Source organism: Bactrocera oleae, chromosome 2, assembly GCF_042242935.1.
Source record: "Bactrocera oleae isolate idBacOlea1 chromosome 2, idBacOlea1, whole genome shotgun sequence".
NCBI lineage: Eukaryota > Metazoa > Arthropoda > Insecta > Diptera > Tephritidae > Bactrocera > Bactrocera oleae.
In genome coordinates, this window is record NC_091536.1 from 92,810,009 (window position 1) to 92,919,431 (window position 109,423).

Here is a 109,423-nt window from a genome sequence, read left to right on the forward strand (position 1 = left end):
TTAGAACTAACTATAAAATAATATAGGCAAGTAATAACGTGATTATGATAAAAACATAACAGTTCTAGACTTAAAAATTATTTTTTTAAATACAACTGAAAATATTTTTGAACTCTTACAACTAAAATTTCTATATAAAATATGCTCTTAATTTAAAACCCTTTTCTAAAGCCAATTCCGCTTATATAATAACATTAATCGTAAAAGTCATTATTCTCAAACAGTCTACTTAAACAGGCAGTGTTTGAAATGCATTACTTTTTAACATAACAATTTTTATTCAAAATGAAAACAACCAAACATATATTGGATCAGCTTCATGTGCAACATTCAGCGCCGGTACCTTGTTGCCTTATACAACCGAAGCAGAAATAACCGAAACCCATGCCCAAAATCATAGACAACCACAGCCAATAGTTGAAGTTCATGAAGACCATCATCAGCAGGTAGGAAATGATAATCTGCACCACATTGAGCAACGATTGGATGATGTGGTGTTTTGAAAAGAGATTATCTCGATAAGTTTTGACTCGAATCTCCGGCAGCGGAGTTGGTGCATGTGTGCAACCCGGTGGATGTGCAGCCCGTCTCGCTTCTACCTCTATCGCCATCTTTTCCGCTCCCTTTTGTGCTGCATGCTTGTGTAATTGTTGACGTGCGTATTTCAGGGCTTCGTAAAGAAAGGCGATAAAAAACCAAGCGACACAAGAGAGGGCAAAATCCGTTACAGTACTGGTAACCCAATGGCTCCATAATATTCGCTCGCAATGACCACCGTGGAACTAAAATGAAAGTAAAACCCGAAAGAATTATAAATAAATAAGAAAAACAAGAAAAAACGTTGACTTCGGTGGCACCGAAGCTATAATACCCTTCACAAATACAAAGGTTTCTTACAAGAACTTGATTCCGATCGTTCAATTTAAATGGCAGCTATATGCTATAGTGGTCCGATATGGGCCATTCCGACAAATGGGCAACATCTTAGTGACAGACAGACGGACATGACTAAATCAACTCAGTTCTGCATGCAGATAATTTATGAATATATAATATTTTATAGGGTCTCCGACGTTTTCTTCTTGGTGTTAGAATATAGTAACATATATGTATGTATATTAAAAGGAGGGTTCGTTTGTGATGTCCCAACTTAATTACGTTTAGTAAGTCATAGAACAAGAAAGGCTGACAGTTTCAAAAAACGAATTTTTGACAGCAATAAACACATCTGGTCAAAATTTTTAGAGATTTGGCGAAACTGGTTATGGTTGTCAAGAAGTAATATTAACAAATTAAATATAATATATTAAAAGTAGTTCTTTTAGAAAATACGAGTTGAATTCGGAATGAAGCCAGAAAAAAATAAAATATTAATATGAACAATTAGCTGTTCAAAAAAGATTGTGAATTCTTGTTTTTTGATATTTTTCTCTTTTCGAGCGAATAGTTGACATTTCTCCTAAGACATGCTGTTGTAATTAACAACTTTTCAGAGTGGTTTGTCTGTCCGCTTGGGACATATACCAAGAGACTTGTTCAACCATAGACCACTTAAAGCACTAACATTTGAATTCGAATAACAAATTGTAAAAGCTCTTGGGTCACCTCATATGTAATTGATTGCAGAACTACATTACATTAGGTTATAATATTTGCCAATGAAGGAGCTTTCAATACAAAGTAATTACCATGTAATGGTTTTACTTCGATTTTATTAATAATTGCATTTTAGATTCATTTACATATTTATGATTTGAATTATTATTAAAGAAAATAATTAGTTAAAATCATAGTGGCATTCCACTTCCATTACAAATCAAAATATTTGCCGCTGACACCAGCGGGTACATAACAGTTAATTAATTATTAATAATTATATTAATGAGAGACATGTGTCACATGTGTAATAATTATTTAATGAGATAGGTGGCGAAAGTACACAAGATAACAGCATAACATGAAATTTTTTGTACTTATGTACGTAGATATGTATGTCTATTATTTTGGTTTTTATGTACCTAAATTAGGATGGATCGACTTGTTTGGGGTGTAAAACTTACCAGAGATATAAAAAAATACAAGACGGAGTTTATTGAAAGTGAGAAAATTAATAACGATTTTGAAAAGCGCAGCTGGACATTGTCGTTTATAATTAAAAAAATTATAGTAATAATAAAAAAACAAATTATTCAAGAAAAAAATCCAAATATTTATAGATACTGATAACAACTGAAATTTTTGTCAGCAATATTTCCTTCTTTAAATTATGTCAAAAAAGTAAAGCAATATATCCCCAAAATTATTCACTAACTCGGGTGATTTTAAAAACTCAATTGCAAAACTAATTTAGCACAGGTTCGCAGATATATGTCTTTGTTTGTACGTTAGATAACAGCTTGAAACCACAAAAAACACTTGTCGGTATTTTTGGAAGATTAGACAAAAAAACAAACACAATGAGGCAAAAGTGCCAATATATATATTTACATACATACACATAAGATTGAAATAAATTAAAGAAAATGCAAAAGAATTTGTTATTCAATTATTCACTATAGAGAAACTAGCGCAAATAGTTCATACTGCAAAACAATTGCACTGAAATAAGAATAAATGTTCAGCTTAAACTCATAAAAATTGTTGTGTATTTAAAAGTTTTTGCACATTGTATAGTGATAATAATTTTGCTAATAGATATTTCAATTTTAATGTTAAACAATAAATTTTAACTTTATACATATACGCAGCTGACAATCAGTTTGATGGTATCTGCCGAGGCGGTTCGTTTTGCTTAATATATAATATTTATATACCGATATGTACGAGTACATATAATACAAAGTTTCAACTTGATATAGCAGGTCACAACCAGAAATACTGCCACATACCCAACGACTACCACTTTAATTCACGATAGACTTTTTCTATTCTTACTATTAATATAGAAACTCCCTTTTATTTGTTTGAATTTTAGTACAAAAAAACGTTCAATTTATTATAATTAAAAACATACACATTTTTTATACGCATTTTATTATATTATTAATAATAATGATTCAATTTCATAGCAGATTTCTGAAACATATTCTAAGAATGATCAATAGTTATTCACTTCGTTAATATCACAACTATCAGAAAATAAAAATTCTAAAGTCCCACATCAACATTTTTAAGAACAGTCTGAACTAAAACCTGGTCGCTAAAATTAGTCCCACGAGTCGAGCCGGTTCTTTAAATCCATCTCTGCATTAGAATAGTTTTTTTTTAGAAAGATAATGACAGTTTTTGCTATAGATCCAGGTCTAAGTTTATGTCTTAAATATATCTAAAAACGCAAAAGAAATCCATAGCACACATGCAGAGTATAGAATAAACTCTTTTCTGATATTTATATTAGTTTATTTGAATATTAAAGCTGTGTAAAGATATTTCAGATAAAAATATTTAAATGCGAACAGATAAGCATTTTAACGTTTCTTCACTGAATAACTAATAGAAAGATGAGTATTTGTTGTAGGGTTAATAAAAATAATTGTTTACAAAATTTGCATATACAATTTCTAAAGGGTGTTAGATCTCACCTATATAATACTATCTTCAGCATAGAAATCGGTAGGTGACTATATTCGATTATTCATTATTTTCGATTACTTGTATTAATTAATTTCTACACTCTTCGAGAAAATAAAAGCACGTTTTAAAATTTCATTTGAATTTTCTGATATTATTTGTAGTAAAAATATATGCATACTATATACAAAAATATGGTAGTATGGTAGAAATATTATATAGAATATTTAAAATCTTGTTTTTAATCTAATTGTGCACAAAAAAATGTTTTCACAAACTATACAGATAATTTTTTGCGAAAACTCACACTTAATTACAATAATACTGAATAAATGTTTATTATTTAATGACAACATTCATTATCATAAGCATCATGTTGAGAAAAACCGAAAATGAAATAACCGAAACCTAAACCGACAACAACTGATAGACATAACCAGTAGTTATAATTCATGAATACCAACATCAACAAATAAGAGAGAGCGACTTGTATGAAAAATAGTAGTGACGTAATGATGTGTGTCGATGTCATTGAATACTGGATATAATTTGCTTTTGTTACACGTATGTCAGCTAAAGCTTCTCTGGAATTACGTCCAATCGACCCAGAAGTGCTACTAGTAATCTGTTTTGACTCCAATCCCAAATTGATACGTTCAGCTTCTTTCCGGACAGCACGTTTGATAAGTTGTTGGCGCAAAAATTTCAACGCCTCATAGAGAAAACTCATCACAACAATTGCTAAACAAGATAATATGAATTCTACGTATGTACTGGCTACCCAACCGCTCCAAAGTATGCGCTCACAATGTCCGCCATGGAACTAAGAAGTTTAGATAAGAGAAACATTGTGGAAATTAGTGGTTTAAAGTGGTAAAGACCGTTCTAATTATTTCATATACTACATAGTTGGTGGATATGTAAGTATACACAATATGAAGGAGATAGGTGAGGCAGGATGTTGGGATTAACCAATATACTACCGGCTAATAAGCAATAAGTACTTACAAGTATTTCGAAAAAATATACAAAATACCATATTTCCCATATTTTTAACATTAAGCCTATGAAATTTGAATTATTAACCTCTTTGCCGACACCAGTTAATGTTTACTCGTAGATCTACCTAAGTACTAACTTCTAAAAAAAACTGTGCAAAGCTCTTGAACCGAAAAATAATTAACAGTCCAAGCAAATATCAAATTTTAATACTGATCTTTAAGTTGCCACGCACCACTTACGATCGAGAATTATTAAACTAAGGCTACTATAAACCTAGGCGATAAAGAATACGCCTGAAATACCAAAGACCAGCTGAGATTTAGTATGATGTTAGGAGCCATGGCTTATTTGCTATACAGAATTACCGAAATATATATATATAAGAATATTAGTAAGCATTGAGACTAATATTCTTAAAAACCGATTTACCCAAAATAAAATTATAAATAGAAGCTATAGCAGCTATGATCTCTTAGTTTAAAGATTAATAATTTTAATATTACGATAATTACACCTATTCCAATATTTTTCGAAATTTAATAAAATTTAAATAATAATCCCAAGTTTTTGTCTACCTTTCTCAGAAGCGACAACAATCTGATGAGATTAAAGACATATTGTGCATGCGCCTCGTAAGTATACAATGGCGTATATGTGTATATATACATACAATTAGGTTGAAAAGTTTCTTCTCTCATTAAGAAATAGCACTAATAACACCAAATTTTTTTCCAAGTTGGTACATTCGTCCAGAGAACACATCCAAAGTGACAAGTCATTCTGTCAATTAATTCTTTGTTTACAAGCGATTTGAAGTTGACGCGTCAACTTTGTTCTGAAAAGTTTAAAAGCAAAGGAAATTTATGAAAAATGGTAAGGAGTGTATAAGGAGTGTGCTCACCTTCAAAACGCACCGTTGAATTCTGGGCTGGTGAATTTAAACGTGGTCGTACTAGGCTTGAAGACGATTCATGCGAAGGACGACCAAAAACCGCAACCACACCAGAAATCATTGAGCAAGTTCATAATATTGTTAGTGAAGATCCAAGTTTCTCTAAGCTTAAAATTGCTAATGACATAGGCATCCCAGACGAACGAGTACTTCATATTTACATGGAGAATTAAATATGAAAAAGCTGTTTGGAAAGTAAGTGCCGCACACGTTAACAACTCAACAAAAACTAAACTTGACTAGAGACTTGAATCTACCACCATGATCGTAAATTGAAACAATAACGTTTACAGTGGACTGAAGCTAGTTGTACAGGTCCAAAGCAGGTGAAGTCACAACGGTCAGCAAAAAAAGTTATGGCATCTTAGTCTAAGAGCCCATGGGCAGATACCTATATGTATTTGGCCAGACCTGAGTCTATGTGCGATGGGGTCCCTATACCTACACTACATGAGATGGGCACTCACTAAGCTCAAAATGGCGGATCTATTATTTTATGAATTTATTTTATTAAAGGATTCCCACTGGGAAGAATAGTTTTGGCTCTATTGGGTTAACTCTCGTTGGTAAACGGACGACCCCAGCTAGCTCATTTTCAACATTGTTTTATGCTCTCAATAATTTTTAACATGCAGAATAACTATTTAAGTTTTTTCTAGCAATTCGTGTACTATTCAAAAGAAGTGGATCAGTTAAAGAAAATAGCCAATTTTAATTTAGTTTATTTTTTAGTTTTAATTTTATTTTTAGTTTACAAAAACTTCCTTTTATTTTGAGATCTTAGTTGTTAGAGTAAGACAAATAAATTATATTAAAATAAGAAGGATAAGCCATATTGTAGGCGTCTTGCGCATCGACCTTCTATATTCTAATAATATTTCATAACCGGGTAATATGTTAAACCTAGTTCAAAACCTTGCCAAAATTGAAAGAAATATAAACTATTTGACAAAAAAATAAGATAAATGCTCGACAATTCGTATTTTTTCTTATTAAAACAGAAATTCCGAAAACGAAATCTGAGCAGCTCACCAGACCGATAGAAATGGAATGTATGGTATTTATTTATAATCTAAATGAATGAAATTGGAAATTTGCTTATGTATATGAACTCAAAAAAGCATTAATAAGTCTTAATACAAACCGTTATCACGATTACAACGTTTGAAATGGAATGTATTTGTTTATCATCTGAATTAATGGGAGTGCTTATATATATGAACCCAAAAAAGTAGTAATAGGTCTTAATAATATAACTAGTTAAATTAGATTCAAAGTGTTTTTCAATTGCATATTTAAAAACAGTAGTTTTACGCACAGCATTGGAAAAAGACATATGTATATATGTATGTTACTTTAAGGGACACACCTAGTGTGAACAAATATCGATTTAATAGATTATACCTTTAAAAATGACCCACTAAAATTAAAATCGATTTATCATACAGACCCTAACTTTTCAAATCCTATTAAATTTTTTTTGTTGAATATTCTATAAATAGTTCTCCATAATAATAATGATGAAAAAGTCTGATTTTGACAGGCCAAAAATTCAAAAAATTTTGGGTAAAATTTACATTTTTTAATAACGTCGCCATTTTGTCGATTTTTGAATTTTTCTTTTTTAATGACCGCGGGTCTTCGTACAAACAATATCTTTTTGTAACAATTTTTTTGTTTTTCAAGTTTCATCCACGTAAAAAGCCGGAAGTACTGCAATCGTGGAGGACCTTTTAACCGCCATCGAAGATTGCGTGTAACTTGAAAAAAAATTAATTTGTTGCTTCAAACATTTTACTGTGTATTCTTAATATATGTATAAATATGCTCTTAAAACTGTAAAACAATTAAAACAGTAGTTGTTTTTAATTCCCAAAATGGCTTATTTTTAAAAACAAATGTTTGTTTTGCCCCAATAAAATATTATAATATAATACAATACAAGTTTAACATTGTATTGTATATTACCATAAAATATTATAGACTGAAAACATTTCAATTTTACAGCTTTAGAAGTACTCAGTTTATTTTCATTTTTTAAGCCTATGCTTACATAGAAATTTTAAAACATCAAACTATCAATTAGGTTAGCTTATAACTTATCTAATTGGTTTCCTTGAAAATATCCACCTCTCTAAGCACACATTCATATTATTTGTTGTTTTATATTAATTTTCGTGCCGCTGCATATCTAAGAAGTTAATTTATGAGCTAAAGCACTTAAATTTTGTACTTAGGGAATACAACCAAACCATCGAGTGGATTTCAGGTATGAAAAAGCTTCCGAAACTTTTTAAGTAGCTTAAAACCGGTCAGACTCCATAGTTTGTCAAGCATTTACCAATTATTTATTTCTTTTTCATTATGTTTTCTTGCATGAAAGTGAAGTTTTGATTTCATTGATGAATTCTAATATATAGAGGATCAATTTTGTTAATTGTTACAAAATATTCAATCAAGGCAAAAGTAATTTACTTATTCCCTTTTTTCTTGTAATATGACCTTATCCTAGGTGTGTGTATGTACTACTTGTATATATGTATACAATGTATACAGATAGTCACCTGCTGTACGTTATCTAATACACAGACATATACTTCATAGTTAATTCAGGCGTTAAATAAAACTTATTACAATGAATGATTTCCCTTTTCGTTAATATTCTCAACAATATATACTCGTACATATGTATGTACGTTGTTATGAGAGCGTATCAATGTTGAAACTAGCGATTTATATAAATAAAGAGACAAACTTTGATTTTGATAAGCAAAATGTGGAGAGGAGATAGTAAGGCAATAGTAAGCGTACTCAAAACCAACTAAAAGCTCAGCTTTAACCGCCCTAACATAAATGCATATACATAAATAAATTAGCATAGATGTTTATGTATATATATGTATATTTTCAGATATGTATGCATGCTTGTAATTTGTATTATTAACTAATAAACTTACCACCATGATCATTGGACAAAAATCTGTCGTCGCCGTGCTATCATTACCATGCGTATCCATATCCATTTTGATAAATAATTTATAATGTTTTTGTTATTATTAATATTATTTAGTTAATAAGGAAATTATCGCAGTACAACTTTGCAGAACGAGAGCACGTAATCAAAGCTACAGTAATAATGACGCGGAGTGTCGTCGCTTTAAGCACCGTAGTCACTACTGTGGTCACTAATCTTCGTCGTTCACCGGACGATTTGTCTGCTAGCTAGCTAGACGCACACACAAAGCGAGAGTAAGACCTGTACTGGTTTGCAATATAGCTAGTTTGGGCTTTTTTAAGGAAAAACGTTTCAACAAATAAATCCGAACGAGCGAACGAGAATAAATATTTACGCCCATAGATAACAGATACTCGCACAACAACAACAATGTCTACGGGGTGGTTGGGAGTCGGTTGTATGAATTTAGCAGAGCAAAAGAGTACAAAAAGAGACGAGTAGCCGATCGTTTTGCGCTATTGTTGTAATTGCATTAAAACACTTACACATACACATACGTATATATACATACACGGATGAGCGCATAATAAATGTTACATTTGTAAGACAGTGTTACAAATAGAAAGACACTTCTGCCTTCTGTTGAAAAGTCATTCCACGATAAGAATGATAAGCGGTTGCATTAACCCTTATGTTAGTAACCAACTTTACCGACGTCTTTTAGCAACCGGGTACCGGGGTACGATCTGAGTATTATTATTATTTTGTTTATTTTATTAAAAAAAATCTTCCTTCAAATATTAATAGTCAGTGACAATTTAAAGATAAAAACAAAATTTAAAAAATGAATTCAGAAATAGCTTTCTTTTAAGTTAAAAAACGACGATTTGAGAGCTTAAAATGAAATATTGAATATTTTTTAAGCTATTCACACAAATACACCGTGGTGGGTACCCTTGTACTAACATAAGGGTTAAGAGATAAATGCAATACCAAATTTTGAACAGATTTTAGTCATTTAATTAAAAAATTTAATTAATTATTAATGTAATATCTTTATATAATTATTTTATTTGAAAATATTAGTTAATTTAATTATTAAAATTAATTATAAAAATTTTTAAAAATAACGCCTTTATTGAATTTGTCTCTTCGTTTCTTAAAAAAAATAATACCCCAAAAGTCTTCAAGTAATCCATCTCCTACACTACTAAAAACTCATTAATCAAATTATTTTAAGCATTCATGTATTAATATATTTATTACGTAGAGTATGAAGAAAAAAGTGCAAACATTCTATTAATTTATATAGGCAATAACAACCATTAATTTATTGTTGTAATCAATTCTTCACTCCGTGTACACGTTAGTCTTACGACTTTTGTGTGTACAATGAATGTATCGATGGATTTGATAGGGCCACTTGTGACACTCATTTTGGTTATAGTAGTAAACTGACCATTTGGGTGGACGTGTGCAAAACCATTGGCAGTACAAAACAATTGGTAACGTGCACAAAGAGGTTTATTCTCAAGAAGTCAACTTCTTTTCGCTTGGAAATGTGGTGAAGCTTGTGTCGTGAACCGTTTGACTGGGTTTGTGGATCGGGTTATTTGCATGAATTCTTAAAAGTTCTAATGTGGCCTATAACTTTTCTATAATTATTACGAAGTTAATAGTTGTCAACTTGTTGAAAGCAACGTACACGCAATAAGCATCAACAAAAATTAGTGACAAACTTTATCTGGTAGAGACCTAATCTCATTGTCGTATAACTCGCTGCTAAGTTACATATATAGAAAGCGAATTAATAACTATGATGGTATGATGATATTAATAAGTTAAAAAAATGTAAATTAATGAAGTAAAACTGGAACTGATGACAGAAAACCCAAAGCTTTGTTATTATATGTTGATTTATTTCGGTTTCAATGTTTTATGTCGATCATTAATACATTTGAATTAACGCCTCAAACGACCACCGGATAGAACATTTGTATATACAAGTGCCAGGGAACGTTTTGTGCACAACAACAACAACATCTATCTTTTTCATTTAAACAATTTACTATATACATTCAGCCAACCGCCAGCATCTCATCCGGCATTTTGATTGAGTCTTTAGTTTCTATGTTCGAAATACCTTAAATATTTGGTTTAATATATAGAACTAGTTAGGTAGATAGAGTGGCTGTCTGATGACGCAGACTTCAGAGGAAAAAAAATTCTCTCTTTTTCTTATTTTTCCATACGCCTCACCACGTATTTCTTTTCCTTTATTGGCCACCATACCAATATACTGTATGTCATAATCGGTCTAAAAACTACTGCGAGGCGTTAATGTAGGTGTAAAGTTCTGTAGCTGCTTCTAAGTTTAGTTTTCATAAAAGCTTCCTGCCTAAAATTTGTCCGAAGTAGCTTGCCTTATCTCCAATAGTTAGCCTGGGACCATTTAATAATGGCGACATAACTTCTGGAGTACTGTTTTGCTAGTGAACAATACTAGCTCCGTCTTGCTAACATTTAAGTTTAGTCTGCACATCTAAACGATTTATGTCATTTAATATTGTTTGCATAAGGTTAGCGAGGGTATTCGGAAATTTACCTCTAACTGAAACTGCCACAATATACAACTACTTGAGGTGTACCCCTTAGGACAGATCTGCACATAGCTGAATCTTCCAGATTATTGACCTGATCTGTTCAATAAATTTTCTAAGAGATTCAGAGATGCCCAAATCTGGAAGCGCGCTAGGCTGGATGTTATTGAAAACACCTTCTATATCTAAGAAGGCAACTAGGTGTTATTCTTTAACTACCAGAGATTTTTCAATCTCTGCTACCACTGAGCATAGTGCTGTTTCTGTGGATTTTCCTTTAGAATATGTACTGCCAAGGGAAAGCACAATCAAATTGTACACAGACGGCTTGAAAACATCACAGGGAATTGGTGCAGGAGTCACAGGATCACGTACCAAATTCTCCATTCCCATGGGAAGTTTTCCGAGCATCTTCACTGGATACCGTTCAGCTGTGGCCTAGCTTCTGAAGGTATCCAATGCTATGCACCGATTGTGTCATTATTTTTCTAATTCGATACGCTTCCGTCGTATTCTCTAATCATTGCAAAAAGATTTCCAATAATGTCTTTTTGCTAGGACCTTAGAAGGTTGTAATAACTATCCCAATCTCCCTTGCCTTGGGATAGTTTAGCTAAATTAAACTGCTTCCTGCAGAATTTCTGTAATTTTTTAAGTTCGGGAGACCACCATGGCGGCCTAATTCTTCCCCTACTAGGTATTATTGGGCAAGCCATTCTTATATATTATATGTAGAAATAAGTAATTTAATATTTTTTAATTTACCCTTAAACATGCAGTCATCCAGCCGCATCTCATTCGCTTTTCTGTAACGTTTCTAACGAGCCCATAAGTACCTAGAATAATTTATTGAATTGTATAATTAATTTCCTATTTGATATTCGTAAACGTTGGCAATACCTGAACCAACCCTAAGAAATGTGATTAGGCAAAGTGTCAAAAGCATGCTGGCGGTCGTATGTTTTTGTGTGTTATTTTCACACTAGAATGTGGTTAATTAAAATAAAACAAACTTATTTTTCTAAAAGATCTCATAAAAACCATCGACAGCAAAACGGGTAACTGTGATTGAAAAGTTGGATCAATTTCATGTAACTCTATGCTATAATTGAAAATAAATGCAAGTGATATTCAAGGTTACGAAACAAATGCCGAAGTCAACTGAAGCAGTGGGAGAGAGCGTATGCAAGCGATTATAATCAAGTTTTAATATTACTAAAGCTATAAAAAGTACAAAAAAAAAAAAACGAAAAGAAGATAGGGGTCAAGTTGCATTTTAACTAAATCTTGCCATTCTATGAGAGGTTATTTAATCAAAGTCAAATTTCTAATTTAAACCGGAAATTAACTCTTAAATATTTGCAGTTCTAATACCCGCCTCAACAAGTCAACATGTCAGTGCTACGTAATATACAATATATCCAAAAAGGTGTAAGATTTCAAACAGTTATCTACACGGCACAACAAATGTGCTTGGATGAAAGGATGTGCATTTTAAATATCAAAAAATTGCATACTAGTGTTAGTGGTTGCAGCTATTTCACGAAAGCGCCTTCACAACTCTTTGTCAATACTCAACGTAACCGTAACATATATTTTAAAATAGATAACCAAATTTCAAGAAGTTCTCTAAACGCGACCACAAAGAGATATGCAAGTAATAAAGACAAGAGCCAGTTGCCCAAGGCATCCGCCGCACAGGGGATCTCCTCCACCTATGCGCCTGATAGTAATGTTAGTAAATCAAACGAGTTGAAGAAAAGCATAAAGGAAGCTCTCTCACCATATTGCCGTTTAATGCGTTTGGATCGGCCAATAGGTGTGTAACACTTCTTTTCTTATATGTGAACATAATTGCAAAGATTTTCAATGTTATCATGCAGGAACATACTTGTTATTTTGGCCCTGTGCGTGGAGTATAGCGCTCAGTGCGAATGCCGGTTGTTGGCCTGATTGGAAAATGTTAGGCCTTTTTGCCACTGGAGCGCTGATAATGCGCGGTGCCGGCTGTACCATCAATGATCTGTGGGACAAAGATATTGATGCAAAAGTGGAACGTACGCGCACTCGCCCATTAGCTTCTGGTGAAGTAACACAATTTGATGCTATTGTATTTCTATCAGCTCAACTGAGTTTGGGCCTGTTAGTATTACTTCAACTAAACTGGCAATCAATAGTATTAGGAGCAAGTTCATTGGGATTAGTCATAACATATCCATTAATGAAACGAGTAACGTACTGGCCTCAACTAGTGCTTGGCATGGCCTTCAATTGGGGCGCTCTTTTAGGTTGGTGTGCGACTCAAGGCGTTGTTAACTGGGAAGCTTGTTTACCATTGTACCTATCCGGTATTTGTTGGACAATTGTATATGATACTATATACGCACATCAAGACAAATTCGACGATATTCAAATTGGCGTGAAATCAACTGCTTTACGATTTGGAGAGAACACTAAAATATGGCTATCTGGATTTACAGCAGCTATGCTCTCAGGACTATCACTTGCTGGTGTAGCTACCGAACAAACAGTTGCATACTATGCTGCAGTCGGTGTGGTGGGCGCTCACTTAATACAACAGGTAATCTCATAGTTGGTTGCTATATGTAACTATTTTAACAATAATTTGTTGTTTTTTTTATTTTAGATATATTCGCTAAACATTGATAATCCAACAGACTGTGCCAAGAAGTTCTTCTCGAACCACCAAGTAGGTTTAATTTTATTCCTTGGTATTGTTTTGGGCACTCTTTTAAAACCGAAAGAGAAAACGGATAATGTACCTATATCGAGTACCAACAATGCGTTCCCACAAATACAACCTGCAAATAGTCTCGTGAATATACCCGCTAAACCGGAGGTGTTAACGTAAAAGCTCGTTCAGCGATCTTTAGATTTAAAAATAGCAAGCCCATTGATAAGAACAACTGTAATAAGATATTCGGTAAACCAAAGGATAATGTAATTTAATTTAGATAAAAAAAAAAATATATATATATATGCTTAATAAATACAGAGTATTAACATTGGGTCTACAAATTGATTTAAATAAAGCAATTTAAAACAAAAAACGTTAACTTCGGTTGCACTATAGTACCCTTCTCTTGATTTTGATCGATCAGTTTGTATGGCAGCTACATATTATATATGATATTGTAGTCCGATCTGAACAATTTCTTCGGAGATTGTACGTTTGGAAAATAATCCTTGCCACATTCCGTGAAGAAAAAAGTTTTCCAAACAAGGACATGTATTTGTTATGCTATAATAGTCGGATGTCATTGCAGTTCTGACAAATGATTAGCTTATTTGGGAGAAAAGGGTGTGTGCAAAATTTGAGCTCGATATCTCAAAAACCGAGGGATTGGTTCCCGTATATACAGACAGACACACTTGGTTACACCAATTTAGCTTATTATGCCAATCATTTGTAGCAAACTTAATATACCCTCTTCATGGTATTAAAAATTCCGTAATACAAAACAGATGTAACTAGATTTTTGTTTTGAATTTACTTTATTCAAATCTTTGTTAACTGCATATAGTTGAATATGTAAGTTATATATTTATTTAAAAGTTAAATTAATTTATTTCCAAGAGTTGATTTGTTCTCAACTAAATACTTAATTACTAAGGTTTTAGTGCAACTTGGTCTGACTTTCACAAATCATTTGGAGAATTAAATCTAGAATTTTTCAATTAAATTAAATCAGCCACATTCATAGGCATTTCATCAATTTGTGTGGAATAATATTGTTCAATATCACGTAAAATACGTATATCGTCGGATTTCACGAAATTAATTGCAACACCCTTCCGTCCAAAACGACCGGAACGTCCAATTCGATGTATGTACAATTCACGATTATTTGGTAGATCATAATTAATAACCAATGAAACTTGTTGTACATCAATGCCACGCGCCCACACATCCGTTGTGATCAGTACACGTGATTGGCCAGCGCGAAACTCTTTCATGATTTCATCACGTTCCTTCTGGGGCATATCACCATGCATCGAGCTTACAGTAAAATTTGCTTCACGCATTTTTTCTGTTAGCCAGTCAACCTTACGCTTTGTATTGCAGAAAATTACGGCTTGTGTGATTGTTAATGTATCATAGAGATCGCAAAGTGTATCGAACTTCCATTCCTCCCGTTCGACGGCAACGAAAAACTGTTTTATGCCTTCCAGAGTCAATTCATCGCTATAATATACAAGAAAGAAATAATTATAATCAAATTTATGAAAATTAGAATATTTAATTCACCGTTTAACAAGGATACGGATTGGATCTGTCATGAATTTCGAGGTCATTTCGAGTATTTCGTGCGGTAATGTAGCGGATATGAGCACAACTTGTGTTGCTGGTGGTAGATAACGATAAACATCATAAATTTGTTCTTTGAAACCTTTGTTCAACATTTCATCTGCTTCATCGAGAACCAGCATTTTAATTGCTCTGGTCCTTAAGACTCGTCGCTTAATCATATCAAACACTCGTCCAGGTGTTCCACTCACAATATGTTGACCGTAATCTAGTTTGCGTATATCTTCACCTAAGTTAGTACCACCAATGCATACATGGCACTGTACATTCATAAAATCACCCAAAGCAAGTATGACCTTTTGTATTTGAACCGCTAACTCGCGAGTTGGTGATAAACACAGCACTTGTGTTTCACGTAATGTAGTGTCCAAACTTTGTAGAATTGAGATTGAGAATGTTGCAGTTTTTCCGGTACCAGATTGAGCTTGTGCTATGACGTCGCGACCTTTTACAATGGGCTTTATACTACGTTGTTGTATGGCAGAAGGCTTTTCAAATCCTAAATTTTTCCAAAAAAAAATTTTAAGGAAATTAGTTTTTAATCTTTTCACTTTCTCCACATGCTACTTACCATAAGCATAAATACCACGCAACAACTCCTCCTTGAGGTTCATAGCATTGAAAGTTGGCACTACCTCTACATCTTCGCTGGTCTCAAACTCCACATTTGATAAATCTTCTGCTGGTACGTTTTTCCGTGTTATCTTATCCATGTTGTAATAATATTTTCTTTATAAACGGAGTCAGAATATAAAATATTTACTAAATGCGAATATTTTCCCTCAGATCAAAATGTAAAAAATGCGGACGATGCTTCGTTTTTGACGTTTTTCTTCTTTCTGACATCTCGTTCTCTGTTCATACTCGTTTATAAACATTTCTTACACAGAGTTGCTCTCGATTATGGTGAAAGCATTGCAAACCGACAACAATAGCGTGAATGTTTATCGATATATTGCCTCTGATATCGTAATTCAAGTACATTTCAATTATTTTAAAAAAGGTATATTGCCATGAAAATCAGGGTTTTTGTTGTAGTACATTCCCGAAGTAATTTCGAGGGATGGTGTCGAGTTGACAGTCCTTGAGCGCATAAATATCCAGGTTCGTTATGGTTACTTAGATCCTACTGTCGAGTGATGTATCATGGTCATTGTATTTAAGTGGCTTTAATATACAGGTAAAATGTTTAAACCCCTTAATTAAAAGACTTTCAGATGAAAGTAAAAAGTTTCAAGCCTTTTTAAATAAGTTTATTTATTTTTTTTTATTTTTCAAAAATAAATTTCTACAAACTATCTGTATGTAAGTATATGTAAATTAATAATATATTATTAGCGTAAAATAATAATGTATATATGGGAATTACAAATTTTTGCTATATTATTTATATACAAAGCTGTCTTTATAAACTAACCCTTAAAAAGAAAACAATCGTTTCGAAACTTTGTATTTAAAGTACACAAGATAGCTAAAATTGAGAACGGCTTAGAGTGTATTGCAACACGTTTTTATTTACATACATACACACTTCTCAACCAATATGCACATTTCTGTATATCAAATACAAACAGCAGGAGTCTTGGTCTTAATATTTTGTTAAAATTAATAGTTATTTTTTTCGTTTTTGAGAAATTTAATGTAATAATAATAATTTAATATATTAGTAAATGTCCAAAACATACTCATAATATTTTTGTCTTTTTTCTTTTTCAATTTTTATATGCCAAAAGGGTTGATTTTTTCCAATTTTTTTTTATTAAAAGTTACATATGAAAATATCACAAGTTTGGTATTTTTATATGTACTATATATTTATGATTACCAAAAATGTTCGAGCATTGCGACAAGTGACTAATAAATAAATGTATGCATTAAAACAATTTGTACAAACAATTTGTACGCTTCCAAATTTGTTTTTGGCTTGTGTACAAAAGGATAAGACTTTTATTATAGTTAATGTCTACAAAATATTAATAAATTTACCAACGCAGGTTCACATCTTAGTATTATTTTAGTTTATATATATACATTTATATATATGTATATGTATGGTATGCATGAGGCAAAGAAAATTCGTAATTTAAATAATAAATGCACTTTTTAAAACTAAAAATGCATAAAGTGTTTGAAAAGATGTTCACACAAGCCAGCTTTTTAACATAAAGAACCAAATAAAAATAAGCCAAAAATAGTAATTACACTGTTTTTTTGGAGACCTCGAATAATTGTTCCACTTAGCTAAAATTATTTATAATTGTATTATAGCAATATATACAAGAAAATTAATTACAATTGAAATGAAATTGTGAACTTTTAATAACTTTTTTTGGGCTTTCATATTAATATATTAATATTTAAGTCTCCGGCCGAAACTAAAATGATCTTAATAATCGTATACGCAGAAGTTTTATTCATAACACAATAAAAATGTAGATTAATAAAATCGTAGCAGTTGAAAAAACTAGTGAATTCTCTTCGAACAATTATTTTAGCCTCATTAACATGATCAACGTTGAAAAAGAGATATTTTTAATTTAGACACTATTTGGATCTTTTTATGTTTGAAAGCTTCATAACCAAAAAATTACTGCGAATAAATGTCATGTTTTAGATTATTTAGCAAAGTCGTACGGCAAACAATATGAAAAATATTATATAAATTCTAATATTCGTGATATTGAGTTCAATTTAGTTCGCCGCTTTGGTTGGCTTCTGCATTTTTATTATAATGAGTCGCTTCTAAAGGCGCTGTTGCATTCTCTAACGATTGTGCGGTGTCTACACTGTCTAAAATAGGAGAAAATGAGGGAAAGTCATCCTCCATTTCTGCATCAACAACAATGCTTCTATCGTTTGCATTTGATAGGCGTCCTTCACAGTTAAAATTTGTCAAAGCTCGTAGAGACTTATTTTCGGTATTTACATCAATAACATTAGCACCACTCACTATATTATCTCCTTCATCACTTTCCATTTGATCATTCTCATTAGAAGCTCGATAATCACTTAAGGAACTACGTGAAGAACAGCTTCGTCGAAGTCGTCTTTGTCGTATATTATTATTACGTTGAACTCCTGCACTTCTATTAGAAGAAGAGGACGAAGAGGAAGAACTGGAACTGTCACTTTCACTATCAACACTAGAAGAGTCCATTGGCGTCGGTTGACAGGCAGCCCCGGTGGGTGGTGCAGCAGAGGGAGGCGAAGCTGCAACGGCCATTGCCGCTGAGCGCATTAATTGACAACGTAAATCTAAAATTAAATAATTATGTGTTAAATTTGTTATTTAAAGAAAAGCAGCTTTTGACACTTACTATAATTTTCACGCGATAGTTCTCGTACTTTTTCCTCCAGGATCCTTATCTTCGACATGAATTCTGAACTTATACGTTGAACATTTAACTGTTGCTGACGTCCTTGGTCTGATGAGTATCGATCCTCAATTTGTAAACATTCCTCTATTAGTTGCTGCTTAGTCAAATTTTCCAATCGTTCCACACGCGCCTTTTCATAGACATTGGCAAACTCCTTTGTTAGAAATTCCTCCTCATCTTCTGGCAATGAGAAGAAGTAGTTATCCTCGGAATCGACAGAAAAGCTTGAATCACGTGTACGGCCAGAGGGTGTTAGCAGCGAACTTGGCACTTCCGCCAAATGCTCTTCCATTAGAAATTTATTCGTATTGTATGGCACCAATGATCGTGACCGTAGGATTTTGGGGCGTGCTCCATTCCTGTTGTTCATTCCACCGCTACATCCATTGAAATTTGGTCGCGGTACCTGAAATTTCCAATTTTTGTATGGTTTGTTGGCATTTTTGGGTTTTGGCTTGCCACGCCGGTGTTTGCGTTTTGTCTTTTGTGGTTGACTTTGTAGCTGCTGCTCTGAAACATGATTTTTGGGAGAAGTAGCGTTAGCATTTACGCCTAATGCATTCACATCAACAATTTCTAAGTTTGCGGATTTTTTCTGATTCTCTTGCGCAAAATTATCTAAACATGAAAGAATTTTTATTTTTAGTGGTATTTGTTTAAGCAATTTTCAAAAAAGAAAAAAATGTTCGACATTCATATTTTTTTTACAAGTTTCCTGATTTCAAATATTTTATAACTATTGTAGTATGGTATTATGATACACTATCAACAAAACTCACTGTATGATGGAATCAGAGGGAAGATGTTATTTTTTTAAAGCAATAAATTCTAATGTTCTATTTGCATATGCATGTATAATTTAATGTTGTGTAAAAATAGTAACTAAATTTAATATACTGCAATAAAAGTAGTTGGTATCGTACTTTTTGAATTTAAGAAATTTTCAACTCATAGAACAACTTATATAGAACAATATTTATTTTCGCGTTTCCAACAAAGAGGTCATAATTAACATATAAATATATTATACATATGTTGGAAAATATAAAGTTCGTTACAGTAATTTCCTATCTTTCTTCATATACATATGTATATTTGTACTAAATAATTATAAAATTATCTTTAAATTTTCAACAAAAATTAATACAAAAAAAAAAAAAAAGAAAAAAAAAATAGAATACAATTCGTTCGTCTGCACCGAAACTATTATACCCTTTACAGATGCATTTTTTATATCATCAAAGTGGATAAAAGGATATTTATCCTAATTTTTTTTTAAATTATTTATTTTGATCGTTCTGTTTGTATGGCAGCCCCGATATCGGTGGTTTCGACAAATGATCTTGGAGGAAAACAATTTTAGATCGATATCTCAAAAACTAAGGGACTAGTTCGCATATATGCAGACAGACATTGCTAAATCGACTCGGCGATCTAGTTTGTAGGATATCCGACGTTTCTTTCTGGGTGTTATTAACTTCGTGCACACTTAGTATACGCTTTTCAGGGTATAACAAGTTCACAGATGAAGAACCGGCTTCCCGCTAAACAATTATTTAAAATTATTTATTTGAAAATTAAACACAAGCAAAGCCTTTTAAGAAAATGCATGCCTAATTGTAATTACCAGCAATCTTGTGTGGTCGCAGTAAATAGTTGTGTGCCTATTAAGCAAATAGCAATAGTAAATCTTATATTTAAACAAACATTGTAAACATAATTCATTTAAATCGGAACCGTCCTATAACCGGATGTCATTAAGCAAAAAATTTTACTCAAATAATTGGAGAGGTTATTAAAAAGCAATAGAATATTTATTTTCTCATTTAAATCACTTTGAGAGCACACATTTTTCAATTTCATACTTTTTAAAAAATTGAACACGAAGCCCTTGTCTAAAAGGTAAAATACCTGCGCGACCACACGCTAGCAAAACGACAAAACTACACCATCAGCCAGCTCCAATCGACAAACGCAGTAAAGTGAAATAGAAAAAAATTAAATAGTCGTCTTCTGTCGTTTGATTAAGTGCAGGAGTGGCTTTGTGCGTTTGTCTCACAAATTTATTTTTACCTTTATTAACGAGATTTTCCATTTTTAGATTTGTCCAAAACACAATTACAACATTTATTAATCACTTTCCACTTTATAAATGTTCGAGATTTACTCTTTCCCTTTATCAATAATACACGAGATATCCGCAATAGTTCTTAACGATTTGAGTCCTATCGCCATTTTCCCAATAATAAAACCTGCCTTGAAGAAGAACACTCCAAGACTACTAAATTATTTTCCTGCTACTTGTAATATGCAACGGAGCGATAAAAGTGGAGTATTTGCGAATTTTACAAATTGTATCCGAAAGTGTCGCAAATAGTTGCAAGCGGCCTTTTCTAATCTTAAATCTTCAGCTGTATATTAAATTGGGTATATACGAAACTTGAACCCATATTATATAATATTACGAAGTCGTTTAATATTTGAGCAATTACCAAATTTATTAAAAAGAAGTAAATTTAAGTTGAATTTTAATTTATGCTTATGCGTTCAGAAAAATATATGAACCACACTTTCAAATACATCTCTGTCAACTGCAAAGCTACAAAGGGTAGAGAACTTGGATAAAATACACTGTACACAGCAGCGACAACATTGGTAAAATAATATGTTTGCTTACAAAATTGTATGCCCTCTATGAATATTAGCGGTTGTAAATATTTTCGACTAATTAAAAATGAATTTAATAATCGAATTTATAATTTCGAAGGTAAATATATATATATTTAATTGTTCGATCGGCTTAGACTTTTGTTGAATGAACTTTTGTTTGAATTTGTTAAAATTACTACCGTTTGATTTGTGTAAAATATTTATTTATCAGAAATACCTTGAAATATTTAACAGTACGATGAGTGACGCGTCAATCGTTCCAACCTGGTGCGTTGGTAATGATCATTTGATTTGTCTTCTGAATAATAGACTTGGAGACAGATTCATAAACTGTTTCTGTAGTAGCGTCTATGTAATCGGATTATACCGGATATATATTAGTGCTTGCTACTTACCGACCCAAACAGGATTATATCGCCGAAACGGTAAACCGGCGAAACAGTCTCTTAACTCAAAAGCATTTACCACAGTTATTTAAAAAAAGTTATTTTTCCATTTATGTATACAAAGCTAACAAATAGAATGACTGTTCCACATACACTTAGGCGAGCATAAATATCGGAACCCGGTTTAGAAGTTATTATTGTGCTATCAGTAGAAAGAATTCGAAAATTCTGTTAAATTGGCAGTCTTGTGGCGGATATAAATATTAGGGATGCACAAGAATTGTTTCATTAAAGTTATTTGGGGTGACTTTGTATGACCATATGATACTGGATGAATCACGATTGCTGTATTCTAACGGTAAATTTGAACATATTTAAGAAATTTTGGTTTATTTTATGGTTTAAAGATGTATTATAATAAAATATGAAATATATACGACTTTGTCAGTTTTTATTTTATTTTATACATTTTTCATTTAATACAACTCCACAAAAATATGTAATATGTATGCAGCAAGTTAATATGATTGCATTTGTCATTTACTACTTATAAATGTCCAATTTCGTTCCACTTATGCTAAATAGCATACATACATAAATATGGGTGTCTGAGCATTGGCTATATTGTGAGCAGTCACCATATATAATACATATGTTCAATAAGATTTACATACATACATATCGCGAATTATGTAATATATTTGAACTTGTTCCTTGTAAATAATTGGATACGTTTTCATCACTTTACCGTTATTATATGCATATTTTCGGTAAATATAAGTAATAGTAAAAATATAGGAAAATCCTTATTAAGGTATGTTGCTATAATAAGAGGCTACGAATTGCACTCGGACAAAAGATACAACGTTTGTATTCCTATTTAAATATGCAATTATTTTGGAATGGTGCAATTAGATTTCTTGATTGCATTAAGTTTAAAATATATATATAAAGCGCTAGTCTATATATATATGTATTTATATTTAATACTTATTTCATTAAAAAAAAATTATGTTATGTATATTTCATATCATCAAATCAATTGTGGTGAAGAAAAAGCTTAACTTTAATTACTAATATACATACATACAACTAGCAATAACTTATGGTTTTACAAATATTTTATTTATTTTTGTGGCCACAGAATTTGACCACATCACGAATTCAGCTGTTATAAATTAATGTCGTCGCCATGAATACATAAGAAATTTACATTTGATAAATGAAGGCAAACTAAAAGATTACGTGAAATCGCTTACAAGCATTCAAAGCAGTCCCCTAGTTATTTTTTTCTTGTTAACACTTTTAACTTTTATTAGTTGTAACATTGAATAAATTTTTTATTTATTTTGTGATTTCGTAAATTTTAATTAAAAATAATTTTTAATCCCAAATACCGGATAGTAAAACAAAAAAATTTAATCCCAAATAGGGGATTTAATCTTAACATCTTGGATAAAAATTTAATTTTAATTTTTAATGCCGATTTTGGGATTAAAAATAAGATTTTCAATTTTTAATAAAAAAATATTTAAATCAAAAATTCGAAACCCTCGTCCTTTTGAATTTACATGCGTTATAATTTACATTACTTTCGTAGCTTTACGTAAATTATATAAAAATTTAAAAAAAACTATACATTTTTTCCAACAAATATGGTAAACTGAGTTCTCACTCTCACTGGCGGAGTCTTGTTAATTGTCAGCAGTTTGACAAAAAGAAAATGATTTTTTAAATTCCAATTTTTTTCTTGTGTCCAAATCACAATTTGCAAATAAAAATGAGTTTTTTAACTTTTCGATAGAACAAGTTTTGAGTAGATTGATTTTAAATCGACGGTGAAATAAACAATTTCATAACAATAGTAACTATTTAAGGCATTTTCTTAGTAGAGAAATTAAGTAAATTGTTCAGACCATTTGTAAAAATAAACATTGGCTATTAGTTTTTAGAATTATTGTTGCAAATAATATGTATATGAATACAATTGGTATAATGTTATTACTCGAAACTTATAATTAATGATTTACATTCAATTATATATGCATATATGCATGTATACCAGTCATTTATAAACTAGTTTAAAGATATTTATACTCAAGTGTAAATTAAATTTCAATGAAATTTCTTTTTATTAGCTATTTGTATGCATTTCCGAGCTGAAGACAATGTACTTGCATTATGCATTTTACGTGTTGAATATATTTTGCTGTGTGGCATCATTCTCAAAATCAGTCCAAGCATTGTTCAGCTCCATAAATATTAATTTAGCTATACTCTCATATTCAGTGCCATTATGCTATAAATTATACATAGTGTTAAGCGAATTCTAATGTGTTGTAAGTGCTAATTAGCTTACCTTATCTGGATGTACTGCAAGGCAGGCACGTCGATAAGACTTTTTCACATCGGCCGGCGTAATGAGTGTCGACATCTCACATTTAGTCCACTTTGCGTCTGTCCAAAGCACCGTGTGCATGGAACACAAGAGCGCTCGTATATTACTCTTCTTGCCTTCAGTCTATAAAATTTATTTTATCAATTAATATTAAAACTTCAAGCTTACAAAAGAAATTTGTGTGCACACACATACCCATTCCATAATTTTAACTTTTTCCGGATCCATTTCCTTTATAAGATCTTCCTTACGCATTTCGTTAATGGAACGAGGTCCTTGATTTGTTTTGCTACCGAATTTGTAACCTTGTTCACCCAGTATATCAGCGAAAATGTCAGCGTTTTTTCCTTGTGGACCTGTGCTTTGTGCGGATTTAGAAGTATCGAAGTTCGAACGACTATAATCGGGTCGGTTCGATTGCACATTTGGTCCTGCCGAAGCAGCAGTCGGTTGTGGTGATGGGCGATTAGAGTTTTGACCCGAAGGCGGGGAAAATATTGAGCTACTTGTAAACGACGCACCAAAATTACCAACGCCACTAGGTGATTTCATGTGATTCGGTGAGGCCGTTGTTGGCTGTGATGGCTGTGACGTTCTAACACTGTTTGTATTGTGTGTAGGGCTTGAGAATTGCGTGGTATAAGGACTGGTTCCGATTGGCGTAGCACCTGTTGATTTACTACCTAGTGTGTGCGGATTGAAGTTGATATTGAGACCAGAGGCCAAATTGGCAATGTCAGCGAATGGATCCTTTGACTAAAAAATACCAAATTAGTAATTAATTGGTTAAGTTAGCAATTTTTGTTTATACTAACGTTTTGTGGAGACGGCTCTTTGTTGCTGTTTGTGTTGAACGTCGGTACTGAGCCGAAGAAAGCGCCCGTTGCCGGAGTTGGTGTTACTTTAGGTCTAGATGTGCTTGCACTAGCTGTTGCGTCAGTATCAGCGACTGTCGGTTGAGCTCCAGCAAAGCTATTGAATTCCACGGTGATTTTGGGAGCCGTTGAGTCAACGGAGCCGAATATATCATCTAAATCGGCACTTGAAGTGGGCTGCACATTGTTTTCTACAAATATATGTGAAAACATATATTTTAACAAAGATCAGAAAATAGAAAATTAATTTAAAATTTCTTGCCTAAAATGTCTGGTATGGGTGCCGACCCAATACCAGATGAGTTGTCATCCCCGAATGCGCCAAGTAAATCGAAACTAGCGTCGCTTGTTGGCATAGCTGTTGCCTGTGGATCTTGCACCGGCAGCTGCGGTTGCGGTTGATTCAGATTAAGCAAATCTATTGGAGGCGACGGTTCCGGCTGAGTACGTTGTGCATACTCATGTCGTATTTCAGTAACATCCGGTAAAATAGGCGGTGTATTGGGACGTAAGGGCTTTTGTACAGCTTCTGTTGTTAGTTGCGGTTTTGACGGTGCCGTTTGTTGATTGGAAGTTGGTTTCGTTACTATATACATATATGAGATTGTATTTAATATATACTTGTATGCGTTTAGTTAAAATGAAATAACGTAAACTTATAAAATTTGTGTGAGAAAAATTACCAAAATTATCCAACATTTCCTCGAACTCCAACTGTGAACTGAAGAGATGTTGTGCGTTGCGTTTGGGTTTGGCTGGTAACCAAGGGGGATTTCTGCTTGGCGGGCATTCGTTGTCCGTGAAAGTTATTGAAAGTGAAACAGAGAAATCTGGTGGCACCTGATCGGGATCAGGTAAGTCGTCTAAATCGTTCGATGTAAATGTGATCAATGTTTCTTGTTCCGGTATGAATCCAGTGTTTATTTGAAATTGACATATTTTTAAACTCTGTGGACGCACCATACCCTTGAGCGCATTGCGCGCATGATAAAGCACAATTATCAGATCGCCGCAAACAGTTAGATTAATGGGCAGTGTTATCTTGCCAGGTCCCGACAAATATAACCTTAAAAGATTTTTTTTTATTATTTGTCAATATTTAAAATGTATCAAAATAATCCAACTGACCTCATCTTTTCGTAATCCTGCAGAGTACTTAGCAAAAGTCGATCATTGCAGTAGACTTCCATGTAAATGCGACAACCATCTCGCGCTTTTGTCATGCGCGGCACGGGCTGACAGCATAACGAAACCAAGTTGATACTTTTGTAATGTGGTAATAGTGGTGTTGGACGCAAAATATCACCAAAATAATATAAGTAACGGAACTCGGATGCTCTCAGATTAATTGGGTGTCGCTTTACGGCAAATACTTGGACTGCATCCTCAGGCTCATTAATTAAGTTCGCATACATAAGCAGTGCTGCAGCTATTGTAGCGGCAGAACAACCGCCCGAGTCGCTCGTTTGTACAATAACTATCGATTTTGGGTCGGCTTTTAGGAAACCGTACATGTCCTCAACAACCGAGTATATACCTTGTAAACTAGGAGAATGAGCTTGCGGACACGCGTATATTGAACCGACTTCGACAGTACGCACAGGCGGTGGTAAACGTGGACAGTTGCTGGGACCAAAATTGTAAATGCTCACTTTTTGAGGGGGAAACCGACTTTCAATGGATAATCGCACATCTTCGATATTGTTAGTTTTGTAAGCTGATTCGAAGCCTTCAGATGGACAAGGCATCACCAAAACACGTGATGTTATGTAACTGATGTCTAGATCAGTACGAGCTATGGTTTGTTGCATTGTTTGCATGACCTTTGATGAGGTGTCCTTGAGATTTTTCAGAAAACTGCCAGCACCACCACGCAACGATGAAAATAAACTGGTATTTGATGTACTGGCATTACCAGCTGTATGTATGTTTGAAGAATTATTAGCTGGTTGCGTTTGTGGCAGCGTATCAGTAGGTTCCTCTATATAGAAACTAGATTTGCTAGTACCTTCAATAACATTAGATATATTTAGTGGTGGAAGTGAGGCACTATCGCCACTAATATTTGCAGGGTTTGTTCCATTTATCGGACTTCTTGGCTGTGGGGATTCTATGGGTTTCCCTTGCAATTCAAGAGCACCTTTGAGCGACCAATTTTTCGTTTCGGAAATAGCAGCCAAACGTTCTAGCACCATCGATATATTAAAGCGATGCGCTGGATTTACATTAAGACAGCCTAATAAAAATTAAAAAATCTTATTATTCATAAGCGCAAGTAGTATTTTGAATAGTACCTTTGATAACATCATGAAAACATTGAAAACGAGAATCTGTGGGCAGAATGTAATTTCCATTTACAATACGCAATTTGGCGGAATCTTCAAAAGGATGCTTTTGAAAACATAAAGCATATAAAATGCAGCCCAAAGCCCAGATATCAACCTTTATACCAATTTCGTAATTAGACCAGGTATCTAGCATTTCGGGTGCTCGATACATTGGTGTCGTAACAGAGCTTAACTAAAATTCAAGATTTCTATATATTTTTTGCGATTATACAAAAGATACAACGAATTAGTAGTATACCTGATCCTCAAGTAAATTACGTTGTTTTGCTCCCCACTCAATAGTGGGTGCAAATATCTCCTTAGTAGCTGAACCAAAATCACATAGTTTTAGTTGTTTATCATTGCTAATAAGAAAGTTTTCTATCTGCAAAATATAGAAATATAATTAGCGTAACCTGATCTGTAGATATTTATGTTAATGAAATACAATAAGCGTTGATAAGCATTTTTAGCACCTTAACATCCCGATGACTTATTGGTGGTGTCTGAGTGTGCATATGAGCCACCGCACGTGATGCCTGATAAAAAATGCGCAGAACCAAAGCAGGGTCGAATGATACATTCAGGCAGTCAATTAGTGAACCCCCTAAATTTTTATAAAATATACCAAATGTTTTTCTAAGACTATTTAAATTAAAATGGTTACCATTGCAAAGCTCTGTTAGTAGTAAATATTCTGCACGTTGTTGAGGTCCTGTCGTTTTATCAATAAATGCAGCTCCAACGAATGTCACAATATTTGGGTGTCCAGAAAGTTGTTTATGTGTGTTAATTTCATTAATGATGGCATTGCAAGCTTGTTTATCAGTTCCTATGAGACGCTTGAGGGCGTATTCTTTACCAGACTGCACATCTTGTGCGACATATACAAAGGCAAATCCGCCTACAAGTAAGTAAACGCAAATGATAACCAGAAATAAAAAAAAATATTAAAAATTTGTGGAGAATTTTGATAATATTAAACGTATGTATTTTCTGCAGATAACGATAGTGCTGATATACATACATACATATGTAGTTCAATATTTTTTCAAAGAAATGGCATTTAATAAAACAATGACATTATACAAACGTGCACGTTTGTTACAACAGTGTGAGATATGCATACTTACAAATTTTTGGAATTGGAATTTGTTTTATAAATTTATTTATTTTTAATAATCTGATGTGGCTTTTATAAGCATGAATTCCATCTGGTAAAACATTTTTGTGGTATTGATTTTTCATTCTTAGTAGAATAAGCGAAGACTTGAGTAGGTGGCAATAGCTTTTAACATATTTAAATTTAGCGAATAGAGCTATTCTTACCTTCTGCAATAATGCGCTTTACGCGAAGCTTATATCCTGCCACTTCAACAATTTGCCCACAAAACTCGTTTGTCGTTATATTTGCTGCTGGAGTACCACTACCAGAGTTACTATTCACAGTATCTCCAATAACGTTGGCGTTTGGGGCTGTATTAAAATAACCCATTGCCGATTTAAAGAATTCACTCATTTTATACTATCTGAACTTTTTGTTCAAATAGGCAATAATACAAAGGATCACCTTTAGCTTAGCACTCTCTATTTACACTTTCTTTTTTGTTTTTTTTTTTAAGAATTAGTCAGAAATTTTGATTTTTTTTAATATATATATGTGTTTTCTAAGCAGAACAACGAAAATTACGCCATGACAGCTCTGCAACAACAAAAACATCAAATCACATTTATTTACCGTTGCCACTAAACTGAATATTTTATATGAGCAGCTGTGAACTAGTGCTGCTAAGTCTAACATTTTTTGTATACACTTTTTATATAAGAAATTTTTAATAAATAAATTTTTAAACAAAGAAAATAGGAATGTATTGCTATTATTTTATATTAAATATATAATTATGAGCCGCAGTTGATGAAATTATTTTTTAAAATATGTGCAACAAAAATAGAATAATGTATAATTAATATATAATTTAAGTAAAGAAGCAGCACTGATAGCAGTAAACATTTTTGTTGGTGTGTTGGAGTGAGTAATTTATATTCATATATTTGCCGAAAATTGAAAAATAAGCCAAAAATAGAAAAATGTCGCATCAAACTGGAATAAAAGGTATATGTATATAATATCGAAATAATATAATTCTAATTAATTAAAAAAAAATTATTTTAGCTAACGAAAAACTCACCAAAGTTTTTGCGAAAAGCAAAAATGGAAAGCTACGTGTGATAAAGGTATCAATAGAAAATGGTTAGTTTTTTTTTTGTGATAAAAAAGCGGAAAGGGTGTGGAGTGGTATTAATTGATAATAATATTATTGCAGAGGAATTGAATTGTACTGCTACAGTAGATGTGAAGAAAGACTGGGAAAGAGACTATGACAAATTAATAGGGCCATTAATAGAAGAAAATGTACCATGTTACATTCTCTACCGTTTGGATAGTAAAACATCGTTGGGATATGCATGGCTTCTGCTGAGCTGGGTACCAGATACGGCCACAATACGACAAAAGATGGTTTACGCATCTACAAAAGCGACACTTAAAAATGAATTTGGTTCAGCACATATCACTGAGGAAATACATGCGACATCAATAGAAGAAACCACCTTTGAAGGATATGTAAGGCATAAACAAGACTTTGCGGCACCAGCGCCATTAACAACACGCGAAGAAGAACTTGTAGAATTGCGCAAAACTGAAATCAACACCGATATTAATACCGACACGCGACACCAAACTTTAGGTGGAGTTGCGTGTCCTTTGACTGACGCCACTATGATAGCTATAAAGGATTTACTCCACGGCTCGTATGATTATCTACAATTTCGAATCGATCTTGAAGAGGAACGTATACATGTATCTAAAGCAGCTGTTGTGTCGTTGATTGATTTGCCTCGTCAAATTCCAACAGAAAATGCACGCTATCATTTATATCTCTTCAAACATACTCATGAAGGTGACTATCAAGAGGCATTTATTTTCATTTATTCTATGCCTGGGTATACATGTTCGGTGCGTGAACGTATGATGTATTCCAGCTGCAAAGCTCCGTTTTTAGATAATCTAAACACCCTTGGTGTGACTGTGGTGAAAAAGGTAAACAATTTGTATATATTTTATAAAATATATTCACATACATATATTCACCTTTTTTACAGTTGGAAATTGATAGCGGTGCAGAATTGACTGAGGAGTTTCTGCTCGAAGAACTTCATCCTAGAAAACTTGCCAGCAGACCAGCGTTTGCAAAACCGAAAGGCCCACCGAATCGCGGTGCAAAACGTTTGACTCGTCCGCAAGAGCTATCTTAAGGGCAGTCACATCATTAAGTACTAAGCTGCATGTTCATATCGCAGCAATATGACTAATGCTTTCCTTATTCTTCCATCTCATGATAAACTCGCTTTGAATTAGGATTCAAAAAACTGAACTTTAAACATTTTCAACTTAATACATATAAAAAAGTATGAAATATGAATTATTAAATTACATATATTCATATGTGTGCAATAATAATATTCCAATGCTTCGATGTATGGTGTCTTAGGCATACATACTAATATGCATTTTCATGTATTACTGCTTTCTAATTATAAGAAATTGTTTTTAAATTCGTTTGTAACAATTCTCCATATATTTTTCGAACAATTCATATTGTGATTTTCAATTGCATTAAAAGTTTTGTCGTTGAAAGAATATAATTAATATACATAAAAAATAGTTAAATGGTAAATGATCATGTTTATCTAACAATTAAGAATATACATATGTTGTCTTTAATGTAGTTGTATTTGATCATTTAAAAATTGCGATATATGTACAATACAAATGTATTTAAAATAAAATATACATATGTATGTACCACAAATATTTTAATTTGTTACCACTTAATTCACATAACATGTACAACGATTTTATTTCGCTTTATTTCTTACTTAATGGGTTCCAGAGTTATTTTATCACCTACTTTTTCGTCGTGCTCTTTAAAAATTCCGGGTGTTTTGTGAGACTCATCTTCTTGTTTCTGAATAATAAATGTTAGGAAGTTATCAAAAAGGTTTCTTTAAATTTATTTAAACAAATTACCTTCATTGCTTCGTGCACCATATTTTCACGCTCCAGCCGCCATTTGTATTGCCAGTACCGGATTTCTTCCATTGAAGTACCGGATGCATAGAGAAGTGCTAACGATGCCGCACCGGCAATACTTCCCATCACACCACCAATAATGCCTCCAGCGGCCATACCCCGCAGGCCCAAATTCAATTTATATAAACTGCCAGTAATGAAGCCGGCTGCAATATATTCAAATATGGAAGACTTCCCTCGATAAACCGAAACGCAAGTTATTATTCCGCTATAAAACAAAAATATACTTTAACAAGTTACATACAATACTGTTTATTGCTTACAAGTATGATGTGGTGAATAAACCAACTCGCCATCCCCATTTAAAGCCACCTCTCGCAAAACTCATGGTTACTTCATCTTGCAACTTGCGCTGCATGAATTAATAATTAGCAAAATATATGAGCAATATAAATGTTCTAAGTAACCTTTGCCTCAAGATGTGATTTGAATGCGGTTGCTTGATTGTTCTCCATAAAATTCAAATAGGCACCTCTCGATTGTATAACACCTCCGTAGATAGCTCCGAATAGAAAGCCAACAAAACCTGCCTGATAAATAGAGTTCAACTCGGAAGAGATACTGCCGAATTCACTGGGGGAAAAAATGTTTTAAACATCATACGAATTAATTTTAACTCTTAAACTTACTCAACTTGAAACATATTCTTAAGTCGATCCAAACCAGTTTCATTTAGATCGGGTTTGTTTTGTAGGTATGCCTTGTACGTTTTTGTATCTTTGGAAACTATGTCATTTTGTGATGGATCGCCGGGTAAACTTGGCAGTATCCCAGCTAAGAGTATTCTTCTGCCATTCCTAATAAAACTCATAATTTCTGAAACGACTTTAGGATACTAAATGCCGGATAAATTTTTAGAGACTACTAATTTTAATCTACAGCTGTTTATCAGCTGGTTGGTTGGATTATTCAACAACAAAAACAATCACAATGTTTTGACAACTGCAAGTGTGGCATTTGTCCATTAATTTCCCCTATAAATTTTTTGTTAAAAATTAGTATAGTATTAAATTAAAACAGCTAATTGGCTTTTGATATTTATGTCGTTGAAATAGTTTAAGTGCAATTATCAATTCACGTTTAAAAAACAGAACTTATATATACATATTCTTATTGCTATTTCACTTAGGTGATAGCTAAAAACCAGGCAAATAGCAAACATTTTCAACAAAAGTCAAAGCTTTGAATTCATAATTAATAATAAAATCATTATAAAATCTAATACATCGACTAGATTTCAATGTTTCAGTTTTTATTCTTCTAAATTACATACATATATACACATTTAAAACTAAAATAGCGTATCCTCCGATCTTATGTACTCGCCAATATCTGACTGATGAAAGCAAACGATGGTCATTGGATCTGCAGTCTTACATTCCGTTGTGGAACGTGCCAACACACCGAAACCTAAAGGTAAATCATTCATAGAATATACCACAACGCCTTGGTATTGACCGGCATTCTCTGTTATACGTCCTAGACCAGATTTTGGTATGTGATTGCCATAAAGATACTGTTGCTCAAATGATGGTTTCACCCAGACTTTATACTGTGCGTAAGGTGCCAAATAGTACAGAGCCGTGATATGAAACTTCAGTTTATTTGTTTTTGAAAACTTGCCAAAACATGTGCCAACACAAATAAGCTTTTCGGGACCAAAGCACTCGGAGAGTTTCAATATACGTTCAGATACATAATAAACGCGATCCCTGTGCTCACGGAAGCAGTACGTGCCGTCCGGACGATCTATCAGTTGCTTTACATTGGTGCCAATACTAGAAATTCAATTGATACTTGTTATTATTGTTTTATTACGGTATTCGTATCTACTCACTATTTCGACAACTTTTCGAAAAGAATCTTTGCCCGTTCGTCACCTAATCTCTTCATTATGAATAAGGAACGTAAATTAATTAAATAAAAGGTTGAAATAGAAGTTTAATATATAAAAATTGTGCAGACCGAAACGTGAAGTTGTTTTGACACACGTGCACATTGTTTATGTACAGTACGTATAAAAAATTGTATGTTTTGTTGCCACTAGTTGGAAATAACTCGGATACAGTAAATAACTAAAAATTCTTTAAATAAAGCTTATTTTAAAATTACAACTTTTTAACTCAAATTTATAAATCAGCGTACTTATAATGTTAAACTAATGACCACTCAATTATGACTTATTTTTTATATAAGCAAGTTAGCTACTTCTCTACAAATTGAAAATGCAGAGTTGCCGCGGTTGTACGAACTATATCCGTTCGTAAGAGGTTTAAGTAGTGCTTTTTTACTTTTTCGAGGTTTCAAGTAGCATTTATATACTCGTATTATCGATTTTTGCATTGTTTATATAAGCAATGTTTTAATTCCATGTAAATATAAAATAATAATATACAAATTGATATGATTTACTATATTTTGCAAACTCTTTTTCATATATAAACCCTTAGCAGGGTATATTAAGTTTGCCATAAAGTTTCCAAACCCAGAAGGAAACGTCTATAGGAAGACCCTCAAAGTATACATATATACAAATGACGAGCAATGTCCGTCTGTCTGTATATACGTGACCTAGTTCTTCAGTGTTTGAGATACCGATCTGAAATTTTGCACACATTCTTTTCTCACCAAGAAGATGATAAGATACCTTCACAAAAGTTAGTATGGATTATTATCCAAGGCAGCACTAAAATTTCCGAACAAATTGTTCAGATCGGACCACTATGGTATATAGCTACCATAGAAACTGATTGATAAAAATCAAGTCCTTGTATGCAAAACTTTTTTATTTCATAAGATATCTTCACAAAATTTTTTCTTTCAACAACTCACTATTTTATAACAATAATTACATATAATGTTATAATATAAAATTATGCTACCGCAGACTTCTCAGCGATCAGTATCAATTAAAAAAGAAAATTTTTCAAATCTGAATCAATATTTCTTATTTATGCTTTACTCGATCATTACAAGTTAATATATACATACATACATTTTTCTCAAAATAAAAAGTAAAATATCAATAAATTGATGGATCAGGCGGTTCGCATCCTATATTCTCCCTGGTCCCTAATTTTCTCTCTACGGCCCTGCAGCACGGTATTAATAGCGGACTTTAATGTAGTAAAAGCAAGAAAGTTGTTTTGATAAAGATCATACTTGATTGCAAAATCGCTGTCTGCCTCAAATAGGGTAGTACCACATGTGGTGCGTGTTCCAAATCCAGAAGAGCTTTTAATATATACAATAAAAGATTTACAAGTCATAAATAAAAAACATCAGCCATTTTTGAGGACACAACTTCTTCGCTTTATTGCATAGCTACTTATTAAATATTTAAGTCATAATTAACGCTATATTTTTAAATATTTTAGATTATTTGCTTAAGTTAGTTACTATAATTACATAAAATTTAGATTTAAATGGTAAGACTCACTAGCATTTTAGGACTTTTATATACATGCATACATACTCATTAATGAAGTACGTGTTTGTTGATTGTGTAAATAATATAATTATTTCATAACACGTGCTTTTTTGAATGCTGCATTAGTTATATAACATCTTCACCCCGCTCATTATGTATTATTTAAGTTTTACGATTTTTAAGTTTAACAAATAAGGATTAGTGTTTAACATTTTCGACGAACTTCAAAGTGTTCCGCATTTACAACTAGGTACATAGCACTCTTGGCGTTTCTTTCTTATTATACTTTACATTTCATTTTGATAATTTTGCAATTTAATGCACAACAATTCCTTGTTTCGTGCATACTATGCATTTCATAAAATAAATATAAATTTTAAAGAAAATTTAAATTTACGCTAAATGAGGTCTAAGGCACTTTCAAACGCTTTAAATTAATTTACTAATATTTAATTATATATAAATCATTATGTAAAGCGTACAAGACTTTTGTTTTCATTTTTGGTGATCAATACTAAAATAATACTCCATTGTTCGGTTTCACAATATGCTTACATAATTAAAACCGTTATGCAGCTATACATACATACATATGTATTAAATACATAAATGTGTGTGTTTTTAACATGTAAACATATCTAAAGTTAGGGACGTATTTAAAATATTAAACTTGCATACTTTACAAATACTAAACTAGTTAAATCCAACAAGTAATATTTATAAAACTAAAGCAAAAGCGAATAGTTAACAGTATTAACCAACCATTTTCTGGTGTGGGTCTCCAAGACTCAGCACGATCACAATTCAGCCAACAAAAGCATAACGGTAATGTATTTTTAATTACCGTTATAACTAGACAATTCCAGGTGCAACTACACCATTATCGTTTTTTTTTGCTCATAATTACGATCCTTCAATAATTGATCCAGCTGCTCCTCCTGATAGTAGACGACGAATTCCGCCGGCGATAGCGTTTCGAATAACGCACAAATACTGGGTTTCAGATTGTAGAAGAACAAGAGTTGTGAACGCGCTGCGAAGTCGCTCAGCAACGACTCTATAACAGTGGCCGCAGTGAAATCAGCGCCGTAAATATGCGAGGCATCGATGACGACGGGCACATTCTGTCGCATCGAGTGCTTTGTCACCAGATTGCGCACATAATCTACTGAAGGGAACATCAGACAACGATCGGGCGTGATCATCAGATACTCATTGCCCGCTGATGTTGTGAGAATTTCGGTGGTGATTTTGGGACGCGCTGCGTGATATAAAATGAAGATGACATTTAAGCCGACTCCTATTAGTATGCCGATTTCTAGCGGCAAAACCAAGCAAGCGACGAATGTTCCGAGGCCGGGTAGAAGATCACTCTCTAGAATACAAGAAACCTTTATTATTAGACTAACTATTTTATGGGGATATAAGAGTTCGGAACTCACTCTTTGCGCGCCACATTGGTTTGATTACGCGCACTTCCACCATAAACATAACGGCAGCAATAATAATCGCCGCCAGCGTTGATTTCGGTATGAAGAAGAAGTAGGGTGTGAAGAAGATCAAAGCAAGTATGACCAAAGAGCTCGAGTAGATGTTGCTAAGCGGGGTTCTCACGCCACTGGCGTTGTTGACAGCGCCACGACTCAGTGCGCCTGTGGATGGGAAGCTCTGCACGAACGAGTTAGCAATATTTGCAATACCAATAGCGATGAGCTCCTGTGAGGCGTCGACCGGTTTGCCATTGCCTATTGATAGATAATTATTTGTTTAAATAAAGAATATATTTTTGTATAAAAAATTTGGAGATTGCTAAGCTAAAAGTCTTACCAAAAGCTTTGGCTATAGAGACAGTTTCCATCAACGATATGAGCGGCAACACAATAAGCCCAGAACCCAAATTTTTCACCATATCAATGAAGCCTTCTTCATGCCCAGAGGCAGTTTCATTGGCCGACATATGGAATGGTGGGGGTTGTATGGCGGGCATGCCCTCGGGAATGTAGCCAATGACACGGAACGGTATATTGCCATCATCGCTGTGTAAAATATAACCCAAAATGCCACAGGCAATTACAAGTATGGCATTGCGTGAGGTGCCAATGAGCCAAATGATTTTGTTAAGCACATTCTGTGTCTTCGAGCGCAACATGGGATCTTTAGGACCGAGCTTAAACGATGACAGCAGCTGTTGGCAACAATATGATGATAATAATAATAACAATAAAACAGGCTTGTATTAAGGAAATAATTAATTTTAATTTACCCGCATCATCAGCAGCACCATAATGCATGTGAGGCCCAATACTGTATCGGAGGCGCGTGTCTCTTTGATATTTTCGTAAATATGCGTTAAAATTTCCAGGAATGTCGTACCAGGCGCAGGTATACCCAATATGTCTTTCACTTGCGATGCAACAATTATCAGTGAAACGGCCGATGTGAAACCAGAAGAGACGGGACCGGAAACGAAATCCAGCAGAAAACCCAAACCGAAAATGCCCATAAATAACTCAACAATGCCACAAAGAAAGCTGAGTAACACCGCTAATTGCCATGAACCCTTGGCAGTTTGAAACGTCAGTAACGCCACAATGGCGGAGGGACCCACGGGCACATCCTTGCAGTTGCCGAGGAAAATGTAAATAAAACAGCCTAAGAAGGAACCATATAAACCGTACTGTAAATAGAAAACAATAAAAAATTTAGATTTAATAAAACAAAAAAAATAACAATAATAAAATATAATAAAAAATAATTTGAAAATAAGCACTGAAAAAAAGTTTAGCGCCTCCAAGTTAATTGTTTCTGAACTTTTAAAAAATACACGTTTTTTTAAGACTTCAACTTACTGCTGCAGGCAGCCCGGCTACTCCAGCATACGCTAGCGCTTGTGGTATAACGGTTAGACCAACAGTGAGTCCGGCAACCACATCACCGACAGCATCATCTCTGGAATATTTCGGTAACCAATTGAGTATGGGCAGGCGTTTGTAGAGCGTCTTACGATTGAAGGTGCGTCTGGTGCGATCTTGTACCCATGCTTTGGCACAGTCCATTGTCTTAATAGGTGGAATCATTTTTTTGCCGTCTTCAGTTACTGCATGAAAGAGATACAAACGGAAGTATTATAGAAAGTGTTATAAAATACGAGAAAGTTGAAATAAAGGGTTAAATTACTTATTAATTTTTTATATAAGTGATATAATCGTTACTTAAACGACTTACTTCTGAAAACGAAATATTAAAATTAACATGGTGCAAGAAGGTACTGTAGTATAACGTCGAAAACACAAAATTAGGCAGAAAAGTTAGAATAAGGAGGAATGGTATTGTTGTACTAGGTGCGAATCAATTAAAAATTGTTTTTTTCGTGGTTCGGCATACTACTTGACCGATTTGAAGGAGTTCGGTTAATAATATTTCCGTGATGCTCTCTTAGCATAGTTTTAAAATGAGTGAAATCGGGACACAATAAGACCTACTACGTGTATCGTAGATAGTCCAAACATCATGAAATATATCCAAAAAACTTAGAACATATATTACTCCCATATCCGAAAATTTTCGACTAAATTACTTAAAATATAAAATTTGTCGATCGTAGCGAATAAGTCGGTTTAATTTCCTAAAATTCACAAGGAACGACATTAATTAAAGAATAAATATTTGATTGCACTAGATTCGGTCAAAACTTTCGATAACTGATATTTTTTCCGAAAATTGAATAAAATCTAGTGATTTTGACCTCCAATCAGCGCTACAATTATTTTTCTGTACAAAAAATAATCACGAGTTTATGTTTAATTCGATGATTTAAAGCAAACAAATCTTTACATATATATGTATATATACTCATATATATTATGTGTATATATATATGAGTATATATTATATTAGCGTAAGTCCATTGTACTTTCAAAAGATTGTCTGTGAAAATAACTCATGTGCAGCGCTGCGGAAAAGCATTTATCGAGCTCAAACAAAAAGTGTGCGAAAAACACTCGCTCAACAGTTCATGAGTCATTTTAACGCACCACAGCGGACTAACTACAATTTGATTGTTGTTATTATTTTTGTATATTTCGCTAACTATATAATTTTCATTGCCAAGGGTGCACACTGTACAGTTATTGAGTTAAACTCACTATTCAACGTAATTATAATGATCATTCCAATGTATTTTGTGTTGGTGGCAACAATTTTCCCGCGCTTCGTAATTGTGTGGGTGTGTTGAGCTACTACATAGGCAGCTAATAATTTATTATATGACGTATTGTTTTTGATAGCAATTAAATGATTTTCTAACTAAGTAGAAAACTCACTTTATTTTATTGCATTGTCTATCAATTAACAATTAAGGATTTCCTATTATTAAAGTGTATTATTTTTTCGAATGTATACTTTTCCTTGAATTGTTTTTGTTGTTAAATAAAAAAAAGTTATAATCAATCAGGTAAAAAGGTTTCCTCAATAAAATGCGCTGCATATTATGTGATTGATTAGGTGATGCTGAGTTAGAAGCAGTAAATTAATAAGTGCTTATAGGGAAGTAGGGTTGAGTTTGAGTGAGCAGAATTTGGCGTCGAATTAAAATAGTTTTTTTTTCTTTTGGAGCAGTAGTCCGAAAGAATCTATATTCCTAATAAAAAAATTTAGCGGACATTTATCGATACATATATGTTTTTATCGTTTGTCAACGATAAAATAATTTATGAACGATGTTTGGTTAAGCGGTTGGAGATCTTCCACACACGAATTTGTTGGCTTTTTTTATACCTACGCTGTATGTTAGCTATATGTGCACTAATTTGGTATTTCAATATTTACGTATGCATATTTATTGTAAGACTTAACGCCTGCCAATGACAACTGCACGCTAACTCTCAATATAAATAGTGGTGGAGACAAGTTCAATAGCGCAGCGAATTGACGCTGGCCGCCTTTCAATTAATAGCGCTGGCGTGCGAACCGGTGTGGAATTTGATTTTTTACTCAAACCGTGAAAAAAATGAAAAATATTGCGGTAACGTAATATGCGACGTACTTTAGTCAATTCCTCAATCTTTTCACATGCGCGATGGAGACGTATTGTAATAAGGCTTATGTCTGTGTATATACCATATATTGCTATATAAATCTGCAGGTATATTAAATATACATTAGGGATAGATTTTGTGTGAAAAGTTTAGAAATATATAAAGTTTATATAAAGGATATTTTGTGTCACGAATGTTGTTGATTACAGTAACCATCAATTTATTTTTAAGTTAAAATGATATCCAGCATTTTTTGTAAATATGAAGAAAATAATTCAACAAAATCTAGAAAAAACTAAAATATAAATATAATGAATATTGTGACTAATATTATAGTGATGATCGTTTTGTGTGTTTTAAGCTGAAATTCCTAACTCCTTGACAAAAGACTCGCACAGAGCGGAGCATTAACATCAAAAAGTACCAGAATATTCCCCATATAATGACCTGTTTTGATTTGGTAAAAAAAATCGAAAATCAGACGTTAGGGTAAAATTTAAAATTTTTTAACTAAAAGAGTAAAAGATGTTCACAGTTATTTCATGTACATAAACGTTTTTCTGCGAAATTCGGTAATTTAAAGTAAAAACCGAGCGGGTCGCATTTACACGGGATCCCAAACTTTGTTTCATTAAAATCAAACTTAATAAGAAATATCTATGGACTATACTGTAGCATGTAAAAAGCTCAAGAAAGCACCCAAAGGGTCCATAGTGAAGAATAAAATTTTATTTTAAAGATATATACATATGTACAAATATAAATAATAGTTTTTTAATTCTAATCGAATCTTATAAAACTAGCAACATTTTATAGCCAATTAATTATAAAAAAATCTAAACAATTAAAAACTATTTTTTTGTTTCAAAAAATACACAACATCCCTAATATTTATTCTTACTAATTTTGTATGCGTGTATTTAGGGAAAGCAGTTAAAATATTTGCAAATTGACACATTAATTCGCGTGCTGCGGAATTGAGTATATGCTGACATACATATGTACATACGAGTACATATTTTGTATGTTTGTTGTTAAAGGCGTGCAAATGTGTAAGTGTCAATTTGTATGACAGCTGAATTCGAAATGAGCCATAATTGGTACTCATTATATTCAATATTTACCTTTGCCGCTTCAAACGTAGAGATCGCTCAACAGGCTTTTGACAGTTGTTTCGAATGCACATAATATACATAAAAACATATATGTACACACATATATATGTATGTTGCTATATTTGTACATATATTTTATTCTTTTTATATGTCAAAACACTTTTTATGCAAGCGCAAACGTGGATTTAGGTGATAATAAGGTTAATGACACGTTTATTTATGTCTAAACATGTTTTTTTTAATATTTCTAGCTGTATCTTAAACAGCTGCTAAGCCTGATTTGTTGTTATTCTTGCATTTTTAGAAGTGATGTTATTCAGTTAATTTAATTAGTATATATTATATTATATATTTATATATATTATATTATATATTAGACATATAAATGTATATATAGCATATAAATGGAGGAATATGAAGGGTATTATTACTATATAATTTCTTATATATAGCGACTGTGCGATTGTAAAATTTTTTTGACATGAATAATTTTGATTTCTGCATCATGACAACACTTGCAGGAATAATAATTTGAGAGATCATAAACGAGATGTCAAATTCTCATAGTAATTTATCCTTTCACCACCTTTCCTTCACTATTTCACGAATTAAAGTATTTTTGTGTCAAACGCTCTCCAAAAAAGTAACGGGGATAACATCCTGTATTTATCAATCTTGCTCTGCCACAAGCAAAAAAAGAGCAATGACGTATTCTTAAATTATAATCTTCAAGTATATAACCACTCAATAAAATGTAGGTTCTTGAAATTTGTTAAGATGATAAAATTTTGAAAAAGTGACCATATATTTGCCGTAATAATCACAAATTATTTCGAACATTGGAACCAAACCATTGACGAACCAATTTAAGGACTGCAGTATGGAAATTCGAATTTAATTTTATGAGGTACCACCGAGTAATTACTTACTAATAGGTTTAAGTGGAATTAAGGAAAGTAAATGTGAAGTAGCTTTCAATAATTCACTTCAAAATATAAACACTGAAGTTTTTTTAAGGTTAAATCTTGATTTTGCTGATTTTTTGTTTTAATATACATTCATTAATAAAAAAAAAATACTGATAGCACTGTACAACTTCGAACAAATATGACACAAGTACATTCATTAATACAAAAAAAAATATTGATAGCACTGTACACCTTCGAACAAATAAGACACAAGTACTTTAGCATTATTGTACTTACATATAAACTCGTTTGATCCTTGCGATCCGCCACTACCACTGTTCTGTTCCGTACCGTTCGTTGTAATGCTGATCGAAGAACACTTGAAACCATCGTTCACATACACGTGATCCAATGCGGGATTTGTCTTCATTGTGTATGCGCACTTGTCACTTCTGCACCGACTACCTGTCACTTGTCACTTCCTCTATGTGTGTTCAGCTGTCGTTGTGAAAGTATTTGCTTGTTGGCGTAGAATTCGCGCGCAGACGCACACACAGCCACTAATTTGTGCTAAGCTCTTCGTTAGTGTTGTTTTTTCTTCACTTTTATTTGCGAGTATTTTTTTTTGTTTTTGCAATTCCTCTGCTGCTCGTATTTCGTCGTTATCAGATTGCAGGGAAAAATATTTGTGTAGATATATTTTTTTTTAATATTTGTTTTTGGAATTTATAAAAAGTTGTTGTGTTTTTGTGTTCTTTCTTCCTTCTGCGTTGTTAGTTCGGAATTTTGCTGCAATGGATGAAATATGAGATTTAATTAATGACGACGTTTCCGTTTTGTGCTATTTTTTTACATTCTTGAGTTATTATTTTTATGTTTTTGTATTTGGATATTTTGCGTATTTAGTAAATTATTTGCAAAACGTAAACACAGTAGTGATATACAGTACATACATATGTATATACGTATATACAATGCAATACATTTCCGTAGCAATAAGTAAAAGGAGTCTAAGTTAACTTAAGCCAAGGTAGTTTTTTTGATTTCTTAAGTAAAGTTTTAGATATAATTATATTTTAATTTTTATGAAAGCTTTAAGTTATCAATTCTGAATTATCTTTTTAGATTAAGAAAGCCTTAAGTCGAACCATCTCACAATTTAACATTATCTTAAGTCGACTTATGCTTTTTCTACATATTACCACAGAAACATTAAATGAATTTGTTTTTGCTCTCAGCTTTGCTCATATTAGATTTGCATTACTTATATTGCATTTGTATGTTATTTAAAACTTTTACATTACTATATTCGTAATAAGATTTGTCGAATTATGATAAACAAAATTTTTGTGCGTGATGTTGAAAAAGAACAGCTCATATACAAGTTTTTATAAGAAAAACCAAAATTACAGCCGGTTGAGAGCCTAAATTTAGGATGTCTGTATATATCTGAGCCAGCGCACAACAATGTGAATGAATTAAGTTAATTTATTTTATTGAAATATTGCTTCAAGAAACTTGCAAATATTTTCCTTAACATATGTTCTTACATACATATAGATGTATGTGCATACATAAGAACTCGTACATTTGTGTTTTCGCTAACAATTATTGCACGCGATTCCTTGTATATTTACATACATAAACATTCTCGTATGATATATTGCTATAGCTACAGCTACTTGTGAAATAAAAAGTTTACTTTGACTTTGTAAAATAATCGGATAAAGTGGAAACATATTGAGAATTTTATGCTTATGCGTAACTTTGTATCCATCATTCGGTAGGCTTTGATTTTGAATTTTAAAAGCGACTTCTGGAAATTTAGAAATAAATTTTGTTCTAATCCTTAAAGGAAACTAGCCAAAAATGTATTATAGTTTCTAAAACAAATACATATTAAGCATCTAAGAAAAATTTTAGTATTTTATATGTATATAAACAAGCTAAGTGGGCCGGAGTCTGGTAGTACAAATCATTTGTTTTTTTTTTATAAAAATTAGCACTTTAGTGTTTAGAAACATTGAAGAATAAGTGTTCATCTTTAGAATTTCACAAATACAATTTTTTTTTAAAGATATGAATATATTATAAATTATTTTATTAATATATATTTTTTAATTTGGAAAGTGTAGGTCCTAGAAAAGTGGGCATTATTATTAGTACAGCAGATTTAGAGAAATGATCGTGATGATGAAAAAGATCGTTTCGTAGATAGCGAGAAAATGGATTGTCACAGCTATTCTCGAAGGAGAGTTTGAAAATTGTTTTACAAAAATTGTTACAAAAACACCTCGCGGTTGCTTTTAGAAATAATATACTAACGTAATAGGTGTTTGCAGATGTAAATGCCAACACGCTCTCTAGAAAAGCGCCTTGCCACGATTTGATTTTTTATGTAGGACAATTTAAAATATAATATATCGTTCCAATTTAACTAAAAAGTCACTTTGATATAATATATATTTTATTGATTCAGGATTTTTTTCGTTTTTTTTTTTACTCAGACATTTTTCTACAAACAAAAATATTATTTTCGGCAGACTTATGGTACACAATATGTATATATGCAAGTCCAAAAGTGAGCTAAAAGTGCTGGTATTGCACGGCTTTATAGCACAGCAAAAGCTGAATGCTTCAGAACTCCTTTTTATTTTGATAACTTTGAAAACTTCAATATTTTTTCAGTTTTATTAATTTTATAAGCTTTAGTCTTATTTGTGTTTTTTTTCTAATTGTATTAAGTTTGAAACTCATTGTGTTACAATTTTCTAAACTCTTTTGCTTTTGAGTAACATATGTAATTTCTTCTGTGAGCGAAAGTTTGCATAGTTCTAGCTTTTTCTTAAAAAATGCATTTATTTTTACTTTACATATGTACTCGTACTTAGGTATATTGAGCTCTTGCATTTTTTTGTATTTTATGTCCTTTCAACATTTTTTTCATGAAATTTTCGTTACTTTAAATAAATTTTTTTTATTTACTTCAATAATGAAGAAATTTCCTTATATTATTTATAGTAGCGTCTTACTAAAATGTCAGCAACATCATCAATACTTAAGTTTGTTTTAACTAATTCTTAATTGTATTAGTTGACAGCAGTAACGAATGCCAGCAAATAGATCAGCTAAAATATTTTTGATAGTTTTAGTTTTATATGAAAAATCGAAAGTAGTGTTGAAAAGAATTGAAATAGTATAAGTATAGCAAAGATATATATAAGTCAAAAGCAGCACATTATTCAACTAATATTGAAATTAGAAACTTATATAAAAGAGTTTTGGAACATATTATAAAAGTTATCTTTTGTTAAAGTTTTATCGATTTTTAATTATTTTACTACAATTTGAATAGTTGCATTAGTTTACTTTATTTTTATTTCTGTCAAGTGCTCATATATATTTACATACATACATACTCACATATGCATATAATATTTTGGAATGCTTACATTTTTTTGTTTGATTAGGAGTCAGCGCCACAATTCAAAACAATAGGGGAATGCATGCAAATTTCAACAGGGCTTGGTTTTATTCACTAGTTTACGAGCACAAATTTATTGGCATTTTTCGTCAAAACACTGACTTGCCGCACTTATAAAACTTATGAAAGGCGATTTAAACGCTCATAGCACCCAACCTGAGCCGCTATTACGTATGTTTGTGAACGTTTAAAGTGCTTCAGATACTGTTTAACACTATAACTGTTTAACTTTATAAACGCTGCAGCGGTTTTCTTGTCAATTAAATGTATTCATTTTTTTATACTGGCACACACAAGATTTTCTTTCTTTTTTTCGTATGTGCATATAGCTTTACTAACTTTGACCGTTATTTGTTCCGGTACAAATTTAGCATTTAAATAACTATCTCACCACGATGATGTTTCAAACTAAACTGTTTTCGAACTTGGCTCAAACGGTGTCTTTATAAAAATCAAAGCGATTATTTGCTTCGTCAACGCCGAGTCATTTTCGGCTGCTTGTCGTTGATCGTCAGTCAGCGCAGCTGAGCAGAGTCGGCAGTGGATCGATCGTTCGGCTTTTAGTGCTCTTACTAACATTTGTATGTAGTTACTCTCATTTTTTTGTTGGCTTTGCATTTTTTTCTTTTGAAAGCTTTCACATACATATTTTCGTGTATGTTATTTGTTTATTTCGATGCTGTGTTTATTATGTTTGCTCAATTGTTGTTGTCGCATTATTCTCAACGAATTCTGTTAGTGCCAGATATTTTCAAAATTCACGCTATTCATGCCGCAGACACCGCGTCGCGTTAAGCGAGTTTTTCATTTTCAAAAATTCTACTGCGCTCAATTACTTTACTGATATAGTTACATACGCGTATGTGTTGTGTTACCTGTGCTCTTTCGCCTTTATTAAATCTTTCAATCTAACAAGTGCGTTCGTCGGTTGCTGGTAGTTTCCGCTTGTATTGTTTGTGCTTTCCTGGCTCTCAAACTGCCTGTGAACCGCCTCTAACCGGTTGACATTTCACTGCAGAAATGCTCTCTGTTTATGTTTTCCTAAGGCTCCACTCGTGGCTTTCATGTTATTGTTTTTTTTAGACAATTTTTATCTTTCATAAATTTAAAGAGCAATCATTAGCAAACGCTTGTGCATCAACTGTCTGCGGACCATATATTTTAGTCGCAATGCTCGCCAGATGGTCGCCGTCTACCTGCTTATCGGTCACAGTAGGCGTTCTTCAATGCCGCAAGGTAGTCACCATGCGCGGTCGGTGATTTTGGCATTCTAACTTACTGCCTTGTCGCTGTAGAAGGCGATTGTGAAGGCGATAGCATTCGTGAAGTTACCAGCAAGGGTACGATGATGAATGCGCATGTGTGCGAATTTCGCAGCGAGTTTGTTGTCGAAATCTTTTGTTTGTTCAACCGATTTGGCCTTGAAATTGCTACTCGTTGAATAAGGGCGTTAAATCCTTAAGAAATGTAGTGTAAAATATGTGATTTTTGAGAAACAACAGAGTTTGCGAAATATTGCAATTAAAAATACGCGTTTACATAACAAACTCATTTTTTTTAAATTATGTTTTACATAAAATATAACTTTTTTAGATAATATTGTATTTATCTATGTTACTTTGGCTGCCTTCATGCAATCAAAATGACTTTCTTAGAATAACTGTGATGTTTCTTAAAAAAAGTACTAACTATGTTGCTGGTATTGAATTCATATTAACAGAACTGGACATTTTGAATTACATATTATATATTATATAACGTAGTGAGAAGCTAATCAACTTAAATTTAAAAAGAAGCCAGTATGGCGTTTTGCTTACAAAATTACTATAATATAATAATAAATAATTTGAAGTTTTTTTAAATTTTATTAATTTCCAGTAGAGTAATAATAATATATAATTGTATAAAATTATGTAGTACAGATTACCACCTGTTATACCCTGACGATAAGTATATTTATATACTCAATTCGCCATGAAGTTTCTAAGACCCAGAAGAAAACGCCGGAAACCCTGTAAAATGTATGTATATATATGTATAAAATGTCAGCTTGACGAGCTGAGTCGATTTAGCAATGTCCGTCTGTTTGTTCGTCGGATCACTATAGCATATAGCTACCATAAAAATTGATCAATCAAAATCAAGTTATTTATTTGAAACTGTTTAAAACTGATTTTATTCAATTTGCTAAACAAGGTTTGATTTTTTTTCCAAAAGTCAATATTTTCATAAATAAATATATTCAAAATCTTTTTATGAACGAAAAATGTACACAAAACTAGAAATAGCTTTGGTTTTAATAAAAAATTTCAGGCATCGATTATGCAGTAATAATAGGGAATTCAGTAACTTCAGAGTGTAAAGCTTTTTGTATTATTTAAGATTTTTAACTCACATTCTTTCGAAATTGTATCAATGTATTATATAAAATAGCTAGTTTTATCCAATTTAAGTTAATCTCCGTCGCAACCTCGCAACTTTAAACATCATCCGTACTTTGAAAGCTTTGAATGATTTTATATAAGCACAAGGCTTTTGAAGTATTCTTCAGAATTAGAAGAGAAATTTTGTAAAATTATTTTAAAGAAATAAAATAAAGTCTAAATTGTACAATCTGCAATTAAGTCATATGGTATTGACAATCAAATATAAGAAAGAAACATGTACTTTCTCCAAACGATCCACAATATGAATCCTTTATAAAGCGATTCGGGAAATTATATAATATTATGCACGATTTTGAAATTAAATTTGTTAAAAATGATCAATAAATTTTTAAATCAACTTAATAGTTTGTATTACGTAAATTATACATATTATTAATATATATTTATTTCTATTAGCAGCTCTTTCATTTGTGGTGTGATAAGAAATATCTTTAAAAACCAATGTGGAATCCTCATTAGCAAAAAAATCTTTTAGTCGTTTTCGAGCTTTGCGAAGAGAAAAAAAACAGTTTTCAAAAGCTTTTTTTTTTGGAAATTTTTCAACACTTCGTTTCTACTAGAATGTAATACTGACTGCACCTCTGCCTATCCTATTTTATATAAATACATATCTTTACAATTATTGTGCTTACAAAATGAATTTGTTCATTTCACGTTAATTGCATAACCGAGAGTCAATTTTATATTTTATTATATTGTAGTTTTTGATAATAGTAATAGCAGAATAACACGCTTTTGCCAGGATAGTGAATGGAATTTACATACTAGTTTTATTAAATTTTCATACATTGTACGAGATCTTTGTTAAGTGATTCAGCAGGCTCTTGCCCACTTTGCCAAGTACTTAGTAGTCAGTGATTCTCTCATTTGTTTGTTGGAAAGTCTCTTCTTATCTTTAGGCATTAGTTGTTTGCAGATTTTGCACTATTAACCACTTATTTGTTTATTTATATTTTTTTTTTTTTTTAGTGTTTTCATTTTGTGCTGTCTCATTATTTTTAATATCCAAGATTTTAATGCCTCCAGCTATTATTTTTAATTTCGTCTCCCATTGTGCATGTATTTCTTTTATTCTTTGAAAAAAGTAATATGGGAATTTTGGAAGCTGTTTTTTGCTTGAGGCAATTGGAATGGAAAGTTTGGTTAGATCTGGTTTGCGTTGTTTAATCTTTATATACCTATGTACATAATTAGATGCGCTTGAATAAATACATATATATTAACATCATGCTGTATATTAAAATGTAGATTCCGACACAGGTATTACTTACACATTATGAGTTTTTGGGTATAGTTTGTTTTAATGTAACAGAAAATAATTTGTTGTAAAATTGCATATGGCAACCTTCTTCTATACCTCACTGCATATTCGTTGAAACACGAGGTAAATTAGAATAGAAATAGCGTTCAAAATTCATCTGAATTCAAAGCTGTTCTTTTGATTAAAAAACCCCAATGGCCATAGAGAAAACAAATCACTAGCGACAATGACCTACTACATCTAATTCCAATTATGCACTTGTATGTGTTGTGGATGATGTGTGTATGTGTGTGCGTGGTCGCTAGCATATCATTTTCGTTGGCATGCTTGAGATTTTAGTTTTTTTGTAGAAAATTCCCCGAAATATTAACACACTAGGTGTTCAGTTTAGGTGATGCTAGTCAAACGCGATAGGTTGCATTATACACAAATAAGGTTGCATTGGATATTATATTATATAAATATTGACAAATTCAAAACTCTCAATGTTAAATTATATGTTATTAATATTTATGGTAATTAAAAAAAAGTAAGGAAGCGCTAAGATCGGGTGTAGCCGAACATACTATACTCAATTTTCAAGGATCACATCTTGGGAAACACTTTCAGGTATTGGGAAAAACTTTATAAGAAAAAAATATTGCGTAAGAATTCACCATGCTTTAACGAAGAAACCAAAGGGATTACAATCAAATTCGGTATATTATTAATCTATGTATATTATATGTCGTAAACTCACTTACTTGCATTACTACAGTTTGCTTCGTGTCGAAAAAATTTGTATTAAAATCAAGCTAATTGAAACGAGAAATATGTAATATAAACTCAAGAAAAGAGACTAAATTTGGTATTTGGGTATCTGAGAAAAAAGCCAACATTCGAAAGTCGCTATGTGTTGAATATTAGGACTAGAGCCAGGTCTAGACTAACTTCATAATCAAAAAAAAAAAAAACAGCTTGTGCACCTAATTTCATTAAAATATACCACATACATATTGACCGAAATAAACGGCTTCCCTAAAGTCAGATGAAATGTCAAAATGGATAGAAAATATTTGCGTCTATTGGGGCTAAGGGAAAATTTGGACTGATTGCATTAACTTTTGCCATTAATAACGTCTACTCAAGAACATACCTCCAAGCAATTTTATGAATATTAACTTACACACTAACCGTCATATTCAGCATTTAGTCTGAAAGAAAAACGAAAATAATTATATGCAATGGGAGTATATGGGAGTTGGGGTAGCTCGTAAACAAATTTCATACATTTTCGGAACTAAGTATAGTAGTATAATCCAATACTATTAGTTCACTTATTTTTGATAAGATATCTTGCATAATGACCGATATATACGGTAGAAAGCCAACGGGAATTTTGAAATTCTTATATAATTTACTATATGGAAGATAGAGGAAGTATAGACCCGATTTTATTCATTTTACAATTTCACAAAGACGCGTTGTTATCAGGGAGATGAATTTCTTTAAGATTTCTCACATATTGACCGGTATATACGTTATAAAGTCAACTGGAAGTTCGAAAATCTTTATACAATAAAAGGTATATGGGGGCTAATATAAGTATTCAATCGATTTAGCTCATTTTTGACCCAAGAGCACACTATTATAAGGAAAATATTCTTTATGAATTTCAATAATACACCTCAGAATTTTACTGATATATTCTGTAAAAAAATTAGCTATATTCGGTATCTGGGGCCTTGAAAAGGTATGGTCCAATTTCCAATATTTTTAGACGTGGGATGGCATATCGTAAATGTACTATTTGTACAAAATTTTAATTCAATTGAGTCATTGGTTTTTGATTTCTATACTATAAAGTGAAAAAATCAGAACGTAACATGTAAAGATGTGCTACAAAGACCTTTTATCAGCGGGCGGGGTAGCAACTTTTTAAACCGCAAATACTCCTCTCTTCTATGATTCCTTGAACCAAATTTTGTATTTTAATTTGGAGATAAGTTATAGCACTTTATAGGTTTATATTAATGGATGACATTTTATGGGCGTAACAATGGTTCGACTAAAAATATTCGTTAAGACGTCTTGGTAATACACGAGATAAAACTACTTGTGTCTTCTGGCTGGGATGGTGAGTCAAACGTATAATCCAAATCGGGGAGCAGTTCGGCAAAGAAGAAAAGGACTTGAAATTGAGCCTTTCAGTTGTCACTTTTGGACTTAATAATATCATACCATTTTACATCTTTTTAGAGAAAACCGCTGAGGGATATTTTTTGTCCGGTAAATAAACTCGGGCCTGTTTCATTTACATATACCCGAATATTGTGGGAACGATGGAAGAAAATGAATGCGTTATCTTAGCTGTACATAATACTTCAAATAATAGAGATGGAGTAAAAAGGAAAGTAGTTAACACAATAAAAAAAAAATGTTTTCATATGAAAATGAGGTGCTTGTAGAAATTGAGATAATGTTAAAGAATCAAAACACTTTTTGAGAAGCAAATAGAGATCTTCTCTAAGTCGTATTATTAATTCTGCTATAAAAATCTGAGATATAAAAGAAAAACTTGAACCCATATTTCTGGTTTACTATGTAGTTTCATATGCTAAACGTGAGGTACAGCTAGTGGGAAATTTTGATAAACGGATTTTTTATCTGTTGTATTTTGCGATATTTTCAGTTAAAAATGATCCGATCACCATCTAAAAAACTAATTTTGGCAGGCGAAAAACAACAAAATATTTGGGTAAAGTTTGACTTTTTTTTAAAAAACGTTACATTTTGCCAGTGTTTGTTTTTCCGAACTCGAAAAATATTTAATTTTTTTCTTTTACCGGTTTTTTTTTAAGATATGTTTAAATATATGGTACTCTTGGAATTTTAAAATAATTAATACAAAAGTTTTTTTTCAATTCCCAAAAGTCGCCTGTTTTAGGCTGTCACACTGGACCCTTAAGGGTTGGACTGAAATTATTTGAAAACTTTTCTTTAGAAAAATAGTCCCTTTATCTTTTTAAAATTTGATTGGAAGTTACTATAACGCAAAAGAGTGTTAGTTGTTATTTTTTTATTTCCTAAAATTTTTTATGTTGAGATAAGCCATTTTCAAGAGCTTAATGTCAACAACTTATCGTACCTTCAGAAAAACGTGTAACTTAAACGTGCTTATAATTGCAGTTAGCTGTTATTTATTATTTTACAATATGCCTACTAATATACTATTTAATTCAAAATTAGTTTAAGGTTTGCTGAAGTCTGTTAATTATAGTAGAATAAATTTATATAATTAAATATTCAGTATGTACATATGTACGTATGTGACTATATGGGCTGGCATGCCTTGGATGGAATGTTGTTATACTGTCGCAACATGTTGCTACAGAGTATAATGTTTTTGTTCACCTAACGGTTGTTTATATCATCTAAAACTAATCGAGTTAGATATAGGGTTATATATATGTATATATAAATGGGCAGAATGAAGAGACTAGTTTAAATCCGGATGACTGTCTGTCCGTCCGTCTGTGCAAGCTGTAACTTGAGCTAAAATTGAGATATCTTTATGAAACTTGGTACACATTGTAATCGGACCACTGCCACGCCCACAAAACGCTATTAATCAAAAACGAATAAATTGCTATAACTAAGCTCCACAATAAGATACAAGACTGTTATTTGGCATACAGGATCATATTAGGGAAGAGCATCTGCAGTTAAATTTTTTTTAAGTGGGCGTGGTTCCGCCCCCTAATAGGTTTAATGGGCATATCTCCTAAACCGCTAAAGCTATAATAACAAAATTCACTGAAGACAAATGTTTTTACCACCTCTATGGACAGTATGAAAATGGGTGACAACTCCGCCCACTCCCCATATAACGGTACTGTTAAAAACCTCTAAAAGCGCGATAAATCAAGCTTTAAATACGCCAGAGACATTAAATTTTATTTTTGGGGTGGTATGTGATGACTTTAAAGGAATCGCGTTCAAAATTACACAGTGGGCGTGAAACTCCCCACTTTTAGGGGAAAACCCATATCTTGAGATCTGCTTAACCGATTTCATCCAAATTCGGTACATAACATTCTTCTCATATTTCTATGCTATAGTGCGAAAACGGATTACAACAACGCTTATTTCCCATATAACATCATTTTGAATTCCATCTGATTCCTTTACTTTCAACTATACAACTATGATTGTATCGGCGTAAAACTTAGCTTGAATAATGCGTTTAAAGTATGCCACCTTGTGACCAAAAATTGTCTAAATAACTGAGACAACAGTTCCTACTTCTAATTACAAGTATTAAACTATATAAAGAAATCTCAAACGAGTATACCATTTGACTTTGCGAGAGTATAAAATGTTCGGTTACATCCGAACTTAGCCCTTCTTTACTTGTTTTTAATTTAGAAATGTATGTCAGAAAATGTCAGAACAAGCTCAAAAAGAGAGGCAATAATAGGAGGCTTGTAACGTATAGATATGTAATTGAGTTGGCAAAATCACGTGACGAGCATTTATGTAAACAAACGCTCATGCGCGTATGTATTGAAGCCGATCGTTTAAACTTTAAAGCGATCATAAATTGATTGTTTATTTGTAAATTTATGCGAGGCATTGTTATAAAAATACACACACTTATGCATACAAGTAGATACGAATATAATTCACGAGGCATGTGAGTGCGGTGCCATTAACGATTCGAGTAGACACTTTGCATGCAAAAGCTAATAATTATTTATGGGTGTGTGTGTTTTGTATGTATGTATGTTGTGAGAAAATTGGCTTTCCTTATATTTAGTCGTAGCATAGTCGTAAATATCAGCGGGGTATTGAACTTTGAAGAGTAAAAACAATGACACCTTTTAATTATATATACTACAAGTATAATGATTCATAACTGACCGACTTATGAATTATATGGTATGTTTGTGTGCCTGCTTAATAAGTTTTATATTAAATACTTGAAGCTATTTTTTGCTTTATGTTTATAAATTCTTAAATAAGTGAAAACACAAACACAAAACAAAAGCGTCGGTGATAGGCAGTGATAGGCCACAGCGAACAGCAAACCTGTTGGTTGCAACTTAATTGAAAAGTTGTAAATAGAATTGAAAAGTAGTCGAACTTAATTGAAGATCAATTGGGAGGAGGACGAAAAGCATACACATATGTACATACATATGCATTAGGGTGACAGAAAGATGTGGGGAAAACTGGATAATAAATCAATAATAAGAAATTGATTGCACTTAATAGAAAGGTGATTGTGGTGCTTGTGAGCATTCATATGTACAAATGTACATGCACATTTTAGGTGCAATGCGAATATTGATTTTCATAAATTGATTATATAATCTTGTTTTCTTAATAAGTAAGACAGACTAAGTTATCATTTATAGGATGTGAACTTTGTTTTTGCTTGAGGGAAATCAGTACGTTTGGCAAGAGGAGGATGGAGAATTATCTTTATTCAAAACTAAGCCTGTGCATATATAAAATGTTACATTTTCATTTAGATATAATAGTAAGTTGTAACATGATTCTGCTTATTCTAAAACAAATGTCAAAGCAGATCATAATATATAATCAATATATAATATTATATAACCACGTCCAGCGTTATACAAAGTTTATGTTAAAAACTACTAAAACTGCGAAAAATCTCTAAAGAAAAACATGAGAAGGATTCAATTTTACCGTAAGCTACTTTTACATCGTTTTACAAATTGGACAATGGGGCTGACACCGCCCACCTTTAGGTGGAATATTAACCAAATTTAGAGTGCAATATTGTCCGACTACAAGCACCCTACTTCCCCCAAAATTAATTTTATATTCATATATTCCATACGATTATTTTACTTAATAATATATAATTTCATCACCAATGAAAATATCTAAAGGTACGATTAGTGCCTTCAAGGCGTGATACATTTTATCTGAAAATAGTTGAAATCGCATAAGAGGACGTCAATGCCTATAGCTGACTTTATGGTATATTAAAAATATCGGTCAATCTGTAATATGTCTTAATGAAATGAAGCAAATCATGGTCATGGCATTCGGGTCAATACTACACCGTGCCCTCATTCACGTAATTTTCGCATTTTCGAACTTTCGGTTGGCTTTGTACCATTTTTTAAGTGTCTGTACGCAATAGGAATGGTCTCAATCTCCCCTCTCTCCTTCACTGCTCTTACTACACTGTTGGTCGCCACCAAATTTATCAAGTTCTTCCATTGAATTACCTCAGATCACGTATACTACATCTATTTCTATATACACAAAAGCATGGATGTGTTGATGAACGAAGACTATGCAAAAGTTATTGCATAGCTTAAAACTAGTGTCAGTGTGGTAGGAAACTCAAACTATGAAATGAGGAACCTTATGCGCCTCAAATGTTATATTCCTGCAAGTTTTTGGTGTGGAGCCTTTTAGAAGGTAAGAAAGATTTTATTCTAGATATACTTGACTTCGACCTCTACTTAGGTCATTATATTTTGAAACTACATAGTGTTTTCTGGTTACTCCCAAAATATCCATATGTTATCTTAAATCTAAGTGTATAAGTCGTCTTCGATTCACCACATCCCTGCTGTTTTTGAGCCAAAAAATTTACATCAGAAAAAAACAAGGAAGCTATCGCGTTAAACTCACTGCATGAAAATATTATGTACGAAAATATACGTTCTGTGTCTACTATATTATATTAATAGCAGCCCACTTAATTTATGGCAGTTGCTCGTTCGATGCGCTACTCTCCAAGGACAGGCGAATGGAAAACTGCTATGGTTATTCTGTTATTTTAAATCCTTGTTCACACTCACTTTTCTCTTGCCATATTTTTAATTTTTCAGCGTTTATATAAATAAATATATATTTACATATATATAATGTTTTCGGTTATGTCAGCAGTGCAATGACTCCAAAGGTTGGTATTCATAAATAATAACAAATTAATCAGATTTTGGCCAGGGCATGCGGAAATATTAAAAAAAAAAATCAAAAACGGATACATTTTATGCATAAGTATTGTATGTGTGAGTGTATGTACATACATATGTGTAAAGCGAGCGCATGTGATATCACGTGGAAATATCAACGTTTGGAATGCTAAATTAATGTATGCACACACTTATCTGCCGCCTGAAATATGTATTTTTCATATCACGTCTAATTTGTCACAAGCATTAAATTCATGTCAACTTTGTGTGCAAAACACTTACTTTACCTGGTATAGGATTTTAAGTTAATTTGTTTTTCATCATCACTAACGGTCTGTTTATATAATGTTGATATTGTATACAATGTGGTTTGATTTTTGTAAAAGCAATATAATCGTAAATAAATAAATTTAATTTTAAGAATTTACAATGGAATATGCGTAAGTCAGTAAATTAAAAATATACCAAGAATTGAAAACTTGTATAAAAAGTATCATCTATGACACACATTTACTGTTTCTTCTCCAGAAATAATTAGTATTCTTCCCGTTTTATTTTATTTCAGGCTTACAAATTTCCGTTGTATGCTTCACTTAAAAGAATATTTAATTGAAAAACAGCTTACGAATCATAATAATTTTAAATAGCTGACCAAAGCGTTACCAACAGTCATTCTCGATTGAAAATAATAAAACATATACTTTTATAAAAACAAAATAAATTGAAAAATGGTTGAAAAACGTATTTAAATTTTTTTTTATTTGATATATACAAGATATAAGATTGTAATATATGTGTAAGAGTTGCTTGTGAAATTTGTAGAATTTGTTCAATGGCAATTTGAATGCAATTATATGGAAATTCTAATTAGCTATGTGCGAGGTTAGTTATCGTTTAAGTAACACATATAATTTCACCATGAATGGTGTGGCGATTTCTTGAAAACGTTTACTTTTGTTAATTGTGGTGGGTGCTTAGTTTTATAATGAGGGAGAAAACCCGAAATACACGTCAAAATTAGGTGGGCAATAATTACACATAAAATAAAGTATTAGAAGTATTCGTAGGACAGAGTTTATAATAGGCGGTTTTAAAATATTTCGAACGTTAACAAACATATACGTTTTGCACTTCCTAGTGAGTCCCACACAGAAACCCCTCAAGAACTTGCTGGATTTAATCGTAAAAGCCATCGTCGCTATTTGCCAAAAAATCAGATAACTGATATTTACAAACTTCTCTTTAGACGAAGTTTTCATAAGCAAAATAATTTTTTAGTACGAAATATTATGACGCTCTGTCTGTTCCAAGACATGGTGTGTTTTTCTTTACTGTTTAACGCAATATTTCATAAAAAAATCAAGTATTTACCCTTCATGAATAAACTACTTAACAAAGGCAAAATTTGCCTAAGCGTTCGTTGGTGATTACATTTTACTCTTTATGATTTGTTGTTGAAGTGCGAATTATCAAATAAATTGAGGAATGCCGAATGTAGATGGCTAATTAGGGTAAATAAATTCAGCCATAAACAATTTCTTACTTAGTGCGAAAATTAACACATTTCAACGAAAATTTCCACTACTTTAAAAGCGTTTAGTTTCACGCATTTTTATACGTACAATTGAACATTTTTATAGGCATACATACCTACATATACGTCATTCGTTAATGCTGCGATCATTGCGTTTTACATGCGTCATATGCAAATGAGTGGAGTTAGTTATCTGTTTGACCAATATGCATTGACGCGCATGCGCAGTCGCGGAAACGTCTAATGTTACAATACATAGTCATATGCTTGTTTGATTTTACGTAAAACTTTGGTTCAATGTTGTAGCTGTTGTTAATACATGTAAAAAATATATAATCGTAACACTATAATATGGAGTTTACGCTTCCACTATTAGCTTGGGCAAACTTCGCTTTCACCTTGGGTAATGCCTTTTGTAATTTCCAAAAAAATTTTTCCATTTGCGAATAGTTAATGATTTTTATGAGAAACTCTTTTAAGACCTAAGTACACTCTGTACACATATTTTGCGCATTTAGCCTTTGGCTGTGCCCCCTAAGCAAGTGTATGTATCTAGTCTACGAGTATTTCGAAGAATCCACTGACCTCTGGGAAATTCAAATTGTTGTCAAAACTGGTTTAATGGGGTTTCCTATATGTTGTGGGAAAAGGGGTAAAATACATTTCAGTTAATAACTTGTGTTTTTATGAGAGTTTTGAAATAATCAAATTGAGATTATGCAGAACACGAATTCATCCAATTGGTATAAAATTGTGTTTATTATTTGGTAAGTTGGATGAAGAATAAAACCCAGTTATAGTCCCTTTGCATTATATTCGTTTTAAGTAAACCTATATTGTCAAGGGTGCACTTTTAAAAACTTTAGGCCCTGGTTGGTACTAAAGTCCAAGAGTCAACAAGAATTGTATTTATGGTCGTATTTAAGCCATACTTAGCGTATATATGTCAGTGACTGGAAAGGAAATATCCTGGTAGGTGGCTTCATAGAATAAGGTTCAATACTGCTCAATATCATGGCTTTAACGTTGCTAAGATTATTAATAAATTGATAAAATACAGATAACGTACGCTTTGAGGACATACTTGTAAACATCAAAATCGACGTAGTCGAAATTTAGAAGCAAGAACGGAAGAGTAAAGTTTTAACTGGTGATATTTTTTTATTAGGTTTTCGTATACTAATATTTATTTTTACCATTCATGTATATAGTAGACGTGGTTCAAAAATTTTTGAAAATTGTGTTCACCCTGATAACTCTTTATAACTATAAGGATAGTATAGTAGGTTTGCATGAAATTTGGACAATAGATGAGCCACCGTCCACAGGTGAAATCAAATATCTCAGTAACTACTTGACTAATTTGAAGCAAACTGAATACATAACCAGTTATAACTAATAAGCAAAATCGAACCATAACTACGCCTACTTCGCGTATAACGCTATATTAAATTTTAAAATTGAAATTTGTACAAATAGTGCCAGTAATTGAGCTGTGTCAAGGCGCACTGAAAATTATGGAAATCGAACTTTTCAAACTACCAGATACCCAATACGAGGATCACAGTGTTTATAGCTAACTTTATACAAAAAACATCGGTCAACCTGTAAGATATTTTAATGAAGTGAATTCCCATTTGATGAATTGATTTGAAAAATGTATGAAATGTTCGTCTGCATTCGAACTTAGCTGTTCCTTATTTGTCTTATTTAGAAAATATTTGATCTTAAGCGACAGAAAAATTAAAATACTTGTAGCTCTCAAAAATAGTGCCGATGAATGACCAGAGAATGTGATATTTTAAATAAACTTAAAGCAAGAAAGAAACGCTGCACCGAAGGTATAATACCCTTCACAAATACAAAAGATTCCATACAAGAACTTGATTTTGATCGGACATGAACTTGAAGTTTATCTTCAGGGTATAACTATGTTTGCTAAGAGTAACACAATCATATATGAGAACAATGAATTGAAATTTAAGTGGTCCATTGGTTCACACCTTTACTTAATTTTTAGTGTTTATTGGGTACATTGTAGGGGCGAGTATTCATTATACGCAATGAAGTGGTGTTAGTTGGCTAGGTGAGTATGCTTCATAGCTTCAACGTCATAGCTCATTATAAATGCGGTCTTAGTAACTATTTTTTTATACGTAAATATTTATACATATGTTATGTCTGTATGTATCTCATCATCTCATCATCTGCAGAACACAAGCTGTGTAATTTTTTTCCAGACAGGTTTAAATTAGTTGCGGTTCCTCGTTAAACATACAAAAAGAACACAAACATTTCAAAGTTTATCTGAGTAAGAAAAAACCATTAACGTCATCGACGAGTTTGGAGAACAGCGGTGCTACGTATGTGTATAAATTCGTTGAATATTTAAGCGTGCCGCCGGTAAGAGACACGCGCATGGCACATGCTTAAGCTACCTAAAAACAAAAAAAAAAAAAAACAAGTAAGGAAGGGCTAAGTTCGGATGTAACCGAACATTTTATACTCTCGCAAAATCAAATAATATACTCGTTTGAGATTTTTTTGTGGATGGACTGATATTCTCGGTAGAAGGTCAACTATAGGCACTGGGGTCCACATATTTAGTACTTAGGGGCTTGAACAGTTTTGGTTCGATTTAGACAATTTTTGGTCACAAGGTGGCATACTTTAAACGTATTGCTCACGCAAAGTTTTACCCCGATATAGTCATTGTTGCTTGATATGCATAGTGGAAAGTGAAAGAATCAGATGGAATTGAAAATGGTGTTATATGGGAAATAGGCGTGGTTGTAGTTCGATTTCGCTCATTTTTGGTTGAAATCGGTTAAGCAGATCTCAAGATATGGGTTTTCACCTAAAAGTGCGCTGTGCCACGTCCACTGTTTAATTTTGAACGCGGTTCCTATAAAGTCATCTCATACCATCCCAGAGATAAAATTTAATGTCTCTGGCGTGTTTAGTGCTTGATTTATCGCGCTTTTAGTAGTTTTTAACAGTACCGTTATATGGGGAGTGGGCGGAGTTGCCACCCGATTTCAACTATTTTCACACCGTCAATAGAAGTGCTAAAAAAATTTGCTTCTAGTGAATTTTGTTATTATAGCATTAGCGGTTTAGGAGATATGCACATTAAACCTATTAGGGGCGTGACTACGCCCACTTAAAAAAAAAATTTAACTGCAGATGCCCCTCTTTAATGTGATCCTGTGTACCAAATAACAGTGGTCCGATTACACCCATCTGCAATACCAACCGTCTCACGGTACCAAGAAACATGTCTACCAAGTTTCATAAAGATATCTTAATTTTTACTCAAGTTACAGCTTGCACGGACGGATGGACAGACAATCACCCGGATTTCAACTCGTCTCTTCATCCTGATCATTTATATATACATAACCCTATATCTAACTCGTAGTTTTAGGTGGTACAAACAACCGTTAGGTGAACAAAACTATTATACTCTGTAGCAACAGGTTGCGAGAGTATAAAAAATGCAAAATAATTTGAATTGATTTCTTACATGACAGTTGTATGTTTTTTCGGGTTTATATACATACATATTTATGGTTGTGGGCGTGTTAATTCCTTAAATGGGATTACGAGTACTCGCATATAATTTTTGTTAGCGAAACATTTGCTTCTTCTCATGTTATACTTGTATGTATGTACACGGACTTCTCTATGTTTATATGGGTATATATCTGTTTAAAGTATTTAAGTATATATGTATGTACATATTTGTACAGCTAATGTAAGCATGCCCGTAATATTTGCACGTCTATTGACACATCACGCTCCTCCAATTACAATTTCACGCCACAATCGTTTTTGTTCATTTAATTTGCTTAGTATCAACACATAGTATATATAACTTTTCTTTTTAAATCTATAAACGTGTCGTAAATACAAAATGACAAGAGATGCTGCCAGATCACTAGTTAGGCTCTTAAGTGTCTTCGATTCGCACTTAATTCGCCACAACTCGATTGTGGGGCCAATCTATCAACCCAATTGATCTTCAATTGAGATTACGTACACGCAGTGGTGCTTCGTTTCGGCATTCGCAGCGCAGCGCAACTTATGCAAAAGAGTATGTGAAGTGAAATTGTTTTCAAATTTGTACTATTCTACAAGTCGGTGCTCATTTTACGCGAACAAATGTATGTATGTATATACATATATGTGATATATATCAACAAATACTAGTATGTTGCTAATAATTGTACAAGCATCCGTTAGGTCGAGACTCATTGCTAATGATCTTCGCGTTTGCTGTTTGTAGTGATAACTCAATTAGATTTTCTTACTTTGAATTTTGCAATTTTGCTAATAATTTATTCACTGTCACAAAACCGTTACACATCTAGATGTTTGATTTTAGGTATTTCATACTTAAAATACTAACAACTTAACTAATTTCCTACATTTTAAGCGTTGACTAGGCATATTTAAAATTTATTTTAGCACATTTAAATTAAAAGCGTGTAATTATTGCTCCAGGCACGTACTTATTTTGCAATATTTCACATTTAAATAGGCATGAATATATCAAAAATATTATGTATTGTTCTTAACAAATAACTGCATTTTCAGAGTAAATATACTTTACCCTTTTTGACAAATGTTTACATCAGCGACAGTTAAAATAGTTTAAAAAAATAATTTACAATTTTGTTTACAAAGTTTTAAGAAAGAAAGTACGTGCCTAAATTATTTGGCTTTTGTGGACGACCGCAACTGATTATGATTATATCAGCTTATTCCTTAAATGAGATAAATTATATGTGAGTTAGGTAATTTAGAGTACGTATTTAAAAATATGTTTATGACAAAATTATACTGTGTATATATTTTAATAAGCCTACTCCTAGTTAAGAGTATATAGTATATAATGTGACCAATATTGCTAACATTTTCGTGACAACTTAGCGAGCGTTTATACCCGCTACATGGTTCTGAAATTAAGCTATTGTCTATTGGTTCTATTTACTTCGTATATGTAGATATTTTTAACTTCAAAAAAAAAAATAAAATAAAATAACTGTGTTCATATTGTTTTAAAGGTATCTTTGTTATGTGGGGAAAAAGTACCAATATTTTTAGTCCTGCTATAAATTCTGTTACAATTTCAGGCCGTTATAAAAATTAAACTATAATAAATTTTTTAATAAAGTAAAATGAGCGATATAAAAAATGTAACTCGAAATGGTTACCTTTTCCTTTGACATAAGCGCTCAAACGATTCGGCCATTGATCAATAGCAGCACGCACAGTTTCTATTGGTATTGACGACGCTGATCGCACCAAAGAATTTCTGAGACTCTCCAAAGGTTTTTTGATACTCCTTTAAGCTACAAAAATACACCTGTGAAGGGTATTATAGCTAACGGCTGAAGCTAACGTTTTCTCTTGTTTATAATAAAAAAAATTTTAAGTTTTTTAATAGATAATTAAATCTTTAATTTTTTTTTAGATAAATCGTAGAATGAGTATAAGCACAAGTCTTCGTAAACTTCGAAGAATTACTCCTTTTATGAATGGGTAGTAATACAGAGTATATGTATATGCTACTATTACCTAGTGTTGTTGTCAAAAAATAAAAGTGAGCTAAATGATCAATTATTATAGTGTGGGCTTATTACTGTATACTTGGGTACTCGTACAATGTAATGAGTTGTTTCTTAACTTGACACAATTCCATGTCTGCATGCAAATATGTACGAATACTAGAACGCAATTAAATAATAACTGGATTGCAGAATGGTTTACGTAAGTTAAATATACGTAACTAATTAAAATATGTTGCGACCTAACTAGTTGATACATAATGTACTTAAAATCAATTTGCATATGAAAATATCTTCCTGCATATGTAAACTATTGAAAATGACTAAACCAAACAAATATGTACATAAGTACGCATATGCAATGCGCAGTGCAAGTTTTATGGTGTTCAACCGCATACAAAGATTGGGTTCGGCGTAACGGCATGTTAAAGTTGGTGTCTGTATATGATTGAACATTAATAGCCCCAGCTATAACGGCCTTCACAGGTTCAAGTTTTCCTTGCAAGAACTTAATTTTGATCGCTTAGTTTGTATGAAAAACGCTATATATGACGGTTTTGACAAATCAGCAACTTCTTGGTGACAAAAAGACGTGTGCAAAATTTCAGGCCGATATTTGTGAGAGACTAGTTCCCGTATATACAGACAGACGGACATGCCTAAATCAACTCAACTCATCACGCTGACTATTTAAATATATAATTTATAGGGTCTTAGACGTTTCCTTCCGGGTGTTATAAACATCGTGGCAATCATCATTATACCCTGTTCAGGGTTTAAGAAATTTAAATGAAGTATGATAATAATTCGGATTATAATAAAAAGTTCGAAGCGCTTTGGTATACGAAGTGCTTTATATTATATCGAATTAGCATAATAGATGAGGTTAGGTTAGATTAGAAAATGTTTTTCTTACAAGTAGGTTAGTTTATGTTCAATTAGGACAGGTATCTAAGTTAGTTAGATATTCGTCACATTTCGGTGATCTTACTTGGTCATTGGGTACAACGCACAACGTACACAACACTAGGTATTGAACAAGAGATTTCAATGAACCACTTTGAGTTACCGATATTCCTTAAACTAATTCATTAAAGTGAAGGTTTTGCAAAGTATATTCCTTAAGAAATAATCAATCAATGATGACACATTGATTAATTTTATAAATAAAAAAAATAAGCATTTCTGTTATTGTATAAATCAATCGATAGAAGTGAAGGTTGTTTTGGTTTTTCTGTGTTTTGCTATGATTTTTTCTAAAGAAATTACTTCAAAAGGCACGTGATCATTTTGCGTCATGATTTCACCGTTCATATTGAGTAACTGTGGTTGGTTGTAATTAATGCGGAGTGTTTGGTTCAGCATTAGTGACTAGTTTCTATTTCACTACGGTAATTAACTCTGATCTTATGTTAGTAAATAGAATTATGCTGTCATTACTTTTCTAAACAATTCTAAGACTTATCTGTTTTTGTTAAATACCTGGATTGAGAACCTTGAAAATTCTCACTTACTGACACACTTATTAGAAATGTTTTCATTATAACTGGCAGGTAATGATTTATTTTTGTTTAAAAAATAATTACTTAAACCACAACTACTGATCTAATTATCCCAGTTATTATTTAGTAGATTACAAAAGTAAATTATTATTTATGTACTACCAATAATATTTATTAATGTCTTAACAAATTAGGTTTTAATATGTATGCACATATATATACGAGTAAGTTATACTTTGAAAAATGAGTGTGAAAAAACGCCTTTGCAATTTAAAATAAAACGTCAATATTTTATTTTTTTTACATCTATTATTAAATTACATCATGAAGCTTTAACACCCCATACCTGTCGGTTCACGGATGTTGTAATATGGACGTACATAAAAAACAAAACATTCTTTTCTAAATCGAAATAAGTTACCTAGAAAACTTAACGCGTTTTATGAAAACTTTTATTGCTTTTCAATTAGTGCGCACTTTCCTATATTTTTTCTTAACCCTAACCGGCTCGTGTTCCATTAAATATTCAGCGCTTGATCGGTTATTTATCGCCCGCGATTGCACTGCCATCCGCCATAAGTTGCCAGCTGTCAATTTAAAGTCGAGTACAACCGTATATTATGCAATTCATTTTTTTTTACACTCTGCTCAAAGTCCAATAAATCGATTGAGTAATTTCTCCACTTTAGCGGAATACAGGTAGTCGTCATTATATGTAGCCAGTAAATGGGTAAGTAGTGACAAATTAAAAACGTGCGCTTGAATACATTAGAAGCAGCTGTGCCAGTGTGATCTTTCGCTAATATGCTATTTAGATAGGATGTCATGTTTTAAAATTGTATGCAGTATTGTAAACATATCTAATGAGTTAAATGAAGCTCTCACTTTTTGCATGTCGATATTCAAAATGCAAATTATTTGTACATACTTGTACATATGTACATAAGTTTTTAGCTTTAGCTTTACTGAAATTTACTGATTACAAACATGTTTTATAGTTTAAGTGTTAACATATTCCTTATCTGTCCTTTAATAATAATAACAACAATAGAAATAATAATAACAGTAATATGCGGATTAATAGGTTACTTTCATGAAATCTTTGTTTAAACTTCTGATAATGCGGTGAATATGCTTATAATATCCATAAAATGAAGGACTATGTGCGGGAGAAAATAAAGTTTCAGATTTGACAAAGGTTCACTAACAACATCAGTAATTAGAAAAGTCAACTTAAACAGATATTATTCCACAGAAACCTCCTCGTTGCTGTCAAAATTTGCTTTCGGTAGGAAAAACTGTATAGAAAACCATGTGTTGCTTTTAATATTTGTATGCATACATGTACATACCTTTGACGCTATCATAAAAAATGAAAATATCGTCACCCTGTAAAAATAGCTATATTGCCTTTTTAGGTTCATACTTAATATAACCTTAAGGGGCACCCCTAGTTTGACAGCCTACAAACCGCGATTTTTGGGAATTATAAACGAACTACTGAAATTTTAAAATGTTAAGAGTATATCTATCTTAAGAATACAAAATAAAACTTAAAAAAAAAAATTAAATAGTCTTCGAGTTACACGCGATCTCCTACTGCGTTAAGAAAACGTACTCGACTGCGGAAGATATTGACGTACAGTGACCTACGGTCCAAAGATTGACAAAATGGCGGCGGTTTTGTTTTTTTAAATTTACTTTTATCCAAGATTTTGGTTCTTTTTTGTCCTGCCAAAATTTGATATTTGATCAGATCAAAAAACTGGTAGATCATTGTATGAAGAAGTATTGCGTACTTATACAAAACATGCAGAAAAAATTACAAAGGGATCGTTCCCGGGTAATCACTCAAGCCAATTCGAAAAATGTAGTTTTGAGAAAAAAACTGTATCTCAAAAACGATTTGAGATATCGATTTAAACTTTTAGTATGTTATCTCTAAAGGTATAATCTCTCAAAATATGAAAAATAAAAGTTTCGTTTGCACTTTCATTAGTTTGTTGTTCTATAAATAAATAACTTTCTGTTTGACATTAGTTACACACTCTATAGAATCTTAGTTTGGTATTGGGTTTTCAGGGTTTGTATTAAAATTGGTATGATTAGAATGAATATTCTTATAGCTAATCTAACATTGGAAGCATGAAAGATATTATAATGTAAATGCAGTTGACTAACCCAACGAGTTCAATCTTTATTCCAAAATATGTATAGATCATCGAGCTCGCTATAAGCCAGATATTTTGATTTGAATGATTAACCTTTAAAAAATATTGTAGTTTTATATATTTTTCTTTTATAAACATTACGTTTAGTTATCTTTCTTAACCAGAGATCTTATAAGCGTAGTATATAGTATTTCCTTAAACTTAAACGGTTGGAGCGTAAATCTTAGAACATTGCCTTTTATAAATAAAATTTTTTGCTAAGTGAAGGCATTGTCGCTTGGTCAAGTAGACACTAAATGATAATGCAAAGTTTACTTTAAGACTGAATAAAAGAAAAACAAAACCCCACACTTATTGAGCAGCAAATATTCATAATTGGTAAATTCCAGATCTATAAATGCTATATATTGTTTTTGTGTTTTAATTAAGGTAATGTACTTTTGCTTTAAGAGTTGAACATATATAAAAGGCATACACTGAAGATGTGAATGGAAGAAAGCAGGTGTTTCCCCTTTCAAATGTTTATAAGTAAGTATTCATAAGCCTATTACAATAACGGATTAGAAATCATATCACCAATATTTGCTAATATTTCTTGGCAACTGGATTTCTGGTGAGACTGCACGACTCTTTCACGTGAAATGTAGCTAGACATTATAGGTGAAGGAATGTTTCATATCATTATAATAAACAAATATTTGTTTGAATTTCTATTAATTTTCTTTTAACACCTGTGCACATTTACTGAGTGCTTTTGTTCATATTATAGTCATGTATCCTCAATTGTAATGAGTTTAATGGATACTCTATGGAAATTTTATAGTTTGTTGCAAAATTTGTTATTTTATACGAGGCTTAATGTTAAAAACTATTGAGAATTACAATGTAATGTGAAACTCACATATGACCAAATTTAACTTGGAGTTGTTCATTTAAACTGCGGGCGCAAACCGCTTACTTAGATTGGTACAAGCTTTTTTTATGTTCGTGTGAAGTTTGATCTCCTAATGCTAATTGGTATTGTTTGACAGCTGTTTGTTTACGACGCCAACGGCGCTTACAAGTACACTAACGGAATGATGACGCGTCCCCCGAAGCGGATTTCTTAGTTTCGAAAACAAAAACAGAAGCAGGGAGTGAAATCTGGCGAATTTGGCGGCTGGGCGATGACTCTCATTTCGTGTTTGGTCAAAAAGTCAGTCACAATCATAGTAGAATGTAAAAGCCGTTTCTGGTCTTTTGGTACGTCTAGTCTACGGCTCATAACCAAACTCTGCTGAGTACAAACTCTTTTCGTTATAAGCAGAGGTCGATGGACGACTCGCATAAGGCAAGCATCGTTGATTTTACGAAATTCACTGAGTACTTTATGCTTTATGTCATTTCAACGCTTCACTAGCCGTGATTCCCTTGGTAACACAAAGTTTCAAGCAAACTCGTTGCCACGTTTTTCTTACCAAACATTTCCGGTCGTAAAAAAAAGTCGCTAAACACACTAATTGATATAAGGAGATGAAACTTTACACGAATACAAAAAAATGGTTCCACCAACAAAGAAAAAAAAAATTTTTGGACAGATTTTTGAGCGAAGTTTATATGGGCCAGTCCGGGTCAATTTTAATCTTCAGTGCATACTGTTATTACTTAGATAGGTATTATTAAAAAAAAATCGCTTCAGAACAGTGAACCATCAGACAACCATTTTAAATAGTAAAACATATATCCCACATATCCTTTATTCACGATAGCTGTAAATTTCGTTGAGCAAAGGGAAATTGCTAAGTAAATAGCGCATCCTGTACTTGACCTCAATAATCAATTGCAAGATAACGAAGCAGATATAGCCCAGGTATGATAAGAATAGAACCTAGAACTTATTACATAAGTCCAGGAACAGTATTTTCAGACTTACAGCTACTATAAGGGGGCACTGGCCTTTTGGAGAACACACGCTAGAAATGGGTCTGCCCTTAAACCTTTCTTTATAAAAAGATATAAATGACCTTGGCCATATTAAGTTTTGCAGTGCGGTTGTCATCCTCACTTATTCCCAAAAATTCAAAATATTTTTATAAAAACTCAAAACTGCGTCGTTAAATTTATAAAGCTAAAATAGACAAATATGGTATATACGAGTACATATGCACATAGCAACAAAAAATTGTTTCTTTTATTTTCCTTAAATACTGAAACTTTGATGACGTAAAATGTGCCAAACTTTTCGTCTTAAGAACACATAAGCAAGTGTAAATATGTGACTACAAATAAAAATATATTTTGTTTAATTTTGTCTATACTCTCAATTATATATTTTTAAGCGTTTTATTTGAACAGCTTTGGTGTATTTTACGGTTTATTCAACTTGTTTGAGTTAACAATTTTATTTTTACTCGTATATTATAAAAAGAAAAAAACCGAGAATGTGTAAATATAATATTACTATTGAATGAATCAAAGAAAAAATTAACATATTCGTTCCAAAATTCGTTTGGATAATTTGAACTATAAAACTTTAGCATAAATATGTACATACATATTTATATAGTAGTCCCAGTGAATAGAAAACAGAAAAAACATTATTTTCGGTTGCGCCGAAGCTATAATACCCTTCACAAATACAAAGGTTCCCTACAAGAACTTGATTCCGATCGTTTAATTTGACAGCTTTATGATATAGTGATCTGATCTGAACAATTTCTTCGGAGATCACATTGTTGCCTTAAGTAATAGCTCATGCCAAATTTCATGAAGATATTACGTCAAATAAAAAAGTTTCCTATACCCATTTCCAATTTCCCATTCAACCCGATTGTTCAGTTTGTATGGCAGCTATGTACAAGTATATACTATAATTACCAAATATTGGTCGTTCCGACAAATGAGCATCTGGGTACCAATGTTTCCTGGGTGTTACAAAACTTCGTGGCAAACTTAATATACTCTGTTCAGGGTATAAATATTTGCTTGGTAACAGCCACTTTATATGTATATAGACACACTTTCATTTTTTATTAAAAAAATCCCCTAAGAAACAGAAATATGTCAATAGCAGAAAGTATCGTGAGAATTTAAAACTTTTGTAAATAAAGGTTCAAGTAAAAGGAAACCGGTTCTTTTTAAAAAAACATTTCAATGTTGAATTTTGCTTAATTAGTTAGTATTTTAAACTAGTTGGTAAAAACATTAATTGATATAATGGCAGTATATACATTTTTTACAACTATATAAAATTTCTGAAACATTTAGTGGAAGAATCATGCTTTCATAAAATCGGAAAAATCTTATGCTCGCATAACGGACTTCCAACTAAGGAGGAAATGGCAAGAATACTTCAATTCCTTGCGAATGTCTCTATAAATTTTTGTTTAAATTACTGAATACGTGAGTGCTAAAGTTACAGGCAGAGTTGCAGATATTGCATTAAAAAGATAATTGATAAGAAACAAACAACCACATTAACTTCGGCTGCACCAAAGCTATAATACCCCTCCAAAAGACATTTATCTTGATTTGAGCAGTTATAGGTATGCTATAGTGGTCCGACGTGTGCAAAAATTCAAATCTATATCTCAAAAATTCCGCGTATATACAGGCAGACAGATATGACTAATGATAATTTATATACATACCTACTTTACAGGGTCTAGGACGTTTTCTTTTGAGTTTTACAAACTTCGTGGCAAACTTAATATAAAAGAATTTAAAACAAGAAAAAACGTTAATTTCGGTTGCACCTATAATATAGGAATTTATAATACTCTTCACAAATACAAAATGTTACTTAAAAGAACTTAATTCCGATCGTTCAGTTTGTGTGACAGCTATATGCTATGTTGATTCTGAACAATTCTTCAGATATTACATTGTAGCCTTAGATAATGATCCATTCCAAATTTCGTGAAGATATCTGGTCAAATGATAGCTACATGCTAAAGTGTTTCGATATCCGTTCCGACAAATGAGAAGCTTCTTGGTGAGAAAAGGACGTGTGCAAAAGTTCAGTTCGATATCTGAAAAACTGAGGGATTTGATCGTATATATAAAGACAGACGAAAATGGCTAAATCGATTTAGCTCATCATGCTGATCAAATATATAATATATGTATTTTATAGGGTATCCGACGTTTCCTTTTGGGTGCTACATACTTCGTGGCAAACTTAATATACCCTGTTCAAGGTATAAAAATGATATTCTCAATAAATATTAAGCACAAGTGCCTTTCCTTTTATTTTATTATACAAAAGGTATAGTTTTGATAAATATTTTTTATTTCTTACAACAATTTTTAATCTAATAAAATAGTAGTCCAGTTAACTTAATAAGTGATACTTCGGGTAATGTACCAGGATAGTTCACAGTCGACAAAAATCATCGTCTTACAAGTTAAAGAAATCGATATAAAGAATGCATGACATTGATTTCGAATTCAACATCTTCTTTAGATTTTACCCCAGCGATATTTTCTTGCCTCAGAATTTAATAGAATGGTCGCTGAAGAAGAAGTGTGTGAAGAAGAGTGTTTTGTCCCCTACTTTTAATTATAAATTTTTCAATCTTCCCTAATAGACTAGGGTAGTATAGATACCTTTTTAAAGCGAAAAAGTCATAATAGGAGGAAATCCATCGGAAACGAGGAATAAAATAACAAATATTAAGGGAAATATAATTACGGGTGATCTAAGGTCGGAAAGAAGTTTATCTCGAAAAACTTTTGTATTGACACACTTTTTACATAATTTCAAAATGTATATAAAAAATTCATATATCCAAGTTTTGAGTTTTTTATTTTTATCTATTACAAAAAAGAAATTAAATTTCTTTCACGAAATTTGATGTAAACTTACCTTCTTACGTCCAAAACACACCATATTTTTTTGATTTAAAACATTTAGATTTAAAATCGAAGAAAAATAAGTTTTAATCAAAAATTTCATGATTTTTTTTAAAAGAGGTTAGTAGACTTTATGTTTGTTGAAACTTCCCTTTTGATGGTAGAAAATTTATATAAATTACTATTGTAAATTTGTAGGGCAAAAAAAAACGCCACTAACGATTCAAAGCTGTTTTTTTATTTAATCTAAATATTATTTCGTTGTGGCAGCTGTTTAGTGGAGTATTTTTTTGCAATATAACTTTTTTAAATAGGACTCATAGTTTAGCCGAAAATCGAGATAAACCGTTTTTAAGCCTTAATAGTTCAACTACGCGATGCTCTTTCTCTTTCCCACCTCATTTCGCCCGTAAATTATTTTTCCATTCATTTTTGTTATTTTATCTTTCGCATAGGTTAATGTCTTCCAAAATGCTATGAATTTCTTTAACTTTTTACTATTTTCCAAGGCTTGTGCACGGGTCTATAAATCATCAACAAACATTCTGTGTCAGATACAATTTGGCCAAAGAGTTTAAATATTTTTGGGGAAAACCCTTGTATAATTCGAAACAATGCGGCATGATGCCCTTTAGTAGTGTTCTTAATTGTTCTAATACTAATAAATAAATTTGTTGAGCGAGCGTTGAAACACCGTATATTCGATTGCTATCCCCAGTGTTACAGTCAAACCATTTCCAGGTTTCCAACGGAGCTTTATAATAATTAAGATAATAATCTTTAATTTCACTATACTTTTATATACTTGTAGAATTTAGTGTACAAAAACCTTCGTATAATTATGGTCATTCCTGCTAACGATGTGTTGCAAATTATGCTAACATCGCGTACTAAATTTATTATTATTTCATTATTACACGAAATTACTACTTATACAAATTTACAATTTGTAATTACCTATATTTATAATTTGAGTGAATGCACTCTGTCGAACTACCTACAGACACATACTTGTATGGATATATTCATACAATATAAATTATTCACCTATTTCCAACCAATTAGTGTGGCACCTAAATACTCGTAATTTACTTTGCACGCGCAAGCGAATGCCAATTCATGAGGAATAAAATTAGAATTCGCACAATGGAAAAATTAAGTGCAGAATGCTATTTGAAAAACACCGATTTTCAGTGCCAACTAAAAGCAAAAACCTGACAACGGCCGAGCTGTGCCGACAATCGCATAGGTAAATGTGCGATTTTTTGTTTGTTTTTGGTTTAACCGACATTCTCCTCAACGGCAAACGGGTATGTACAATATGTATGTTTGTGCGTAGATAACAATTGTTGTACTTATAAAAAATAGCGGTTTCGTTGAATTGTTCGAAATTACAACAACGAAACGCACTTAAGTAGTAAGAAAAAGATGTATTACAAAAATACACATATATTTACAAATTAACGCAAAAATCATTTTTTATCGAACATAAAACATTGGGATCCCTTTTCATCATCCCTGCCAGGGCAATTTGATTTGAAACAAAAATTCTTACTTTAAAATTTCAATTGACACAACAACTCATGTGTTTTGTGAACTGATATCAGTAAATAAAAGCAATTCCATATAATTTACTTTTTTTGGTTGAAGGTTTAATAAGTTCGACAAACTGTAGAGCCTCTGAAAGGTCAACGAAGTTCGATAAACCGTTTATGTAAATTGTTTAAACGGTTTTGAACGTTTATTTAAGAAAAACATGTACAATGGTATTATCCATCTTTCAGTCAATTTCTATAGTCCATCCCAAAGAAACTGCGCCGGCTTGGGAGATGGAATAAATCAAGGCAATTTGATCTGATATGAACCGTATTCAAATGGTGGCGTTCTGCATCGACCGAAACAAAAGGTGGTGAGAAGAAGCAAGGTTTGGGCTATAAGGCGGGTAAGGCAAAACTTCACAGTCACTTTGAACTGTTTGCAGGTTCACTTTGATGAGTTTTTCTCGGTTGCCTTCTTCATTAACCCGTTTCCTTCCTCTGTTGAGTATACGCAAAGTATATTCTTATCCTCCTTTTCCATATTTCAGCCCCCCACACAACACACACTTATATATGTAGACACATGTTTCGTTAGATAAGTTTTGGATCGCACACTAAAAAATGTCAAATTTAGTTTTTTTTCTGATCGACATGAAAACACGCAAGGAACAATTATAATTGGTTTATTTCTGTTGCATTCGTCCTGACTAATTCTATTTATCAAGCGATGCTTTAGAGTTGCGTACACGCAACATGACGTATCCTTTCCTAGGTGCCGGAAAAATATGAATTAATTAAAACATGTTTATCAAGACCAATTAAAAGCCTCTATATTAATTTTACTCGAATGAAAATTTCTTTCCCAAAAACGGTGAAAATGGGCATGACACATTGAATTTTTAGAAAAACAACGTTGCGTATACGCAACAGAAGAATGAAATGGGATAATGGTTTCACCCAGTTTTAGAAGCTCATAATACAGCATGCCCTTTTGAGCCCACCAAATCCAGAGCACTACCTTAGCTTCAGGTATATTCGGTTTTTCTGTCGCAGAATTCTGCCGAGTTGACATTCCTTCGCCGGATAAAAATCCGGGTCCGTTCCGGTTACATAGACCTGTCGTGGGAACGTTCGGCTTTGCCGTTGATTTGGCTGGTTGACCAAGCTTCATATTATGATTTTTTGGCATTTAGGGTTGTAGTAAAAGATCCATTTCTATCACCGGCCACAATCTGATACAAAAACGAATTCTATTGTAGCTTCAAGCAGCATTTCTGACATGCAAAATCATCTTTCAACGTTGTTCAATTCATATGGCTCTAAACTTCCTTGTCGTTCAATGTATCCGGCTGCTATTAAACACTTTTAAATGGTTGCTTGAGTGACTACCAAAGACTCTGCCATTTCTTCTGGTGTTCGGCAGCAATCTTTGTCGAGTAATCGCTCAGGACGTGCTTCGTCTTCCAAGCCAAAATCATTACATTTAAATGGTAAAAGCTACCTTTGGCCTTGAGGCTGACTACAATGAAGGGCTTCGATCAATGTTACGATGAACGAAAAGTATTACCTTATAATTAGGGTCGCCACTCGATAAGTAGTAGTAAAACTAAGAGGGTATTTCGGAAACTACTATGAACTCGACCGAGTCTTTACTCCTCAGTTTTGAAAGTAGCACTTCTATATTTGTAAGAGTGTTTCTAAATTAGACTTTAAAATTCATATTAATTTGTATTTTTAGTCATTCTGGCATACCTGAGAAACGAAAAATTCTCGATTCGCTGAAATTACAATATAAGAGCAATTTCCCATTACCTTGAAATAGAGAATTGTTGGATTTAATGATAGTGAAATGAAGTCAGCGTAAAACAGACAAAAAATAAACTTTAACTTCGAACCTATAGCTTTAATACCCTACTCAAATACAAATTATTCCTTATAAGAACTTGATTCCGAAGGTTCAGTTTGTATGGCAGCTATATGCTATAGGGATCCGATTTAAAAAATGGACAATAACCATATAAGATATCTCGTCAAATGAAAAAGTTTTCCATATAAAAACTTAGTATATCAGTTATTTGTTAGAGCGGTCCGGTTTGGGCCGTTCCGCATGTGAATAGCTTCTTGGTGAGAAAAAAATTTCAGATCCATACCTCAAAAACTAAGTCGACTCAGCTCGTCACACTGATCATTTCTATATATACTTTATAGGGTCTCAGACTTTTCTTTTGGGTGTTACAAACATCGTGGCAAGCTTAATATACCCTGTTCAGGGTATAAAAAGATTTTTAAGTTGAAAAATATATTTGTATGAGTCAGTTAAAAGGAATGTGGAAAACTGCTGATGCTCCATTTTAAACAAAAACTTGCGCTCTTATGTTAAATAATGCAAATATTGATTCTTTTTTTTAATGGCAGTGATGAATATGTGTATTTTGTTGAACGCTTTCATTTTGCGCTTAAATTGCAAAAGCACTGTCATGACTCTTGTTATTGTATGAATCTACAATGCAGGGAAATATTTTTATTATAAATAAGATAATGTTTTGCATGACCTTGATAAAAGTCACTGTCCAATTTAAATTACACGACTTGCGATTATTTTGAAATGTGTCTGTGTTGGTATGTACCTTAAATTCGAAACAAACAATTAGAAAGCGTTTGACTGTAACTAATTTAATTTATTCAGATTTTGGTGAGTTTTTTATTTGTTATGGAACAAATGGAAGAAATTATTCACCATGGAAACACTAAAGTCGGGAATAAAATAAAAAAAAGCAAAAAAAGGTGCTATTGACGATTATACTAAAGCGTTTATATCAATTAAGAATTAAGATATACTAAGGAATTGTTAGAGAAATCTTCATACTCCACTGAGTATTACATAACTAGACTACATAATGGCAAGAAAAAAAATTGTTTTCATTTGTATATTTTCATATGGGCGGCATGTAGCATAGATGGCGTGCCAGAAATACACTTTCTTGACTGACATTCTCGGTAATCAAATATGAACCGGACTGACAAAAAAAACTAAACTTTCACGTATTTTGATACAAATCTTTAATATCACCTTCAAAATATTCTCCTGAGTCATTACAAGCATGCTAACGGTTAATTCAATTTTCTATACACTTGTTCCTTAACCTATTCGATGTTATTACTATTACAGGTGGGGGATGAACGACTCGCATGAGGAAATTTTTCAATGACTTCCGACCTTCACTGAATGCTTGATGCTACTCAAATTTTTGTGTTCGTGACAAAGTAGACTTCGCATAACAACATCTGTTTCATTTTCAACGATTCCGTATTCGTGATTCCATTGAAAATACAAAATTCCGAGCAACTCAGGATCAATTGTTTCCATGTTAAAAATCGTCCGAAAAACCTTTTTTATGGACTCAGTTAGAGCCTGCAGTATATATGGACCGGTCTGAGTCAAATTTCATCTTCATTGCATATGCACAATACATAAAGTTTTTCCGAATGGGCGAAAAGTGCATTAGTAATTAATTAATCCGTTTATTTATTTTCCCCACCGAAATTTCTGAGTAATACAATTTTTATTCTTAGTCATTGTCAATCATACAACGCAGTTGGTCAGATAGTACGAGATATGGAACAGATCGTTCACCTAAACAACCAACGAAAATTTGTTCAACGATGTTGCAAAAGATTAAATGCATTTTCAAAGTTTATTAAACATAACATATATACACTAATAATGATATATATGCTGAAGAAAAAAAAGCTCTCGGAAAGAGTATCTTGGGTATATATCTTTAAGTAGTTCATCATGGCTAAGCTCTATGTAAGATGGTTGTTGACGAATGTGTTGTCAGTGTCATAGAATATAGCGTATAAGGCAATCAGAATTCCTGAAGTTCCGTGAAAAAATAACCATTTCATGGGTAAAATTTTCAAAATAATGAAAGAAAAGTTATGGATATCCTAACATTGTTTTCCTATAGAGTGAAAAATTATCAAAAATATTTTAACGCAGGCCAAAATAATAATTTTGTATTTCTAAATTTCCTACCTCGTAACCATGTATATGTTAGAAAAGCAAAGAGTTTACCGACAGCTAATAATTGGCCCACTTCATTTGTTTTTCAACACAATAGCAGACTATCGTGCCGGCGTTATGTAATGAGCAATGAAGGCCATCCATGTAATCATCTAACTTCTTTGTAATTTTATTTACAAATCACTTTCGTGTTAAAAATACAATGCGACTTATTTTTATATAAGCTTTTCCAACACGAGATCAACATTATTGCATGCATAATCATTTAAATCAATTTCTATTTTTGCATTTTCTTCTGGTATTATTTAAAAACAGTATTTGAATACATAAAAAGGTTGCAAGCAAAGCAAAGATAAACAACACTCACGTTTATTCTACAGACAATTAATTCTACTATAAGTTATTAGTGGCTGCACATAATTGCCTTAAATATAAATTATCAATATGTATGAGTTATTTATTATGTTACCTGAACTTGCATGTTTTTCACTTTGATTATTCATATATATGCATAAAGATCACATGTGGGTTTGTAAAAATAGGTATATTATATGGATATATATATTCTACTGTCACATGTTAAAAATGTGTCAAGCCACCTGACCTACAAGTACTATACTACGTTTTGACGCCTACTCGAGTGTATTTAATAATGGAAAGTAACTTTCTTCAGTCCTGTGGCCGCACTTAAGTTTCAAACAAAGGCGCTAAAGTTTAAAAACTAATTTAGTGATGATTACATAATTCTGTTATACATTTTTTTTATAAATTATGTAATGTTAGAAAAGTAATAATATTCACTGAGGCGCCTATAACATTATATACAAGTACATACATTGTTTTCCTCACCATGGGTTTTGTACATCGAACCAATCGTATGGTAGCCACACACAAACTCAATTGTCTACTGCTCTACATATGCCCATACATTTGATATTTGATTCACAATTTGAAATGTAAATAAGTCCAGCAATTAAAAATGGAAATGATTTTGGGGACATTGTTAGAAAATTTTTATATAAATTCGTAAATAGAAACTGTAAGTCTATCGTATATATAATTAGAAATACTAAGAGAAATAATTTACCTTAAATAACATATATATTAGTGATTTGATCCTGATGAATTCAGTAAAAAGCATGGACTCCCCCAATTTTTAACTATTGAAATTTTGTCCTTCCAATCGACTGATGTTAAAGCGTTTAGCGGCTACATTACCTATATTCTCTTTTAACCCCTATGTGAATAGCTTAAAAAAAATTCAATATTTCATTTAAAGCTCCCAAATCGTCGTTTTTTAACTTAAAGAAAGCTATTTGTGAATTCATTTTTTAAATTTTTTTTTAATATTTTTTTTCTACGTTGTTATTTTTTTTTTCTTTAAATTGTCACTGACTATTAATATTTGATTTGAAATTTTTTCTAAAAAATTAAGTTAATAAAATAAACAAAATAATAATAATACTCAGATCGTGGGATACCCCGGTACCCGGTTGCTAAAAGACGTCGGTAAAGTTGGTTACTAACATAAGGGTTAAACGAGCGAGTTTGTTTGAAGTTGGCTGCAAATGCAGATTTACTTGGTAAAAATCGACTATATCTTATCTAAACAAATATTAAAAAATTTCGCCACAACCTTTGACTACATCTCTTAAAACACAAAGAACAAACAAATTTAATCAAGTGTAAGTTTAATACCTAAACTGTAATTACTTTGCAGTAAAGTATACATATTATTGAACTTTTTATTAAATTATAACAAAAAATAGTAATGAGCATTTACTGAATTTAATGTACTTTCATAATCGCAGTAGCCGATCTTCAGGCGGATCTCCGAAAAAAGCTGTTTGGCGGTGAGGAAGTTTTGAGTTTTTTTTTGTTTAAAATCCTCTCAAATTCAAATACCAAAAAAATATTTATCACAAACGTTGAATACATGTAATGATCTAATAATTAGTTAAAATTTTAATTTCTGACAATATGGCGGCCCTATAAAAACGGTTTTTGCATTAAAAATGTAAAAAATCGAAATTACTGTTAAAGTCGTATTTCTTCGATCATAACCTGACACATACACATGTATATGTATCTAAGAAGGTCGTGTTAAATTTTCAAGTTCAAGCGTTTCCGAGATATTTTCCTCCTAAAGTTTTAGGATCCGTTTACACCAAGTTAAAAGATTCTTCCAAATACACTCATATCTCCGAAGCTATTTGTCGGGTCAACATTTGATATATAAGCAAAAAAACCGATTTTTTTAAATTCATAAGTGGATATAATTCTTTAAGAAAGTGATTACGGATTCATTCTATATTATTCAGCCACTAATTGAATTAAAATCTGTCACTATTCTGGATCTTAACGGTTTAATTTGTATTGAAGCAAATTCTAGCTGGCAAAAACACTCATTTTTCGAACATTGACTTAAGGTATTATTTTGGAATCACTGGAAAATTTGATTTCAACATAAAACAAGTGCATTGAGTTTATGCTGAATTTACATTTGCACGAATTGGTTTTCTATAAAAGATAAAACATTAAATGTCTTTTATTTCTTTGAGAAATTAAAAACCTTCTATGAAAATTCTCATTACATAAGCTATTCTCATTCCATTATTAAGAAATCTTTTGTCGCCCTAACACCACTTGCATCAATTAATAGTATGTCAATCAGTGTGTAAATATTTAAAAATATATTATATATAATTGCCAAAGGGCCGCTATTTTAAATGGTTCGCTGTCTGCATTTAACGCAATTAATGTAAAGAATGAAAACTACCATGTAAATATAGTAATTACATGCTTTTCTATTAAAGTGATATTTTCACACGTTGAAAGTAAATGACTATATACAAGTACTTAATTACAAGCTATTGTAATTATAAAATGTAAGTATTTGTAATTTAATATTCAATATAGTCGTTATCTGTGTGCACGTTTTGAACATCAGCGGTCATAGGTAATAATAAACCGTCATAGGTCTACTAAAAGTCTTGAGATTTTTCCTTAACTTACATAGATTAATTAAACAACTTTACTAATGCTGCATCAATAGTTTCTAAGTTTGATTAAAAATATTGTCGAACTGTTTCTTTTATGCCCTGAGATTTTTTAATCTTTTGTTAGAGCAAATAGTCCAATCAGTTGAACTCCAACGTTCACAAATAATTGTTTAGAAGAGGATATGCTCCTGACAAAGATAGCTTTTCTTGGACCAACAAGAAAGTAGAAAAAAGGAAGGTGGATGTGACAGAGGGAGAAGCCGAAATAATTATAACCTTTCATAATAACGTCAATAAATGGTACTTGGCTTAGTAAGGCGATTGACAATTCTCTCTACGAATACTCACAAACATTTATTAGTCTCTTGAGTCATGATAATCGCCTAATGATGTGGTACTATGGAACACATTAGACGATATTGAGAAATTCGAGAGAAAGATTAGTCGAGATATATTGACCTTAACTCCGCACCAGTAGCCAAATTGAGAAGTGTAGCCGCAGGGAAACAGAAATCTCAGCATATTTCGAACAATAAATATGTATGTAGCTAGCGAGTAGAAAGTCAGAATTTATCCTCAAGGTGCTAAGCTTCAAGAAAGGTTTCTAGATGTAATCTTTATCTTCAATGTAGGCATGAGATCATTGCCTTAATCTACCCTTAGTGGTCCAAAATTAACCTTATATGTGGACATTTTCTAAACGAAGCTGCTAGGTTTAACAGTGCAGACTTAAAGGGAACAACAAGCAACGAACGTGAAAACATTCTGTCTTTGTATTTAAGGAACATTTTTGATTTAGTATGACAAAGTAAATACAGAGACCCTGCTCACTTCCATAATCATAATAGTAATTTGTGAATGCCTTTCTCTGGTGTAAACCTTGAAACCAGTTTATTATTCGTTGTATGTATAGTGTTTGCAATTCTTGTCAAAGATCGGCAGTAATACACAACACGATTATGAATTGTTCTCATTTACTATCGTAAATGTTAGTTAGCACCGATATTTTCTACAAGTATTATCTATATGATTATAATATTATCAATCTAAATAGACTATGTCGATATCGTCAGCGTACGTCAGTTGTTGCCCGTTTCCGTTTGCTAATTATTACGTATGTGCATCAAAATAATATTGTTTATCAAAACTGATAATTAACTGTTTACTTTTTAAAGTAATCTTAATAACATTGTAGCAAAATGGTACATTATAATACATATGTTTGTCTAGCTCTTGTTGTCGAAAAATATCTCGTTTCAAATATTACGCGAATTTTAACAAGGGTATGTTGTATTTAACTTGGTTATGGCAATGTTATAAATTAATATATGTGCAATTTTTAGAAGTTGCAATAACATTTTCTAGTTTGAAGTAAACAAGTTTAATATAAATTGATCTTGACATATCTACATACTATATCCGCTGTATATCCCTTCGACATTATACGTAGTTACATATTTTCAAATTATTTAATATTAGTGAAATTTCTGGCATCATAAAGTCTCTTAATACCAGGATATATTTAGGTTTCTTTCTCATATGAAGCTTAAAGCAGTCTAGGATTTTCGAAAAATCAATTTTTTGGGTAAAAGTGCACTTTATGGTCCTAAAAATATTATATAGTTGGAATCTACTTTTCCCCTGTACAATTCAAACGTGTAGTCCAAAAAATTCTTTTATTTGTAGAAAAAAATATTCTTTCCCTGTCCAATATGCTTTTAGTTGAAGTATTTGTGTTAGGCAGCTTCAGCCAAACGGCGTTTTTTAAAGCGAGCGACTATCGCACTTATGCACTTTAATTTATGCTTCTTAGTGACATTATCAAGTAAACTACGACCATTTTTTAAAAATATTATTCAATACAAATTTTATTTTATATAATCAATTATATGTCTAATAAAGCTTGAATGAAAGAAGTTCCATTTTTTTTCTTACTCCTACAATAATTTGTCAAATTTACGAATTTTTCAATACTTTAGACTGGCTTGAATCCTAAATAATTTATTCCACTTGCAGTGCTGTATTTATGGGAGGTTCCCTTGCAAGTTCAAACCCCATTCCAACTAACATGAAAAAGTTGTTTTTAAAAATAAGAAATCTTAAAATTTAAGAGTTTTACGAAAGCGTACAGTTAAAAATAGTTTTTGAGAAGGGTTGTCAATCGTTTCAGTTTTTTATTGTAAAACCAATAATTTCGTAAGATAAATTATGTATTATAATTCAGACAATAAACTTAAGACCTGTAAGAAAAATTAAAAATATTTTTGAGAAGGATTACCATCAAGATATAAAGGCTTAAGAAGATTGGGAATAGTTTCAGAAAAGATTATCACCTATTTAAAACTGTAATTGAGTAAAATTTATTAAATAATCTAACTATTATAATATAGGCATCAAACTGAAATCTCTTAACCACTTAAAATTTTTATCTTATGGCACTTTTGGATAACGTTGCCACTAATTGGAAAAAGAAAGTGAAACAAAATATTCAAATGAATTAAATTTTATGCAAGAAATGTTTAATGACGTATAAATATTTTCAATGTGATTTATGTATGTATGGCAATTCAATTCACATAAACCAAAAACTTAGCCATATTAAACAAATGCTAAAAATGCTCAACGTCAATCAATGTTGATTTCAACGTGAGCCTCATGAATTTCTTTCATTTAAAAGTTACGCGCCATTGCAACAGAATCGAAAATCGGGGCAATCACTTTTCATATGCCATTAGCACCTGATCAGAAAATAATTTGTATAACCCTAATAGACGTTCAACGATCGCAGATTTTCAATGTCGCCTGACGTTGTTAGCATTTAAATTTAGCAAAATATTGGCTAAGAGGTTGGTTATTCGTAGCAAGTAGCATGAAATTGTTTAGAGTAGGTATGCTTGTATGTATGTAGATGTTTAGGCATGTAAGTAGGCGGCACGACACCATATAATTTGATTGTCATTTCAAAATGGGCCGCTTACATGGAAATGTCACGTGCTAAATTGCAACTAAAACGTGCGAACAATGCAAATCCAAAAATAGAGGAAAATATATTTTTTGCGGAAGGCCTATTGAAATTTAATATTAAATATACCCCTGACAAACAAATACATTTCGAAGAAAACATAGTTAATTAGTGCTAAATATGTCAATATGTTACTTTTGCTTTTTTATACTTGTAGCATGAACAGGGTACAATAAATTAGCCACGAAATTTGTAACAACCAGAAGGAATCCAATATCGGACCATAATAGCATAGAGCTGCCGTATCTTCAATGGAAATTTTTATATTTGTGAAGGGTATTATAGCTTCGGGGTAGCCGTTTTTATGACTTTTCTGGCTTATAAAATTTAGACAAATACTTAATAATTATATAACACTTAACAAAAATTGGATATTTTGGTATTTTAAGCGGTTTTAAAAAATATAAAAACTTTACGTTTTACGAAGCTTTAAATAGATATTTGAGTATACTCAAGATAAGAAATTACTGACATTGGGTTGGTATATTATTTTCAACAACAACTAAAGCTAGTGAGAATCTGCAAAAAAATCCAAAAATATTAAAACAATTTTTAAGTGTTGTCACGGGTCCAATTTTAACAGTTTCCTAATTTTATTAGACGACTAGATTGCGGTCAATGGTATGGAACCCAAGATTCATCTGTCAAAAATCAGCTAGCTTTATTTTTTAGATAGAGCAGGGGATTTTTTTCCTAGGATACTCAATAAACCGGAACTTCTTAATGTTATATCGTAGTTTGTTTATCAAATTTATTTTCACATAATAATCAGGAAATTGCAACAGTAAGAATAGCTGTCAAACCAGCTGTAAAAATACAACATTTTTATTAAGTATTTTTTGGAAAATTTCCATGAAGGATTTATATAGGTATTATAAGCCGACGAAATTTATTTCCAATTTTGCGAAGAGATAACATTTTGTGGGGTTCGCTCGATGAAGGCATTATTGTATCATGTTGCTGTAGAACTGAACATAAAGGCAACGTTACAGTTAATATTGGGTATGTCATAACCGAACTCTTTATTGGATAAACGTTTGGTGATCGAATCAGATCATCAAATGGGCTTGCCATTGGGTCACCTAGGTCATCTGATTTGTTTCCGTTAAGCTACCTTTCGGAGGGGCCATCATCATAGGAAATCAAAATTCCATCGACAGGATAGTCTTTGATAGAGTCAGTCCAAGTGTCATATGCCCGTCATTTTTTTGTAACACTTAATGTCCGAAATTTGGGAACTAATCAAATCAAATTTTATTTCTTCTTATTGTGTTTTATTAAAAATAAAAATTTTATAATAGAAAGAAACAATAATGTTGGCAGACAGACTACAAGTTTAATTTGTTAAATAAAGAGTTATATATACAACTGTATGTTACATACATTGTTTTGACGTTCTCGAATACTTTAAGCATGGGTACAACAGGTTCAGTAATGCAGTCTGACTGTGTAAAAATAAAATAAAAAGTAAAAACGCCTTTAAACTTAATTAACATTTTTCCATTATCCAAGTAAATACTAAATTAATTCACACATTTCTTAATACTTTCATATATGAATATCCACTTAAAAACCCGTTATATAATTCCATGTACAATAAATTGCATCGACTCCCTCGCCAGATCAGAAATAATAGTTTTCAAAGAAGAAATGAAATCAAAATGCTTAAGGAAATCGCGTACTTTGCATGCTGATTAGCAAGGCGAGACTTTGATTCTTCTAGATTGATTGATGTGTTATATTTTGTCTTTTAAGGACTTCCGCCTATCTGATGTTGGTGTGCAAAAAAGGAAATACAAATACATAAAGTAATTTTGTTAGCGTGAAAGCGATGCCAGAGCGAAAAGTTTATTTATATAATATATGAATTTCATTTTCACTGATGATTCTATTATGTTGTGAAGGATGAAGTTCAATGATCGCTAGAACATATTATAAATTAACATAACATTCTAATAAAAAGCTAACTACTAATTTATTAACAGCGTTAAGAGCAGTTAGTCCATCGGTTGGAATGATTTAGCTGAACCGGTTGGCTTTACTACTACTATGCATCAGTTGTATGGAAACAAATCCAATACTATTAAGTAGTCGCTATCTATGGATGTAAACTAATGCATATGTTTAGACGAGGGTAGTTTGATAATTCTATGAAATTTGGATTTTTTCTTTTCGCTTCGAAAAAAGTATTCAAAATTTATAAAAATTAAAAATTATACTAAGGATATTTTTCTACATTTTTTAAATCAATGACATTTAGGTTGAAAAATCTCGTTGGTCATACCTTTGACGAACCAGAAAATATAACTGAAAATAATGTTAACCGCCTCCACAAATCTAAGATAACTTCAAGGCACTTTGTCGATTTATGAAGGTCTCCATGATCAATATATAGGAATTTTAGGTACCACAATGCGTTGGATAGCTTAGTGAGTTTCTTGTTAGGATTGAACTTTTAACATAACTTAACCTAACCCAATGAAATTAACACTATTTGTTAAAAATCTTTGCTAAACAAATTTTTGGTAGAAATATTTATTTTAGAAGAATTCTATATTTTTATATAATGTAATCAGTATGTTCAGCTACATTTACGAAAACTTTGTAAACAAACCCAAAAAATACGCCTTACTGTCAAGATTGATTCTTCAATCAATTAATGTCTCTTCTTCTCTTTTTTAAGTATATAACTTTCTTTTAAAGACTGAAAAATTAAAATTAGATAAAATAGTGCGATATATGGGTTTTTTCTGAGAAAAAGTAAGATCATTAGCGTCAAGAAACTTCCTCATGTGTCAATATGTCAATACCGAAAAATACGAAAAAAAATTTAATTTATTTTTAATTTTATGTTTGAATGCCTGCAGAAAGCCCCTTTTACCTCTTCAAAATATAACCACGGTTTTCACTGTACAAGATGAATTAAAAGTCTTATACAAAACTTGATCGTACTGTTTATTTATATTTCAGTTAATATACATATTAATAATTAATAGTAGCTCTTTGTTCGATTTCAAATTCCAATCAATGACGATAAATGGTTCTCTTATCGAACCGCTCTCGTGCTTAAATTTGCATAGGTATGTGAGTGAGATGGAAATAATGTCGCTCAACCGAATTCATTCATATCTTCATTTGGATTTGCAAATGATACGAGCTTGACCGTTGGAGGCGTTAAGGCGCCACAACAACACGTATACTTATTTAAAACATATTTACAAATTTCGCACGATGAAACTTGTATCTATAACAAGATATACAAATAAATATATATGTCTATATATTTAAAATTGTACAAGGTGCGTTAATAAACAAAGCACCCTACATCTATATATAATTAAGCTAACGAAAAAATGTGTGTTCCCTTTACGACTATGTAGCCGTTGACTTATATGGAAAAAATTTATACTGTTTGAAAGAGAAGACGTGTAGAACAATTTACACAATTTTATTTTTTCGCATTTACGTCAACGTGAAGACAGTAAAAACGCATTGGCGCAAATTCAGCAAATTTTGCGGGGCACACTTAACACAGTCGTATGCAGAGTTACATTTCATCGCTGTTCGGTATAAGTTGCAAATACATATATGGGATAATTATGTATCGTTTACGGTGGATTTGTGGTTTCGACTTTTTTTTCACTTTAATTGTGTTTGGACTTTGCGTGTTGCAACACTGAATTCTGTTACAATTACATTTTTAACGCACATTTCAAGTATTCCACATTGAAGTGGAAGTAACTTTTGATATCATTCGTTTTATTTTGGTGAGCTAGAGATTTTTATATTAACTTCAAGTGCAATGTGTGATAGTTAATTTTTATACTCTCGCAACCTGTTGCTACAGAGTATAATAGTTTTGTTCACCTAACGGTTGTTTGTATCACCTAAAACTAATCGAGTTAGATATAGGGTTATGTATATATAAATGATCAGGATGAAGAGACGAGTTGAAATCCGGGTGACTGTCTGTCCGTCCGTCCGTCCGTCCGTCCGTCCGTCCGTCCGTGCAAGCTCTAACTTGAGTAAAAATTGAGATATCTTTATGAAACTTGGTAGACATGTTTCTTGGTACCGTGAGACGGTTGGTATTGCAGATGGGTGTAATCGGACCACTGCCACGCCCACAAAACGCCATTAATCAAAAACAAATAAATTGCCATAACTAAGCTCCGCAATAAGATACAAGACTGTTATTTGGTACACAGGATCACATTAGGGAGGGGCATCTGCAGTAAAAACCTTTTTTATAAAGTGGGCGTGGTCCCGCCTCTAATAGGTTTAATGTGCATATCTCCTAAACCGCTAATGCTATAATAACAAAATTCACTAGAAGCAAATGCTTTTAGCACTTCTATTGACGGTGTGAAAATAGTTGAAATCGAGTGGCAACTCCGCCCACTCCCCATATAACGGTAGTGTTAAAAACTACTAAAAGCGCGATAAATCAAGCACTTCCTTCCCATGTAACACCATTTTCAATTCCATCTGATTCTTTCACTTTCCACTATGCAAATCAGGTAACAATGATTATATCGGGGTAAAACTTTGCGTGAATAATGCAATTAAAGTATGCCACCTTGCGGCCAAAAATTGTCTAAATCGAACCAAAACTGTTCAAACCCCTAAGTACTAAATATGTGGACCCCAGTGCCTATAGTTGACCTTCTACCGAGAATATCAGTCCATCCACAAAGAAATCTCAAACGAGTATACCATTTGACTTTGCGAGAGTATAAAATGTTCGGTTACATCCGAACTTAGCAATTCCTTACTTGTTTTAAATATTTTTTACAAGGTCCATTTTATGTCGTTGGTTGAAACGACAATTTCAAAAACAACAACGAAATAAGAAGTGATTGAATTTTTTCCCAACATAGTTTCTTCGTTGAAAAGATATCAACATTTCAAGACTTTATTGTATTTCAGAGACTTTATTTGGTATTTCATTCAAACAATTCATCATTATCTTATACTAATTATTTTGGCATCCTTTCGTAGGTGCATACATGGCTACATACATATCTATGGCGACAAATTCAAATTGGCCGATTTGATTCGATTGTTCATTCAAGGAAAAATTAAGCCAAGAATAAATCATAAATGTTAATTTTTTTAAAACTTATTTTTGTAAATTGTTTTCTAAAAATTTCTTTAGATTTTGTTTAAATTTTTCAAAAAAATTTAAATACTATTAACATTGTTAATAAATTGTATGTATATATTAGTCAAATTTCGACCACTGTTGACTCTAGTAAAAATAATTATTTGTTTAGTAAGCGAGTGACAATTGAACGCATTTTTTGGAGATATAGTTTTACTTCGTATATATATTAACAAAGGCGCTTACAAAAAAACTAAACTAAGCTGGCATGGTCACAAACCAATTGCAATACTATTCAAATATACCGTTTTCAATAACCTTCCCTGATGTTATCACGATCATGGAATTATTTTTATATTGCTAACAGATGGCGCTGAGAAGCAATTTTAAACAAAATTATATTGACATTTCGATACAAAATGTCGGCAGGTGAACGAATCTTCCACTTAAATTTTTCAAGACGCCTCGGTGCTTGTAGGAATTTGTGTTCTCAAATAAAAACGGAATCTTAATTGAAACAAGAATTGCTAGAAAAATACGCAAGCTTTTTCGCTTATGGTGGGCTATTCATTTTTTTTTTTAATTTTGTACCAAAAATGCTTTAAAATGGTACATACCATACACCACCATATATCATTATTTATACCATATTATACTTGTGGTCCTTCCTAACTGGCTCGATATTGTCATCTCGACTGAATGTAGAGTGTATGTACATATTGAATGTTTACTGGGATATTTTTTTATATGTACATACATAAGTATGGTATATGCATTGGATCACATGGTGGTCAGAGTTACATAATTTGAAAGTCACATGATAATTTTATAATTCCCCGTGCGCGTGATTCCCGATTAAACAACCAATAAAACAGAAAAAAAAGAAATTAACAAAAAAAAAAATCAAAAAAAAAAACTACGGTCGTTAAAAAAGAAAACATACATATCTATTCATTAATTTCAGTCCAATGGTTGTGAACAAGTTCAGACGCCAGCATTTTTCAAACAGCAAATGTCGCAGCTAAGCTTGAGTTGATCTTCATTGGCGCTGTGTCCAAATCGGGTAGTGGCCGTTCACGAGTGCTGACCGCTTGTCACCCAACCACGGAAAAGACAAAACGCGTGGCGCTAATGGCATCAATAGAAATCATCAATACCGGTTGTGGCACTGCAAGCGCCTACGGCCATTACAAACACACCATTGTAATTACAAGTAGTTTGTCATTTCGCATGCGCTGCGCAGCATTGGTGAGTGCATTTTAAACGAATTTGCTTTTACAAGAAAGCAAAAACAAAATAGTGCTCTCGGTTTCATACTTTAAACTACGTTTTGCGGTATGTAACGGCGTTTTGACAAAACAACTAATTTACATTTCTCCACTTTGCAGCGCTAACGAAATTTTGTCATGGTATGTTAGAGAAATGCATGCAAGTACTAAAACGCTAATTTTAAAAAAGTGATGCGAACTCGTTAAAATTGACACTTTTATGACATGGCATTATTTGTAAACAAATAATTAATATAGAATGTCGAAAAAATGCAAACAGTTACCTGAAATTTTCATAGTACAAAAGGGCTATAAATTAGCATCTTACACTTAAATTAGCAGCTACCAAGCTAAACATAGTGATTAAGTTCGACCATTTCTATTTTTTAAACAAATTAATGAGGTCGAATATTTAAAACTTTTTACGTTTTTCTTTTAGTTACATCGTACATATGTATATAATTATGAAAGAATTAGGAAATTCCTATCTAATACTTTTGAGCATTGTTTGTGAAGTTCTTAACTCTGAAGGAACTAAATTAAGTTAATAGGTTCAATCGCAATGTGTTTTCGAATAACATACTGATAAAAAGATTTTGTTGATGTTGGAAACCACAGACTGATGAGCTTGCAAGGACACCCCTAATCCTTAGTCCGACGATGGCAAAGAGAAGGAGTTCCGCTATTGCTTTGCCATTGAAACTTTGTGCGCCTTGCTAAACGGCCAATATTTACATGGTCGAAAGTTCCTTCTGGTCTGAAAATAATACGGGATACTAACTGTTGAAGTTGTCTGGAAAATAGCGAAGTAGAATCATCTCAGCACTTCCTTCTTGACTCTCCCAATTTCGTGAAGTAGCTGGAAATTTAAACAAAACTTGTCTCTAATTGTCCTAGAGTGATCTTGTTGATCTGTCTATATGGAGTCAATAACATTCACTCTATAAGGAATAATTGTTATATTATAATAAAAATACCTCACCCGTACAAGGAGGTTGCGTATGAGTTCCATAATAATACGGATTCTCAGTTTTTGATATAACATAAATTGGAAAGAAAACTGAATGATGCTCTGGTATTTTTAAAATATTCTCCACGATTTTTGGCACACTCTGCACAGAACGAATATAAACTTCAAAACGTTCAAATTAAATGCATTAACTGCTTCTGCCTACTCGGAAATTGTATTCAAGTAGTTTTCTTTTGGCAGTGTGTCGAGACGAAATCGATATCAAATCAGAACTATATAGCGAAAGACCCCTCGATTCGATATTTTAGTCGGTCAGAAATACTTTTGTCAGTGCTGATGTGTGAAGTCTCGCATTTTCCTGCTTACCTCGCCTCATTGGTTGATAATTTTAAATAGAGCAGTATGAACTTGTGTTGATAAAGGGGGCACAATGTTTCGGGAATAGTAATTGAGCCTGACTAAGAACTTACTTAAACTAATGTTACAATTTTCTTGCATTAGAGATTTTGGATTTTTTTTCATTTACTTACCAAATTAATTTGATTAGTAACTCTTCCAAAGAATATTTCAAAACTTGTTTATTCGGTGGAGAATTTTAAGGAAATTGAAATATAAAACGTTCAATGTCGGTCCAAAAACATTGTTATAGACATAACCGATACGACCATTCATGCAAGAGAGTTGTATTGCTCTCCTGTGCTCTCTGACCAAAACCCTTTTTAGTTGAACGTAAATATTTTGTGTCGGGCTAAGTATGAACTGCTTTTTCACGAGTGATTACGGTAGGTAACTGGTAGCTCGGATAATTTGTTTATAAGTGTCTACTCACACATCAGATGTCTTTTATAAAACGTAAAGTTCAACATCTATTTAATTCTTAACCGTTACTGTCAAAGTAGAGATATAGTCACATATAGTTACTTCGTTCCAAATTTTACGTGAACAAATTCGCCGACAGAAAATATTTATGTTATATGATAACAAATGGAATATTTTTCTATTCTATAAATTCATTGTTATAGAGCTTAATGTGCTTTAAATGTGACTTTTTCTCTAATCTTCGTTTAATTGTCACCTAATCTCAAAATGTTCCGGTCTCTTATTTAAGTATGGCAGCATTAATAAAAAATAACCAGACAAAAGACTTTAAAATCGCTACAAAATAAGCACATTTTAGCATTATAAATTTTGCAAATTGCTACATACAGTCGTTTATATCTTAACTTTTTAGGAAGCTAATACGATTATAACACTTCAAATTAATATTTAATTTTTTTGCTGATGCTTAGCAAATTGGCTTCAGCTTGCAAAATAATACGAAAAGCACGATTTTATAATTTGCTGGCAGCCGCGCTGATTGCCATTGTCATTGTTAAGGCTAAAATTTCTTCGGTCATTTATGCTCTTCTCGCATCGTAGATACAATTATATTTGTTGGAATCAATGCGATATACATATGTTAATGTACATATTATATACACACATATGAGCATATATAGCTGTACAGATGAAGCATAATTATTTCTTTACTAATTCGTGAGTGTCGAGCGCTTCTTATTACTAATTGTGCGCAATTTAAAAGCTTCAAAGTAAAATAAAAATATATTAGCTTAGGTATGTAGGTATGTATACATATATGCGTAAGATTTAAAGAGCATGTGTGGAGGAAATTTATCATATAAGAAACATCCACTGACTATACTATTTGCTTGTACGAGTGTGTATATTTTGTGGATCCTTAAGTCAATTGTACCTACGTACTTATAAATTAATGTATAATATGCATATATTTATAAAATAAAACCGATTTGGTTCAAACTAGAAATTTTAAGTTAAAAGCGGTACTTGCCACTGATTATTCGCTCGCCGTGGTAGAAAAAGAAACGCTTGTAAGCGACAGACACAGGTGAGCTAATCAACTTTGAAGCGGCCATTTGTTATATAAATATATCATCTTTGTATGCATATTATTGTAGATTATTTTTATGGAATGCGTACAAGAACTAATAATGATGAAATGATACTGAGGCTAAATTGCTTCTTCGTTGTGTCATAATAGAAAAGAGTGTACTTATGTTTAATTAAGAACGTCGTATGTTTAACTTCTATAAGTGTGTACATGTGTAAATGATATTGCTCTGATAATAGATTTAACATGCGATTGTTATTGTATGTATAGCCTTCTTAAATCACTCATTGTTTTGACAACACAACATTTGCAGCACTAAGGATAACTTACAAACACAAAAGAAAAGACGTTAACTTCGGCTGCAATACCCTTCACATGTGCATTTCTTATAGCATATCTTAATTTTGATCATTTTTGGTCAGTTAGAATGGCAGCTATATGCGATAGTAGTCCGATCTTAACAATACGTACGGAGATTTTAGCGTTGCCTTGGACAATAATCTATGCTCAATTTCTAATGAAAAGTTTTTCACAACAGACTTGATTAATGCTATAATGGTCCGATATCAGGGGTTCCAACAAAGCAAAAGTTTTTTGGGGAGAAAAGAACGTGAGCAAAATTTCAGAGCGATATCTCTAAAACTAAGGGACAATTTCGGGTATATACACGGTCGGTCATTTATATAAATACTCTATAGGGTCTTCGACGCTTCTTTCTGGCTGTTTCAAACTTCGTGACAAATTTAATATACCTTGTTCAGGGTATACAAATATACATACATACACACGAAACTGGCGTTTATTTGCTATTAACTTTCATGCTAATGCTTTGCGAAAGGTCAGGTATTGTTGCCGTGCGTATCAACATTTTTCCCAAAACAAACAGAATTTAACTGATATGAATAACAAAGTTGTAAAAAATGTATGATAAGCACATATGAAAATATTTGGTTGTTATTCAGAATGTGCAAATATTATGAACCCAAAAATCTTTCTTCCACGTTATCTCCTAGTAAACTAAACGAAGTAGGTAGAGTCTTTCGCCACGTGCTAATAATTCCCAAAACAATGATTTTTGTGTGTACCAGAGAATTACGAGTAACATTGGCATATGCCATATAATCTCTGTTTTATTGTGGCAAATAAAGTATACGCGATAAATATTTCACTGAGTCAACTAAAAGTTGAAATTTTGCAAATTTTAAAAAGGAGGTAAGGGCGTCGGACGTCGTAATGAGCGAATGGTGAACCGAAACAATATATTCGTTCTGATTGGCTGTCTTACTGATATTTAGTTTTTCCGTTGTTTTGGGCAGTTTCAATGAATTCGATAATAATGATTTAAATTTAGATAAAAAAACAGTGGCATCATAATTGCTGGAAGTTGAAGAAAATTTTCTTAAAAGTGCTATAAGTGGCAGGGAACTTAGTGTATATGGTAATGAGATTCAAATAAAATTCCAATTTTCTCAATGACAGACTCCAGAAGAGCAATGACCATAGTCGTTTTAATGTCAAGGTTTTTCATTTATTTAAAGTTTAATCTCCCTACTACTTGTTGTGGTAAAAACAAGAAAAGAACAAATATTTCAGAGTATTCATGAAAAAAGCTCCATAATTGCAATATTTTTAAAGCTGTACATTCAAAGATTGCCTGGAGGGGACTAAGATTTGAAAACATCCGTGTTGGTATTATAAACTATAGGTTTAGCAGACGATCTGTCCTTCTCAAGTTAGATATTAGATGTTGTCTGATCGAGGTTCATTTGCTTTTATTACTATAATATCCAAAGAGAAAATAACTTATGATTATTCTTAGCATAACGAGTATAGTAAAATTGTTTGCTTTTAAAAATCATTTCATATTATCATAGCAACAAATTCTCGACTGACAATCATACACATGTTTACGATAATGATAATCACAAACTGAAATAAAAAATATCTGTTCGACTAATAAAGATAAGATCTTGAAAGGTAACTGCTCATATGGGTATGTTTAAACTTTACATATTAAGTTGCGAAGTAAATATTTGCTAAATTTATATTTTTTATTTGTGTGAAACAAGTTAAAGCTACAATACATTAAATATATATATATAAAATAAAATTATAATAATAACTAACCACACAAATAATATAGTAATTTATTTTATCTGTGCCCGTTACGTTTTATGTTATAGCTTCTACACACGCATATGTATATGCAATTTATTTGCATATAAATAACGGTAGCAGCATCTGTAATAAAAAATATGTAACTGGAAAATTAAATTTTCTCACGTTTCTGGGCAGAACGAAAACGCTTCTTGATTTACACGTGCTTTAAAAAAACACAAAATTATTTTGTTGATGTATTTATGAAGAATGGAGTTTAAAGCAAAGTATGTATATGGTTTTGCGACAAATATAATGAGTAAATTGATTGTGATTTAGTTCAAGTAAAATGTATATTTGCGGGGGTTCTGAGAAGTACATAGCGCTACTGGCAGTTAACGGCACTATCACAATAGAAATGTAAGGGTGTTTTTTAGACATTTAGTTTTCAAGATGAAATAAAGTCCATATAATTTGTTGTTATGGTCAAGAATTTAGCTTTATTATAAAGATAAAGGTTTGCAAAACCACTACAAAAAATAGTCTAGCGGTAAATTGCACTTCTTGGTTAAACGACGCAAGTTACTACGCTCACCAAAAGTTGATTTCAATAAATTGATACTTTCATTGGCTGTATGGCATGTAGCGCCGTCTTGTTGAAACTAAAGGTCGTCCACATAAACATTCTCTAATTGAGACACGCAAAAGTTATAAATCGTCGCTCTATTCCGTTCTTCATTGACGGTAACAATATGAAGGATTTAATTTTTGCAGAAATAGGAACCCATAATTTCTTCTGCCCATAGAGCACACCAAATTGTGACTCTTAAAGGGTGAAACGGTGTCTCAACAATGGGTTCTACCTTCTTAGATCTTTAGGGTTCTACAATATTTTTTATTATTGCGATAAACATTAATTTGGTAATAAATTTGTTTTTGTCAATCTTGCTTCGAAGAGGCTCCTATCGGCCGAAAACGTAATCCGCTGTTTTCTGATATTCGCAAAGTGTGATCTACTTCGACTATCTGGAAAAGCGCAAAATGCTCACAGGGCTCTACTGTGTCGAATCATTGGGCCAATTGCAGAAAAATCTGCTATATTTTGCGAAGAAAGACAGAGAGAGAGAAAATAGCTCTTCCAACATGATAACGCACCGGCTTACAACTCCATTGTCGCCATGCAGAATTTTCCTAATTAGGCTACGAACTGCTGCCCCATTTACCCAAATATCCCCTACTTATGTTTATGAAGTGGGTCAAAGTGTTTTTCTATCCAACAAATTAGACGAAATTGTATCACTATTTATATTATTATGGAAAATACATAAATCGCTGCTAATTTACTTAAACAAGACTAAACTGGAAACAATGATAAAAAGTATGAGTATGCCCAATTTTTTTCCTAAAACTAAAAACAAAATTTAATCACTACTTTAATACAAATATGACTAATTCTGGGAACTCAAATCACAGAATTTGGTGTTAATTTCTTTATAATGGACTTTTCTAAAAAAACTTTATTAAAAATAGTCTGGCTGGTTGGGCCAATTTCAGCGGAAAATATTTCGGTGAAACATTAGCTTTTAACCATTATTTATTTAGTGATTAGCATAAACAATTAGCAAACAGTCTACTGATCCTCTAAAACTTAAATAGCAGAGTTCAAAATAAATCTTTCCATTATTGAATGGCGTCTTGAGTCATCGGATCATGAGTTGATTTTACGTAAATGGCAAAAGTCGATAGGGAAGTGCAATATATCACTTACTTGGTGTTTATATTGCTGAATATTCACAGTTGTTTTTAGCTAAAAATCTTTGGCAAATAAATAGCTGACAATAGCTGACATTCTGCTGCTTTACGTAAATCCCATTCAGATGTTAAATGACACGCTAATTCCATGTGTCAATTGATGTACATGGCAACATACATATATAGGTATTCACGTATGTATATAAGTGACTATGCAAAATATAATTATCATGCGAATTTAATTCAGATTTTCAAGTGGGTGTGATATTATAATGCCTTGAGTAAATATTGCTAACTCCAAGTTTGATAATAGTAAAAATTCAACACATCACACATATGTGTAGCCATACTAAAATTTTCCTTCTTCGGCTTAAAGTTATTGGAAACATTTAAAATTTTTTTATTGATTTCAATGGCTATATTTAAAAGCATGCGTTGTTTGTTTCGATAGTTTCTCATTTAAGAGTTACTATGTTTAGCTTTGACTATTGTATTCATTGATATAATTCAGTTCTAACTACTTAACCCCCGTTTGCTTAAACCAAATATTGATCGCTTGATCTTTACCTTCAAAATGCAATTCATGCTTATAAATTCAAAACGATCTAGTCGCGTCTAAAAGCATGGAAATTTATAGTAACGACATAATTCAAGCATTTTTAGACCAATTATATCGATACATCTACTTTCGTCGAATAAGGCGTAGGCCAATTGTCAAAAATATCCATAAAATAATGGAAATCGTTGAGTCCGATCCTCATGTAAGTGCTCTTTCGACTATCCGATGCTTAGCATGACGCTAGATATAAAAAGAAACTCAATGTATTGGTTTCAAGGATTGGCAGGGAATCATCTAATATGAGCTGCTCCTCTACAACCAAAACTCTTAATTCGGTATTGTCAACAACTGGACCGTCTAGAGGAAGCAATTGCCTAGAAGCACTCGCTAGAATTTCGGAAACTTGGCTGGGAGGTTCTTATACATACACATTATAGTTCAGACCTCGAACCAAGTGATTATTATCTGTTCCTACTAATGGCGAATCATTATGCTAGTGAAAAATTCGCTTTAAGAGAAGCTTATAAAAATTAACTGCCCAATGTTTTTTTGTTTTTGTTTTTTGAGAGACGAGGTTTTCTTTGAGATTAAGTTTGAGGAAATGATGGCGCCAGTGGCGTCAGTCAGCTTTAACAGCTGATAGAGCTTATTCGATTCGTAACTCTCTAACGCTATTCTACTGTTCAACACTCAGTTTTTCGAAACAATGAGTTGTAAGTAAAAGTTTTTTGAAGTTAGCCTTCAAAATCGAAATATGCTATAAAAATTCAAAGTTGGATCTACGAAAATAATAAAATAAACATATTTATAATAAATATTTAAAAAATGGAGGAATTTTAAAGTTGAGTTTAAAATGAAATTGTTGTAGTGGAATCATAGAGAAGCCAAACAGAAATATTATCCAGAGAATGTTAATGAAATTTATTATAATTAATTAATTAAATTATAATTCTGCAAAATATGTCATTAAATATCTTAAATACCTGTCAACACAATACTAAAATGCAACAAATAAAACAAATGAAAAAACAAATACACATTTTTTCATTTATACCCATTGCCTCTTTCGTTTGGCGAATATGCGTAAATGAGTTGAGCAATTATTTTATTAAATTGTTAGACATTTTTGCACAATCACTAACTAAGCATTACAAAAATATCACAACCATGTACAGTTATGCGGAATCAAATAATTACAAGCAAAATTTAGAATTAAAGCTCCCTACAAAAACTCCTCTTTAGAACATTATTTATGATTATTACGAGGGAATTAGCTAAAGGTTTTTACAACATTAAATATTAGTTATCTAAGAGACATAGTTGATCATGTGAAAACAGCTCAAATAGCTGTCGAAATTAATACATGAGCAAGAGTGTTTGACAGCGGTCTAAAATGTGTTTTGATTTCGTTCGTGAAAAAAAGTATAATTGGATTTTAAAACAAGGAACTTGATTTATATTTAAAACAAGAAGCTTTATTACCAATGGGCCGCATGTGTTTGCTGCTTTAAAGTGAAAACCCCTTCAGAAAGATGTGTATTGTTAGACCGGAAACGAGTTCCTCTGTTCGGCAAGGATTCAATCAGAATTGTGAAGGATTTTGCCGATATATACCGATTACAAAGAAATTGTCTTTAGTTGAACTTTTTTATTCAATATAATTGAGGTTATTATTCACTCGCAAGTCAGAAAAAAACGCTATTTTTGGTATTTTTTTTTTATTGAAAACTCATTTTAATTAACAAATAATTAAAAAACGTGTACTCGTATTTACCGAATTTGATGTACTTTAATAACCGACGATTTATTTTTAAAAATTTTGGATTTCCTTGATGCAGCAGCCGATCTCCAGAAGAAACTCCGAAAACTGGCCTATAGCGGTGAGAAAGTTTTTTCCGTAATTGTCTCAAATCCAAAAGCCACAAAATTGTTATGACATATATCTTAGTAGATCGTGTAAAAATTCCAAGTCGATAGGTCAACACTTTCAAAGAAATATTCACCACCGACTCTGAAAACAGAGTTTCGAAAAAGCCGCCTTTAAAGTTGTGGTAGCCAATTAGACTAAGTTCGGAAAATATTTTCAAATATATTCACATTCGACATATGAGTAAAAAAAATCAACGGATATAACCTCTTAAGCGAATAATTGATATTTTCAAGTCCACATACTTATTTTTATCTCAGCATTTTTGTTTTGAGTTTAACTCCAATTATAATAATCTTTTTGATAATTACAAGTCTGTTGAATATGTTATAAGGTATTTTATCTAAATAGCGCTAAATTAAATTTTATAAAATTGCATAAAAACTTTTGCTTAACTATGTTATTAATTTTATTCTATTAACTTTTTTTACAGCTAATTTTTCCAACATTTTTAATTTGAAAATTAAAATTGAGACTCAAAATATATGTGATTTTTGGTTGGGACAAATTACAGCAATCCGGTTGAAGGTCATACATTTATACATATTATATATGCATTTATAATTATATAATATAGATGATATACACAAATATTGAAATGTGAAATCATAACTCAAATGATTAATTATTATTTCGTGTTTTTGCATTTCTATTTGTAGACATTGCAACTGAATTACACCGTTTCGCATCAGTGCACGCTTTGGAATGCTCATTTGTATCGCTGTGACGTCACAGCAACGCCAACGGGTGTTAAGCAATAATAACAGACACTATTCACTACAATAAATATTTGTTTGTTTAAAGCAAAGAGAGCAAAAATTTAAAAGAAAATCATAACTGAGTTGGAAAAATGCGCTTCACTGATTTTCTTTGCACATTCGCACACCCTAAAGTGCTCTCACAATTATTTCAATTTGTTATGCTTTAATTATATTCGCTTCCGTTTGACAACCATAGAGCTTTTATATATATAGGTATATATGATTATGCTTAAAATATACATATATATATGAAAACTCATACTAGCGTGCCGCAAAATGTTTGCAGTTTAATTAAGAGAGCTTCGAATTTGAGAGTGTCAGGCTAACAAATCAGTATATATTTACTACTTTAATTAAAACATAAATCACTGAGATAAAAGCTTGATTTAAGTGAAGCTGTGGTCCAGGAATAGTATGAGCATAGGCTTGCGTCGACTGTCGTTTTACACAAGAAGTTTCTTGAAGAAAGGAGTAATGACAGGTATAAAATATTTATCGAAAATATCCTATTTTTGTGTCGGGTCTGCAACGACGTCTTACCATATAAGTATATGTTTTTAGTGTAATTAAGGGGACCAGATTGCTCATATTTCTAAAAAATGTTGAAATAAAAAAATACTTGAACGCCAGCTAACTGGTATAACCTTTCGATAAAATGCATTCCATTTTCTTCAAACTTTCTTCTAAGATACAAAAAATAGTTATGACCTCCTTTTATATTTGATTCACTTTCATTCAGTCTATATGCTGTCAGAAGTATTTGCTGATGTGGTTTGCACAAAATTTTGAGAAAACCGATGAGGTTATAATCTTTGGTGACAAATAAATTCAGTTACATTCCGGTTATTTAGACGCGATTTTCGTGGCGTAACAGATTTATATATTGTCAGCTTTTTTCAAGTTGATGTCAAAAATTCAATATATTTGGTACATAAGTGCATTCGGTTAATGTAAAATTTAAATTTAGTTAATCAATTAGTATAAATAAAATACAAAATGATATATTCCAAAAGTCTCAAAAAGCGGATTGCTCAAATCTGTTAGTATTTGCAACAGAACACTTTAAACAGGATTATATAATTTCAAAATTGTGTAAAACCTATGCGGAATACCAAATACCCGTTGTTTGTCAAAAATTGATCTTTTGACTTGGTAAGATTATTTTTAAATTACTTTTTACTAATTATTTTATACGGCGAAATGAGTCTTTTAAACCATGTCTGTCTTTACATACGCGTACTTGTCCCTCAGTGTTTGAGATTTCTATCTAAAATTTTACACACGTTCTTTTCTGCCCAAAAAGCTGCTCATTTGTTGGAACTGTCGATATCGGCACCTATAGCATATAACTGTCAAACAAACTGGCCGACCAAAATCAAGTTCTTGTATGGAAAACATTTTTATTTAACGACATATCTTCGCGATATTTAGTAGAGATTATTGTTCAAGGCAACGCTATATTCTCTGAACAAATTGTTCAGAGCAGACCACTATAGCATCTAGCTGTCAAACAAACTGACCGATCAAAATTAAGATATATATTTTTTCATCCTTTTTATGCCTTAAGAAATGAATCTGTGAAGGGTATTAAAGCTTCGTTGCAGGCGTAGTAAACGTTTTTGCTTGTTTTTATGTCAATTTAAACCTTTACGTTTATAAATGAGTTCAAGTCTACAATTTATCAGCATACCCTCTTATGTGTTCTACTTAGGTGGCGAATTAGTTCACTTTTGCCGAAAAAAATACTGCTTTCTTTGTTGCAAATGTTTAATTAGTACTAATTATATAGAAATTTACCATCTACCTTATAGTACGCATATATGTATGTATCTATATACATAAATATGTATATGTGTGACTAAACATTGCCCTCTATAAACGCATGCACTATAAGAAGTTGTTGTTTTTGCTATATATTTTATTATTATTGTTTTTTGTTTTGCTATTGTTTTTTACTTAGTGTCTACGATCGCTTTGGTTTTAGCCACGTTTTCACACTTCGTTTCGGGTATTGGTCTAAGTGGACCGCATAAGGTGAATATAAAATTGCCAATTTTCAAACGCAACCACCTGTTTGCTTTCAATATTAGGTATACATATACATATGTACTCAGTTAAATGCTAAAAGTTATACGAGTATAATCTACTCACTTTGCATGTTCGCTAACACTAACACAAAGGTTGATGAATGTGTAAGCACACAAAAACAAATTATGGAAAATAAGTACATATATACACTAAACAGACTATATATGCTATATGTTCGTATTTGTTTTATTTATTTTCTTATAAATTTTATCAAAAATTTTATTCACTTGAATCTTTCACTTGCAAAAACGGGCAAACAGTTCGCGGCAAACCATAAACAGACAGAAACTGACTAATAATCCGCAAACGCCGCTCAAATCGCACGAGCGTAAACATCGTAAGCTGCTGCTGCTTGTTAGCTATGAGTGGCTCTTTGCCTTTCATTTTTTCCTTCCCTTTCACGAAGTTCTCCACAAGTGTTTTTTGCGTGTGGTATTTATTTATATATGTGTGTGTGTGTTTGATTGTTACAGAGCAAAGCTTTAATGCAAAGTCAAGCGCAACCGATAATTACTCGCTTGATTTTGTCAACTGCTCTGATAAGTAAACGCATTTTGTGAATATCCATTCGTCACTGCGGCGGAAGCACGAAGAAATTTTTAGCAGTAATGCGTACTGATGAGAAATGAGGTGTGCTTTTAGGCGCATATGGCGGAAGCTAAGTCAGAGAATGTCAATGAATTTTATTTGAAGATATTATTTTTAAATATAATTTATTAACTTTTTGTTTTATCATAAAAATTTAAAACACAAATCTAAATAAGTATGCGGATCGATAAATGATTTAAGAACATTCGTTGTGTCTATTTATAGCCTTTTCCCCGTTTACCACATTGCGTGGTATATAGGAAATCGACAAAAACCGTTTTTAAGCCTTAACAACTCAACAACTCCCCTACCCTTCCTTTTCCCGACCACAGATCGCCGTAAATTATTTTTTCTTTTATTTTTGTTGTTTATCATCCTTTTCTAATGCAGTTCATTCCACTATGATTTTTTTGTTTTCAAAAATTATCGAACCTGGTCTATATAGTTTTCTAAAGCTAAGAAGTATTTGTATCATACGAGTTTTAGGAGGATTTGCTGTAGGTAAAAGTATTTGAAGTACACACTTCTCTATTTAATTAATGCCCACAGAAAAAGGAGGGAAATAGTTTTTGAATATTAATAAAAAACATTAAAAACTTTATGGAATATACCACAAAATAATATATAGTAAAAACTGTAAGCGTGAAGGAATTTATTATAAGATCTTATAAAATGTATTAAAATTTTCCAACAATTCCCACAAAGAAGATTGTTTAATATTTAATTGAAAGTTATTATTTAAAATTTACTAACAAGCTAATCAAAGAACTTCAAATACAACATATAAGCAGAGAATGTAAATTACCATTCTCTGATATAAGTATGTTTAATTTCCAAACATTCTCACATTTTACCTTTGCTCAGCAACGGCAACCCTGTGTAACAGATGTATATAATAATGAAACTAATGGAATGAAACACTAAGAAAATCTGGAAAATACAATGCAAATGTGTAATAAAGCAGAATCAAGTAAAGAGTAGTTGGTATACGATTTTTAGTTAAATTACCGCATAAAGTTGGAAGAAATAAAAAAGTTGAAGTGAAATATTTTAATAAGTGTAAGCAAGTTTTTATAGCATCTGTTGTTAAAATGTGTGGAGGTTTTACTTGTTCAAAAAATGCGCTAATTGCGCTGAATATTTTATATGTGGTAAGTAACCATACATACATATATTGAGGATTTTTCTTTGGCCTTCTGTCGCTACGGGGCAATACCCTCAGGGTCGTGATTTTGTGCATAAGGAAGAGTACAAGAGAATCCTCAAAATAGTTATTGATTTTTACAATATTCTCCGGTGTGCATGCATTATTGAATATGTTTACAGATGGTGGGATTCCTGTTGATTGGCGTTGGCGTCTATGCGCGTGCAGCTTCCATTGTCACAAATCTACCAATTGTGGGTGGCATTTTAGCCTGTGGCGTGATATTGATATTAATATCAATCCTCGGACTGGTCGGTGCAGTGAAGCACCATCAAGTGATGCTGTTTTTCGTATCCTTTTTAAAAAATATCAGCAAAGTATCGTAAAAGTTAAAAATGAGCTTTATAATGAGTGATAATAAGATTAGGTATATTTATATAAAGAGATAATGAAGAGTAGAGGATTTGTTTATCTACAACTAAAAGTGCTTTATTTTCTGTCTCAGTGATAATTTATATTAATTAAAAGTGCAAAATAATTAAAGTACTCCATGTGAAAATAAAATGAAAAAACTTATACTGCCTTCTATAATTCGTATACAAAATTTAATTTACATTTGTAATTCAACACATATTCACTACGTTTCCGTCTGCGAAAGTGATATTGTTGGTTGTTGAAAAGGCTATCGCTTCGATTGACCTTATGTGCATGGAGGCATATTTAATTTAAATTCAAATATTAAAACTCATATTTACACATTTATTTGCAGCAACACAATTCAATTAAAGCAATTGAGTTGTTAATAGGAAAGCTCGTGTGTTGCGAAAGTGAATTCATTAACTGAATAATTCCAAACAATTTATTGATATTTTCCTTAACTTGCAATCGTTTTAAATGCACAGTACATGATCATTCTCTTCATGCTCTTCCTTATTCAATTCTCGATTGCCAGTTCTTGTTTGGCTGTCAATTCGGAGCAGCAAAAAGAGTTCGCAGAGGAGGGTTGGAATAATGTTCCAAATTCGATGCGTAAACAAGTACAGGATACGTTTATTTGCTGTGGCTTTAATTCGACACAAACAGGCACATCATGTGAAGCAGTCACTAAGAAATGTTGTCCAGATTATGTGGACAATTGCGCTTGCCCACCATGTTTACCCGCTTTAGAAGATAAGATCAGTTATGCATTCAAACTATGCGGCGGCTTGGGAATTTTCTTCAGTTTCACTGAGGTAAGCACACCACATTTTCTTTTGAAAAAAAAAAATGTATCTACATTAACGAATTTATATTAATTCTTTTATTTGGACATGCAAACATGCAGTTCATTGGTGTATGGCTAACAGTTCGTTATCGCAATCAGAAAGATCCACGCGGTTTGCCGAGCGCATTTCTATAAAATGCCTTGCACTGCAAGCAATTAAACAACTAATAATACATATTTAAACAATACATATATATATCATACTAATACGCATTCATACATAACTCATCCATGCTACATTCCTTATCTTATTTAAAGCAAAGTTTAAAAAAAATACCGAAACTAACGTCATAGGTTTTCATGCATTTATATATATATATATAGGTATATATCTACATACATACAAACATACAATCATAACTGTTTACGAAAATTATTCATATACATGCATAGATATATGTACATATAGTTATTAATGTAAATATATATAAAGTGAAGCAACACACAATAATATAAAACATATTTAACATTAACTTACGCATTTTAAACATAACACAAATGTTTGCCACAATTTTGGCGTCTTTTTTAATAACCGCAAAAGTAAAATCATAAAACTGCGATTTGTTCACTTGAGACAAGTATCAAATATATTTATTGTACCGCCGTTGCCGTTGATCTCATTAGTACCGTTATTGGATTGGGCATGCAATTAATAACCACCACCTTAGTATACACTCAAATTTACAATATACATACATATATGCACTTTAACAGCAGTTTCAAGTGGATTATACAGCTGAGTTTTTACCACCAATATTATACATACTAATACGAGTATTGTACTTAAATACTAGGGTGAGAGATAGTTTTACTATTTTAAAACTTTTAATATGTTCTTTGGTCTTCATTTAATTTAATTTAAATTTTTTATTATGATGGTAAATTTTCATTTCGGTTTCTAAGCTCTTCTATTGCACTTTAGTTATTTTAAATCCTATATCACGCAAATTTTCGAGGCCTGTTGACTAACTGTTAGTGTATTATTTTAAAAATGTGCTTATGTAAATAGGTTTGGAAAACTGTAACTATTTTCCTCTGGTGATTCCAAATATTTAAAACATGGTTTTAGTTTGTTTCCCGCTTAAAATAAATACTGATTTTGATAGAGAATATTAACTTAACGGTACCCTATTCTTAATAGATGTTACACTAACTGCTGTTTACAGAAAAATGAAGTTGAAACATGAAAAAACGTTAAGTTTGGCTGCACCAAAGCTAGAATACCCTTCTCAGGTGTATTTTTTATAGCATAAAGGTGTAAAAAAGACATTTATCTTAGTTTTGATGGTTAAATTTATATGACTGCTATGTATATGATAAAATGGTGCGATCTATACAATTAATTTGTGCATGTTGTGTTGCTGCAGACAATAATCTTTGCCAAATGTCGTGAAGACATCCCGTCATCCGTTTCCTTTTGGGTGTTACATATTTCGTGGCAAACTTAACATATCCCATTTAGGATATGAGAACTTTTTTTAAGCTTATAATTTCACAGCACTTTGGCCCCATTCACTTGCATCATTATATTTGTTATAATTTTATTTTTAATTTCTGCTATATTTTTAGGTTGATTACCTAATTGTAAATGTAATCAGTGCTAATTTATATATATATTTATACATATTGTATTTATATTCCAGGTACTGGCAGTCTTCTTGGCGCGTCGCTATCGCAATCAACATGATCCACACTATCCACCAGCGCGCGCAATTTTCCCACATAATTACCAGTATTAGTAAAAATCATAAAATGAGTTTGAAAAAAAGCAGTTATCGCAAAATATTTACACATATTAAGCTTTAAGTTTGCGAAGACGAGTAAAGTTTGGCTTAGAACCGAATTAGTAGAAAGAAACAAATCACAAACACTTACACTAATTTAGATGTTGGTATATTTATATTTCGATTACATCCTTTTAGTCACAATTTATTAGTTTGTTTTTAAAAAATTCCAATTATTTTCTATGTATACCTTTATTTGGTTGTAATCATTGTGTTCAATTTTCACTTGCATTCATGTTGTCAAATTATGTTTAAATTAAGTTTATATAAACTACATTTGATTCTTTAATATTCTAGTGATTTTTATAAACTATAGTAAATTGTATTTACTTTTGTTTACAATTTGTTCAATTTAGTTAACCTTTTGAGATTATTATTTTTTAAATAAAACATATAATTTAAATAATATAGTTGTAATTTTGTGTATGGGTTGCGAAAAAAATGCATATATACTTATATGAATATATATATATATATACCTTACATTTGCTAACTACATGTGTTTGCTCAATAGCTTTAGTTTAAAGTATATGTATATGATATGCAAGGTTGCAAATAATGCATTAAAAAAATAATTGAAAAAACATTTGAATAAAATTTGTAATCCCAAAAATCTTATTTTAAAAAAATTTAAGTTTTAATCCTAAATTTCGGATTGAAAAATTAAAAACAATATTTATTTAAAATATAAAAGTTACTTAAAATCCTAAATACCGGATTAAAAAATAATAAAAAAATAATCCCAAATACGAGAAAAAAGGTTTATTTAAAATTTTTCAAAAACCGGATTAAATATGTATTTATATATATTTTTAATCCCAAATACCGCATTGCAAAAAAAAAAATAATATCAAGCATATAATAGATAATTTAAAAAGGCAATTCTTTTGGAATTAACATTTTTTCGCGTTTGCGTAATTCCACCATTTGCCACCTCTGTGCAAATCTCATCTTCAATATTCTAGAACATTGCTCGGCAAACTTACACATTCAAATTACATAATTCATATTTTATCCATTTTTGATTCCGGTTTTGAGATTACAAATAAAACTTAAAGTTTTTACTTTATTAAAAAATATAATTTAAAATTTTTATTCCGTAAACTTCCAAAATCGGAATTAAAAAGTGACAATTTAATTTTTAATCCGCGAATATGGAAATTGAAAATCTAGTTTTTAACCCAAAATTTTTGCATTAAAAAAGTCGCAACCCTGATAGTATACCGATATTTTATTTTAAATATTCCTTTAATAACGACTATCCAGCACTGAAGGTAATCAAATTAAAACGCGAAGACACTATTGACAACATATTAAATAACATAACCAATACTACTGCAAACTTCCTTCCTTACAAATAGGTGCTTTATTGAGGTATACAGCCTCCGTTCTCCGGTTAAAAATCTTTGCTAAATTCTACAAATTTCCCCAAATCATTCATTATTAATTCACTTTTACACTCGAAATGCATTGTAGCCGTAAATGCACACATATACATACAAATATACATAATTATTAACAACACTCTTAATATTGTATGGGCATTTGCAAATAATATACTTTTACATACATATACGATGAAGTACGATAATATTCTCTGTATTCTGTGCTGTGATTGAAATAAATATGATCTTTAAACTATACACGAAACTAAATTTAAATTTATAGTTTACATATACATCTATGATAAGGCTTTAATGGAAATTGTGTGCAAGTAATTTGATACCGTTGATGCAATTTGCTCAAAGCTGGTAACATAAATACAAAAGAACGTATTCACGGGGTGGAAAATATTCAACTACTTTCTATTATGCATATGATTTATGGTAAAAATATAAGCAAACTAACGCATATGCAAATTTCTTGAGTGTGTGTGTGTGCGTGTATCATCCTGTTCTTTGCATAAATAAGTTTAGCTCATATTGCTCGCTTCTTTTGCATTTCAGTATTCATGCCAACTAAAACGCTTCTCAAGCAGCTTAGCAATAACAACTGTGTGGTAATCAGCTGTCCACTGAGATGATAGCAAGCACTGACAATGTACTGTCGTCATTGTTGTTGTGTTATTACCATGATTTATATTGTTTTTACGCAACTTGTCTGCGTCAAATAAATTTATACAAAACACCTTCATATGTATGTACATATGTACATATATACATAATTTTACCCTAATTCAAGGGGTTGTCAACAACATTCTGTGTTCTAGATTTATTGTTGACATGTATCTTGATTATGAATTTCTTCATGAAAGTATTGCATGTGCTCTTTTATGATTTTTGCTTATATTATATTTTGATCAATTATCGGCCTGTTAGTAAATATATATTTATTTTTCCATTTCCATACAAGTGCCAGGTGATCCCCACTCTCAGGCTTTTTACCGAAAATATGCGAAAAATTATGCGGAAGGTTTATAAAAAATTAAATGTAGAGATATCTAGACTTACAGTCTACTTGTGTATATAAAATTTCCTGTTTTAATCAATGAAAACTTCCCTTGGGATTTTAAAAGTTATTAGTATGCCTACAGTCAATAATATCGCCAAATTGCGAAAAATCAGTGCAGTACCGGTGGCAGAAATGGGAGGGTGTTATATAATATATAAAATAAATCAGTGATTTAACGTGATCAAGTTAGGAATGATAAAGCTATTTTTCAAAGCGGTTGACGTGGAAGAATATTGTTTTAGTTACATTTGTAGAAAATTTCCGAAGCTTCATAAGGAAAAGTTGAAAGGTACAATATTTAATGGTTATCAAATACGGTATTTAATGAAAG

At 32.0% G+C, this 109,423-nt stretch overlaps 10 protein-coding genes and 1 long non-coding RNA gene across 17 annotated transcripts; 4 read left to right on the plus strand and 7 right to left on the minus strand.

The window, feature by feature from the left end:
- Nucleotides 1-243: 243 nt before the first annotated feature.
- Nucleotides 244-8,805, minus strand: Ctr1B (Copper transporter 1B). Of its 2 annotated transcripts, none has more exons than XM_014235210.3 (2): nucleotides 8,482-8,801; nucleotides 244-782 (listed from the first exon to the last, which is right to left on the minus strand). In XM_014235210.3, the coding sequence occupies exons 1-2, from the start codon at nucleotides 8,545-8,547 to the stop codon at nucleotides 318-320; spliced, it is 531 nt and encodes a 176-aa protein (XP_014090685.3). In that variant the 5' UTR covers nucleotides 8,548-8,801; the 3' UTR covers nucleotides 244-317. The 2 variants fall into 2 exon arrangements, with proteins under 2 accessions (XP_014090685.3, XP_014090684.3); XM_014235209.3 differs by lacking the exon at nucleotides 244-782 and adding an exon at nucleotides 3,704-4,393 and having other exon boundaries at nucleotides 8,482-8,805.
- Nucleotides 8,806-12,007: 3,202 nt separating this feature from the next.
- Nucleotides 12,008-14,173, plus strand: Coq2 (ubiquinone biosynthesis protein COQ2, mitochondrial). Of its 3 annotated transcripts, XM_014235199.3 has the most exons (5): nucleotides 12,008-12,138; nucleotides 12,217-12,384; nucleotides 12,446-12,899; nucleotides 12,964-13,661; nucleotides 13,728-14,173. In XM_014235199.3, the coding sequence occupies exons 3-5, from the start codon at nucleotides 12,473-12,475 to the stop codon at nucleotides 13,950-13,952; spliced, it is 1,350 nt and encodes a 449-aa protein (XP_014090674.1). In that variant the 5' UTR covers nucleotides 12,008-12,138; nucleotides 12,217-12,384; nucleotides 12,446-12,472; the 3' UTR covers nucleotides 13,953-14,173. The 3 variants fall into 3 exon arrangements, with proteins under 3 accessions (XP_014090674.1, XP_014090678.1, XP_069962105.1); XM_014235203.3 differs by lacking the exon at nucleotides 12,217-12,384 and having other exon boundaries at nucleotides 12,010-12,138; XM_070106004.1 differs by having other exon boundaries at nucleotides 12,049-12,384.
- A 554-nt stretch (nucleotides 14,174-14,727) lies between these two features.
- Nucleotides 14,728-16,258, minus strand: LOC106617787 (eukaryotic initiation factor 4A-III). The gene is made up of 3 exons (XM_014235191.3): nucleotides 15,982-16,258; nucleotides 15,351-15,909; nucleotides 14,728-15,287 (listed from the first exon to the last, which is right to left on the minus strand). The coding sequence occupies exons 1-3, from the start codon at nucleotides 16,121-16,123 to the stop codon at nucleotides 14,780-14,782; spliced, it is 1,209 nt and encodes a 402-aa protein (XP_014090666.1). The 5' UTR covers nucleotides 16,124-16,258; the 3' UTR covers nucleotides 14,728-14,779.
- Nucleotides 16,259-16,847: 589 nt separating this feature from the next.
- Nucleotides 16,848-21,088, minus strand: Hexim (Hexamethylene bisacetamide inducible). 2 transcript variants are annotated; one of them, XM_014235198.3, is made up of 3 exons: nucleotides 20,861-21,088; nucleotides 18,728-19,297; nucleotides 16,848-18,665 (listed from the first exon to the last, which is right to left on the minus strand). In XM_014235198.3, exons 1-3 carry the CDS (start codon nucleotides 20,880-20,882, stop codon nucleotides 18,097-18,099), a joined length of 1,161 nt encoding a protein of 386 aa, XP_014090673.1. In that variant the 5' UTR covers nucleotides 20,883-21,088; the 3' UTR covers nucleotides 16,848-18,096. The 2 variants fall into 2 exon arrangements, with proteins under 2 accessions (XP_014090673.1, XP_014090672.1); XM_014235197.3 differs by having other exon boundaries at nucleotides 18,728-19,405.
- Nucleotides 21,089-22,277: 1,189 nt separating this feature from the next.
- Nucleotides 22,278-29,157, minus strand: aux (cyclin-G-associated kinase). Its single transcript, XM_014235232.3, has 12 exons — nucleotides 28,773-29,157; nucleotides 28,111-28,347; nucleotides 27,920-28,050; nucleotides 27,703-27,828; nucleotides 27,411-27,636; nucleotides 26,245-27,352; nucleotides 25,800-26,182; nucleotides 25,379-25,702; nucleotides 25,057-25,307; nucleotides 24,437-24,997; nucleotides 24,203-24,364; nucleotides 22,278-24,142 (listed from the first exon to the last, which is right to left on the minus strand). Exons 1-12 carry the CDS (start codon nucleotides 28,960-28,962, stop codon nucleotides 24,032-24,034), a joined length of 3,810 nt encoding a protein of 1,269 aa, XP_014090707.3. The 5' UTR covers nucleotides 28,963-29,157; the 3' UTR covers nucleotides 22,278-24,031.
- Nucleotides 29,158-29,403: 246 nt separating this feature from the next.
- Nucleotides 29,404-31,317, plus strand: twf (twinfilin actin binding protein). The gene is made up of 4 exons (XM_014235187.3): nucleotides 29,404-29,556; nucleotides 29,617-29,694; nucleotides 29,768-30,543; nucleotides 30,606-31,317. The coding sequence occupies exons 1-4, from the start codon at nucleotides 29,532-29,534 to the stop codon at nucleotides 30,756-30,758; spliced, it is 1,032 nt and encodes a 343-aa protein (XP_014090662.2). The 5' UTR covers nucleotides 29,404-29,531; the 3' UTR covers nucleotides 30,759-31,317.
- 140up (RPII140-upstream gene protein) lies at nucleotides 31,218-32,498 on the minus strand. The gene is made up of 5 exons (XM_014235212.3): nucleotides 32,226-32,498; nucleotides 32,004-32,169; nucleotides 31,860-31,948; nucleotides 31,534-31,804; nucleotides 31,218-31,471 (listed from the first exon to the last, which is right to left on the minus strand). Exons 1-5 carry the CDS (start codon nucleotides 32,405-32,407, stop codon nucleotides 31,379-31,381), a joined length of 801 nt encoding a protein of 266 aa, XP_014090687.2. The 5' UTR covers nucleotides 32,408-32,498; the 3' UTR covers nucleotides 31,218-31,378.
- Nucleotides 32,499-32,783: 285 nt separating this feature from the next.
- LOC106617797 (60S ribosome subunit biogenesis protein NIP7 homolog) lies at nucleotides 32,784-33,573 on the minus strand. The gene is made up of 2 exons (XM_014235208.3): nucleotides 33,434-33,573; nucleotides 32,784-33,374 (listed from the first exon to the last, which is right to left on the minus strand). The coding sequence occupies exons 1-2, from the start codon at nucleotides 33,487-33,489 to the stop codon at nucleotides 32,888-32,890; spliced, it is 543 nt and encodes a 180-aa protein (XP_014090683.1). The 5' UTR covers nucleotides 33,490-33,573; the 3' UTR covers nucleotides 32,784-32,887.
- On the plus strand, nucleotides 32,888-33,710 carry LOC118679852 (uncharacterized). Its single transcript, XR_004975354.2, has 2 exons — nucleotides 32,888-33,012; nucleotides 33,085-33,710. It is a non-coding gene; the product is annotated as an uncharacterized lncRNA (long non-coding RNA).
- A 1,174-nt stretch (nucleotides 33,711-34,884) lies between these two features.
- On the minus strand, nucleotides 34,885-101,942 carry Esp (Epidermal stripes and patches). Of its 2 annotated transcripts, none has more exons than XM_036356935.2 (7): nucleotides 101,925-101,942; nucleotides 42,383-42,874; nucleotides 37,876-38,123; nucleotides 37,290-37,703; nucleotides 36,854-37,211; nucleotides 36,469-36,771; nucleotides 34,885-36,401 (listed from the first exon to the last, which is right to left on the minus strand). In XM_036356935.2, exons 2-7 carry the CDS (start codon nucleotides 42,513-42,515, stop codon nucleotides 35,899-35,901), a joined length of 1,959 nt encoding a protein of 652 aa, XP_036212828.2. In that variant the 5' UTR covers nucleotides 42,516-42,874; nucleotides 101,925-101,942; the 3' UTR covers nucleotides 34,885-35,898. The 2 variants fall into 2 exon arrangements, with proteins under 2 accessions (XP_036212828.2, XP_014090706.2); XM_014235231.3 differs by lacking the exon at nucleotides 101,925-101,942 and adding an exon at nucleotides 45,538-45,993.
- Nucleotides 101,943-103,374: 1,432 nt separating this feature from the next.
- Tsp97E (Tetraspanin 97E) lies at nucleotides 103,375-108,302 on the plus strand. 2 transcript variants are annotated; one of them, XR_011394975.1, is made up of 5 exons: nucleotides 103,375-103,600; nucleotides 103,776-103,943; nucleotides 104,496-104,825; nucleotides 104,918-105,652; nucleotides 106,501-108,302. XR_011394975.1 is itself a non-coding variant. In XM_014235192.3 (4 exons), the coding sequence occupies exons 1-4, from the start codon at nucleotides 103,541-103,543 to the stop codon at nucleotides 106,594-106,596; spliced, it is 654 nt and encodes a 217-aa protein (XP_014090667.3). In that variant the 5' UTR covers nucleotides 103,378-103,540; the 3' UTR covers nucleotides 106,597-108,302. The 2 variants fall into 2 exon arrangements, 1 of the variants encoding a protein (XP_014090667.3); XM_014235192.3 differs by lacking the exon at nucleotides 104,918-105,652 and having other exon boundaries at nucleotides 103,378-103,600.
- Nucleotides 108,303-109,423: the final 1,121 nt, after the last annotated feature.

Coding starts and splice junctions, on each gene's coding strand:
- Ctr1B (XM_014235209.3), bottom strand. CDS start 8,547: ATGGATATGGATACGCATGGTAATGATAGCACGGCGACGACAGATTTT. Junction 4,394..8,481: donor TTTGTCCAATGATCATGGTG/GTAAGTTTATTA, acceptor TAAACTTCTTAG/TTCCATGGCGGACATTGTGA.
- twf (XM_014235187.3), top strand. CDS start 29,532: ATGTCGCATCAAACTGGAATAAAAG. Junction 29,695..29,767: donor AAAGGTATCAATAGAAAATG/GTTAGTTTTTTT, acceptor ATATTATTGCAG/AGGAATTGAATTGTACTGCT. Junction 30,544..30,605: donor GTGTGACTGTGGTGAAAAAG/GTAAACAATTTG, acceptor CCTTTTTTACAG/TTGGAAATTGATAGCGGTGC.
- Hexim (XM_014235197.3), bottom strand. CDS start 20,882: ATGGAAAATCTCGTTAATAAAG. Junction 19,406..20,860: donor GGAAAATCTCGTTAATAAAG/GTAAAAATAAAT, acceptor TTTCATGTTTAG/ATAATTTTGCGCAAGAGAAT. Junction 18,666..18,727: donor ACTATCGCGTGAAAATTATA/GTAAGTGTCAAA, acceptor ATTTAATTTTAG/ATTTACGTTGTCAATTAATG.
- LOC106617787 (XM_014235191.3), bottom strand. CDS start 16,123: ATGGATAAGATAACACGGAAAAACGTACCAGCAGAAGATTTATCAAAT. Junction 15,910..15,981: donor GCGTGGTATTTATGCTTATG/GTAAGTAGCATG, acceptor GGAAAAATTTAG/GATTTGAAAAGCCTTCTGCC. Junction 15,288..15,350: donor ATCCGTATCCTTGTTAAACG/GTGAATTAAATA, acceptor TGTATATTATAG/CGATGAATTGACTCTGGAAG.
- 140up (XM_014235212.3), bottom strand. CDS start 32,407: ATGAGTTTTATTAGGAATGGCAGAAGAATACTCTTAGCTGGGATACTG. Junction 31,949..32,003: donor AATCACATCTTGAGGCAAAG/GTTACTTAGAAC, acceptor TAATTCATGCAG/CGCAAGTTGCAAGATGAAGT. Junction 31,472..31,533: donor TGGTGCACGAAGCAATGAAG/GTAATTTGTTTA, acceptor TTTATTATTCAG/AAACAAGAAGATGAGTCTCA.
- Tsp97E (XM_014235192.3), top strand. CDS start 103,541: ATGTGTGGAGGTTTTACTTGTTCAAAAAATGCGCTAATTGCGCTGAAT. Junction 103,601..103,775: donor CGCTGAATATTTTATATGTG/GTAAGTAACCAT, acceptor ATATGTTTACAG/ATGGTGGGATTCCTGTTGAT. Junction 103,944..104,495: donor ATCAAGTGATGCTGTTTTTC/GTATCCTTTTTA, acceptor TTAAATGCACAG/TACATGATCATTCTCTTCAT.
- LOC106617797 (XM_014235208.3), bottom strand. CDS start 33,489: ATGAAGAGATTAGGTGACGAACGGGCAAAGATTCTTTTCGAAAAGTTG. Junction 33,375..33,433: donor TTCGAAAAGTTGTCGAAATA/GTGAGTAGATAC, acceptor TTGAATTTCTAG/TATTGGCACCAATGTAAAGC.
- aux (XM_014235232.3), bottom strand. CDS start 28,962: ATGAGTGAATTCTTTAAATCGGCAATGGGTTATTTTAATACAGCCCCA. Junction 27,637..27,702: donor GTAATTTACTTGAGGATCAG/GTATACTACTAA, acceptor CTTGAATTTTAG/TTAAGCTCTGTTACGACACC. Junction 25,308..25,378: donor ACCCATACCAGACATTTTAG/GCAAGAAATTTT, acceptor ATATATTTGTAG/AAAACAATGTGCAGCCCACT.
- Coq2 (XM_014235199.3), top strand. CDS start 12,473: ATGTCAGTGCTACGTAATATACAATATATCCAAAAAGGTGTAAGATTT. Junction 12,900..12,963: donor GCGTTTGGATCGGCCAATAG/GTGTGTAACACT, acceptor GTTATCATGCAG/GAACATACTTGTTATTTTGG. Junction 13,662..13,727: donor GCGCTCACTTAATACAACAG/GTAATCTCATAG, acceptor TTTTTATTTTAG/ATATATTCGCTAAACATTGA.
- Esp (XM_036356935.2), bottom strand. CDS start 42,515: ATGAAGACAAATCCCGCATTGGATCACGTGTATGTGAACGATGGTTTC. Junction 36,772..36,853: donor CTCTATAGCCAAAGCTTTTG/GTAAGACTTTTA, acceptor ATCTATCAATAG/GCAATGGCAAACCGGTCGAC. Junction 36,402..36,468: donor ACCAATGTGGCGCGCAAAGA/GTGAGTTCCGAA, acceptor CTTGTATTCTAG/AGAGTGATCTTCTACCCGGC.